At 39.5% G+C, this 144,179-nt stretch overlaps 1 protein-coding gene across 1 annotated transcript; it reads left to right on the forward strand.

The window, feature by feature from the left end:
- The first annotated feature begins 19,359 nt into the window (after positions 1-19,359).
- SLC26A7 (solute carrier family 26 member 7) lies at positions 19,360-90,755 on the forward strand. The gene is made up of 18 exons (XM_074573643.1): positions 19,360-19,708; positions 35,551-35,661; positions 39,949-40,121; positions 48,669-48,833; positions 56,175-56,327; positions 57,719-57,801; positions 60,537-60,684; positions 62,820-62,933; positions 65,977-66,054; positions 67,534-67,629; positions 74,633-74,739; positions 76,961-77,027; positions 81,659-81,796; positions 83,504-83,552; positions 86,193-86,293; positions 88,124-88,178; positions 88,268-88,371; positions 90,566-90,755. The coding sequence occupies exons 1-18, from the start codon at positions 19,516-19,518 to the stop codon at positions 90,599-90,601; spliced, it is 1,971 nt and encodes a 656-aa protein (XP_074429744.1). The 5' UTR covers positions 19,360-19,515; the 3' UTR covers positions 90,602-90,755.
- Positions 90,756-144,179: the final 53,424 nt, after the last annotated feature.

Here is a 144,179-nt window from a genome sequence, read left to right on the forward strand (position 1 = left end):
ATGCTTGTTCTGTGTGGTTGCTTCAAGCTGCAGGTCTTGTGGCTGGGCTGGTAAAAGGGACCACGCTTCTCAGAAATTCTTTATCTGAGGATTTCCTCAGTTTGAGCAGGGTTTTACAGCTTCCTCAGGTTCAGCCTCCTAGGTCGTAGGGAGGGAGATGTTTGTTTGGGCATTTCTGCTCGCTTTGCCTCTGACTGATAGAGCCAGCTGACAGACTAGAACAACTTTAAAGGTATTTCTCGTTATTCAGCCTGTTTACAATGCTGGTCTGTTGTATTCGGTAAGATTAACTCAGCTGATGCTTATTCCTTTAGACAGGTCTTCCATTCTTATACTTAGCTGTATAAGCTATCATGCTTAGGACTTTTAAGTTAAATCATCTTGTTGGAAAATAGTCCAGGATTGTGGTGCCACACTGTAGTCTCTTCCTGCTGGGGCTGGGGACTGTTGAAGTTGTTAATGAGGAACTTCACCCATTTGACCTCAGTCCTTGCTTGAGACTCCTGGAGCTCTCACCTGTGTACCATGGAGGCCGTGAACACATCCCATGCAAAGAGGTCTTCTTACCACATTTGGGCAGATGGTGAGTAACACACCCTTTGTTTTCCACTTGAATTTCAGTTTGTTATTTTTTCATTTGGATTTCCTTCCCATGATCTTTCTGTGATTGCACCTCCCCCCAATTTAGCAGCCGCTGCACATCTCATTAAAGCATTTTCTACTTCTTGCACCTCATTAAAAGAAGGTTTATATAGGACTGGACGGGAGTAATGTACTTTGTCACATGGCATTAGCTGTCTCACCCAGCAGATGCCTCGTCCTTTTGTAATTCACCCTGAGTCTGTCTGTGTCACAGGGCGCCAGTCCCAGCAAATATGGACTGTTTCTGGCAGATTTTGTTCAGTGATATCAAACGCCTTGCTGCCTGTTTGGACCCAGACTGCACCAATTCTTGCACAGAAATCACTCATTTCATAAGCCTTTCACCTCTTTTGAAAAGACTTTCAGAGAGTTAGGGTTGTTCAGCCTGGAGAAGGGAAGGCCCCGGGGAGACCTCATAGCGGCCTTCCAGTACCTGAAGGCGGCCTACAGGAAAGCTGGGGAGGGGCTGTTGGCAAGGGCATGTAGCCATAGGATGAGGGGCAATGGTTTTAAACTAGAGCAGGGTGGGTTTAGATTAGACATTAGGAAGAAGTTCTTTACAATGAGGGCGGTGAGACACTGGAACAGGTTGCCCAGAGAGGTGGTGGAGGCCCCATCCCTGGAGACATTCAAGGCCAGGCTTGATGAGGCTCTGAGCAACCTGATCTAGTTGAAGATGTCCCTGCTTACTGCAGGGGGGTTGGACTAGATGACCTTTAAAGGTTCCTTCCAACCCAACACATTCTATGATTCTATGACTTCTCCATCTTCGAGTAAGTAATGATTTCTCTGCACGTGCAGTTCTTGCTGCCTGTTCTGCTAGTAAGAGTCCCAACCATAGGAGGATTCTTTTTTAAAATTGGGCTTCATCCATGACTACCTGGATTCAGGCCAGGGAGCTAATATCATATAGTTGGTAGTAACAACTCTTGATTATTACTCATAGAGGCCATAACGAAGAGTGACTTGGAAATAGAAGGTCCTAAATTCCATTGCCATCTCCCTCAGCCATCCAGTCCTCAAGACACACTTTATACACATTTACTTTCCGTAGCACTGATAATTCTAGTTTTTCCCTAGATCCTCTTAAAGTTAGTGAGTTTGGGGAGTAAATGATTTGTGTGTTGGACAATGAACTTTCAACCCCATATTAAATGATGTAATGCAGTTTAAAACTGCTCTTGAAAGAGATTGAGGTGGATATACCTCTTTCCAAATGTGTGTGACTTAAAGGATCCCATTATGGAAAAATAAATGCAGCTTCATAGCCATAATTACTTTAGCTGACATGTTTAGCTGAGCAGCAGTAAAACATACATCATCTTATTATGTATTGGTAATCTTGCCAATGATTTATACCATGCAAGCCAAAATTACCTCACCAAGTCAGATAGAATGAAGTCAGTGAAAAGCAGCTAAGCTTGATAATTAAGCTAGACAAAGTAGCAAGTAGGTCTTTTACTGCTTAATATATGTTATTGTAATTTATTTAAGGACTAAAAACCAAGATGAAATTCCTTTCTTTTAGCTATGATTGGTCCTGCTGTGGATGTGGTTCAAACCAAACAGATATTTCAGGTATTTCATAACAGTAAATACTCAGCTTTTTATTTCATTTGGAGAGCTGCATTGGGATGTGCTAAGATTTTAGGTTAAGAAATACCTTCAGCCTTGATTTTTCTGTTAACTCACGGAAGCAAAGCAACAAACATAGAATCACAGAATCATAGAATGTGTTGGGTCGGAAGGGACCTTTAAAGGTCATCTAGTCCAACCCCCCTGCAGTAAGCAGGGACATCTTCAACTAGATCAGGTTGCTCAGAGCCTCATCAAGCCTGGCCTTGAATGTCTCCAGGGATGGGGCCTCCACCACCTCTCTGGGCAACCTGTTCCAGTGTCTCACCACCCTCATTGTAAAGAACTTCATCCTAATGTCTAATCTAAACCCGCCCTGCTCTAGTTTAAAACCATTGCCCCTCATCCTATGGCTACATGCCCTTGCAAACAGCCCCTTTCCGTCTTCAAGAGCAAAAGCACCTTCAGAACAAGAACACTTCACTGTTTGTCAGGGGTTTTTTTAATACATTTCTGTCTGTACTGCCTGGGAGAGGACATTTTTGTTTAGGTATTTTTCTTGCTGTCATTTCTCATCTAAGGGAAGTCAGCGTGGTGGTGGCAGGAACTGGGAACCTTTGTAATAACAGAAAAATCAAATTTTGTATTCATCCACCTTTTCCATTTGAAGATAATTATTATTTAGATAAAATGTCCAGCCTTTATGCTTATCAGGATATTTTCAAGCACTTCAGCGTAAAATGAGATAATTATAATTCATCAGCCAGCAATATCTTTCTTTTCAATTTGGCCTTTGGGACAGTTTTGTAGCATCATTGTGCAAGATGGGCTTGTCAGTTTGTTTGGGTTTTTTTAAGCATTCCAGAATGGAAATGAGATGAGCAATTTCATTTAAAAAAATAGAAACAGAAATTTGATCCTAAAATTTGGAGGAAAAGACAATTCGTAAGTTTTAAAATTTTTTTTTTGTCATTGTTTCTTGGCATTCTGTAACAACTTGGAGCAATATCTTCATCCAGGATTTCAAACGGAACACAGCTGGCTTTTTAGTCATGGCTACGCAGTCACTTATGGGCAGTAGCACTTACTTTCTGTATGGCAATGCATGCAGGAAAAGACAAATCTCTTCAAAACAAAAGCCTGATTTGATAACCTATTTGCAGTTACTAAGAGTTTTTGTTTATGACTGAGTTGTAAAGGATGTGCTCTTACGCAAACCTAATTTTGATGAGGTGTTGCGAATTAATGGTTGCCCTTTCTATGCTATCAGTTGGACACAGGTGCAGGTTTGTGCTCGTTATACAGGCCACCGATTTGCTGTGGTAGATAAGGTCATAGAGGTTAAATGGTTTGTCTGTAATATGATGAATCGTACAACAGGAAAGAGAATTGGATTATACGGGGATGTGGAATGAGAAATTGAGGTGGAATTGTAAATCTCTAGGAAGCATTCCCGAGAAACAAGAAATCCTGAGCATGTACTATTCCGTATAAGTGTACATTTCTTTGGAAGTCAATGGATTTTAAAGTGTCCAAAGTATTTGGATTTTAAAGCTCTGTCTCTGTTGTTTATCTGGTTCTGGATTATACTAGATAAGAGGATTTATAGTACTTTTCATTGGAGGACTTAATATTTGGTTGGTTTCTTATACAGACGCCTAATCAAAGGCCTTATTCTGTTTTATAATTCATAGGTTTATAAAGGGTTTTTAAGAAGTCCAATATGAATGTGTTTTGGGTCCCATTGTAGGTGACGTAAATGAGGGTTGAATATGGTCAACACCTTGGAAAACTAAATCTCTTAAGCGCCATTTCAAGTGGAACTGCTCCCAGCCAACAGTAAAAGCTGGACTTCACAACAGCTTAAACAACTTCCCAGCTGGATGTTGCTTCTGCTCCCATTTGCATAGACACAGGTAACATTAATTATAAAGAGTGAGAAACATGAGGATCTGTTTACGGCATCTGTATAGAGCTTACGTCGTTATTACCGGCAAGTCATCCAGTTCACGAAGCCAGAGAACTGCAGAATCGTCTCATTTGGAAGGGATCTCCTGAGATGATCTGGTGTAAGCCCCGGCTTGGGAAATGGAAACCTCTTAGTTTGTTAGCTGTGGATAGAAATGGAGTTATGTTTTTAAAGATGACAAACTGAATGTTGGATAGAGAGTAATATTAACTGTATCTTGAATTTTGAAGCGAGGAGTTACAAACCTGCTGGATGCATCACACAGCTGGACCTTGACGGGGAAAACAGGGCAGAAGGCTGCTGCAGCCCACTGCCAGCAGTCAGGGCAGCCTTTCTCGGTTGCCACACTGACTGCCTGTCTGTCTGTCCTGTCTCTTTAGCCTTAGGTTGTTTGGGACCGAAACCACCTCCAGTTACATGGGTAGTCAGCCCCTGGCCATGAAGCCAAGGGGCACAGGCTGGCTGGTGTCTGTGTTGCTCTTCGCACACACTGTCCAACGCTGTGTGGCACAGCAGTTGGCTTTGGTTCTCTGCTGGGCCCTGTGTGGTGTGCCTGTTGTTCCAGGAAACAGCCAGTATTCCTTGTGTGCTACTGCCACTGCCCCATCCCTGGAAGTGTTCAAGGCCAGGCTGGATGGGGCTTTGAGCAGCCTGGTCTAGTGGGAGGTGTCCCTGCCCAGGGCAGGGGGGTTGGAACTACACGATCTTTAAGGTCCCTTCCAACCCAAACCATTTTATGATTCTCTGATTTTATAGTTTCTGAAACAAATTGAGGGCAGTTTGTCCAACTCACCAGAGCAATGTTTTTATAGGATGGAAGTGAAGGTACGGATGCATGTTTTAGGGTGCAGCATGAGGATTTTTAGGGTTTTGTGAGGATGGAAAAACTTCTAGGATATAGTATTGATGGACTGGGTGTGCAGAAAAAGACAGAACTGGTGTAACCCTATCCATACTGCCTTTTTGCCGTGTCTTTTTGGAGTGAACCCTCCTCTCAACTTTGCTCAGTTACTTGGAGTAGCCCAAAAGATCCAGGGAGTTAGAGAAAAATGAAGTAGTATGGACACTGAAGTGTCCGACGCATAAGTTCCTTTTCTGACCCTCACTTATTTATTGGTGTGGATGTTTTCCATGAAGTCCTATCCCAGTTAATACTGTACTGCTGTACACATAATAAATTAATTTCTTCTTCCTCAATTGAAAATAATCAAAGTAGCTTTTATGGGATCAGGAAACGTCTGTTTTCTGCAGAAACATTGCTGTTCACTCCTCACTCAGCATGGCATATGACACAGAAGATAACAATGATCCCTGTCCTAAGAATGTCTACATTTAAATATTAGTCTTGAAGACAAAATTTGAGTTTAAATTGTGCCCTTTTTGCCATTTGAAAAAACCTAACGCTTTGCAGGATGTCTGACAGAGTAAGAGTTCAGCAATATTTGTGGTACAGAATCATGGGAAGTAATTTTGAAATACTGGTGTTGCAGCTTTTCCTCACAAAATGCATACAATGTCTCTTATTTTTCAGAAGAAAATGAAAATAAGATGAAATATACACCTGCCACCTATAGGGATGGTGCTGTGCCCCTACCCAGTGTGGTCACGGGCTGCTGCTGTTGCTGTGCCACAGAGCAAGCAAGGAATGCACTCCGTAGATCAATCAGATTGCTCTCTTTGGTATTGTTTACAATAATTGTTAATTAGTTTCCTAGGATAGCACCTCATTTGTGGTCAAAATAAAATGTACACCAGATGGAGAGAAAATTAATTCCGAAGTACTAATCTATTCATATACGTAATTATTCCTTGTAACTCTGTAATGGTGGTGGTTTTGGCTGTTTAAACTCCAGCAACAGATAGATCAAGCAGATGTCATTGCTTAAACATTATTCAGGGTTTTATTGGGTAAACCGTAAACAATTGATATATGATTGCTTTTTGAACTGGCTTCTTCCATGTGTAGTAATGTGATATTGTGATTAACATTTTTTCATTTAGGGACTTTGAGTTCAAATTTTAAAGTTGCAGAGAATGCTTGGATGTGCACAAAGTGTTACTTCTAATATGTTTCAGCATTTTCACTACCAGTGTTACTCCTAAATTTTGAAATTGGCTTTTAAAATTTGGTGTATAGATATCTTGATATAGAAACAGATACATTCTTCACAATGAAGAAAAAATATCAAGTTTTACACAATTGGAGGTTTTTGTATTTTTTTTCTGGAACAACTTTAAACTTAAAGACATTCTTATACCTCATTGAAAACACTGAGAAAGCATGAATTACTTTATCTTTAGAAACTTGTTTTTATTCCTATGGATGATTTCATGTGAAAGCAAGATTATTGTTACTTTCTTTTATGCTAAGAATCTGATTATTCGTGTAATTTCTCTCTCCCCTGAAATTAGTTGTTTGTTATTTCTCACCCTTTTGAAATGATCATGATGTTACAAAGACAAAGCTGATTCAGGAAACATATTCCTAAACGTAAGTACATGATTAGTCAGTAATTTCGGTGGGATTCTCAGAGTGCTTGAATTTAAAGATGTGCTTAGCAAGCTTCTTCCAGTGCTCCAAAGATACTTCTTCTGAAATAATTCTACTAAATCTACTACTCCTATAGTGGATACTTGTAAGGCTTAAGAATAAGTAAATAAAAGTTGTGTAAAGAGGTGCAGATTTTTTTCTACGGGTTTTTTGTTTAGGTGCTGTCACGGAGCAAATGCACAAACTTTGTCTACTTGTAGGAAGACATCCACACATACACGTTTATCGTTTGGAAACCTTGAGAAAATATATATACATAGAGAATTTTGTAGAGCTTTTCAATTTCTCTGTAATTTGTATACAAAAAATAATTCCTGTCTGGCACAGGTTGTATTGTTAAATGTAGATATTCTAATTCGCACTGAAACATTTGTCCCATTTTCTTTTTCAAAATCAGCTTCCTTACAGCATCAAGTTTCACAGCGTTTCCTGTATGATGCTACATTGTCATTGTTTTAAGTTGTTGTCTCTAAAAAACACACTTCACAAACAAACATACAAATGCAATCATCAGAATGGTAGATATTAATTATACATGCAGCTATAGTAAGTGTTTGATGGCAGACAGGGCCCTCATTTATCAGACACCGGGGTCTAAGATGGCTCAAGGCAGCAGGAGGTAAAAGAATATTTGGAAAATGAAGTCGTGGTGTGGTGAAGTGGGTACTGGCCCTAACAGCTGCCCAAACCTTCGGTCTCTGAGCGTAGATTCCCTTTGCTTCTTTTTAGTTCCTTCCAGGCTGTGTAAAGGAAGGTCATCAGACTTCTCGCTGTTTTCCCCTTCTCATAAACTTCTCTGTAACTTTTCCTCCTCCCCTCTATGGGTGGCCAGAGGGCATCGGAAATGTAAGAGAGAAGCATGCACAGGGCTCTTCTGTCCGTGGACACTGAAATGGTAGTTGAATGTGACAAATTGGTGTCAGTACATGTAGGTGAAATTAGTCTTGTTTCTCATTCAAAAAGTATAAGTAAGCACACCAGGTTTCTTTGAAGTTTGAAAAGAGTGCCCAGGTGGCCAAGAAGGCCAACAGCATTCTGGCTTGTATCAGGAATAGCGTGGCCAGCAGGAGTAGGGAAGTGATCGTGCCTCTGTACTCGGCACTGGTGAGGCCTCACCTCGAGTGCTGTGTTCACTTCTGGGCCCCTCTGTACAAGAGGGACATTGAAGTGCTGGAGCGTGTCCAGAGGAGAGCTACCAGGCTGGTGAGGGGTCTGGAGACCAGGTCATATGAGGAGAGGCTGAGGGAGCTGGGCATGTTTAGCTTGGAGAAGAGGAGGCTGAGGGGAGACCTCATTGCCCTCTACAACTACCTGAAAGGAGGTTGGAGAGAGGTGGGTGTTGGCCTCTTCTCCCAGGTGAATAATGACAGGACCAGAGGAAATGGTCTGAAGCTGTGGCAGGGGAGGTTTAGATTAGATATTAGGAAGAATTACTTTACTGAAAGAGTGGTCAGGCCCTGGAACAGCCTGCCCAGGGAGGTGGTGGAGTCACCATCCCTGGAGGTACTTAAGAAACGTCTAGATGTGGCACTTCAGGGCATGGTCTAGTGGCAGAGATTGTAGAGGGTTTTTTTGTGTGTGTATGGTTGGAGTTGATGATCTCAAAGGTCCTTTCCAACCACAAAGATTCTATGATTTTATGATTCTGGTAGCTAGGTTTTCTGTAGAAATTGTCCCAAGATGTGTTTTAAAGCAAGGTATTTTTTTAAAATTATTGTATCTTGGAGAAAGCTTCCTCTCTCTCTCTAGTGAAATCCTGTTAGAATTTCATCTTTGGCAAAATTAACTCAAAGTAATTACAGTTTGGAACAACAAATCTGTGCTATATATGCCTTATTTTATGCACTGTTCTGCCTAATGTCTAATTTACAAATACTGCAAGTTTATGAATGAGAGATTCATTTGAGGGAAATAATTCTAAACTGGTAAAGTGCAAAACTGATCTGTGATAGAAAAAAACGCAGTTAATAATTGCATCACACATTTGAGCACACGGGACTGGTTTTAACAGAGTGGAAGGGAAATGCCTGTATGGACTATGAAAGTCAGAACGTGGAAATCTTGCATAGGAGGAGGAAAATGAATTGTATATCAGTGGAAGAGAAGGCAAAATCAACACTAGAGCTAAAAAGTCTGCATTTCAAAAGTAGCAATAGAAAAGGAACTATGAGGGGAAAAGGCAAAAGAAAATGGCGTGTCATCTGTGAAAATAAGGAACTACACAAAATCACCAGCTAAGCACCTGAATCAGCAAACTATCCAGCCATATGCTCAAGTGCATTTTTATTTCACAAAGCACTCCACAGGCAATTAACCAGTCACTGGCATCCAGAGACATCTTTCCATAGCTGCTATGAGAGTTAGTTTAATCTCTTAGACATTTATTTTCTTTTTAATATTCAATAAGACATAGGCGTTGTGTTCCCATTGTTATGGGATTACAGAAAATGAGGTGGAGGAAGTGAATAAAAAGAGATTTTTAAAGTTTATATGAAAAATTTTAAATACACATACAATGAAAAGCAGTCTTCCAGATTACAACTGAAGTTCTGCAGCAGTTGTCCAGTAGCAGCAGTGTGTTTCTCTTGCCCTGATGAGCACATTTCAAACAAACTTTTCAAACATCTTACAAGCCTGATTTAATTAAAGTTTGCACAATTCAGTCATGGTAGCAAATTTACCATTTCTCTTTAGTGGACCATGGCCTAAGGTCTTCTCCTTGCTCCCCGTTCCCTCAAGCAGGACAGAACGCTGTACACCGCCGCCATGCCAAGGACATCGTGCCATTTTATCAGCTGCTCTCCAATGTCTAGTTGGTGCCATTTTCATATTCCTAGGAAAAATGAGACATACTGTGTTATGCGATATAGCCCATTTCCCTGGAACCCCAGGAAAGGGATCAAGTTTCAAAGCCGTAAGGCATTTACAGAGACTACCTAATTTACTACTGATTCTAAATTGTCTAATCTGAGTAATAGATGATACTTAAGAAAGCAGCAAAATGACAGCCTTTTCTTCATCAATGAGGTCTTTAGCAATCACATAAGAAGAGAACAGGAGTATATCTTAATTAGCATGTGAAGCAGAGGTATAAAGACAGAATGCATTGCTCAAGATCACCTAGAACAGATTTTTCTGCAGTAACTATAGACCAGTAACAACTGGGGCAAAAATGTCCAAATGACAGAGTCCAGGCCATGCATGTCTCATCGTACATGGAATTACCTTTTTACATAATCAGTTGTATAAAATGTACATAGTTGCATTAAATGTGCAAGTAACTGCATTTGGTTGGGTTGTCATCTCAATTATTATGCATTTTTTATGTGGCTTGGGAACGGGGGAATATGCATCTATGCAGTGGGAACTTTGAATAAAATATATGGACATGTCCGGATGGTGTCTTTGACTAAGCAATCTCTTTTTTTATATATATTTTTTCATGGCTTCTTGAGGACCTGGCATGCAGAGTCATTGTGTTCTGAGCTACTGTGCACAGATTGGGCTGTTTTTGTTCCTGACGCTTTGGAAGAAAGCGCTGGAGAAGTAACAACAAGGTTCCTGATTTCAGAGCAGTTGGCAAGTATACCAGGGGATTTAGTCTGACTTTTTTCTAAACTGTTGGACTTTGGAATTATTTAAAAAAAAAAAAAAGTGTATGCACATATGGCGTAGTTTAAAATACTTCTTGTGTGTGTCCAGTCCATTCGTTTCCAAGCAAGGCTGAGACTTTTTATTGAAGTAAGCAAGATAGTTCAGTACAACTGTTGATTTTGTGACTTTTCTGAGGTTACTATCCTTTACAGTACTAAAGTTGTTTAGAAAAATAATGTTCTTATGCCTCTATATGTCTTTCAGGCTTATTTCTGGAACCAGTAAAAGTTGATGTTACAATTCAGATTATTATTAGCACAGAATTTTTTGTCTTCTCTCTAACTTCTTAGCCACCAGGGTAATATTGTGTACAATACACTGGATTTTCACGCGTACTTGCTGATGATAATTAAGTCAGTTTGGCAAGCAACAATTTTGGGGAGGGAAATCATTTAGGTCTTTTTGGGCTCATGTTTGAAAAGTACCCCTTTTTTTATTTAGTATGCACTGGCCATTCTTCACGTGGAACTTTCTGTGAAGTTTGCAGACTACAAGGTAGTAGTCTCATAAAATACTTTTTCAGATATTTTAAATTAAAATGAGGAAAGAAAGCTCTATGTGAATTTGTTAATGCTTTTAGATCAGGTTTTTCAAGAACTGTTTCAGCTGTCCCACAGGCTCCATGGGATTCACTTGGCTGTGGCCATGGGATTCCATTAGTTTGCCGTCTCTGAGAGCAGCAAGATACTAGCTATTTAAATACTAAATTTTAATTATTGCATTTCATAGACCTTTCTTTTTGCATGGCCGTATTTTCTGTCATATGTTGTAAAATCTGTTACGGCTGTGATTTATCCTATGACAGCCTACAGATCTGGATTAATATGCTGCATTATAAATACACTGTTAATTTAGTTTCCTTAGTGAAGTGATTAAGTATCTATTTCAGCTGGCTGAAATTAAGCCAAAGAGTAAAATATAAGGACACTCTAAATTTGCAGGTTATTCTAACACTAGCACTGAATTATATGTCTCTAAAATAGCCAGCAGCAGCACAGTGCATAGTAAGAGTGGGTAGAAACAAGGCATTTAGAGGCTTTCACAGGGGAAAAGGGTTGTGATGAGATTATCATGGGATGCAAAAGAAGGAATTTTATCTGCTGAAGGGTATGGAGGCAAGATGAGGTGTTGCTGATTGTTCTGATAGTGGCATCTTCTCTCTGTAAGTGTAAGGACAAAAACCTACTATTGAAGGAAGGCTACATAAATTGGGATAATCTTCAATTTAGTATCCGCTCCTCTGCCATAAGACAATGTAACACTCAAGAGAGAATGTGAAAAACTTTCTACATTGCCAACAGTGTTTAACGTAGTGTATGCTTTTGGGAAGAAATGGTAACCCAGGAGATGCTACAGGAAAGTGATTCCACATTTCAGCATTCTTTTCTTAGTACTTGAAATTTGTTTTATTGATCTATTATATGACTATTAAACCTATTCTTATTCATGATCCTGATGGTAGCGAAGGTTTTCCCGTTTTCAACATACTCACAGGCAATAGTTACTGTGGCACTGGGGTGCCTTTCTATTTCATCACACATTGCTACTGCTCCACTAAAGTGAAGCTTGTTGCACTTACCTTTAATATACTTTTGTTTCTGAAGGCTTGGAATCAACTTAAGTTGTCTTTTGATAAAAAAGACCGTTACCATTTTGATTAGCTTCGTGTGTGGTCATTTTTCTAGCAAGACTGACTTATTTTTTGAGTCCACTTGAAAGTGAAGTGAACCGAAGCAAAGGACTCTTGTGTCTCGGGAAGAAGTAAAGGCAGGTAACAGAGAAAAAAGAACCAGCCTGTTGTCAGAGCCGTATAGCGCAAGGCCGAGAGGCAACGCTCACAAGCAGCAGCAAGGGAAATTCTGATTGAATACATGGGGTGTGGGGGGAAATGCAGCAAGGGGAGGTAAGCACAAGAACAGTTTGTCCCCAGGGTTAGTGGAATCTCCATCCTTGCAGATTTGCAAAATGCTCCTGCGCCAGGTCCTGAGCAACCTCATCTGGCTTTGAAGTTACTGCTTCTTTGAGGAAGTGTTTGGATGACATGACCTTCAGAGGTCCCTCCCCTCTTAAATTATTCTATGATTCTAATGGTATCTGGAGATAAAATTCTTCAGGAATGCTTGTTTCGTGGTATCTGTTCCCAAATAATTATCTCATTAGACAAACTGTAATCAGTGAGCACCTGAATGTTCTGTGGTTAACAAGAACATTGTGTTAATTCAGGTAAAAAGTAACTAGATGTATAAATCCTTTGGTGGCTTGGGAACAGGAGGTTGCAGTTTCTGAACAGTTACATTTTAGACCTATCTGCTATTTGTCTGACTTGCAAGGCAGTAGTACCTGAATTCCAGGAAAAACGGAGCCCTGTCATGGGAGTTCAGGTGTGGTCCGCCCAGCTGCATCAGCGCCTCAGTGTCCCACAGCCTTTGGTGGGCCAGATCTCAGCACCATCGGTTACAGATTAGGTCTCAGACGCGATGATGGATACTTCTCTAAGGTGTGTTTAAATGCTCGGTACCCACCGATTTGAAGTGGTGGAGATTTGGAGCCTGAACCTTGTTCTCCAGTGGTCGAGGCTGTAAGTGGAGATATATATATATATATATGTATTTTGGGTATGAAGATCCGTTCTCAAATGTATGAGTTCATATATCTCAGTATCCAGCCCATTCTGTGACACTTATCACTAGTTTAAAGCGAAAAAAATTAACCTTTTCTTTTTTTTTCTGATTTAAAGGTGAGATGACCTTCAAACAGCTGCTAAAAACAACCTTAAAAGAGAATGAAAAATGAGATTTTCTTTACAGAGGTTTTCCCTAAGAGACAGAAAACTGCTAGGTTTCTCGTGCTCATTTTAGGTGTGCTAAAATGATTTAATATAATTTCCCAATAATTTTAATTTATTTTTTTTTTATTCTTTAGCAACTCTGTGTCTAATTATTGGCAGTCGGCAGCTGTAAGTATCACAAAAAGAATGGACTGTAAGAGGACGGTTGCATTATCAGATTTATTTTTTTTGGCCGTTCTGCACTTGAATTTCTCGTTCCTTAGGTGAGCCCAGAGCAGACTGTACCTGAGCATTAGGAGCTCCCATGGCTCAGTACCTTGCTAATCTATCAGTCCACCTCCTGTCTTGAATTTCTAACCAGTAAATACATTTGAAATACGGTGAACAAGCATTTTATTGGTGGTACAGGTCATTGATTTTTTAAATACTGTGTTATTAAACTATGTAGTTAACATTATCCGGTTCAAAAAATCCTCATGTCGTAGGGCAGCAGCAGATCCAGACAGTGCTCTTGGACCCTGCAATAACCGAAGGAAAATACCAAGCGAAGCCACTGGATGTCAGTGTCGCTTCACACAGTTTTGCGCAGCGCAGCATCATCAAAAGCGCCAAAACCCCCATTTACAGAGATGTTAAAGTCGAGCCCAAGCCATTTGAGTCAGAGTCTGACTTCTGTGTTGCCTGGATTTTCACCTTTATCTGGTGATAATTCTGATCACTCCATGGCAAAGGAGCCGCAAGTGTCAAGCCATAATGGCTCCTAAACGTCCTGTACGATGACGGGATGGAGATTTTGGCTTTGTGAAGGGCAAAAATCATATCTTGTTCAATTAAGGTCCACACTTAAGTATCTGATGATTGAAGTCAGGAGTACTTTTAAAGTTAGGTATTCCTGAAAATAAATGCATTGCATCCAACTTTGTAAGATGTATTGGGAAGCTTCGGAGTTTGAGAGTTATGTTTGGTTTTGATGCACCAGAATTTCAGATGGTTAAGTTCCTTCAGTTTTGGTAGTAAATAATTTGCACACTTAAACATATGCAGTTTATGTGGTCTAGTTTAATATTTTATGTAATATATGTGAACAACTTATTTTTTTACAAATTCTTGAAATTCAGGAATGCTTTGTTGAAGATGTGGGGTTTTGTCACTGTTTTGGTGTTGTTCCATTTTTTTTGTCATCCTCTTATCATTCTAGTAGCTTATATAATATTCTCATGTGCTGTGTTCTGTGATGAGCGGACTGCACAGATTGGTCCGATTGTAGTAGTACCTAGTTCAGTCTGACTCTCATTCCCATCCAGCTATGTTTTGTCAAACATACTTGGAATTTTTCATATGATTTCTCTTGGAATTTTAGACATCTTTCCTGAGAGACACAACCTTTGTGTAACCAAGGTTTTTGCCTGTTTTTTTCTTTTTTTCTCAAGTCTTTAATCTAGTATCCTCTGAATCCTGTAGCCGATTTTATCTGCATCTGGCCGAAAGACAGCAGTATCAAAACTGAGTTCATAGAAATTGTTGGTCAGGATAAAGGACAAGGAAGAATGAAAATTTGTTACACCACTGAAGAAAAGTTGAGGAGAGCTCAATTGTTATATATTCAGTTGGGCAGCGGCCAGACAGCCAGAAAGATGCATGTACCTAATGATAGCATGTACTTTCCCTTGCCCAGTGAGGGTAGATGAGAGAGCATGGGCAAGTGACTTGGATGAACTGGATGTTTTTGGGGAACAAATGGTGTGAATCAACCGGAATACAGCAGGATGACACCAAGCTGAGTGGTGTGGTTGATACTCTAGAGGGAAGGGATGCCATCCAGAGGGACCTTGACAGGCTAGAGAGTTGGGCCTGTGAGAACCTCAAGAAGTTCAACGAGGACAAGTGCAAGGTCCTAAACTTGGGTCAGAGGAACAACCTGTACCAATACAGACTGCGGCGTGAAGGGATTGAGAGCAGCCCTGCTGAGAAGGACCTGGGGGTCCTGGTGGATGAAAAACTCATGTGAGCTGGCAATGTGTGCTTGCAGCCCAGAAGGCCAACTATATCCTGGTCTGCATCAAAAGAAGTGTGGCTAGCAGGTCAAGGGAGGTGATTCTGCCCCTCTACTCCGCTCTGGTGAGACCCCACCCAGAGTACTGTGTCCAGCTCTGGAGTCCCCAACATAAGAAAGATATGGACCCGTTGGAGCGAGTCCAAAGGAGGGCCACAAAGATGATCAGAGGTCTGGAGCACCTCTCGTATGAAGACAGGCTGAGAGAGCTGAGGTTGTTCAGCCTGGAGAAGAGAAGGCTCCAGGGAGACCTTATAGCGGCCTTCCAGTACCTAAAGGGGGCCTACGGGAGAGATGGGGAGGGACTGTTTATGAGGCAGTGTAGAGACAGGATGAGTGGTAACAGTTTTAAACTGAAAGAGGGGAGATTTAGGTTAGATATTAGGAAGAAATTCTTTACTCTGAGGAGGGTGAGGCACTGGAACAGGTTGCCCAGGGAAGTTGTGGCTGCCCCATCCCTGGAAGTGTTCAAGGCCAGGCTGGATGAGGCTTTGAGCAGCCTGGTCTATTTGGAGGTGTCCCTGCCCATGGCAGCGGGGTTGGAACTACATGATTTTTAGAGGTCTCTTCCAACCCGAACTATTCTGTGATTCTGTGATTCTATGAATAGACATTTAGTTAGTCCAAATTGGTTTAATATTGTATGTTTGCAGATATTAAATAAATGATCTGTCTTCCTGAGAAAAATTACAAAGAGCAAGTCACATTATTTCCATCATGGCATCTATGTCTGCCTAAGGTATGAATAACTTCATTTAACTGTATCCGAACATATGTAAACTTGATTATTGTTCTTGAACTTTCTGGTCAATTTATGCGAAGATTAAAAGGGGTTCTCATGCAAGGGTCCAGTGATTTTCTGCAAAAGCTGCTTCTACCTGAAGTGGGGATTAGGACTTTTACCTCAGAGTTTCAGAGTTTGACAGAAGCTTTTCTTTTTGAGGTCTAGGTTGGAGTAAAGTGTTGGATTTATTTTTTTTTTTTATCCTTTGCGGCCAGAGCCAGAGAATCAAACCTCCTAACTCCATGTATCTACCATGTGTACAAATATCCAATGTAAGTAAATATTAGAGGAGCTGATGAAAATAGACTGTCCCCGCAGAGGTTACCTCATTTTTCACTGAACCTATTATAAAGCTAGTTTGAAAAGCCCACCAGATCTGATCTATGATGCGATCATTCTTTCCTTTCATGTACTATCTGTGTTCTGAATTTTGACTTACGGTAGATATCTTTTTAGCATTTTACATATGTACACTACTAGAGTCATAGTATTGGATATTTTCCACAAAAAAACCAAATAGGCTTCACTTATATAAGCTCGTCAAAAGAGCTAATTGTAAATGATCTAACTTTACAGCTCTGTGTATGTGAATACTCTGACTTAAATGCATAAAAGCAGAGGGTCCTCACACTTATCCTTTGTTTTTCCAGAAAGCTAAGTCTTATACACCTGTTTTGGGAAAGCAGAGGTCTGACAGTCCTGGTAGCTCATGTACATCGTGATACAGTTTGAAGTATGACAAGCCTGCATGGTTTGGGGGCTTTATAGATTGTAGTTTTATAGGTTAATGAAAGCCACCTGATGGGAAACATTTTAAAAGTCATGTGCATGATAGAGTATGTGTTTCAGTTAGGATACTAATCTGTTTTAGGAAAGTGTTTTCTCACGTTTCTTTAAGATTCAAATGTTAGACTACTGTGTAGTGAGATGTATGTTTGCTGTTGTGCATACCTGTACATCTGTTTTCTTTCAAAAATTTTGATTTCTTCATCTGGGGGGTTGTAAGTAATATGTTGCTTTGTGTCACCGTTAACTAAGAGTACTTTATTAATTCCAAAGTTACAACAAGGAACAGTGTTTTTCAAGACTAATGACGTTTATCAACTCCAGATTTAATGATGATGCAGTTTTTTCACCCATCAAAGCAATTGTTGGAGTAAACCAAGATTTCCACACAAATTCCACGTCAGCACGGACATCCCAAAGACTTTGCATGTGCAGCTCTGTCTGTGTCTAACTTGCAGGGCTTATTTTCAAGTATTAGTTGTAAGATACTTGCAGTCATGCATGCACACACCCATAGAGAGAAATCATTCCTTGTTATTGGTGATGGACAAAAGTCTGTTGATGTGGCTAATCCTGGGGGATCAGATACTAATCTGGGACTGATGAAAACTGTCCAAATTTACTGACTCTGCAAATATGAGATGGGAAAATCTCAATTACAGACTTTTTCAAACAGCTTCAGCATTTTGATGCTTGAAGTTTGAAGAACAGAGAGTATGTTCTTGTGTGTTTAGTGACAGTTCTTTTGTTTCGTAATGTCTTTTTTTTGTTTCAGAACAGTCGGAGCTTCTAGTGAACAAAGATATTTTTTTAAAACAAATATGAATTAGTCTCTGTTACACAAGTACCCAGATTTGGGTACATTTATATATACATATCTATGTGTAGAAATGTATTTTGATTTTTTCCCCTCCAGTAATTGCTATTAAAGCTAGAGGTACTGAACACTTTATCGAAACTAAGCAGCCCCTGCAGCTGAGTAACTCTCACTGTAGCTCAAAGGATTCCTGTCCACTTCTGATCATCGAAAGTAGGGAAAGGTCTGTGTCATGAAACACTTGGCAGACATAAAAGCCTTGATTATGAAGTCCTTGAACAGCACTTTCAAGCTATAAACAAAGACACACACACACATACACAAATAAAAAACCCAAACAAAAACAAACTAAAAATCAAAAGAAAAAGAAAAGAAAAAAAGAATCAATTCTTAAAGGTTTATTCCAGTGAACAGAAGTAAGGTAAATATCTCTTGTGTGTTTCTTCCATTCTTTAAAAGGTGTAGATGGATAAAGGATGGGCAGGGCAAAGAATAACTATGCCTGGAATAGTTAAAAGTGAAGGTCTGTCTGAAGCAATCTTTTCCTGCTATTTCTTTTATTATTTTTTTTCCCTTTGCACTTCTAAAGGACACAACAGTGGGCATAACCTGATTGTCACTCACTAGAATGATCAGTGGTCTGTTTGCTCTTGGGCTTTTCTCCCTATTGCATTTACAAACAAAGTCTTACTTTTCTAAAGTTGTTTTGAGTGGACAATGCTTCAGTTTTGTTCATCTTAATCTAAACAATAATATGTAAATTAATTTATATAAATGAAATTGAATTATTAAAAAAATATAATTTTTACTGCTTACTGCAGAATAGCGATTGGGAAGACACTTTGCCCATGTGATGGATCTTACACTTTAACTTAAATTTCTTTGCCATCCAGAGATACACAAATCTTAGAGGAATGCCACTGTGTCCTTGCTGCGTATCAGACAAGGCGTTTAGATGTCTTGACATTTAAACCTCTTCCATGCTCGTATCACTTTGTATCTGAGCACTTTGTATCATGCACAAAGTGCATGAAGTTATTACAAGGTCAAAAGTTACTTGGTGAACTGTCTTCACGGAGGCAGCCTTTGCTGGGTGAGCGACTAAGAAAGGGGTAGCTTTGGAAAAGAATGATCGTCACGAGCGTTTTTGGCATTTCCCACGTGGAGCTGATAGCTTGCAGTCCTTCACTGCACTTTGAGCTTGGTACAATTTAGTCTGAGACTTCTGCCTCTGGAGAAAATCTGTATATGTTTTCAGCAGGATTTATTGCTACCTGATGTTCGGAATTTTCTACATAAATAAGCTTTTAACTGTAATTTAGAAGACAAAACAGTGACGGAGTAAAACAAGTTTGCAAGCACCAGGGTTACTGAGGACTTCGTGCCCTCCTACCGCGGCCAGACAAGCTCCCCCCAGCAGATCGAAGGCTGCTCTCCTGGGCTTGGCAGGGGGATGCCTGCTCCGCTGGGCACTTCCCGCTCCTATTAGCATAGCCCAGCCTATATCCTACACACACCCAGTAATACCTCATTTTGCCACTGGACTGAGGCCAAAAGCACGAGCATTACAGGGAATATAAAGCAGGAGGTTACTGGGAAGGATCACAAACTAACGTGGGACTCGACCAAATTTTTGCAAAGAGCAGAAAATCTGATCTTTGCTATAAGTCGTTCTTGCATTTCACGTAGCTGTTTATATGACTGAAGTGTTTAATAAGAGTTTTTATTGAGTGTAGTTAGAGAGCAGCTGCAGAAATCTTAAGTGCTTCTGTTAATTTTTTTTTCTCTGTAGTTTTGAAACTGCAAAAATCTCAGAAGAAAACTGGAGATTGACACAGATCAGGGTGATTCCTCAACTGTTCACTCTTCTGGAAGAACTGCTTTTGCGGGGTGGGAATGATGACAGGGGCAAAAAGAAAAAGAAGTGTAGTCTGGAGGAAGATCCAGGCTATTCGCTTTGAAGATATCAAACTCTGGTGCATGAGAAGGCTGCCCATCTTGAGATGGATGCCTGCCTACAATTGGAAGGAAAACTTGATTCCTGATACGGTTTCTGGGGTGATGCTAGCCATCCAGCAGGTGACTCAAGGTACAGTTAACACATTTCAGATTCATATTTTGAAATCTGGTCATGCTGAATTGGTCTCGTCTTCTTTTCCTTTTTTTTTTTTTTACTTTAATTTTCTTTCTTTTTAATATTATCTTAAAGCTTCAGTTAAAACAAAAGATGTGCTTATATATCTACTGTTGATTTAATCTGAATAAAAGTATAAGGAAAAACATTATAGTCTTAACTCTTATGTGTGTATAATGGATGTGCAAATGTGGATAGAATTGCCTTGTGTTATTGAAGCTAATTTCTGTGAGCTGAAACTTTACTACATATCCAGTCCCTTTGACAATTTTTTGAAGACTTAGTATAGAAAATCAGAGAGCAATAACTCTGTATTCATACAGTGTATGGTTATATACAATGTTTTATCAGTTAAATGACCAGTTGTCCATATTTCAAAAGGTAAGAAAAGTATGTCTATATGATAATTGCATTGTATGACACAGTGTTCTGGAGTAAACATTGGCATTAAACTGTTACCTGTGAAAGCCTGGGGCACAGCAGGAAAACTTAACAACTTTCTGTGCCTAAAGGGTGCGTCTGTCAGGTATATTCATTACCCACGGAGAGGATCTGCCTGCATCTGCGGCTTGCGTACTTCAGCTCCTGTGTTGATTTAACGCAGTATTACATTACCTACCACGTCTCTTTTCAAGCAGCAATACAAAGTAGGGGTGGAGCTAGGCTCCATTTGGCAGCTTAAAAAAAAGAAAAAAAAAAAAAGGAAAAACTCACCAACCCCAAAGCCTGCACAATGACAAAACCTAAAATCCCAGTAATTTGGGTTTGTAAAGTGATTGCTACTGGGAAATAAATGATTTTGTTGGGTTTTGGTGTGTCTTTGATAACATCACCTTCTTTTGGCAATATTTTGTATTTGTCTCAAGCAAATCACAGCTGCTTACCTGTCTCAGATGGACTTTAACTCCTTCCCTTGTGTGAACTATATATATTATTTCTTAACAATTTCCTACATTAGCTGTACTTAAGTACCATTCATGTTGTTAAATTATAAACATTCATTTAATTCAGTTATGCTGGAGCTGGAACCAACCAGTTTGTGTGAGTATTTGTGCTTTTAAAGTAATTAGGAACATCTGCATTGGCATGATTTAACTTTAGGAACCTTCATACCGTAACACTGTAAAGTATCTAATTTCACTGGTATGTGCATATACAACAATCATAATTAAAATGCTGCTAATAACAGTATGTTGAAATTCATCAAAAATATTAAGTTAAACAGCAGTGCTGCACTGCTGGTAGTTTTAGCCAGGATTTTCTTGTTTGAGTCTTGTACCAAGAAGTAATTTAACGTAACAGATAAATTGAAGAAGATCCAGTGAAGACAGAAAATATTTATTTTGTTTTTCTAGATTATCTTTATGTGATCTAGAAATCATTTTATGCTTTATTTTATGCTATTTAAAAACAAATGCACTGCAACCCTTCTCTCCTGCTGACCTGTTTTTCCTTTCTCTTTCCTCACTACTTCTCAAGATTTCAGAATGATTTTAGGGGATGGAAAAGGAGGAGAGTTAGATACCAAAGCATTTTATCATGTTTGTGGTGCTTTAACTCGAACAAACCATATTTTTTTTAGACCCTGCTTGCATTAGCTCTTTTCCTAGTGTTGTAAGCCTTCCAGTTACCTGGACTATCCTTTAATGCTTTCGCAGAGAGTCATGCAAGAAAATTAAATGTCCCATTTGTTATATAGCATGAAGGGAGGAGACCCCAAATTTTTCTGTCTTTTGTGTTTCCTTCCACCCACAAAATAAACCAAGAAGTTTTGTAATAAAATGAAAGGTAGAAATTCTAACAATGGTAGGAAAAAGTTGGTAACCAGTGATAATTGACAGGCAGAGCACAGTGTAATTTGGTGTTCTAGCAACATGTTTAAGTAAATTCAAGTATATGTAAATAAGCTTGAGTTATGGAAGTTATGGAAAAATCTGCAGTTGTATTCATATGCAACAATTTTCTGAGTGATGAAAGCTGCACACTCCAGGGTACAGAGCAGTCCAATAGCTTAAGAATAATTAAGAAAGACCTTCCGAGCTGCGTTTTTCACAATTTCCTACTGTGACATTTCTTACTCATCTGGCATTGGCCATGTTCAGATATTCAGGTTGGCAGCTGGTCTCATCTGGTGGAATGTGTCTGTTTTCCAATATCTAATCTAAATTTTAGATGGCATAGCTGGATTCCCTTTGTAAAGGAAGGAAGGAAAGAGGGAAGTCACTATCCTTAGTGTGTCGTAGTGAATGCAACAAAGATAATGCTCATAACTGCTCCTTACAGAATTTTCAGAAATTGTTTCTGAAGAATTCCTATCCAATAGCAGATTTTGGTGTCTGCCTTATAAGGGAGAAAAACAAAAGAGAAAATTAATAGGAATCCCAGCGATTGATGTATGCGGATAATATTTGCTCCCAAAAAGTCTTTTATAAAGATATAGGATGGTTCGGAACACCTTTTATTTTGGACAAAGTTTTAAAGAGCTACTACTGTTAATCGTCTGATTTTCAGGGTCAAAATTATTAATTTCTAAATGTGACTTGAGCCTTCAAATTCTTGTAAGGTGCCTTCAAGTCAACTACTTGAAAATTGAAACACTTGAGCTCATATGTAAGTTAAGGTTTAAATATCTTCCATCATGACACACGTAAACTAGAAACTTGTCTTGTGGTGACAGTCTAGGAATGGTGTACAAGAAAGTCGTGCTACCTGAGTATTTAATTGTCTTTACTTCCATGAGCGGTGTGGAAGAAATGGATCTTTAGAAGGTAAGGTGTTGCCTTGCCCAACACTGAGCTAAGCTAAAACCGTATGTCTCTGTGCCTAAAGGCATTATCCTTATTCTCTCACAATGTTGTCCAATAAGGAATATAATAATTATCAAAGAATCCATAAGAAATTATGTAATAATTTCTCCAGAGTGAATCTTCTGGCGCTGCTTTTCAAATGCTTTCGAAACTTATTTAAAACATGCCCAAGTCATATTTGACCATTCAGAGGGAATCTAATGATCGACAGCATTCAGTGCAACTAATAGACTCAGTACTGGAGTTGGGGAGAGGAGACTGAGGGGTGCAGGGAGGTGGGAAGGTAAGGCATGGGATTATCCTGTTGTGCTGCTCGCTATTTGTGATGAAAGAGTCATTGCTGAAACCAAGCAGTCATTCTCCCAGTGTTCCTGTAGTTCTTTCATTGTCTGCTAAATATACCAAGTTAATCCTAATTCGTGAGTCTGAAAATTCACTGCTGAATTCTTCTGTCCTATTTATCTAATGAAACAACACTTGCATGGTCTCTGTGTATGTCCTCTAATTTTAGAGTCTTTTAGCTAATTCCACAGAAGATGGACAAAGAAGTGTCAAAGATAATTATGTTTCTACAAATTGCATGAAAATGGCCAGTGGAAACAGATCCTACAAGCTCTAAAAAGGGATAATAGAAACTCATACCTTCTTAGGCATTAGCTAACCTGTGGAGTGGGGGGAAGTGCCCTTTCAAATGCACCAATTGCTGGAAAGATTCAGTTGTAGCTTGCACTGTCTCAGACTACAAAGTCAGTCCACTGTGAGTCAAAACCAGTAAAAGAAACTAGGCTTCATTAGCTCCAGCACGGAAAACTATCATTTAATAATACTGAGCTCAACACCTTATTTTTCAGACATAGAATCCTTATTTGTACTCTGATATCTAAGGTTGAAAAATAACCTTTGAATCTAAAATGAATTTTGTCATCCAGTCTTGAAGTCTGTTATATACTTTTACAGACAGCTAAAAAAATTGAGTTTTCATGTTTTGGTGTTTGTCTAACACCTGATTTGTCTGTGTTTCTCAAAAATCTGTTTTTTATATAGACTAGAGCAAGATATCTCTAAAGTAACAAACAAATCCTTAACTTGGTTCTTGGACTAGCACTTCATTCCTCTCTTCCCTTTCCCTTTAAAATTAATTAATACCCCATCGACAGTCATCATATCAAGATTTTTATTTCTGTTTCATTTTGTGTTCCTCACCCATACACACAAATTCAATTGCTAGATCCATATAGGTGTCTCATAAGTGCCTAATCTGTTTTTGCTCTACAAATTGAAATAGTGTTAATAACGCAAAGGTTCTGCAGTGTAGGTATCTAGTTGTGGGGAAGTTGCTTTTGCATTCCTTACTAGTGAACGGAGATCTGGTTGATAAGATTTAGTGAAATTTATGGTGTTCAATCTGCTTGTGGGAGGTGGTGAGTGACTGCATTTGTATCACTTTCTTTTTTTCTTTTTCTTTTGTTCACTTATTAAACTGTCTTTATCTTGACCCATGTTTTCTCGCTTTTGCTTTTCTGATCCTCTCCCCCACCCTTTGAGGGGGGAGAGCGCGAGTGGCTGGGTGGGTACTTTGCTGCTGGCCGCAATCAGCCCACCACTGTCATCTGACTAAATCTAATCATCTACTTCGTTAAGTGTGACTGGTAAGATTTCCATTGAGTGTAACAGTGGACTGTCTCAGTGTGCAGACACTGATGATATAGACATCCAAATTAAGGTGAGATGTTTCTCAACCATTATATCTGTGGCATTCTGGGTAACAAACAGTTTGTGTTCAACATGGTTAAAGGCAGGTCTTACTGTTTTCTTTCCTGTAACTTGTCTGTTGACCTGTCACAATAATACCAGAAATCTTTTTGTGGCTTTTTCATGTGACCTGGACACTACCTACTTGCCTGAGAAGCATACATTGATCATAGAATCATTTAGGTTGGATAGAACCTTTAAGATCATCGAGCCAAACTGTTAACCTAGCACTGCCAAGTCCATCATTAAAACACGTCCCTCAGCATCACATCTACATGTCCCCTTCCAGGGATAGCGATTCAACCGCTTCCCTGGGCAGCCTGTTCCAGAGCTTGACAACAGTTTAGGTGAAGAAATTTTTCCTAATATCCAATCTAAACCTCCCCTGACACAACTTGAGGGCATTTCCTCTTGTCCTATCATTTGTTACTTGGGAGAAAAGACTGAACCCCACCTCTCTACAACCTCTTTTCAGGTAGTTGTAGAGAGCGATAAGGTCTCCCTTCAATCTCCTTTTCTCCAGGCTGAACAACCCCAGGTCCCTCAGCTGCTCCTTATAAGACTTGTTCTCCAGATCCTTCACCAGCTCCACGCTGTGTCTCAATTTTTCTCAGTTTCCTTGCATGGTAGTATTAAGACGTGTTATGATGCAGTCTTTCCGTGTAGTTAAGTCTCATAAAGCTGTCATCGTGTTTTTTCTGTAGCCTTCTGAACATGTGCTATAACCCCTTCATATCTCTTCAGAATGCAGATGCTTAGCTCATTTTCACAGTTTGTGGTAACTTTTTATTGCACCAAGCAAATTATTCATCTTTACTTTCAAGGCCTTTCAGAAGTGATCTTTCCTGGCATCATTTATTCATTACCAAGATGTTGATCCACCTCCGATTAATCCATTTTGCTTGCCTTCTTCATCCAATCTTGTCTTTTCAAGCAAATAGCTTTGTGCCTTCTTGCGGGATTCAAGTTATGCAATGTGTGTTGGTTGGTACATCACATCTGAATATTTGCCTTTGGGTTGTTATTTAGAATGTGTTTATTTGTGGTTTGGGTTTTTTGTTTGTGTGTTTTGGTGTTTTTTTATGGGCAGAACTATGCGTACTGTTCACAAAGACTGGCATCTAGAAGCCATGTAGATAAAGATGCAACCCATCTGTAAGCTTCTCTGACTGTCATGGACTGCAAAAAAAGTAAGTCTGAGTTTGTCTGAAAAAGTTTGTACAAATATAGGCTCTGTTGTGCAACTGAATTCATCACGAGAACTTCATCCCCAAAGCTAGTCTGCTTAAAAATATATGTTAGTGTGCATAATTTATTTATGTAGATCATTTCTCTGTATAGTTAAGGAACACAAATGTATCTGAAGTATTTTGGTTAGGACAGTATATAATATAAAAATTTAGTGCTCTGCTTAACACCTGAAGTTGTCTTACTCTTTCTGGATGTAAATTCCTAATGTAGGTACCTAACTTCAGAAAATGTCAACCCTTCCCGCCAAGCTTCTTCCAAGATCTGGCTCGAGGTTTTCATAATTATAATCTTCATTTGCAAGCCATTAATGACCAGAGAAACTCATAATTAGACAAATAGATGACTTAATTTAAATTGTTTTGTCATTCACTGGGTGATCACAATACTTGCAGCCTGCTTTTTTCATTATATCATCTTGGAGCTCTTTACACTGTCCATAAATAAAAAAGTGTATGAGGAGGGAAATTAGAAACACAAAAGTGTTTTTGCTTGAAACATAGAAATGACTCATGCAATACTATATTGATGGTTTATGGTGCAAAGAATAGAGGTTCCAATTGTTTGCTCCAACATCACAACTGAGTTAGACCCTTCCAAAAAAACCCAAAACCACAAATGTTTTTTCAAACTTAGGAGAAAAGAAGACAAATCAAAGCCATGGTACTTTCTGCTTAAGCATTTGGTCTAAACTGAAGCTTCAGCACAAAATTAGTACTTTGTCTCAGTTTTCCTGAAGGATGATGACTTTGCCCATGTGGGAAATGGTCAAGCGCATGGATATTTAACTAGGGGCAAACACAGAAAATGAAACACATTCAGATCAAGGGTTGAGATGGGTAATCATCATCTCATAATTCTGAAAGAATAGATAAGTGACATCACAGGTCCAGCAACCGCTACCTTTGATGATTCTGTCAAATTTGAAATGATATTCCATGATTGGATCACAGTGGGTATAGTGTTGTATCCAAGTTACAAACCTGCATTGCAGATGAGGGTCTGGACCAGATGCAAGCAATAGAGGTGTATTTCCCATTAATGATAATAAAATAGTACCTGCATATATAGCAATAAAGTGTTTGATTCTGCTACCCAAATCTGAAGCAGGGCTCTAGCACAGCTAGTGGGCTTTGCTTCAGATTTATATATGCATTCTAAAGACAGCTCTGCTGATGATCTCAGTTAGGCATAGTTTTAATAATCTAGTGGAAAATAATTAGCCTATTTTTTAGACAAAAAAAGGTTGTTAGGTGGGTTAGGAGCTGCAAAGAAGCTGTAATGCTGACTGTTGGTCCATTATCTGAAGTATAGTGTATAACTTTGCTTGCCTCTATTCATGGAAGGTGATTCCAAACTTCAGTAGGAGAAGAAAAGGCTAGGAGAAGGTTCAGAAAAATGAAAATTATGTTAGGGAGAAGACTGAAATGGCTTGGACAGGTTAACTAAAACGTGAGAAGGTGTTTCGTCATCAGGAAAGGCATTTAAAGTAAAAGACAGTTGCAGCACACGAACAGATGTGTGTAAAGTAGCATGAATATGTTTAGACTTAGAATTAGAAGTAGTTCTAAAAATATTCCATTAAAATATTGGGATAAGAAGACATATCTCCTTATCACATAATGCTATTCATAGGTGTACTAAATTACATGTTTACCTGTCATAAGAGGGAACAGAGCACAGGGCATGAGGGGCTTCCTTCACAGGTTTATGTTTCCTTTCAATATCTGCTGCTGCTCAAAAAACTGGGAATGTTTGAACTGAGGTGTATCTATAAAAGAGTTTAATAGTTTTCAAACTAAAATACTGTCACTGTATTTCTGGATTCAATCTTTATATTGCTAAGTTCCTGGTATTCTTCTGGATTCATAAACATTATGCTATTAGTTTTGAAATAAACATCTGTCCATGTGCTATATGGCATATACTCAAAAGTTGCCCATGTGAAAGCATGTAGGTATAAGACTTGGATTTTCAGTTTTATCAGATTTGGGACTATGGCAGTGTTTGTAATTTTTTTTTTTAATATATATTTTTTGTAGTCAGCTTGCACATGGATATACTTCATATAGAATTTATATGTAGTGTTATATATTTGCTGCCTTTCCTATGACCTATCATGAACAAGAAATACTTTGGCTCAAATGGGTTTTGGTGGGCTGTTTTTGGGGGCGGTGGAGGGCCCTTGAGACATATTTCCTCTAAAAGTGAAATATGTAGATGGCATCTGATGAAATCAGTATTGTTGTTCCTGCCAACTTCTTTTTTCATTCTGCAAGCCCAATAATAACTCACTGAGGATTGGTGTGTTTTGTATGTTTTAATTAAAGCTAATTTAATCTTGGGCTGAATTTATTGCTGAACAACTAATTCCTTAACACTGGCTGGAGACCTTGCCATTAAAAAAATGAACTATACTGCCTTCATGCATTCCAGAACTGGTGCCCAGTGTTTTGGAAGGCACGATGCCAAAAACTTATATATATATTATTTTTTTTTAGCTTTTCATGGAGGAAACCCAGCTGTGTCTTCTCAAGGGTGATGGTTGCCGGGGTTTTTTTCAGGCTCTGACCATAAATGTAGACATAAATATACTCTGAGCAGACTAACTGGAGCTAATAATTTTATTAAAGGGTAGATCTGTCTTGTAAATATACATCTGGCATACAAATATCATGTGTAGATGAAATTGAATAAGCACATTTGGAAACACAGCCAGAAAAACCTCCTAGAGAATGTGCATTGGAGAATCTATGTAGTTCATAAATGATTTGTGGAAGAAAGTGTCCAGCTGAACTCTGTTATAGTTCTCCCATACAAAGAATAATGATGTAAGCTGATCATGAAATGTAACATGTTAGTAAGTAAATGCAGGGCAATGTTTCTTATTTATAAAACTCTCCAGCAGAAGAGAAACGCAGTGATGCTGCTGTGCATGCAATATTTCATTTCTAATATCCATTAAAATTCTTCCAAGTTACACATGCGCTAATACAGACCTATCTGACAGACTACTAGAAATGTGAATTCAGCTTCTGAACGACCTCTGAATCCTTTGGAGCCTAATGTCCGGGTACGCTCGCCTCAGTAGGATGCGGTGAGCTGCGCGGATGTCCCATCCCTGCGCCTGGGGAGGGGCTGAGCACCATGGACAGAGACTGGCAAACCCGGGAAGCGCTGGTTCCCTGAAGGAAGGAGGAGAAGTGACTTCACCAGTGATCTTCCAGGTCGGAGAGATCAGGAAAACTCTTAGTGCTGAGATCCTCGGCCACCGATTTGACAAAATGGATGCCCTTTTCACGGATTCCAAAAAGTCCGGTTCATCTTGATTAAGGCCTGTCATCAGCCACCGTTGGTCTTTGTTTCTCCGCAGCGTTGATACTTTTCAAAAGACTACCTTATAGTTACCTGCCTGCCAGACAGCTCTTATGGGTTTCATTCTCTGTTTATTCTTACAGAGATGCAGAGGAATTTCCTCATACTCCACTTTCAAAATGCCTTGTTTTTGGAGATGGCCAAATTCTTCAGCTATTATGGTTGAGCAGTGTACAATAGGTCATAGAATTCTCTATATAATAGTTTATAAAATCTCTGTGGTGTTCAGATATTGTGTTAAATTCATCTTAAAGAGGTCTAAACATTTAATCTCTGATTGTCTGTCAAGAGTCATAGCTTTTTCCAGGAGCTTCATTAAAATGAAATACTATATAATCTTTTTCTGTCTGTTTTTAGGTGTATCCAAGCTTATTTATGTACAGTAGGGTCAAGATATCTTGAACAGAGACTTCATAAATGGGTCATGCAGTCCACTTGTTTCTTCTACCATAATACTTGCATATCATTTATTTTGAACATCAAGATACAAGCGTTAGTATCTGGAGATCTGCAATGTGGCAGAGTATAACAGTGCTTTCTCAAACATACCTTTGATGTGGTTGTCAGATTGTACACTGGGAGAGCTGAATTTCAGATACTGTGAAATACTGTGAATTCAGGTACTACGACTAATACAGCTGAGTTGCTTAATTCTCACCAGACTGAAGGAGACAGTTGCATGGGAAGGAACTGCATTGAAAAAACCTTCAAAAAAGAGAGGATGGTTGCTATCTCAACATTGTGTGGTCTCTGAAAGATTCATGGTACATTTTTCAGAATCTGTCCTTCCATCTTTCTTTTACATTCTTTATTTGCCTCAGGCTTTGAATGACAGAAGAACTAAAGAATGACTTTAAGCTTTTTGTACTTTGTCTTTAAGTAAGTCGGACAGAAGGTATAATCCGCATGTGTAGCCCCAGCAAATGGTATCATTAGGAAACAGAGATCTTGCAAGCATGAGGTGTATGTGTGCACCATTGAGAGAACGGATAATGAGCTTTCCAGTTTTTGGAGGTAAATGACATTATTTCCAACGGATAATTTTGTATTAATAGTTTTTAACAGGCCAGTGTCAAAGAATCTTCCAGAACTGTAGGTTTGTATAGGAAAATCATTATGAAATATAATATTAAAAATGTTTGCTGTGTTTGCTTGGTTTTTTTTTCTTCATTAAAAGTTAGCTATGCTGGAGTTAGAAATTAAAGCCTGCAGTATGAACCCTTGGGTGTCTGTTTTGTTGATTCTCCAGGAGGGATTGATAGAAGACTCGCTAAATTTAAGTTACTTCTACATTTTAGGGGTTCTATGAGAAATATCTTTCTTAGTACATAATTCAGCTTTGTGAACAAAGGGAGAAATTATTTTTTTCTGAAGCATCAGAGAGTGACCACAACTGCAGATAGGATTTTGAGTGGGATAAGATATGTTAGTGTCATTTTGGGTTCCCTAAATTTGGGTCAGACCATCTTAATATAGTCACATTTAAGAATAAAAGGTTACAATAACAAAAACTTATTTGAATATATACACTACCAGAAAAACTTTTACATTTATAGCTTTTCACAGTAGTTAATGATGCATATTTTGAAACTCCTCAATTTAATTATAGACTTACTACTTTTCCTGCTTCTTCATTTAAATTTCTGCTTTGAGTATCATATTTCCAAAAGACATAGTACAGCTTTCCTCAGAACATATTTATATATCACGAGTGTATTTCCAGATGCAGAAAATTGTTAACTAGTTGACCATACTCTGATGATTCATAGCTCTTTCTATGCAAAATATTTTTAATTGCTGTAGTTTTGGCACTGGTCTAATTAGCAGAAACTATCAACTTAACAGAGACCTTTCTCCTGTGGTAGGACATGGCCTTGTTTCTAGTTGTACCAAGCTTGTATTTTTGTAGTTATCTGCATTTGACATTTACCAGCAGTGGTGAAACATCTCCTGTGTTTCAGCGCAGCATGCCAGAGGATTGTTATGTGTCTCGTGCTAGTCAGAGAGCACGGTTTTCAATGAAGCTGTGTCGCACAATGTTATCTTATGATAAGGAGGCGGTTAAAACAAAGAACCACCATATTAATGTACTGTATCCGAACTTACTGTTCATTCTTTGTTTGCATTTCTTTCCATGGAATTTATATTCTTATTTGAAAACCTTAATGTCACTGCCATGGAGGCTTCTCCATATTACCAGTGAAGATTATGTGGGATCCTTATTTTATGATCTATTTCTTTTGAGTATTATTACTGTTTGGAATGAAAAAATTAAAATAATGTTTCCTGTCTTTTGACTTGACTTGAGCATATGGAATGCATTGTAGTGCAGTTTAATATGAAAATTAATGAAGTGAGCTGAAATATACTACTGATTATATCTTTAAAAGTATTTGAACCTTCAGAACATTATATGCCTAATCAGAAAGCCTGAAGTCTTTACTAATTCTGTTTTATAATGCCTCTCTGTTCTTGCACACGATTGACATGCTTCAGTAATGGGAGCAAAAAGGTAACAAACAGAGCCAGGACTAGAGTCAAAGGCCAGTAATTTTAGCCCTGTTCTGACTGCCATGACCTCACTATGAAAAAACACGAGACGCTACTTCTAAAAACTTGATACAAAAAGACTGAAAAGGCAGAAAGGAGGATCCAGAAAACTATAGGCCTGTCAGTCTGACCTCGGTAGCAGGGAAGGTCATGGAGCAGATCATGTTGAGTGCCATTACAAGTCATAGAATGGACAAGCAGGGGATCAGGCCTAGTCAGCATGGGTTTATGAAAGGCAGGTCCTGCCTGATGAACCTGATCTCCTTCTATGACAAGATGACCCGATAATTGGATGAGGGAAAGGCTGTGGACATTGTCTACCTAGACTTTCGAAAAGCATTTGACACTGTCCCCCATAGAATTCTCATGGAAAAACTGGCAGCTCATGGCCTGGATGAGCATGCAATCTGCTGGATCAAGCACTGGCTGGATGGGCGGTCCCAAAGAGTGGTGGTCAATGGAGTTAAATCCAGCTGGGGCCGGTCACAAGTGGTGTCCCTCAGGGCTCGGTGTTGGGACCATTTATGTTTAACATCTTTATTGATGACCTTGATAAGGCCATAGAGTGTATCATCAGCAAGTTTGCAGATGACACCAAGTTAAGCGGGAGTGTTGATCTACATGAGAATAGGGAGGCTCTACAGAGAGACTTGGATAGATTGGATTGATGGGCCAGTGCTAACGGTATAAGCTTCAACAAGGCCAAGGGCCGGGTCCTGCACTTGGGCCACAACAACCCCATGCATCGCTCCAGGCTTGGGGAAGTGTGGCTGGAGAGCTGCCTGGCAGAAAAGGACCTGGGGGTTCTAATTGACAAGCGGCTGAACATGAGCCAGCAGTGTGCCCAGGTGGCCAAGAGGGCCAATGGCATCCTGGCTTGTATTAGAGTGTGACCAGCAGAAGGAGGGAGGTGATTGTCCCCCTGTACTCAGCACTAGTGAGGCAACACCTTGAGTATTGTGTCCAGTTCTGGGCACCTGAATAAGAGAGAGATATTGAGGTGCTGGAGCGAGTGCAGAGGAGGGCAACGAAGCTGGTGAAGGGCCTGGAGAATAAATCTTATGAGGAGCAACTGAAGGAGCTGGGACTGTTTAGTTTGAGGAAGAGGAGGCTGAGGGGAGACCTCATCACTGTCTACAACTACTTGAAAGGCCATTGTAGAGAGGTTGGTGCTGGTCTCTTCTCACAGGTAATTAGCGATAGAACAAGAGGGAATGGGTTCAAGCTGCAGCAGAGTAGGTTTGGGCTGGACATTAGGAAAAAATTCTTCACAGAAAGAGTGGTCAGACACTGGAATAGGCTGCCCAGGGAGGTGGTGGAGTCACCATCCCTGGATGTGTTTAAGACTCGTTTAGATGTGGTGTTAAGGGATATGGTGTAAGGGAGACCTTTGTAGAGTGGAGATGATGGTTGGACTCGATGATCCCAAGGGTCTTTTCCAACCTAAATGATTCTATGATTCTATGACTATGAAAGGCTACATGTGAAAGGGAAAAACAGGGGCCAGATTTATGTTTAGGTTATCTGCCTGTAAACAAGAGATATTTCTCAGCAGCAAGTCTGTGAGTAAAGTAGCCCCTTTTCCACAGTTTTACAGGCCAGATTTCTGTCAGCCAGTTCTCCTGGCCGTAAGGGTTCATTCAGGTTGTGCCTCTCTGTACCCCTCAGCCCTGTTCAGAGAGCTGAACTGAGATGTTGACACAGTTTCTGTGTGCGTGACCTGGGGCTGGGTTGAGCTCCTTGTGCTCTACCCACAACATGTACAGTTTATGCTGGATCAAACACAGTCCGGCCATAATTGTCAAGTGTTTCAGATTCAGAAAGTCTTAGGAAACACAAAACCAAAGTAAACACATGTAGAGGGGCAAGAATCAGCCAGATGGTGACTGAATATTTTGCGGTAGCTGAACCCTTGTTTTCCATGTAAATGTTGAGAGGAAAGAACAATGTATACTGTTCTTAATCCTGGATTAATTGGAAATATTGAATAGTAAAAGAGCTAGTAGTCCCTCTTCTGGAAATATTTTAGCTTAGCCTGCGGTGTATTACTGTACCCTTCAGTTTTGTTTTGTACAGCTTCTGAGCTGACCTCCTCTTGAACTGAGTGATTAAGTTACTTGGGGTGAAAACCTATTCAAAGTGAACGGTGCAAATTGTATAAGGAAAACTTCAAGATCCAAAATTAACACAATTCAAGCACAAACTTGAGAATAATATGAACACAATCTGTTTTCTGCAAAATGGGCTTGATATTTTAAGAAATACCTTTCAAAATTGTTAACCTTCCCAGCAAAGTGGCAGTTTTTGTACTTCCCTTGTAATAACTGATGGAGTCCAAACATTTGAAAAAAACACGTGAGGAGGAGAGCATGTAAAGGAACTCGCCGAGGTGAGTTTTCTATGCATTGTGTAGCTGTTCTGCAGTGTGTGAATAGGAATTTTTGGAAATAAGAACATTTTCAAATGAAAATATTTGTAATTTTCTGGTTTAGTGTTAGAGAATTCCTTTCATTTCATGAATGAGTCTCTTAAATATAGAGAATTTTGCAGATCTTCTTAACCAGGATTTATAGACCTCTTCCAATAGTGCTTGTAAAGAAAATACCTGACTCAGCATTCAGTACTGAATCTTGTGTATTTCCTTTATGCTTGGCCACACAGAGGTAATTTCATTTCAATTATATTGTTATAATTAATCTGTGGCTGAAGTTATACTGACTTTGCTGGTTCTTTTACTTTCTGGAGAGTAAAATAAATCATCCTTGCAACATGCTTTTTTGCAAGACTGGAATATCTGTGTGAGTAGTAGTCTACTCATGAGTCATGATTTATTTACAAAGTTATTGTTTCTTTTTTGGTTTTGTTCATAAAATGGTTACAATGGAAGAGCTTTCTAGTGTTGAACAAGCCTCAAAAACCTCTATCTCCTTTTCTCTACTTTTTTTCCCCGTGCTTACTTTTGCCTGGATAGGGTCATGCAGTTCTCTCCTGTGCTGTTTTTATTCTCCTCAGGCACATCCTTCTGTGTTGCTCTTGGGTCAGTGTCTTCTTTTATATTTATTGATCATGTGAACATGGATGTTTCAAAGAGCTTCCTGGTTCACGATAATGGTGCGCTAAGAGAACAAAGCAGAAGCAATGATCAGTAGATACGCTAATTAAAAGGCAAAAGAGCAATGAAGTCCATTTCTGCCTAAAAGAAGGCATCAGAATTTTTGAATAGATGTATTTTAAAATTTCCCCTCCCCCCTCCTCTCCTCCCCTCCTTCCTCTTCTCCTCTCCTCCCTTCCTCTGTCTCTGTTAAAAGACGATTTCTTGGCGTATTCCAAGACTTTCTAAGAAAAAGACAGATGCTGTCCTCTACAGCTAATCAATGAAGGTAACTAGTAGGTCTGTGAAGTTAAATCCTAACCGATTTAGTTTATTCTCCATCTCAACACAGAAGTAAAATACTTTCCGTTTCTGGCCCAACAGCTTTATGTAACAACAAAAAAAGTTAATACCTAAGGGATTAAAAAACCCCAGGCACCTAAAGACAATGAACTCCAGAATTATTTTTTTTTTGTTTAAGAAATTAGAAGAAAGCAGACTGAAGGGGCCCCATTCAAACCAAAATTATAGGTTTTGAACTGTTTGTAAGAAATAACCATCTGTGCCTGGAGCCCTGGCAGTCTCAAACCCATCTTTGTCAGGGTGAGGGTGAAACAATCGTGCATCCTCCTGTGAGGACTGGCTATTAAAAAAATGTTTGGAACCACTGACGGTGACAACCTGGAAACATGGTAGCTGATGCCATAGATTGTATCTGTGACCCATTTATTTCTGCTGGTGACCAAGACTCAGAAGAAAGTGTGAGGATTTTCATGAGACAATAGATGAAAACCCTTCCACAGTTCTTCCTGATACTCAATGTACACTAGTTGGCTTGTGCTCTAGGTTTTTGTAAATGAAGGTGGCTTTTTTCTTGCTCTTAATAAAATTGTAGACTTTTCCTCATAAAAAAAATTGAATGCAGAACAGTTTTATCTTCATATAGTGAAGTAATTCCATTTAACTTTCCATAGGGCTGGCCTTTGCGGTCCTGTCTTCAGTCCATCCGGTTTTTGGTTTATATGGCTCTTTCTTTCCTGTCATTATTTATGCCACATTTGGAATGGGACATCATGTTGCAACAGGTAAGTGTCTATTTGCTAAAAACATTTTCAGAAATAAGGAATTGGAAGCCAAAACTTTTCTTTTTTGTTATAAGATCAATGGAAGGAGAATTATCTAAGACTAAACAGAAATAAGATGTTTTTGTGCTTCTTTTTACAACTATTTTTTGTGAGTTTAAGTACTTTAAAGAGCCTCATTAAGAATATACTAGAGTTTCTCCTGCCATTATAATTTAATACTGCATTGACACTTCCTTTGTAATTGTAGTTTACTAAAGGCTTTTTTATTTTAATTCTACTTTAGAAATCTGCTTCAGGCTAAAATTTTAACAAAGGGTTCAGCCAACAAGATACATGCAAACAGGAATGAAAAAGGCTCGACTGCTGCTTAAACTGTAGAAAACATACATTAGTTCCCACCTGTCTAAAACACAAAAACCCCTGCATTTCTCAGAAAAAAAAGGCTTTCTGTGCCTACTACCTGATATAGTATTAAAGCTAGAGATTCGCTCAATGGGTTCAGTACAACTCCCGTCCACTTGCAGAGTAATTAGGTAGGCAGTAAAAGCTGCGTCCTGGGTGCTATGTTAGTAGTTATGAGTTACTTGTCTACCCTCAGCAAAGCCAACAGCAGCTGCAAGAGTTGAATGACTTTGACCTCCTAATGGTTTGACGAATGCTCTGACTCCAAAGAACCCAAGTTATAAACCAAAGTTGGAAATAATACCCATGAGATTGAACCACAAATTATTTGTTGTGCAGAAGCGGGCACTCAGTGGCCTCTCAAGTTTGCAGGAAGGATGAGACAGGCCCGGTAGTAAAGCGTGATAGGACCGGGTGAAGGGAAGCAGCCTTTGTGGTCATCAGAAGATTTAAGCAGGGAGGAGGTGTGTTTTCCTTGTGGAGGAGAAAAACTCCTGAAAGGAAGAAAGGTGGTTCTGGGTAATCGCACAAAAAATTAACTCTGCAAAATCTGATTGCTCAAGTGTATGCACTGACAAATGTTTTAGTAAGAAGTTAGCCACTATTTTGATCACCTTTTTTGTTCAAAAACATTCAAGGAAATTACTAAAAATTGCTGAACAGCTATAACTTTTCTTACAACAAAAGGAAGGCTGAAAGATTGTTTTTCGTAAAGGCACAGAAACTATTGGAGCCTTTTGATGCTTGTGGATGCTGTTACTGACTTGATGCTGTAATGAGTGATGGAATGTACTCAGCTCATGTAAGAAAGAGAATCATTCCAAAAAAAGCGAAAATTTAGAAACTGGAAAATAATTTTGACACTTGAGTAGAGATATATTAGTATACTTTTTTTTGAACTTTTTTTTTCTTAAACATATTAAAACATATTCAATTAAAAATTAATAATGTCTCAGTGCATTGTCAGCAGCTTATTGGTGTAAGATTATTAGGAAGACAAGAATCCATTGCATATGTAGGAAAATAAATAAAGAAATATTTGGCTGACATAAATTCTAGTAATGAAAACAAATGATAAAATGGGTAAGTACAAGCAGCTAAGTCTGATGTTTTGTCCTTGGGAGAGAATATTATTCAGAGAACAATTTGCTGAGAGTCCCATAACTCCACAGCCACAGATTCCTGCACATTCTCTGGTGTGCAAACCTGTTGCTTTCACAGGTGTCTATTAGAGAATTTGATCTTAGGAAAAAAAAGAAACAAAACAGTTCTCTTGCTGTCCTGAAGATTTTTTTAAATAAATGTGTGTGACATATGTTGTTGATCCTCTCAGTAGAAATGCACTGTCTCATGCACTTATTCCACCAGCCTCAGTTAAGGAATTATGGTGCGCAGGCTGAACTGGAGCTATACCACCTGCCTCAGATCCTCAAATGCTCTGAAATTCCTCATGTACATTGGTGACAAATCTCTTCACTTACCAGCATTAGAGAAGAGAAGAGAAGAGAAGAGAAGAGAAGAGAAGAGAAGAGAAGAGAAGAGAAGAGAAGAGAAGAGAAGAGAAGAGAAGAGAAGAGAAGAGAAGAGAAGAGAAGAGAGAAGGGAAAGAATATTTTGGTTGAAAGGGACCTACAACAATCATCTAGTGCCTGACCTAGATGGGATGACCAAAAGTTAAAGCATATTGTTAAGGGCATTGTCTAAATGTCTCTTAAATGCTTGAAAGGCTTGGGGCATCAACCATCTCTCCAGGTAGCCTTTTCCACTGTTAAACCACCCTCTTGGTAAACAAATGCTTCCTAATGTCTAAATTAAACCTCTCCTGGCGCAGCTTTGAATCACTGCCACACATGCTGTCACTGGAACCCAGGGAGGAGAGATCAGCGTCTCCCTCTCCACTTCCTCTCCTCAGGAAGCTGTAGAGAGGTTGCCCCTCAGCCTCCTTTTCTCCAAACTAGACAAACCCAAAGTCCTTAGCTGCTCCTCATAGGACATTCCTTCCAGCCCTTTCACCAGGTCTGTTTCCCCCCTTTGGAAGCATTCAAGGACCTTCACATCCTTCTTAAATTTTGGACCCAGAACTTTAGGCCCAGGTAGAATGTGTATCATCATTCAAAAAAGAAAATGTGATCAAAAAACTCCTTCACGGCTCAATGGGAAAATTAAGGTGACTGTCACAGGGAAGAGTTTGGCACTTGAAAAATAGAAAGCTTGACCAAATGAGGTGAGCAGGAAAGCCATGAAATGTGGTAGGTCAAAAATATACAGGACATTTAGAAGGCTAAAAGGAGGAATGTGAAGGGTGCCATATGATCAAACTGATAGTTAAAAGTTCTTTAAATACATCAAAATAGGACACTGGGAAGGAAACTGGTGGACACCTTTCTGACAAGGGTATAACAAGGCCATAGGACTGTCAATTTACCAGTGCAGTTGCAATGTCAGGAGAGCTCTGTAGGAAATCCTGGGAACTGCAGACCCATCTTTCACCCTTATTATAGTCTATAAGGAAAAATAAGAATACCGGTAAGATATATAAAATCAAAGTCTGTCGGAGAGGAGTTAATGTGACTCCTGTAAAGGAAAATCTTACCTCACTGATCTCCTAGAGTATTGTATGAGTGTTACTAAGCCCATGGAAAAAGGAAATACTTTGAATATCAGATAACATAATGGTCAAACAGCTACTGATAAGGTTCAACACCAAAGGTTACTAAAGAAACTAAGTTGCCCTTGTGACAGAAGAAAAGTCTTTTTGTTAATTGTTAGCCAGTTGAAGGATAACAAGCAAAACTTGTTAGGACTTAGTGATCATTTTTCATGGTGGAGGTGTCCCTGGTGGGTTCCCAAGGTATTCATGCTGGGAAGTTTACTCTGTGAAGGCCAAGGTGAAGGCAGAACAGTATTCACTACATAGATACAAGGAGAGCTCACTGAAACTGGTGAGAGGTCACTTTAAAAGACCTTCCAAGTATAGATTAAAGAAAATACTACGGCAGATGGTGAACTTCTGGAACCTGCTCCCAGAGGACATTGTGGAGGCAGAAAATGCAAGCAGGTTGAAACAGAGATTCAACAAATTCATGAATGCTAGTCCACAAACAAAATCTAAAAGGACTGCATAGGAAATACTCACTAACATCCCTAATACATCAGCTATGGATGCTGGGGAAGCAGCCTGCAGAAAGTGGCCAGGCTTGTGTGCTTTTCCTGGGTAACACTTCTAATTGCCACAGCTGGATGCAGAGTACTGGGCACGATGGACCATTCGTCTGACATAGTGGGGCATTTCTTACGCTCTTAGAGCTCTGTATGATGTTTGTGCTTTTTAATATTGAATTATCATCCTTCTTTATCTATGTGTCACTAAACTTTCTTTACCCCTCTCAGCAAATAAATGTTTCACTCATATTCTACCTCCATTTATTAGAGTGCAGATTTTTTGTTGAGTTTTTGAATGTACACATCTTCTAACTATATTGGGCTAGGTACTATGTATACAGTGTGAATTAATTGCCCTAGAAATTTGAACAGTGAACATTTGGCATCCTCAGACAAAAAGCTGTTTCATCATACCCAGGGTGAGTCAAAAGCATTTGTGATATTTGAAATCATTGTGAATTGTGTTTGAACCTCTTTTGTTAATGTGTCTAAACGAATATGCTCACAAAAAATTTGACATTTAATTCGTATCTACAAATAGTATTTTACATTAAGAAATGTGTGTTACATAAAAAGGTTACCTTAAAAATTGTTCTTAGCATGACAGGCATGCACAAAATGGCACTTTCTCTCATAACGGCCAAGTTTTGAAAAAGAGACTGTGAGTGACGAGTACAGACAGATACAGAATTATTGGTGACTAATGTGTGTCTCTTTTTATAGGAACTTTTGCTTTAACTTCCTTAATATCTGCCAACGCAGTTGAGCGTCTTGTTCCTTCAGTCAGCACTAATTTCACTACAAACAATAATTCAGGACCCTTGGGCCTATCGGAGTTCGAAATGCAGCGGATTGGAGTTGCAGCAGCAGTTTCATTTCTAGGAGGAATCATTCAGGTCGGTGGCGAACGCGTATTCTCTGTGGTAACTGATGCATAGCATTTGTGACAGCTGTGACATTTGTAATACTTTTTTTTTTTTTCACTTATCTGAGAAAACCTGACCATGGGTCTGGTCTGATGCCCATGAATGATGCAATTAATGTGTTTTAAGAATTTGCTGCTCCTTTGTCAAGATGTAGTAATTGTCTGTATACGTGCTCCTAGGGTGTTGCAATACGAAGTAAAACCACATTCAGTCAGCTCTAATATAATATTCAGTTGCTGTTGGTGCTCCCTTTCCTTCTGCAGAAACAAAACATGAATCAGCTCCTGGTAAGCATTTACATATTCCTGAGGTTTGCTATTGCTCTTGGCTTGAAGAGAAATACTGTACAATATCCAATAATTAAAAACAGTAGGGAAAACATCTTTAAATTCTCTTCAGAGTTCACACACCCATCGTTAAAATGAAATAAATTAGTAAAACAGATGTCTTCAAATGATTCTCCAAAGCTTACTCAAATGATCAGAGGTCTTTTAAATTTTTTCTCTTTTGCTATTCTGACCACAAGACCTGAATTCCTTTATCCATTGCCAATTTCTTAGGTCTTCAAAGAAGGCTTCCCTCCTTTCTTGTAAATATGAAAATGGTAGAAATGTTCCAATGCTGGACTGCAACACCTCCTGGGTACCTGGCCTCCTGAAAGAAACTTGGACCCCTGCACTTAGTGCTTTGGATGCTTCTGCCATGCAGGGGATGAGCAAAGGAGCCTAGAATGGGATCTCCAGTGCCCCGCACGCTTAGCAGGAACTGGGGCATAGGCTTATGTTAGTCAGTAGGAAATATGAAGAAGCATGGTCATCTCTGTTGCATTTTTTTCATTCTTTTATTGGTTACAGAATTATGACTTCGGGCAGCAGCATGAGGGAAACCCTACAGACAGCACACGGAGTAGGCCTGATGATGACTGTGCCTGGCTGCTGCACGTGCTCTCCCATTGCACCGGTGTGTGCAACACAACACTGCACCGTGTGCGGGGTGCTTGTACCAGCAGAATCCTTTGAGCATGCACAGAGCTCTTCACGTGGAAGTGCTCTGCTCACAGACGGACAATTTCATACGTCATCCCCAGAAACGCTTGTGTGTTAAAAGCCAAAACCTCTCAAGCGGGAAGTTGGTGCCTGCATTTGACCTAACTTCAAAAGCCGATGCAGAAATTTTTTGCTTTGCTGCTGCAGAATCCCATTAAATGTGTAAATCCTCCAGACCTCTTACTCTGTCTTTCTGAAAAGTTCTACCTTTCCACGTGCCTTCAACCACAGCACCTGACTTATCTCAGCCTATGTCCTGTTTGATCCTGGTTGGGATGAGAAGAACTAGAAAATCCTCTGCCTACACCTTCAAAGCAGGTCTGATTGATAGGGAACCATGCCACGTGCATGGGCTCCTCTCCCAGGTCAGTAATGTCACTTGCATTAGAGTCACACTAATACAGCTGGTGGTTGTACTGTTGCCACTAGTGTTTCATGTGAGTTTTGTGGCTAAAGACCAGAAGAAAATACTCATTTCCCATACCCTAGAGGAATGCCTTGAAGCTACTGATTCACGATAGTCAAGTGAAAGTCTGGATCAAGGCTGTGATTAAACTTTGCCATCATCCAAGGTGCTGTTAAGCATGGGAATCTACATTTCTCATCACGATCCCAGTCTCCTGGCTAACAGTTGCTGCAATTCCCAGATAAGGTGACAGGCCACATCTTGCTGGCCATGGAGAACTAAGCCAGTGACTAGCTTCTACCTATCAGACTAAACTAAAAATGAATAGTCTAAACTAGATGAGGTACTCCGGGACGAGAAGGACGTATGTGATGTATTTTTGGGCAATAATTTTTGGTTGAAGACATTCTGAAATACAAAGTAGAATTGTCAGCGTAGTTGGGATGGTACTTCTCTGGGAAGGGAGCAGACCTGCGTTACGGTGTCTGCCCATAAAACTGTTTCTTTATTCTGAAAAAAAAATCAAAATGCAGTTCTCTAATCTAGTTACACAAAAACGACTGATGTTATGACTATTCCATACCTTGGGCAGCTTCCACAGGAGGGATGAAATGTCCTTCTCCAAACAGCTGGAAAAACAGCTTGGAAAGTAGGTAAAGACCTGAACTTCCTTGGCCAGAAAAACAATTTGATAGTATTTCTTCCAGTAGTCTGGCTAAGTACACTAATTAGAAAATAATGTTAAAGAAAAAAAAAGGAAAAAGCTTATAAAATAGTGAGTCATAGAGGGAAGGCAAAGGGAAGAGGTGTGGTTTTGAGCCGAACTGCTGTTGGCTGCTTTGTGTTTTGTGAAGACGGTAAGTGCGCATTTGTGTGCGAGGCAAGCTCTGAGCAGCCTCTGTAAGTCTCAGTGCCGTCAAGACATGAAATAAAGTGGAACTGGTTTCTGACCATCAGGAGCTTAAAAGATTTGAAATTTGGGGCTTAGCTGCCTAAACCTCTTCAAGTCATTAATTTCAGATTCCTGAGCATTCATAAAAGAAAGAAGATACTCAGTTGGCCTAAGAGGCATCCTGATGAAGATAACATAGTATTAAAACAGAAAATAACTAAACATAAAATAAAAACTGTAATTACCAAAAGCATTTAATATAATGCATTCACAGAGGCTATTTAATTTTTAAAAGCAGAATGGAAAGTATAATGCAGATTATTTTTTTTTATGTTTATGTAACTGCTACTCTATAAAGATAAACAGGGCATGGAAAGCTAATCAAGTTAATGGAATTATGTCCTGATAATAAATACCTCAGAGGTATTGATGGGGAGAAGAAATGACAGAAAATAACAGATGCTTATGGAATGACTTTGTAATTAGAATTGGGTGATGCCTTTACAGCATGCAAAGATCCTCAAAAAATCACTTTGGGGTAAGATATTTTTTTCCTATTAGTACATTATATATGCAAGAATGCTTGCATAAATATAAGTGTTTATAAAAATCCCCAACATACTAAACTGAAATTCAACATTAAATTTGCTGAATAAATAGAGGAAAGCTGCTTGCAGTTCAAAGAGAGAAAAAAATAATTTTTATCCTAGAAAAAGGTTGTATTCTCTTAAGAACCACAGTACTACAAACTTCAGTTGTGCTACTCCTCTAGAAATGAGAAATGGCTGGTTATTACACTCCAGTCTTCTACACTTTTGCTGCTAAGCTTTTCAGCTACTGTATTTTAAAACCTTACATATAATTACTTGCTAATTTACAGCATTGGAAAGAAAAAAATGTTTCTGGTTTTCTGGGGAACAAATTTACAGGGTCTATTATCGGTTTGCTTAATAATAAAAGAGTACATTTGAATATGCAGTGTGTTTGAGTAAGGCTAATATTCTTGTCCAAAGCTTTGTTTCCCTGTGGGGAAAACTATCCTGCACTATTCTATGTTATACGTAGTTATTCATGAAGTACAAACATGAGTCTTCATTATGTGATAATCAGGAAAATAGTTCATTTTTCTTTCACAGCAGAAATAGCTTCTTGCAGGCTCATATTCTATATCTTGAAAAGGACAGCTAGGCCGGATGGGAGTCCTGGTTCCCACAATTATGGTACAGCATGCTATGTGTTAGTCCAGAAACACCACAGAAAGACATCTTTTTCAGGTCTTGGAGTGAGAAAAGCTCACTCCACACAGCATCAGAAGCTACCAAATAATCTCAAGCCACCCGCAATGAACTTAAGAGCTGTAGTTCGAAAGACCAAAGCCTCCTAATTATAATGTCTATTGAAAAGGGCCGAAAAGAGTTTTAAATCAGTGACTCAGTCAAGATGGACTGTGCGTGTCTGACTGTTGGTCTCCAGACGGTCCATAGGCTTCACTTTTGCAACCTCTGATTTTGAGATACCCAATACAGGGTACAAAATGAGAGGCTCACAGACTGTATTGTTTCCTTCCAAGAGATATTCCCCATTGCTGACCTTATCTTCTTAGCCCATGCAGCAAATGATCAGAAAGAATACCACCACTTTTTTTTTTTTTTGATTTAATGGTGAAAAAAAGCTGCATCTTACAGAACATGGAGATTTGAGGGTTTAAAGTTCATTCTCCAAAACTGAATTCATGCAGCAGGTAACATGATATCAGCCTTTCAATTACTGTGGACAGAAAGTTTGTGATTAGTGATTTCCAAAGTTCCCATTATGTGATAAAATTTTTTACTGGCCTCACAGTTAGATTGACTACACAGTGAGAGTGGAATTTTAACAATAACAAACTGAGCACGTTGTCATGGGAAGAAAGTATTGAAAGTGGACAAGAACCAAAAGGTCTTGAAGTAATGAACACAAGGGCTTTGCTTTTTCCAATTACTCATTTCTCTTCTCCTGGATAAATCTTGGAATTCTCTTCTTCTATTTGTCAGGGTAAAATTATGGAGCAGTAAAGACAGCTGAAATAAAAGGTTGGCTTTGTATTATCTTTCTTCTGTTCAAAACTTTAGTTTTAATTTAATTTTTTTCCTGTATTTTTTTTTAGAAATACCGCCTTCCACCACTTCTGTCTAATCACTTGCTTTTATAATTTGTTTCCATGATCTTTTCTCCTTTACTGTGCATTAACCCAAGGCTGATTCACCTCATTCACCTCTCATTCCTCCTGTGTTTTTTTTTCCCCTTTCTATGACGGATTCTGATTTCATTCACATGAATTTGATCAACACTGTATACCTGGTAAAAGCAAAATTCATCTGAAGAATATTACTTCTTGATGAGCCTTTTAACATAGTGTGATGTACTGAAAAAGTTGCATAAAGAAACTGTAGCCATGCACCTTTAAAACCATTTTTGTTACTGTGATTGTTCTCTCCCTGAAATATTGCTTCAAACCCTAGGAAATGAATTTTCAAAAATGAAAAATTCTGGAGGCAATCCTAAAATATGTGAATTTTTTTTTCCTTCTACAGTTTAAGACAAGCCCAGTATTGGTACAAATAACAAAACGAGAAACCTATTTGCATTTGGCGTTTTTTTGTACTTTATGTTTTTACCGTTCTGACACTTCACTGTCAATTTGCCCTGTAGTTTTTCTGCATCAAGAAGGAAGAAAAATCATACAATATGTCAGCAAATAAAGTGGGAAGTCTGCATCATGACCACAGCAAGGATAAAGTAGATTATTAGAAATTTCATTAAGAATATTGAACTTTCTACGTTTTGGTTATTGCTTAGTGGGTGAAAGTTTTTATGGCATAACACAAAGTGATGCGATCACGTGCTGTCAGCTCAGCTTAGTTTCAAGCGGTGTTGATGCAGAAAGCAGTGGCAGCCAAGTGAGCTGCATGTCTGTTCCCCAGCATGGGGGGTTATCTGGAGAGTTGATCTGGGCCAGTATAAATGCGAAAAATATTAAGTATATCTGTCAAGAAAACTCACATGCAATGAGATTTGGAAGGCTTGTTTCAAAGCAACTTTTTGCCCCCTCTTCATCTAAGCAGTTTCTGTATATCACTCATGTTGCGAGGGCAGCAGGAGTTTCCCGTATCAGCTTATGCTGAAAATTACACTCTCCTCCGCAGATGTTTTCTCTTCTGGTTGCTTCATTGTTAGATCTTCACCATGTAAGATATGTGGATGCACCTTCTATTTATTTAACTATAATGTCAATGGAGAGTAGGACGTACATGCTGGTGAAGCATTGACGTTGTTTCTGGAAGTCCTGAACTACCTTCTGCAGTAAGAGACGGGGAACCAGTGTAGGCTGCTGCTTGTTTAACTGAGTGGCTACAGAAATTGTCTACCTGAAACCATACTCATGGTTTGGATGTATTTTACATAACCCACAGTTATAAACAAACAATAAAAATTATGTTTGAAGTATGCCCCTTTGGTTACTACCTGTGAAGCAGCGTCACATCCCCGTAAAATGCTGCTGATTTAAAATTAAAAAAAAATAAAGTAAAAAAAAAAAAGCAAATATGAGAGTGATGCTGAAGTTGCTAAGTTCTGCAATCATGACACCATTTGCCATAATTCGCCATAATTGCTTGGAAATGCTAATATTAACTAATATTTCTCTGTGATATTGTGTACTTCACGGAACTGCCTTCGTGGTTTTGAATCCTCAGGTAAATAAACATCCACCTCATTCTCTGGAAACTCAGCTATTATACAGTTCAAAATTTCACATCCATACAATGCAAATTGATCTTAGAAAACAAATAAAAATTTGCTAGGGAAGGGAGAATTTGTTTCTTATTGAACTTTGCTACCGTGAACATTGTTTTAAATATATGAATAAGCGCACAGTTAGAACAAACATCTAAACAAAATATCTGAAGTTAGTAATTATTGGTTTTAGGCCTGACTAACTAAATTACTACTCACTGAGGCTATAACAGTAATTATCATCATTGAGTCCAATCTTGAATGGCAATCATTGTTCTGATTGTTCATAGTACAGAGCCATTCACATGCTATTAGTGGGTAACAGAAAAAAAATATCTCAGATTTAATCTCTCAGATGGAAGAGGAAATTGCTCACTAGAGGTTTTTGTGATAAATTAAAAGCCACTCACTTTGGTATTTTTGTTTCCTTTGTGCTATTATACTAGTAGCTCACTGCATACAGGTGAGATTTATCGTTAAAAAATAAATGGTGTTCAAGCATAAAGAATGATAACCTTTGGAAATGATTCTTTTAGATTGAGAACAAAACAAAGTAAAGCAAAGGAGACTGTGATGTATCCCAAAAGGGGGATATTTAGCATAGTGAACACAAAATAATCCTCTTCGAAAGTATTGTAACAAACACCTCAGTGCCAAGAGCATGTAACTTTTCAGGCAGAAAAATAGCAAATGGAAAAGATTATGAAGTAAGAAACTTCTTTTTTTTAACTAATGAATCTGCAGAACTAATTGTAAGGGGAGATAATTTTGATGTAACTTAATATCTTAATATGGATCAGAAAAGGATGAAGCGTTATGCTAACCACAGTAGCATCTGTAGGTATGTAACAATCCTGTTCAAAGAATTAAGAGCTGTCAAATCTCATTCTTCAGAGGAAAAGAGTGATTGCAGGATGAGATAAGGCGAGAAAGCACAGTAGTACACAATAATACTTTGGGTATTTGTCCTATATTCCTAGGAAGTAGCTACAACAGTTGTAGATTCAGCTGTACTCCAGATTCCTGGATTAGAGAGAAATATTATTCTTTCATTATATGCCGGTACTCTGAAATAATCTTCAAGGTTAAATATAGCAGAGCCAAAGCCTACTTTTTTTTCTAGCAGAGAAATCCAGTTTGTAAATGGGATTGTGTTTATGAAATTGGATGTTGAATTTTTCTTCAAGATTTAAATGTTCTGATTGTAGACAGATATTCTACTTTAAGTTAGTTCAAGTATTTTTCAAACACACAGGAAGTAGATTTTAAAGGTCTTTAAAATAGTTTACTTCTACTAAAAGTTTATAAAGTTTGTTCATACAGAACATGTAACTATATAAACATCCTTGTTTCTCTGTAAAGAAGATAATTATTTTTATATCCTCCATCATCTGAAGCAACTTCTGTCCTCCTTTACCTGAATACCTGCAAAATCAAGAACCTCAATGTATGGTTGCCCAGAGAAGCTGTGGATGCCCCATCCCTGGAAGTGTTCAAGACCAGGCTGGATGGGGCTTTGAGCAGCCTGGTCTAGTGGGAGGTGTCCCTGCCCATGGTAGGGAGGTTGGAACTACATGATCTTTAAGGTCCCTTCCAATGCAAACCATTCTATGAATCCATGAAGCTGATGTAACTAGAGGTAGTGAACTGGGGATACATATTTGATATTATGATATTGTACCATGAGAGCACCAAGTGTCATGGTATATTGAACCCCATGCGCAGGGTCAGTGGGGTATCAGGAGGCTACGGGTCCACTGAGGAGCGAAGAATTTGTGTGACTGTGTGGGAAGGGAAATCTGATGGCACAGCAGCCTGGGGCAGGGCAGGACTCCGTGGGGTGACGGAGCTCTCACCACTAGACTCATCTCTGTAGTTTTAGCACCTAATAAGTTCGGTAGCTGTTGAAATTACTAACGCTGGGACTCCTGATATCATTAAGTTGGCAGTCAGTAAGCTGGACCAAGATTCGGCCCTTTGCCTACTCAGGCTGAATATCAGTGGGGCAAGAATGAGTCAGCACCACCATCACCTTTTGAGTTGCTTTACTTCATGTGGCTGTGTTGAGTTGGTGCTTTTATAGGGTTTATTGTGCTCATGTATTTGAGAGGGAGACAATAATAAGCATTGCATGAAGACAGTTTCTCTGAGCCTACTTTTGTTACTAAACTAATGTTAGAGTCTGGTAAACCAGTGATGCAAATAAGACAATGCAGGTAAACCCACAGAGCTTCTTCAGTGGGTTCCATTTTCAGCTAGATGCATCCCTCATAGGACTTCTACTTTTTATCTTTATCTGATTGATCTTACAGTTTATTAAAAGGACGCCGGCTCATTGTCCTATCACCAGGAAGCTGCATTTTATTATAATTGCTGATATACACTTCTTTGCCATTTAGGTAGCGATGTTTATGCTGCAATTGGGCAGTGCCACTTTCTTGTTAACGGAACCGGTGATAAGCGCGATGACAACAGGAGCAGCTACGCATGTTGTGACTTCACAAGTGAAGTATCTGCTGGGAATGAAAATGCCATATATATCAGGACCACTGGGATTTTTTCATGTGAGTTCGGTTACAGAGATGGTTTATTCCACTAGCTAACATTTTCTTAAATAACTACACTATTTGGCTATATATAAGTGTAAGAAATTTGTTATGTATGTGTGTGAATGCACGGAAGATGTAATACCAAAGCATTCATCTTGCTCAGTCTGTAAGAATAAGGTTAGGAAAACCTGATGAAGAATTAGCAGGAATGGGTCGTATTTTGAAAGGATACAGTAATCAATTTAAAATATGTGTATTACACCATCAGTAATTCCATTCATTAGCCTGAGCAATTACACACTTGTACAGGGAGGGTTAACTCTTTCCGGAGCAGCATGTGGGGAGGATATATCATCATATATTTAACATGTCATTCTAAACATATTTTCTTCATATTTTGCTGAATAAAACCTAACCATCATTGTGGTAAAAGAAACACGACCCATGATTTCTGTATCTCCTATGCAAAAATTACTAGATATATTACTTATTGCTTTATGACATTATGTTACTTTGCCATAAACACAGCAAGTATATAGCTTTAAGGTAATTTTTATAAAATGCATACAGCTTTTCATACAATATCATGGTTACTCCCTTTGGAAAGCAGATATTGTTGGCTGAAACCTTGAAGTTGTATAATCTTATGGCATAAAAAAATATGAGAACATATTCTTTCAGGTAACTTATTCCAGCAAACCCTGCATTTAGGTGCTGCAAGAATAAACTCTTGGCAGAAGCATTAGTATTACAACAGTATCTGCCAAAATTATATTTTCCTCATAATAAAACTTTATTTACTTGCTGAGATGTTATTTACATTGCACTGATAGCAATTAATGAGTTGATTACCAGATGAAGTGAGGTTTCATCTAATTAACCACTAAATTCAGACACCTTATTTAAAAGCACTGACTACACTTTCTTGCACTGTTTTACTCTGTATTTTTTCATATTATTTTGGGAAATTTGTTAATGTGAACTTTGTGATAAGATGATGTTGTTTTTTAGAATTTTATTTCATAGTTTTTTATAAATTTGATAATGTTTTGTATGGCTAATCCATTGGTAAATTTTTTACAGGACCAATTTATTAATGAAAATCAGGGGCATGTAATAAACACAAGGAATTTATCTTTTAAGTACATAACAAAAAGTGTCATAGCCATTTTTATGAGTAGTCAGTTGGCCTGTGAGACTACTACAAATGATTCACCATATATTAAAATATTTTTTAATTCTTTAAAAACCTTTTCATAAATGCTACTTAGTATAAAATGTGACTAGCCCCTTTTTCATGGTGTTTCCATGGAGACTATACTTACATATAGGAATATTGTCATCTTGTAGAGATGACTGGTGTTAAGTACCACAGCCAAGACATAATCAAAACATACATTATGAGCAATAATAAGGAGCAGCAGTGATACGAAGAAATATTTCCACGTTGGTGTGCTGATGATATCACAAATGAGGTCATTTAAATGCTTTGAAAGAAATCTATTCCCTTATCCCTTGTATTTTTTAATGTATCTGAAACAAGTTCTTTGCCTTTCACTTCACTTTTGAAATCAAACCCCTTTGAATATTTTCCAAAGAATAATTTTCTTAATTTTGTTAAGGTTCTGAATTGCTCTTCGGAATCGTGTGAAAACAAATGAACAAACAAAAAAAGCTCTGTACAATTTGAAAGAATAACAAAAAAAGTCTCCATATTTAGAAGGGACAATTTTACCGTACAAATATTTTAAAAGGTTTCTGATATCTGTTCAGATTATGGATTACTTCAAGAAGGTCCAGTATCTTCGTCAGAATCACCAGATTTAAATTTTAGCAAACTTTTTTTTCTGTGGTGGTAGATTTATGTCAAAATTATACTAATTAGATATATGTTAGTGTGCATATGTAAGTAGAGAGTGAAAAGCAAATTTGGCACGTGTCTCTGGACATGTTCTTTCCTCCAAATTCTTGAGACCCAAAGACTGGTATTTTTGCTTACTTTTTTTTTTCTTTCTCCACTCCAAAACACCTCCCACTCACAAAGCTGATTGCTTTGCCTCAGGCAGCCTTTGGGTTGGCAAAGCAAGAATAAGAATGTTTAATAAAGTGTGATAGGAGAGTTGAAAGTAAAGCAAGCCAGTGAAATGGATTCTTTATAGCAAGTGAGATCATGATTAAATATGTAAAAGTGAACTCTGGATGTGGAGAACAAATCTACTACACTGGCTTTGAGCCTACAGGACTCTTGTGTTTACACATAGTTCACGTAATTTATTAAATTTCATTTTCCCTGTACCGGGTTTGTAGCACTGCAGTTGGGCTGAACATTGCAGCATCGATTGATATGTTACAAATGGGAAAGGCAAGGTGAAGGTGAAAAAGAAAATCGGTGAGGGAAAACTACGTGAGACATAAGTTTTACAAGGGACAAGAAAAGTATCATCAAGTTTTACATAATATCTGAAAACAGAAGAACATACCTATATTTGCCCTTTATCTGTGTGCAGATATATTTATCCTTCCACAAGTTTCTGAGAAAATGCAGCACTGCAAAAGGTACCTCTGCAACGTACAAACCTACTTTGAAAAATGGGGTCTTTTGTGGTTGTATTGGAAGTTTCTTGCAAAATCCTTGTGGTTGTGCTGCGATTAGCTGAAAAAACCTTCTTGTTCCCACTATTGGTCCTTTTTTTCCCCTGTCTCTTCCAGTTTGTTCCCTATACAGTTCACAATAGCTGCCTGTACATTTTTCCCACAGCCTGTTGTATTTGTCCAGCAAACATCAGAATGAAACATTTTTGAAAATGCAATGAGGTCAGCTACTGTTAAGCTGTATTAAGTGTTTCAACTAATATGTTCCTTTAACTCTATTGCTTGCTTCAACCTCTAAACTAATTTTAAAAATAATCTTTTGGGTTTTCATTAAGAAAAAAGAACGCAGAAGATTTCCTTATTACATTGGAAGACACATCCTTTCTAGAATATAAACCTTTACAGTGTTCCTTATTATCCTACAAAAATACGTGAAACTGTAGTGGAACTCAAAGCCATTAATTTCGCATGAGGATAGGGACATTCAGTGTCTGTACATGTATGTGTGCAAAGTTAGGATATTGCTTTTTTCACTTAAGTGAAAATTTATATTGATTGCCAAAATGTTCACTGGTTCCTCAAAATATTGCCAGACCATTTCAATTAAAAATCTTTACACAAAACTAGCAATAAAAATAAAAAAGCAAGAGGCAAACAGTCCAATTAATATATTATTGCTGTATTTTTAAATTTCTTAAATTATATAATGACACAAAAAATTGCTTTGTACACTGCAATATCAAACTAAATTCTGCTACAGAATTTGTAGATTATTTCAAAACACATAAAATACTGAATTTATAACTATGCTTGTGATGAAAACGTTTATGAATATTTCTTTTGAATCAGATGTCAGCGCTACTGCAGGCTTGAGCTTTAGGTCCTTATATTTAGGATTCACACTTTCACCTTGGTTAAGTACAATAACTGACTGGACAGTATAATGTGTGAACTGTATAGTATAGAGAGATAGCTATAGTATATGTTAACCACATTCACGTTAAGAGCCACACGCTCTTTTTTTCCTGAAAAGCCCATGAGTGGTTTGTGAAATGGTCTCCTGGCTTTGCCAGTCACACCATGAAATGGGTGGTTTCAGGTTTTCGGAGAATGATTACTCAGGAACAGACTAGTCAGTGAAAGCTCTTTAGTCTGACCTAGTGATTGATTTAATATTTATGTATTACTGCCGGAATTGTTTCAGTGTACTACAGACACTTTGGGGGTAGGGCTGTTGGTGCTGCTGAACTCGCACGGGCTATGGAGCATTGGTAGTCCCCTTCTTTTTCATTTATTGGCTGATGTAGCCTACACGCTGAAGGGTACAATTTGAAGAGAAACATCAAAAAATACGCTGAGCAGTTCATATAAATTGTTTGTTGCAAAGTCTGAAACAGCTATGACAAAGGTCTACAAGATTTGGCTATATATTTTCAAAATCAAATGGAACTTCTTTTTTAGTCAATTTGTAAAGGAAGACAGACATTCTAAAAGCTTACACATATTTCTTTATAATCCTTCATTAAAATTATATTTATTCCCACAACCTGATGTCTCACCTTGTCTGGGAAAATTAAATTCAACACCATAAACACAGATAGCTAGTGCTGACGCTTCTACAGACACCATTCATTTAAAAATAAGCCCACATCTCTTCGACTTTGACTGTTAGGAATTAATTCATTTCTTCCCTTTTCCTACCACTTCACCTTAGATCCAGCTCAGCCTTTGGTGAGTTTGTGGGCACAGTTTGCAGTACGGTTTTCCAGATTGCCTCCTTTTGTCCTAATTAATCACAGCTTCTGCTTGGGCACTGCGCCAAGTCCTGTGCTCTCTTGAAAATGCATTCTCGGAAAATTATGGGTACAGAGACTTGTCCCAAGCCACTCAAGACACAGCCCACGTTGTCCGATTACAGTGGGGCAATATGTGGTTAAAAACTGTGGTTTCATTACCATTCTTCAGATTTATGACATATATAGATTATATTATTTAACAAGTTGATTTAAAAATGTTTTCCTGGGTTCTGAGAAATGTTTGTGCTGGGTTATACTGTATATCCTTAACCAAAAGTCCAAGGGATAAATTTCAAAGGACTGGACTAAATTTTCCTCTTTATGAGGAATTTATGTGAAATTTTGTCTTTTTTTTCTGCAACCATTTTTAGAACTTTTTTTTTTTTCCCCATACAGATTATGAAAATATTCTTAGAAAGAGTGAGAGAGGAAAAAACTGGAAATTATCAGTAATTTATTAATTCTTCAAAATAAGCATCATCTCTTCAAGGAGTGACAGAATCAGAATACTGGAAAAAATTATATCAACATATTGACCACCTTTCTGCTAGAACGGGATTCTTTCTAAAATAATTTTTCTAGTATTTTTTCCTATCCAATATAAATATATGTACTTAAGCTCCAAACTGTCAAACCTTATTAGCATTATACGTGTATTTGAGAATAGGTTCTCTGGGGCAGAAAATTATTAATCTTTATTTTGATAAAACTACAAGTGTCACTTTTCATTTATTTTAGTGGTCGTCTTAGTTGCTGTCAGAGAAAACACCTTTTTTTTTTTAATATTATTTTATTATCCTTAGCGTTGTGGTTTAAAAAGAAGTTACTTGTGATGCAGTCTAAATCTACATCCTAGATTTTAACTTCTGTTCTCTATATGGTTTATATTTCAGGCTACACAGTAATTCCCAGAATAGAAGTGCAGAATTCAAGTGACTTGTTTTTTCCCCTACAGCTTTAGTAAGCATGTGTATTACATCCATTTTCAAGCCTCTTTGTTCCTCCAGGCAATAGACTGTTGCTTTTATTCGTGAGGCCTGAAAACAACTTGTGATAGGGATCGATTATTTCTTTGTTTATTGGGACAGATGTTCCCTCTGACTTTCTTCAGCCCTTCTAACCATGCCAGTAGACTTGTGAATTTTTTCACTACTTTCTGTTAATCTGTTCTGATACTGATTTTTGCCTCATTTTCCGGACACTCAAATTCAGAGTAGAACTGAAATTACAGTTCACTGATAACTGTGTCATCTGTGCTGGTGTAAAGACAACTGCGTTATTCTGAATCTGTTACTTGCAGCATTGTATTCTTCATCACAGACCCCCGTTACCCATCACCGTTGGTCATTCTATTCCTATTCCATATTTCTATTCCACATGTTCCTTATATTCAGCACTATATATCCTTCCACGATGCTTTATTCATTGTGGATCCAACTATATCGTTCTAACCATGTTTTACAGCATTTTGCATGACATCTTAATCTTTGAAAAGATGAGGGCCTCCCATTTGCAGCTCCATAGCTCTGCTCCAGCCTCATCTTTCTCTCCTAGCGCTGCAGTCTGCCTCTCACTTGCAGCGAAGTAGCTGTTCCCCAACATCCCAGAGCCTGCTGTGGCAGGACTTTGAGCCTTGTGGTCCTGTGTGCCCCATGCACCTGCAATTCCTGCACCTTGCCAAGGAGAGTTTCCCTTGGAAAGCACTTGCCACTGGTGTGTGAATCACCCCTTCTTCCCCTATTCTCTTTTTACTTCTTGCTTTGCAGCTTTTAACTTATAATTTTATAGAATCATAGAATTGCCTAGGTTGGAAGGGATCTTTCAGATCATTGAGTCCAACCATCAACCTAAGACTGACAAAAACCATCACTAAACCATATCTCTAAGCACTATGTCTACCTGTCTTTTAAATACCTCCAGGAATCGTGCCCCAGCAGCTCCCCTGGGCAGCCTGTTACGATGCTTAATAATCCTTTCAGCGTAAAAAGTTTTCCTAATATCCAATCTAAACCTCCCCTGGCTCAACTTGAGGCCATTTCCTCTTGTTCTATCGCTTGTTACTTGGGAGAAGAGACCAGACCTCACCTCTCTACAACCTCCTTTCAGGTAGTTGTAGAGAATGAGGGAATGCTAGGGAAAGAAACAGGGCTGAGTAGATAATATTAGTTATTTAACTAGCCAATAGCATACGTACATAAAGCTTGACAGCTAATCAGTGTGTGCAGCATCTGGACCTGACCCAAGTGTACTCCATGGAGCACTGTTTGTGTAATGGGCAAGAGCAACCAACAGGGACATTGAGTGCGCCCTGCTGAAGCTATAGTTACTCTGGAAAAGCATTTGAGTGGATCCCCTTGTGCACTGGAGAGGATGTCCTGAAGAAGACGATCTTCTTGGAAGATTCCTGTTGCTCTCTTTCCATCCTCCCACTACTGCATTTTTCTTTCCCTTTTCATTCTTCCTCTCTCTCCTTCTCTTTCCCTCTCCTTTCTGTCTTTTAAAATTTTTCCTCAGAAGTAACTTTTACTATTGGGGTTGTTGGATGCTATGAGCTATGGAAGCTGAAAATTAATCTTTGTGCGTGTAGGCTTCTCTCAACTTTTTTGTGCAACACTCATTTATCTTACTGAATTTAATGAGACTGAATAAGAAAAAGCTACACTTCACATTTACTGTAATTTTCTTGCTTGTTTCTACCAATAGGAAGTTGTAAATTCATATATACAAATATTCACTTCGTTTTTGAGTTTTCAAAATTCCATAGTATTTTAGCAATAATAAATTGGTGATTTTCTTCCTATCAAAATCTTAAGTGTAGGCCAGTTTGTCAGATGACTCAGTTCCTGCAGTATTGATTCAGCTCTCAGATTATTTGAGATGTCTGAAAGTTGTGTAGAATATGCCGTATCATGTGACACAAAATGATACATTTTTTTGATCTGTGATTATTATTTGCCATTCATTGTAGATTTATGCCTACATATTTGAGAATATCAGATCAGTTCAGTTGGAGGCTTTACTTCTCTCCTTGCTGAGCATTGTGGTGCTGGTTCTTGTTAAAGAACTGAATGAGAAATTTAAGAGAAACATTAAAGTTGTTCTTCCCATCGACCTAGTTTTGGTAAGTACAAAATCAAACATCAGACTTTTTGCTTTACAAAGCTTTGTTAAACTAATCTGCTGAAGTTCACCGTGTTGTCTGTAGTTACCCACAGCCACACCTGCCACTTATTAAATGGATAGCTAATTTTCATGGCTGTGTGTTAAATATAAGAACAGGAAATAGTTTGGCTAAATAATTAAGAAAGAAGTTACATACGTTCCCAATTTGTGTAATATTTTTCATGTGTTTACTACTTTTTACATAATCACAAGAACATGAAACCTAGAATGCTAAAGTGTAAGAATTTTGAAATAAAAAATGAAAAGTATCGGGCACGCTGTAACTCCAGGCAAGTCTTGTGCTGGGTAGTTGTGGCTGAGATGTTGCTTGTTATCTGCAATGAAGTTAAATACCTAGGCTATTGCTTTCTGTAATTTTACTTGCAGTTTTCCTCTCACATGGCTTACGCAAAATTGAAATTAGCTATTGCATTGTAAATCCCTACTTTAAAGATTCAGCTATAGTGAAATAATCATCGCCAGGACAGAAGATTTCTATTTTTCTCTAGACTGCTAAAAGAAAATTTAAAAAAATTAAGGGCAGGTGCTTGCCAGAGTGGATCATCACAATTACTCTTGTTTTGCTGGAAAAAGTTGTTTACAAAAGAATAATTTTTCTTGGGCAAAATGCTGGAAAAGAAGGTAATGTGAAGATCTGTTTCTGTGTTGCCTTTTAAACAATACTGGATAAAATCTACCAGCAAACTGAGGATCACAGACTGGAACCTGGCCTGTTCTATTGGGATTTGTGTTTTCATCTCATAAAAAGTGCAGGAAGTGAGTGTGAAACTCCTCAGGGACGGATTTTCCACTCCCTCAGCAATACTTATACCTGCAGGAAAGCAAATATAAGAGGCAGCCACACCTTCTGCTGTATTATGTGCTGAAGTCGACATTGCCAATCTGGATTAGATGTACCCAGAGAACATCAGCTGAATCAGACCACTCAGGAGCACCTAAATTATGAATTATTTTAAGCAGCTCACGTGAATGGCAGTGGTCTGGAGCATGCGTTGCATAAAGGCAGTTTGGACACTGATTGGCAAGATTCCTGAGGCTTTACAGAGACTTGTACTGATCCCTTTCATTAATATAGTCCTTCTTCAGCCATCTTTTCTAAATTCATTATTGTGTCCAGATCTTAGTTTCTTTTGACTCTCTTCCACATTTGCAAAAATTTTCATAATAATTTTTATTCTGTCCTTGTCTTACTTAATCCCTGTCTTACTGGATTGATCTAAGGATAAATGCATGAACACTGTCATGTTCTTGGGTATGGCAATAATGGGGACCATGTGAGAAGCTGAAAGCAATATAAACATAACATCTCTTTCTGTGTTGGATCAATAGATAATTGCTACATCCGTTGCCTGCTACTATGCTGATATGGAATACATCTATGGGCTAGAAGTTGTGGGACATATTCCTGAAGGGTAATGTGTTTTTCGTTAGCTTCTGACTTTTACATATGTTTACTTCTGAAAACAGTCTCTGAAGAGGTCAAAGTAGTTTTCTGAAATAACAAATGGCAAAAAATCTATTATGTTCATTTCCAGCCTCCTCAAATACTCTTTCACAATTCAACTCCGTGTTAACAAGGTATATCTGTATAGATATCATCGTAAAAATGCAGACTTTCTTGTACATTTTCATAGCTTTTTCATTACTTTATGGAATAAAAAGTAGGCACTAAGTACCTAATGATGACTGATGGGTGTATGACAGGAAGATAGAGCACTCTCTACAAGACTATTGCAACCTGCTTTTTGAGGGTTGCCTTGGGTTATTGTAGCAGAAAGGACTTGCAATGAGATAAAGCTTGTAGACTATTACACTTCATTCTTCTCCGCTCACTTAGATAGTAATTTTAGGAAATGGGGTTCTGAGGAAAAGATATGCTTAATCTAGAAAAGAGCATTCTGACTGCAGATAGTGATGCGTTTTTCTCCATGACCTTGAAGAGAAGGAAAAAATATATTCAGTATAATTATCTGGAAAGAGAAATTAGATCAGATGTCAGAGAGAACGTTCAAACTCCAAGGGCTGGTAAGGAATAGCACAGCTGTTGTGTTTCCCTTCCAGAAATTGCAGGGTTTCCTTAAATTTCACAAAGTACAAGTCCAGGACAGCATGAGTGCAGCATGTGTGGCAGCTTGAACTGATAGAAATAAAATAAGAGAAGTGACCGAGAAAGAAAATTGGTTTTAAGTATTTAGGGCATGCTATTACATGTTAAGTATCTGAGATTAAACAGCGGCAAGTTTGCCCTCCCAATATGTGTTATGAACAGCTAAACTGTATTGGTGCAGCTTTAATCAGCAGCTCATTTTCTGTCCAGCCTCATGGGAGAAGATTCTGCAGTGTTGAAAAACACAAGCAGAAGCCTGGATCTTTCCTGTGTATTTTTAGGCACTTACCTGAAATATCTAACCAACTGACTCGTCAGTGGAGAGCATTAGAAACCTTCAGAGTGCAGTTTGGCTCTCAGGTGGTGAGATGTGTGCTCTGGAGAGACTGAAGCCTTTTTGTGGAGTACAGAAACAATCTGGGGTGATTTGGTTCTTAACTGAGGTGTTTTATAGCAGTCCTCATTAGAAGGTCTCCATCAGATGGAATAAATGTCCATACTGTCCAAAACCTACAAGAATACAAAATTACACAGAATCACAGAACCACAGAATGGTTCGGGTTGGAAGGGACCTCAAAGATCTTCTAGTTCCAACCCCCCTGCCATGGGCAGGGACACCTCCTGCTAGACCAGGCTGCTCAAAGCCTCATCCAGCCTGGCCTTGGACATCTCCACCTCCAGGGATGGGGCATTGACAGCTTCCCTGGGCAACCTGTTCCAGTGCCTCACCACCCTTACAGTAAAGAATTTTTTCCTGATATCCAATCTAAATCTCGCCTCTTTCAATTTGAGGCCATTACCCTGTGTCCTATCACTACACTCCCTGATAAAGAGTCCCTCCCCATCCTTCCTGTAGGCCCCCTTTAGGTACTGGAAGGCCGCTATAAGGTCTCCTCGGAGCCTTCTCTTCTCCAGGCTGAACAACCCCAACTCTCTCATAGTAGAGGTGCTCCAGCCCTCTGATTATCTTTGTGTCCCTCCTCTGGACCTGTTCCAACAGGTCCATGTCTTTCTTATGTTGGGGACTCCAGAGCTGGACGCAGTACTCTGTGTGGGGTCTCACCAGCGCGGAGTAGAGGGGCAGAATCACCTCCCTTGACCTGCTGGCCACGCTTCTTTTGATGCAGCCCAGGATGCGGTTGGCTTTCTGGGCTGCAAGTACTCATTGCCTCCTCATGTTGAGCTTCTTGTCCACCAGTACCCCCAAGTCCTTCTACTCAGGGCTGCTCTCAAGCCATCCTCCATCCAACCTGTATTTGTGCCTGGGATTGCCATGACCCAAGTTTAGGACCTTGCACTTGGCCTGGTTGAACTTCATGAGGTTTGTACAGGCCCACCTCTCAAGCCTGTCAAGGTCCCTCTGGATGGCATCCCTTCCCTCCAGCATGTTGACCGTGACACACAGCTTGGTGTCATCAACAAACTTGCTGAGGGTGCACTCTACGCCACTGTCCATGTCACTGACAAAGATGTTAAACAGCACTGGTCCCAGTAATGACCCCTGAGGAACGCCACTCGTCACCGGCTTCCATGTGGACATTGAGCCTTTGACTGCAACCCTTTGAGTGCAGCCATCTAGCCAGTTCCTTATCCACCGACTGGTCCATCCATCAAATCCAAGCTTTTCCAATTTAGAGACCAAATTGTTCAAAAGGTTTAAACTTCACAGGAAAGCCAACTATATAAAAGAAAAAAATATACAGTAGAGTTTATTTTATTGTGCATTACAAAATTAGGGAATGGTTGTTGATTTTGTCTGTTGGTGGGGGAGCTAATTCATAAGGATCCCTTCATAATTTCGCAAATTTAAGTTTACAAATGGAATACTCCATCTGAAACTGTTTCCTCTTCCTGTATAAATTCTCTCCTGCAGTTCCCCACAGATCTCATTAATCTAAAATATTGAAAAATGTCACCTTACAAGTATTAAAAAAATTAGGTGTGCATGCAAAGATTGTTTCTCTTGTATTTTCATGAATTGCAGGTGCATTGAGGTTATATTCCAGGCTTTGCAAAAAGGACTGTCTTTATTTTTTATAGGTTACCATCACCAAAACCACCACCCATGAACGTCCTGCCTGAAGTAGTCACTGAAGCTTTTGGAGTTGCACTGGTTGGTTATGTAGCATCACTAGCTCTTGCCAAAGCCTCTGCTCAAAAGTTTAAATACACTGTGGATGATAATCAGGTAAAGCTCTTTCTGCTTATTGTCAGTAAGCCTTGAAATTGCTTCACTATTCTGGAAACGTATTAGAGATGAGTGGCCAGTAGGAAAGGGTGAGCTCCATATGACATCCTGAGGCCCTCCAGTAGTCACAGTAAATCACAAATCTAGTCCAAATCAGCTCTGCAGAACACCCTAGCTGGTTGAGCTGCTCCTTTTGGGGAAATGCATTCTCCAGGATAATCTCATAATACCGCATTTGGTGCAGCCAGCAGCCCATTTCGGCGTTAACGTTTTTTTTCAGTTATTTTAACACAAGACAACTTCTCCTCTGCCAGCTGAGCTCTTAAAGACCAGATAAGATGTTAAATCAGCCACTGATTAAAGAAACAAAGCAGTTTTAAAAATAAACCAGGTACTTATAGCCCCAGGATATACCTGGTATTATGAAATGAAGCTTATTCAAAGTAGAAGTCTCATCTGAAATAAAGGTTTATTTGTATAAAAGAAGAGTGGTTTCAGACAGTGCTGCCAAACTTGCAGCCATGGGATCTTTCTGTGCAGAGTTCCACTTTACAGTGGGCAAGCTTAAATATGAGCAGGATGTTTTCTGTCTCAGCTACCCTGTTGCTGGTCATGGCGGGGGGGTAACTCCAAGCCAACTGGAAATATGCGGAGACTTGAATATTGGAAATATTCAAGCACTGTGGGAAGAAACACTCCATTGTAGATAACTGGCAATAGTGTGATGAAAATGCTGCCTCAACCTTTCTTCTAAGTGGTCTGGGATAAATGACTTAAGGTTGAATGAGGAACGGTTGGTTTTGCAGCTGGAGGTCTGTTTGAAAACCCTTTCTAGACGGGTCAGTCTTGCTACATCAGTGCATGTCTTTTGCCTCTCTGTTTCATTGGAAAATATGGTGGGAATGTTTGTGTCTACTCAGGTCTCTCAAAATTTTTTCGGAATGAATATATTGTGCCATGAATTTCTGTTGATGCTTGAGAGCCCTGTCTTGCAGGGGGCAGCGGAAAAATGCTTTGAGCTTAATAAAAGTCGGGCTTCAGGGCAATATACTGTTCTGTCTCAAGAGCACTAAACAGAGCGCAGCAACCTGCACGTCTTTCTGCACCTCTGGAAAACTTGTAGCTTCCACAGCTTAATTACTGAGTTGTTGGAAACTATGTGCATATGTGCATCAAATCATGGAGAAAAAGAGCAAAACCTCCATGAGAACAAAAGCTACAACGGCAGCAGGGTGGTGTAGTTTTATTGAATTCAGGGTCCAGGCATAGGGCTCTGCATGGTGGCATGTGGGTGTGCAAGGCTGTCTGGGGAGCTTTGAGATGGTTCTGTCCTGTGCTGTGAAGACAAACTTATGGTCAGGTGTTGTCCTGGCTGGATGCAATACCATTCGTATCCTGAGCACTTCTAGCAGTATTGAGGTCTTTTCTTACACATTGCCCTCAGGAGATGAATGGGCTCCTTATAGTCTGGGGAAGAAGACCGATGCTGGGTAGCCAAGTTGGGCTTGGCTTGGGGTGCTTTCTTAGAACTGTGCAGCTCAGGCTGCAGATACAAGGTGGCTTCCCCGCTTCTTCTTCTATAAATCTTTTTTTCAGACATGTCTGCATTTTGACTGTGACTAAACACCAGATATATTTGTAATGAAAGACAGCATGCAGATAGTATTGCTACCATACTTCACTTTCACTAAGGCGTGCTCTAAAAGAATAAAAATCAGTGGCTGCCTTTTTCCAATAGAATCATAAGCCAGAAACAACCTGGACACTGTCCAGATTCCACTACTTGAGAATCTGGCCTGTTAAAAAGCAGATGTGGATCAAGACGTAAATATTTTGGATGAATTTCGTCCTCAGAACTTAGCAATACCATTTATTCTGTGAACAAAAAGCGCCTCCTGCTTTTGATGAACCTGGTTCAGCAGCTCTGTCATTCAAATTAACTCTGAATTGTGAGAAGATATATTATGTTGGGAGATGTTTTATCATGTGCATATGTGATTTTTTCCCCTCAGAAATATGGCCCTCCTTTGTCATTGCTAATATTTACATGCATAATATTTACTCCTTTGTTGGCAAGAAGCATTGAAATGACAAAACAATGGGAAAAAAACATATTCTATTTAATGACTTTGCAGGAATTTTTGGCTCATGGTCTCAGCAACGTGATTCCTTCATTTTTCTTTTGCATACCAAGTGCTGCAGCGATGGGACGGACGGCACTTTTATACAGTACGGGCGCCAAAACACAGGTGATGGGTTGGAGTGAAATATGTAGGAGAATTAAGGCTCTGATACTGCTCGCTGGAACTTGTACTGATTTATCCATTGTATTTCCCTATTCTCCCTTTTCCTCTGTCCTGGAAAATGACTCTGCCCTGTCATTTTTAACAATCTTCATGGAATTGCAGCTGATCAGCAACTGTCTTACTAGAAAAGATAATGGTTCCACTTATTCATTTTTACCTGATTAATTCAGTATAGACTCCGAAGTCTATGGCGGTAAGGAGGTTAGGAGTTGTGTTTTCAGGCTGCAGGAAACCACACACAAGTCATTTCAGTTTTATGTGAATTTGCCAGCACTGTAACAAAAGTGCCCTCTGATGGTGTTTAATGGATTTAGGTTAAGCTAAAGTTTTAGGAAAAAAAACAGATTTAATTTAGTGCTTCTACCTTATTTGCAAAATAAAGTGAAAGTAACCTTAAGAGCAGGTTTGTTAAAAAAAAAACCACGTAATCTCTAGCTTCTGCCTTGTGACGTGATGTACTTGTCCAGTTCCTCAGTATACATTGAGCCCATAGAGATGACAGTCTGGTTTTTGAGGACTTCTTGGGCTATTTCCTACTGTTGGAAATTAAACGCACAAGCTCTTATTGCAGTAGCTCAGAAAAGAGGGAACTGCAATTGATGAAAATGGTAGTTGTGACCCTGTAAGGCTGTCACCTGTCCTAACCATGCCCATGAACAAGAGAAGTGGCAAACTGCTCATCTCTGACCTTTGGGTGCGGTGGCACCACATGGGCCACTGCAGCCAGGACACCCCTGGGGCAGCCCCCTAAGTGCTGTCTCTCCCTCCTTCCTCTGAAATGCAAGGGTCCCTTGGTGGCATCCTGCCATATAAATGCTATGTCCTTCGGAGTTTGTTGCTGTTGTCTTTTTATAGCTGTTCTTGCCCGTGTAAAGGTCATTAATTACAAAGGGAAGGGTAACGAGGTACAACTGATGAGGCTAACCAACAGTCTGTAGGTGCTGTTTCTTCTTCACCATGTCCTGCAATTATTTCTCATGCAGATACCACAATACTTAGAAACGATACAGGGCTTTATTTCAAAACTCTGGGTATTAATTACTTGCTAATTAGCCTAGACGGTACTCTGAACTCGATTAATCATATGAATAATTTATCCAATAATAATCTTTGAAAGAATTTATATGCAAATAGTTTAGCTACCTCTTTGCTATTAGCTATTTCACATCTTTGGGTTGGATTCAATGTCATACCATGTGCCCACATCCTCACAGACATCCTCTGCTGTTACCTGTTCACATATTGTCTGTAAAATTTGCAGTTGTACTCCATCGTGCCTTTTCCAAGGAAGTTTTAGTTTAACCTGAAAGCATATAGGGTATTTGAGCACTGTGGCTCTGGTACATGTAGGCAAAGGCCCCGATAGAAGTTTATTTGATATAAGAAATGGAAACAGAAACCAACTTAGTTTGATGTCAAGGTAGGAAGTACATGGTAAAAATAACAAGTGTCTGCTTGGTTTTATCCACCAGTTTCACAGTATAGCAGAACCTGCATCCAAAAGTTAGAGTGTGGCCATGCATTGGCACTATGAAAATACTTTAGTAAGCATAAAAATCTCTCTCCTGCCTTCTTTTCGAAAAGCAGCATGTCTGCCCAAGCCTCTATTTTTGGGGCTGTATAGGCAGAATGAAGAGATGAGAAGAACATCACTGATAAGTGTTGGTCAGGTCATAGGCAAAAAGAAGAGTGAGGGGTTGCTTTGACTACGTGGAGAGAAGTCAGTTTAATGTGATGTACGTCATGAAAGAAATGTGAAGAGCCTTTCAGGGACTCAGAGCAGCCCTTTTTTTCTCCAACGTCTCTACCTGGGATTCTGGGATGTCTTTTATTCTTCAGTGATACCTTTTCCTGGGAGAAAACAGAAGCGAGGGACTGTATCGTGGGCTAGAAGTGTCCTTCAAATAGAATCAACCTTTTTTTTTTTTTGCTTTTTAGGAAGGCGGGAAGAGGGAAAAGTTCCTTGTGACTTTACCAGCAGATTTTGTGTCCCTTTTTCTGTAAACACTCTGTCTATCCTTCTTGACGGTATTTTTAAGTACACCATGGCTTTAATTTTCTAGTGTTTTAACAACTTGTCTGGTTTTGTTTTTAACAACTTGTCTCTTAAAATGAAACCTAATTATTTCAGTAAAGAAACATATTATCAATACAAAAATAAAGTGAGCATCTGTCTACTTATCGTCAAAAACCTTCTGTGAATCTGGGCTGTATCTTAATGAGACCAGAAGTACTCTACTTTGTGAGCAGTCAGAGTGGAGTAGGACACTGCAATTTTACTGTAGTTTTCCATCAGATTAATACCATATAATACTGTGAAGAAACATATAATTCTTGGACTGTATATTTGTGTGGATCCATGTCAACTGTATTCATTATAATTTTTAACATATATTTTAAAATTGTTCCTACAGTTTCTAAAGTAAATTCCACTGATATTAACATGAAATCATTGGTGGTTTCTGACACAATAGTGATTTAGCAATGATCCCAGTAAAAGAAGTTAAAAATCTTCTCTTGTGCAAAAAACCCAGAATTTTCCATATGTAAGTTTTGCTCAGGGCTATGGCAGTTCTGTGATTTGGTGCAACATAGGGTGCAGGGCCCTAAATATATTACAGAATGACAGTGGGTGCTGTGAAACTTCTGGGGTGAGATACTGCACACGCACGCTGCGCTTAATAACCGAGCGTGTAAGTGCTGCTGTGGTCTCTGTCTGTGTGCTGACAACAGGGTCAAGAGCAGATACAGAGATGTCTTACTATGTTTTCACTGTAGTTGGCTGAAGGAAACAAGCCAACAAATTTCAGAGATTAAAACGGAAATTATATGCATCTGCAATCCACAGATACATTAATAGGGAGGATCTTCAACAGCCCATTCTTGACTTTGTCTACAATATTTAATAATTAGTCCTTTTCACACTTTTTGTTGTTGTTGTTGTTGTTAGACTGAATGATCTGCTTTTCTTCTTTATTTGTTTTAGGTGGCTTGCCTTGTCTCTTGTGTGTTAATTCTTGTGGTGATCTATGCAATTGGACCTATGCTGTACTGGCTGCCTATGGTACAGTACTTACCTTCTTTTTTAAAGATTATGTCAAATGTTTTCTAACAACTTAATTTCTTTCAGGGAAAGACAGCACTACCTCTAAAACAGCTCTATTTAATTTCAGTGGGAGAAAGAATAGTGAGGGCAGAGCAAGTCTCAAAATCATAAAATACAGAGGTGGTAACATAACTCATGTAGACTTTACACATATATAGTTGCGCATATAGACTATCATGTAAGTATATAATAAAGCATTTCTCTTTTACTTACTTTTGGCATGTAGTTTATGAAAAACATACATCCAGATTGCTGTGGACTTGTAAATTGGCAAAGAGTGGCAGAAATTAATGAAGATCCACGATTTTTCTCCATTTATGTGTATGACGTATGACTTTGCTTTTCAAATAAATTTGACACAAATGATTATGGATATTGATCTAAGCTTAATTACAGAAAGATTATGAGACATTCTTATATCTCTGTCATGGAATACATCTTCTACACTAAGACTCTGTAAAGCAACCTGGTGTGTTTTCACATAAGCTATTTCTATCTTTTGGTATTACAAATTAATAGTTAATTTTTGCCAGAGGCATGCCAAAGATGCAAAGTACAGCTCCCAAATTAACCATAATTCTGCCATCTTTGTATATGAAATTTTAGCTCAACTGTATTTTAAATTTACTTCATGCTATTGTTTACAGTGTCACATGAAGGTTCTCACTTTTCAAACACAGATCCTTTTATAACTTATTTTAACCATGCAGAGTAAGGACTCTTGAAGGGGGATGCACAATATGTCTTTTTTCTTACTATACTGCTGTCCTCCCTGCATTTTTTTGTATAGGTTATATGTAAATTTTGACTGTTTTCCTCTAGGCTTTTTTCTGCTAGATTTTTAAAAACAGCCCTTTTCATATGTTGCTTTCTTGATATGTTATTTCTTTTCTACTATGCTTTTTCAGCCCTCCCCACCCACGTACTGCAAGTCCATTGCTTTGTACTCCCTCCTTTATGGCTCCAGATGATTTCTCCATCCCTCCATCCCCCTTTCCGATTTGGAGAAAAATAAATTATTTTGTTTGCCTCAAAGTTAGTAATTTTTTTGCTCTGGAAGCCTTCTCTAGGTAATAAAGAAGGGGAATTAAAATTCTTCACTCACTATGTAGAGGTTGAGTGCTGATTTGCTTCTCAGTCCCCCAGACTATGGAAGAACGTCATTGGCCTGGTGATGTATGGAGAGTCTTGGGACATCCTGAAGTTTCTGTCATTTTCTCACAAGCAAGTGGCCTATAAACTGCCTTCAGAAAAGAAAAATTGGGTTTGACACTGTTACATTTGTGCCACAAGGACACCGGTGCTTATTCCATTTTTTGAAACACTAACTTCAGGTTTTTGATAATTTAATTATCATACTGACTGCTAAATTGAAGAAAGAGCATTTGTTTTAACTATCAGTTCTGTAAATGATTTTTGCTTTTTATTTCTTCACAGTGTGTGCTAGCAAGCATTATCATTGTAGGCTTGAAGGGGATGCTAATGCAGTTCTGTGACTTAAAAAAATATTGGAATATGGATAAAATAGACTGGGTAAGTGAAACAGAATCTAAGGAGGTTTTCCTGAGACCCTTTAACAAATACCTGCTAAATAAACTCAAATAGTTCTGTGGCCCTGGAAAATAAAAGTGCAAGCCATTATTATTAGGGTTTTTGTGTACTATCAGTTTATTTTTGGTCCCTGAATAACAGCATTTGTAATGTCAATTGTATTAAAAAAAAAGGAATTTTAGCAAATGATAAAGAATTAAACCTAACTTAATTCTAAATATGTGTATACAGACAGATCAGGTTAATCTGAGCAGCTGCATGGCTGATTCTGTATGCCTTCCCTAGCTGGTCAGCATACTTTTGCTACTGTAGTATTATTGAAGAGATCCTGGTACCTTTGTCCTCTGGGGATGTGGAATGACCATACAGGACAAACAGAACTGGAAACACTAGAGATGCAGAAACATACATGTCCGAGGGTGCTGCAGGTAAACTGCTACAGCACTTTCAGATTTTGCAAACAGAATATATATTGTTTGATCATAATGAAAGATTCTGCAGTACGAGCGGATGAATACATCAGAAAAAGCAGATAGATGGAAGGAGACATAGTACGAAAATCTAGTTTAATACGAAGTCTGAATAGTCTGACATACATTTGCACAGAATTCCCAGCAAATATTAAAGATGATCCATGTTTAGGAAGACTCCTAGATTTCTCTTCTAAGGGAGTTTTTAAATGTATTGGCCACTTAGTGGAACCAAAACCTCTAACCACTTACATAAATACATACTGACATCCCATAAAGCTTTTGCAACTTCTGTTTATGCAGTTTCAGTTAACAAATATTCAGAAAGGTATTTTGGCCGTATCCTCCTCCTCGTGATGGAAGATATTGATTACTGGAGGTAATACTGGACTTTCTTGAACTCACCAGTGACTTAGTATTCTACAGCAGTAATGGTCTAAACTGAATAAATATATATATTTTTTAATAGAATATTCGTATGGAAAGCAGAGCTGAGTAAACAACATCAAGTTTGGCTATGTGAGATTTTTCACATTTCATCACAGAATACTAGAGTAGTGTTTGGGGTTTGGGTTTGGTTTTTTTTGTATCATCCAGAAGAAAACCTCAATCTTTCATGAAATCTTATGTTCCTCAAGCAGAAAAAATATGAAAATATTTTCTACCACTTGTGCTGTATTTGTTCTTCAGCTTAACCCATATTGCCAGAGACCCAAATGGTGAATGATGTGGATCCAGAATTATTTTGGGGACAGTGGACTTAAGAAAATTGGTAGCTATGAGAGAGAGATATAGCTTCTCTATCAGTGCATTGAGATAATAAGTAGTTAAGTTTTCCAATTGGACATTCTGGAATCTCACTAAACTTGATGTGTCTTCATAGATAGACTAGGCTGATTGATTTTTCCTTTTGTGGTTCTGGCAGAAAAGGATGGGTGAGTAGTTAGCTATTACATCTCTGACATCTGTCATTATTTCTAAGAGAGGTTATAGAGGGGGAGAGTTTGCTGGATTTATCTTTTTGACTGAACATACTTAAACAGTGATTTATCTTCAAATAGTTGCACTATAAGTCCTTAGCCTGACAGGGTAAATCATCTTGCTTTAAATAGCATAATCTAAAGCAAGGCTATAAACATTGATCTTGCATTGCCGCCTGGTCTGAGGAGCCCCACCAAGCCCAGTGATTTGAGTAACTACACTGGTGTTGATTTTGGCTGGAAAAGATTCACCCCAGCAATTGACAGCACATTGGAAATGAATCAGTTCCATTAACCAGGTTATCCAAAGTTTCTTGAAGATAGAAACTCTAACAAAACATTTGGAAATAATTAGCAGCTGTCCTTTCTGGAACTCATTCTTTGAAGGGCGTGTGTCATGTAACACAGAAGTCAGGTTTGTTATGCTCATAGGTCTGGCAAATGAGAGTGCGTGGAAACAGAATATCATGGCTTTTGTTACCTTGTTCTTTTGCACTTCTTTAAGCTTCTTATTGAACACAAAAAGGATAAGTAATATTTATTTGTTGATTGGTTCTTTATAAAATATAATCCCGTTAAATGTAAAAGGTACAGATTGAAAGGTACGGCTCAGGAGTTGAACTTTGCCTAGTTTATGGGTCCCGTCCAACTCGGTATTCTGTGAGTCTATGAAATCTCTCCTTTCAGCCATGGATTGCTTTTTCTTGCAGATTTAATGTTTAGGAGCAGCTGAGTTCACAGGAGCAGATAGGCTGACAGACCTAAGTAGCTAATGCTAAATATTATCAGCTGAATATTATTACATTTTTTTTGCTTCAGTTTCCTTTCAACTTGTTTTTTATCAACCCTGAGGGATGTCCTGTTTTTACATCCCACCTCTCAAATCACGTTCAATTCCTTTCCAGCTAGAACCCCATTGCCCTTACCTGCCATTCACAGCTCTCACGAACTTCTGACTGACTTCTGTCAGTCCCTACGCCTTCTTGGATGACTTCAATAATTTCAGCTCAATAATTGCCCTATTCCACTGTATATGTTAAATACATAACTCTATGCATAGCAGTATTTGTCCTTCCTCTGCTGTCCTCATCTTTTGGCTGTTTACAAGATAATGATTCCTGTGTTTTGTGTGTTTTGTACGTTAACCCAAGAATGATTCATCTTGAATTTTTGCCTATTTCGAGGGAAATGCCAGGAAGTTGGTCTGGAATTCTTCTGTAAGTGTATCTCACTTTTCAGGTCCTTAGATCAACAGGATTTCCTATCCCTCCTGCGAGGCTAATTTCTTATCCAGGCCTACTTCTTGACTAACTTCCCTTTTTTATTCTCCAGCTTGACAGCACACTTTCCTAGTATCAACAAAAAGGCCAGTAAAGTTCTTGTTAACTCTTGTTTTTAAGGCTGAGCATTACAGATGAGCTGCAACCATCTGTACTAGGCAAAGACTACTGCCTGGTAATGGACTGCTGAAAAAACATGTTCTTTTTGCTGTTAACAGTTGTACTTGAAAGTGACAATAGATGGGGAAAAAGATTTCAAAAGGTGACCCTCTAAATGAAAAATGACAATAGAATAAGGATTATTTGCATGAGTTAATTATATAACAGGGGTTTGGGGTATTTAACAGAGAAATACTATGGCATTTAAAGAGAAAAAAATGTTAAAATTGTACAAATGACTTTGCCAGGAAACCACTATAGCTGAGGCAGAGTTGCACTGTATGCCTGACGAGTAGAGCAGAAAGAATGGCAACAATTTATGGTAAAAATTAGGCATTCCCTGCATGATGTCATGATGGGAGAGGTAGTTATGGATGTTTGACTTGTATGTGTATGCACGTATACTAATATATAAGGATGAAGGAATGCTACCAATTCAGCAATTAAAGTAGATCCAACAAGGAGGGTCTCACTTTTGGCAAATGTCCTCCAAGATCTTGCTGGTTGGAGGTTCTAAGACAGGGGCCCACCATCCTGTCAATCTATTTTGTCAAAATAGACTGGAGTAAGGAACCCAGGGAGGGTCTTCCATGGAATTTTGGACCTCACTGGTGCAATTTCACATGTTTTTAGGACTTTTTGACATATCCTCAAGAGGGAGATGAACTTTTAGATTTGGTCAGATATTTGTCACATAGGGGCCCTGATTCAAAGCTGAGGGCTTTGTTATATAAACAGTTTTCCAAAGACTAGGAAGCCGTCTCTTCTATGATAACAATTTTACATGAATGCTTCCAGTTTGTGACATCCTAGGGAGATTTTCTCTCCTTCTCGTATTAGTGAATATGCTACCCTAAGTAAAATTAGTTTTGCTGTAGTTAGTCTCAGTGGGGTGGGAAGGAATTTGCAAATGCTTAATCCATTGAAAACATGATTGCTATATAAATTCTTTTTTAAGAATAATATTTATATCAGTCCATCTGTCTCCGGGGCAGTCTGTGTGAACAAATACCTTTTCAATCATTGTGTATGGAATGCTTGTGAAAAATTATGTTAAAGAACTACCATACCACTTTACTATTAAGCGGTTCTTGTTTTATGGCTGTGGTGGTCTTCACTTCAGCACATGAATTGTAAGTTCTGATGAAGGGTGCCCTGAGGACATGTGCATGCATCAGTCATTTGTCTGCAGAAGGACGTGGGAGCATGGGCATGGGGAGCAGCCTCCATGGAGCAAGAGCCTCCTCCTGGCCTCCAGCATCTTCTCTTCCAAGGCACCCCCTGAATGATCAGGAGTTTAGTAGGATTCTTCTGGCTGTGTGCTGACAACTGCAGCAAAGACCTCTGTATCTCAACAAGTCGTCACAGCCTCGTGTTATAGGCAGCACAGAGCTGGTCAGTCAAGTCATGTTAGGGTACGATTCTTGTCTTCCTGTAGTAGGCAGCAGCATAATCAAATAGGAGTCAAGTGAAATGCATCCTAAATTCCCCTAAATCCCATAACCAGGTCTCTGTTGATCATGGTGGGAATCTAGACAGCTCATCCAGCTGTAGACACCTGTGCAGTGGACAGCTGATGTCAAGTGAAATGAACCCTGCCCATACAGGCTATAGCTGATCATCTCCTCAGTTTGCAACAAAAAGGGAAGCTTATACTCTGGTTTCAAAGCGGTACAGAAACATTTAGTATCACAGAATCTCTAGCATTGCATTGTTTAGCCATTGGTGCAAAGAGTATTCTCCCACTTCACCTATTTATACGCACTTTTTTTTCCCCCATCAAGTTCCCATTTCTCACTCCCCTCAGTGGTAGATGGGTAGGCCTTATGAAATGAAAAGTTCTACGTGGAAACACACTGTCCACAAAGTTTCAGAGGCAGCATATATATATACAGTGATAGCACCTCTCAATGCTTCTAATACTTTCTGATATATGCGGAATTCAACATAAATCCGTATCTCCTACTTGTTTCTTTTCTCCCTCTTTAGATTTTTTTAAATTAATACAATACAAGCATATTTAGAAGTTGGATTTTGTTTTAATTTTTGAGAATAATATGTGCCTATAATACATAATTGCTAAGATTTGAAGAATGGTTAAATTCTATCTGTCCTGGAATCACAGAATCGTAGAACACACAATAACCATCTTGAAGTAAGTTGCCAAAGAAAACTTTGATATTTCTATGACTTCTTTGTTGAACCTTGTGACAACCCATGAATTAAAAAAATGTCTATCAGATCAACATTACTTCTTTCTACAAGTTCGATGCTACTCTACCTAAAAAAATATTGACTCCAGGCCAACACAAAGCACTGAAAGGGTGATTGACAGATGAGAATATGGTTGTTTTGGCTCATCCTCTACAACAATGGCAGTCTCTGGTTACGGTTAAGATGTGAGATACTAAGCTGCTTAGTACTCATCAGTACTTAAACATTTTTGGCTTTGATTCTTCCTATGTAGACTTCGTATTGGGTTTTCGTGCTTTCTGTTTTCTTCCAAGACAGAAAAATTTTGCAGGTCTTGCAGCAGGGATTTAGTTAGATGAGGCTGAGGTCTGCAGCTGAAGTGGATTCCTGATCTCAGGCTTTGTCAAGGGTTCAGCTTTATCAGGATGGGCTAATTCTTGATCCCACCTGAATTTCAGGTTTGTATTACTTCTGTTAACACTTTCATGTCCAGCGAACGTCTTCATAAATATATATTGTATTTGTTAATCTTAGAATTACTTTCTCCCTGATTAATCAGAACTCAATGTTTGTTGCTCTTAAAGGTACTCTTTGCAAGTATGTATTGCACAATTTTTATAGGATGTCATAAAATATAACTGGAGGTTGAGTACTGTGTCAAAGAATGAAGTACCTCTTTACTCAACAGCCAAGCTGTTGAAGAGACTGCAGAACCTTTTGCAGTAGTTTAAATTAATTTTGAAGATGAGGGAGGAAAAGGTTTCTCAGTAGAGTCCTGTATCCATCCTCTGTGAAGCACAAATTAGTATGGTATGACTTACATTTTATAATTCATAAAATAACAGTTCTGAAATCTGCTTGAGCAAAATTCCTGTGGTTAGGCTGAAAGTATTCTATTGTCTCTGGCTTTCCTGAGCTAAGTGAAAGCATTAGAAAGGACAATTTTAACACTGATTGTGCCATTGTAATGCGATCTGTTCCTCTGCAAACATTAACAAGAAGCACTATAATTGTTGAAACAGGCACCTGTGGAGATCAATATATCCAGAGGAGTGAAAATACTTTCCATTCTTCTTTAACACTCTTTATGTAAAGATTAAGCGACATCTTTGCTTAAGGCTCTCTTGAGGAAAGAAATATGTGCTGACATTAGGTTGATATAAGAAATCTCAGTCATTTGTACTTTTCTCCTTTTAATTGTAAAATCTGGATATCTCTCAGCCAAACACATCATTGCAGTATGGAAATATATGTGAACATTTCTGTTTAGAAAATTTTATTTAAATTTTAGAAAAATTTTATTAATCAAATATTGAAAGATGTGGAAGTAATCTGAAGTCTCACCATTTCCCTGTGAAGAAATTCATTTCCCAATAATTTTTATTTGTTAGAGAGTTGGTTTAGTCAGCTGTACTCTGATAAATGCCACTTTTAATTAACCTCCTTGCATATTTTAATTCCCACTTATACAATTAGTGGGAGAAGAGCTCTCTGTCTGTGACCTTTAGGGTACTTCATTGTGTAAAAGGAAAGGAAGATTTTAAATGTGTGCAATGAAGAAGGTGACAAAAACTTGCAATGTGAAACATAAAATATAGGTTTTAGAAAACCACTGAGTTCATTCCGAATTGTGCTGTTAGCACAACTACATATGCTATTTTAAGAAACTCTGAAAAGAACCTCTGTGAGCATTGGGATGAGTAGTGCTGTGTCATATCTGTTCTCCCATGGGCAGACATTATTTTAATCATTAAATCAGTCTTCGATATTTGCCAGTTCAAAGATTTGAAAGTTCACCTCTGAGAAACTGCCTTAATTTTTAAAATCTCTGTTTCTGATTTGTAGAATGTACATTGTTACAAAAATTAAAACTAATCACCTCTTTCTGTTTCCCTCCTTAAAGAGCATATGGATTAGTACCTACGTGTTTACAATATGCTTTGCTGCTAACGTGGGACTGTTGTATGGCGTTGTCTGCACTATAGTAATTGTGATTTTCCGCTTTCCCAGGTGAGAAATAATTTATGGAAATGGTCTAGTACGTTGTTATGTCTTCTTTCCGGCACATTGCTTCACTGTCAGAGCAGACATATGGTACGCTATATTTCACAATGAAACTTCAGGTTTTAAGTTGCAGAAGATTACAAGATAAGACAAATCAAAAGGAAAAGTCAAACCTTTGCTTTTATTGGTGGCTAAGGATCTCCAAAACATTTCATACTATTAATTTATTTTGTGATTTCTCTTAGTATTACACATCTCCATGACTCATTAGACGAAGTTAGCACAAGATCAACAGAAAGATCAAATTTTTTATTATTTTTTTTTTCCGTTAGATACTTATTTGCTCCTTAAGGAGAAAGTCCATCTGGCAACCTTTAGTTACTAAGTGCTTTATAAACTCCTAGATACCCTGTTGCACCGGAGCTGATGGTTGCCGTTTGCACTTCTAATATGTATTAATGAAACATAACTGCACAACTATTACAATATCTAGTGAAAAGTGCATTATAAATTTGATGTATGAATTAAAAAAGCCAGGACAAAGAAACTAGAGCTAATATATTCTTTTTTTCGTACGTTACAGTTGCTACTTTGGATCGTAGGTAAAGGAAAATAGCAGTTGAGGTTCTAGATCTTTTTGTGCTACAAAGTTAATCCGTAGTTCCCGGCTCCTGCCAATGACTTGCTGCTTACAAGCAAGTTCTGTTTGCACGAACATCGAATCCCACTGAAATTAAGCACGTTATAGGCAGCTTGATTTAATGCTTGTTAAAGCTAATGGTGTTGCCCATTTGGGCATAGCTCTGTTCTCATAGAATAAGTTGCAGAACTGGCATAAAAGCAGCTCAAAATTGCAAGGCAATTACAAATTATGGAAGATGGTTTCTGCTTGAATCCGTCAGTACCTTTCTGGTAACCTTCTGCTCCTCAGCAACCTAAACTTCTGGTAAATTCTGCTAGTAAAGGAAAAGATAAATTTTCGTGTTCTTTATACCCTGTGCCTGGATGTCTGAGGTTCTGCCACATCAGAAAGGGAGAGCTATCTGACACAAAATAGTAACATCTTCTGTTGTCTGATCTAAAAGAGGCATCAGTCTGAACCTGCACTAATGAGAGTAAGAAAGACTCTTCCCAGTGATTTCTGTGCTCTCAGTCAGGTTGCACATGGTTGTCCATGCAATCTAAAGGCACTGAACAAGGTAATGGCCTTAACAACTGTACTGTGCAGGTGAGGTTAGCGAGAGAACACGCAGTAAGACATCCAGTCAGAGGCAGAAGCGCCAGCAAAAATGAAGCAAGAAAAGCAGTGCAGATTATTTATTGTGAAGTTTTGGTTCAGATGCCAGAGTATCGGACATGGTGCACATTATGCATCAGAACACATTACAACCAGCAGCAGCTACAGCTCAATTTATGCAAACAGGGGAGAACAGCTGACTTTTGCAAGCCTCATTTAGCCGGGGCCAGTACTTGCAAATAATCCCTGCACATTGATGCATCTATTAAATGTTTGTATTCTGTGATTATTTCCATTGCCTAGCTTTATGCACAGAGCTCAGGTGATAGCTAGTTTCCCAGTCTTCATGTTCTGCAGTTAACTGCGTTCCTGCAGGTGATGTGTTGAAGCAGAAGGTTGTACCCTGAGCTGCCTTTTCAAGGAAACCTTCTCTTTCCACTGACCCTGTAGAGATACTGGCTTTTCCAGTTAAATTCCCCACTTTGATAGTTAGAGTGGAACATTCTACTTCATCATACAGAGATACATCAAATTTAATGACAAATAAAACATCCTTCGTTTTCATTGACCCATAGCTATTCAATTTTTTTTTTCCTGCAAGGTAAAAAATATTAATTAAACCTCTGTACTTTTGAAGTTGACGATTGTATATTACCTACCTTGTCTTGAGAATAGCTGTCTGGCCCTCTATAAAAAAGTAATGACATTTTAAATTAAGATTTTATTTGCCAGAAATTTCCATTATTCATATTTGAATAAAAAATAATTATATCAAATTTTCAAAGTGATATACGATAATTTTAAAATGTGCTTTTTACTCTTTTAACTGGATCATTATCACAAGAAAAAAAAAGCTTCATATGCACAAAAATACTTATTGATTGCACCATTGTAACTTCTATGCTGTAGCTTTGGGGTGTGTCTCTTCCTGTTTCTGTTCAAGATTGCTGATGATTTGCCTTACAGATTTTCTCTGTGTATTGATTACAGAGCAAAGACGCTGAGTTTGAAAAATGTGAAAGAAGTGGAATATAAATACAAAACAGAAGATAATTGCGTAAGTTAAATTATCTTTTTTTGTGTGTGTGTTCCGCTAGTTCAGATTTGTTTATTTTCTCTAGTTGGTTACCAGATTGCAATCAGTGAGTCAAGGGAACATTGTTATGAAATGACCACTTGAAACCTAAAGCCAGCATGATGTAGTAAATTCAAAACTAGTCTGGCCATCAGAAATTGGAATATTTTCCTGGTTGTGCTGCTGGTCTGCAAAGTTAGGCAAGTCCTCTTAGATCTATCTATCTTTCTTTATTTGTTACTTTTAAATTAGGAGTTGCTGTTTGTAAAAGTTTCCTATTACCTAAGTCCAAGGAAATCTCCTGGCAACAAGGGCAAGGGCCATCTGAGCAGACAATAGCTGTCTCTATATTCTTACCATATTTCCTCATTTCCTGAAAGCCCTTTGATACTCTCATCATCCCCAGACCCCTTTCTGACTCCATTTCTGCCACCAGCCCCTTCTGATCGGACTGTGGCAGAGGACAGACACCATGTGTGGCTGGGGAAGGAGGGAGAGCAGTATGAAGTTGTCACAGGCTGCTTACCCTGTACTCAAACAATGGTACCCTCACGTGAAAAACGGATGGAAGAATCTCTCCGAAAGACTGTGCTTTTGAAATCTGGCTTCTTCCAAACCTAAACCTACCAGTCAGAGACTTTAAATGCTTTCGGTTATGTTCATTGCAATTATCATGAAAGTTGCTTGTGGTCAGGCCTATGGTAAGAAGAGAAGGGTAATGACCCAGAGAGGTGAACTCCCTCCTCTAAGATGAAATGGTAGGTCAGCAGCCAAGAGATAAGTAGAACCATGTGTCCTTTCAGCACAGAGTCCCGTCACTAGGACATCCTGCCTTCTCCACCGTGGCAGTTTCTACTATGTCCTCTTTCCTTTCCTAATGCTTATGAAGGGTCTTATGTATCAGTATGCAACATGCTCAGCAAGTACTACCTCACTACTATGAAGCTCTCCTCAAAAGAATTTATATTTTCTAGCAAATGTTTTCCATCAGAGCTATCTCGGTCTCAAAATCTGAACTTGGCTCAGGGTGGTTTACTGTTTGGGCATGCCAAACAATGCTGGAATGCAAAAGGTACATGAGAATGGGGAGGGCTCTGAAATGTGAGTTAAAAACACTGTTGTTGATGCTGGTCCAGCTGTCAATTATTATATCACTTCTCATTCTTAAGAAAAACGTGGGAATTACTTTGTCAAAGATGGGTAACCAAAATTTGTTTTGTCTGCTTTTTGCATACCAGTTCATAAACTATTTTGTGTTAATCCCTATGCATCTTTTTTTTAAGATAACTGCTCCCCTGCTTTTTTTTTTTCCTTAATCATTAACACTAATGCAAGTAACCAAGTAATAACAAACTAGTTTCTGCAGACACTGAGGAAAACAACATTTTGTTAAGAAAGCAAATTACTCAAGAGCTTATTACACAAAACAAAGAAGGAAAATATTTTTAAGATTCAGAAAAATGCCTTTAATTGAATTTCGAGTCACTGGGTTGCAGCAGACATTTAGGGCAATTTTTAATGTATGAATGTTAGACTGATCCAAGCTCCCCTGGTAAATAACAGCTTAGACAAAAACAACAGGACTTTTAAACATGAAAATATGCAAGCTTAATGATCTACCCTGCCATTAAGGTCTGTGGATTTATAGAGGTTATTTCATCAATAAGAGAAAAGACACTTTAATGTGGAAAAAATCAGGAGGGTATTTAGAAGCTTATGTGAAACACATTGTATCACGGGCCTTCCCTGGGCTGAATTCTTACCCGAGCGTACAGTACTGTGCAGAGTGCATGGGGCAATTGCTGGTATCCTTCAAAGTGACAGGGGGATAGGCCACCTGGGGTGATTTTCTTTCTTTCTGGGCAAGGACACGACAAAGAGGAAGTCCATTTTTCCCAGTACAGTTCTTAGGAAATAGAACCAAACCAGAACCAGGAATAACTGTACGAAATTTGGCACAGTTGTCCTTGCCCATCCTGGACAAAAGATTGTACCTAAGTCTGCCGTCTCCTTCATTTGGCCTTAACGATTTGAGCCGTTCAAATTTTCCACCTTGTATTTTTGGAAGCTTATTAGCTTGTTGAACATCACAGGCTTTGACCTTTGCACATCAGTCTTCCTTTTTCTTAGTTTTCGTCTTCCACTTTGCTCCTCCTGGTATGGCACCAAAGTGCTCACTTGTCTCCACACCAAGCTGTGTATAGCATCATTTTTAAAGGAATTTGTGGGATATTGGGGTATTTCTCCATTCAAGAGTATATTGCCCTCTGTTTTACCCTTATTTTAGAGTTTTCTTTCATATAATCGTAGCCATTTTAATTGCTAGTTAGGCTTTGCCACTTGACTGACCGAGGTATGTTCATGATGTGACATTTACCACAATCACATTCGTAGGTAAATTGCGCAAAGTCCCTATACATAGTCTGGGGTTCATTGCCTCAGTTTTGGACGTTTGAAATGTTTCCTTAGCCTGTATGATGGTCGCTGCGGTGGTGTCTGAGAGGTCATCTGGTTCCCAGAAGTCTGAATAGCAGTCTACAAAAAGGAGGTAGTTTGTGTGGTTTTGTGGTGAAGATTTCCATTCCTGTTCTGCTTGAAGGTCTATTGGGAAAACTGTGTATCTTCAATGCAATCCCATGCTTTTTTGAGCTACCTAAAAAATTGTCTCTGTGTTTGAGTGTGACCTTGTTACATGTCTCTGACTTCTGTTAGGAAGAACAGAGACTTTCTGAACCTATATTCTCTTGTGGATTCTTGGTTTCCACTTCCTGTCACCCATTGTCACAAGTAATTAATTTTTGAGAGACGATATTCACATAAATCAGTTATTTTATTTCAGTGGTAAATGGATATTTTCTGTATCCGGACCCCTTTTTGCATTTAGTGATAGGATCCTTTATTACATATAGCACTTTTGTGGACTGAAATCCTTTTGGAGATCTTCTCGGAATCAGATCTGTTGATCTGCCCTCATGGTCTGCTGCTGACTGGCTGAGGTGGTGTCAGCTGCAGTGGTTGCCCAGTAAAATCAGCAGAATGGTGTCTCTCATCCTATTTTCATTCTTCCAAAGTGGGAAAAATTTTTTTATGAGGCTGTTGAAACTGACACTTGGCAATACCATGTTTTGCATGTAAAAATACCTAGTGGGAATCTTTGCTGTGCGACGTTCAGGTGGTGCATTCAAAGATCCTCTTTTCCTCTCACCTGGAAGGAGAATGCTCTGAACTTCCACATGTAACCTAGAGATCCCCAGCTTCCATAAAAGACATGCCTGATAGGCAAACTAATCCTACCAGTTTTGGCAACTGGTGCTCATGAGCAGTGTTACTGTGGCTGTTTAAGACTCTCTAGTTGCATGTGTCTTTGTCAGGTAGAAAAAGTAGAAAATGCTACTGAAAATATTGGCAACTTTTACAGGCCACACATGATCCTGCTTATTCCTGTTTACAGCACTAGATGAATAAAAGCTCAATACAGTTATTTGTTGGAATGTACATAAAGAACTTTATAAGTAGATGTAATATCTTTTACTAGGTCAAATAGTACAACTGGAAAAAGTAGAAGATCCTAATGGCCAACAGACTTGTTCCCAAGTCTGAAACAGAAGCAGCAGAAATCAAAGCAGCTGTGGTCCACATTGAATTTGGTCTGTCCCAGACCTAATTTTCCTAAGAAAAAGAGAGACATAGTTCGCAACCTAAGGAAAATGGAGATATCAGTAGCATTATCTTAATTCTACCTACCTATAAAAAACAATATTTCAACTGAACTTTTGATTGCTGATATACAATATATTTATATATAAATATGAATGTTATTGGTGGCTTTTGAATGAGAGAAATAGTGCCTGTTTTGTGGGATACATTCCCCACTGGTACCTGGGGGTTTCTGACCTTTATCTGATGTCCCTCAGAAATCGTTCTGCTATGTAACATCTGTGTTGGGGGCTACACAGTTCCATTGAAGGTACCTGTTGGACTGGTTGAAACTTATTCAAATAAGCGCAGACACAGAATCGGGGACAGTTTATAGTTCTAGCATGGATTATTCGTTGTGTTGGTTGTAGAAACATGCTGGCAAAATTTTAAATGTGTCACTCAAGCTTGGTCTGAATCCACTAAGTATTTCCATGGAGACATATCCCTGTTGTCCTAACGTCATCTTCAGTTGACCAAGATGAATGTTTTCAGTGTTCCCCAAACCACCTGCAGTGTGTGCCCCTAAAGCTCGTGTACTTTTTCCAGTACGTGTGTTTGTCCAATAAAAGATACTCCCTGTCTGCAAACCTTGTCTTGCCTATGTTTGGGGATCATACCAACTGAAACAGTCACATTATTATTTTTCAGATAATAGTTCTTAGTATTATGCATTGTAATGAATAATGACTAACTCAAAGCATTAAGGATAATTTTACTTACAGGTTATATCGTTTTTTATTTCAGTTCTGTGTGAAGACTGATCAAGACAGTTATATGTTGAATCACTCTCACAGTCCAAAGCTCCCTCTATGTTGATTCACGGGAATTTTGGGGATTTTTAGAGAAATTAGTTTGGCTTTTAGTCTCCAAACCCAAGATAATCTTTTCAGCATTATGTTTATTTCATTCCACAGGAATCACTAAAACAGGTAAAGATAGTTTCAGTCAACAACCCATTAGTCTTTCTGAACGCCAAGAAATTTCACACTGACCTGATAAAGATAATCCAGAAGGATAGCACAAGCAGCCAGGCGTGTGAAGATGTAAACAAGGTAGGACGTGCTATATGCTTCAGTAATCATGGTGACAGTGTCAAAGATCATGATTGCTTTCCTTGCATTTCTTAGAGAATACAATCAGATACGGAAACAGATATAAATTGGTAATATTGCAAATGATTAATTTAGAATAGAATAATGTTAATCCTTATCTTAATCAGATTCTATATGGGTTATTTTCTTATTATTACTCAAAAAGAATATCTCTACTATTTCTTTAAATGATCCTATAAGAGACATTAAAGCACTGATCCAAAACTCTTCAAAATTTCTGGAAGAACTCATATAACCACAGCTAATAAAAAGCTGTGATTTTAAAAAGACAATGAGTAGCTACAAATCTACTTGAATTAGTTGTGATTTATTTTTTTTTCTGGAGATGAGTCCATCATAGATAGACACCTTCTTTCTGTTTCTAACTATAAATAATTCCAGGATAATTAGGAAGAAGATACAAAATGACTAAAGTTTTTCTCAGTAGCATTTATTTTTAATTTTCTGCGCTGATTGTACTGGAAAAATAGACAGTATACAAATTATGTGTAAGTCTGTTTTGGAGAAAATCTCCAGAAGTATAGTATTTTTAAAGTTTATCTGCACATAACTAATGCAACTTCCTAAAATGGTCCCTAAAAGGGAAAAAAAAAATCTTGTTATTTTTCTGTCGTTACAATGAAGACATTCCAATACCATATAATGCTTGCTGTAGGCAATTTCATCCAGTTTGGCAAACTAGGTGGAGAAAATCACAGCCATTTCTTAGATGGATTGTTAAGATAGTGTTCAACAATGTGTGTCTATCACCTCTGCTGTCTCTTGCCAAAGAGCTGTGCTACTCATACCTGCTCTGATGGTTGGCTTCTCCTTGTTCTTCAGAAATTCAGCTTAGAAATTGTGCTGCTTTTTTTTCCTTGGTTCTGCTAGGCTAACCGATTTGGATTGGTATGATAACAAACCCCCAAACAGCGAGAAATTCCTTAGGATTTGCATGGGTTTAATTATGAGTTAATTTAATTAGTGTAATAAGTTAATAAGTTAATTTATAAGTTATTTATGGAGGCAGATTTTATCCTTTGTCTCTTCTGTAAGGTACTTGGCAGTACAACAGCCTGAAATACTGTGCATAATTTTTTTTGGTGGAATAAAGGTCTTTCTGTCGCACATAATGGGAGTGAAAAAAATTGCACTTTGGATTTTGTTTCTGTAATTTTCTCAAGATAAATGTAATTCTTTAATAAATTTATATGTCAAAAATGTTCTCACTAAAATATTAGTGTAGCAGGTGAGATTACAGCAAGTAGAAAATGAATTAGAACTTAATCTTATAAAATCAATGACTAGAGTTTATCTTTTCAAGATTATCTTTCCCATCTTTTGACCACTTCTTAACCAACCCCTGCTTTTCCAAAAGTGTAGTGTTCATAATCTGCTTTTCTAGAGAATCCAAACACAGCAGAGGCTGAGTCATCTGAAAAGAAAAGCGAGACATCGGTTTGGTATAACTTTAGAAGAATACTGAGAGACATACTCAGCAAATATTAGAGGTCCAACAGGCTGTTGCATGTAACATGATTTTGCAAAGAAGGAGTTAACTTTGATACCAAGAAGCTGAATTCTTATGCATTGCATTGATTTTCTCTGGTTACTATGCGTTGGACTAGTTTTCCTTGGTATGTTAATAGTTTGATACTTTTATTTCAGTGTGAGCAGAACACGTTGCTCTGTTCGCTTCCCAATGGAAGTTGTCATGGTGAGTTTATTATCTATAAATGATATTAAAACCAAGATGGATACAAGTATGCAAAATGGCTCCACGCTTTTCTATTTACTACTAGGTGAACTCAAATTGTCTGGAAACTAATGTTTTCAGTTAGACCACGCATTCGTCGAAGCATGAGTGCTAAACAGGGTTAAACTCTGTTAACCTTGGCCTAACAGGTCTTATTTATTTTGCTCTTGACTGACTTTTTAAGAATGAAAACACCTTGTCTGTAGGAGTCCCTGCTTATTTCTCATGAACCACTGAGTGCATAGTGGGGACAAGTACGCAGCCAGGGGAACCCCTTCCCACATTCCTGCCTGGATTGGTCTTCAGACAAAGGCCTAAGAGGCTGTTTTGCTAAACTCTGGTCTTGGTTTTTGTATTCACAGCAGGACTTGAATATTTGTAAGCAAAAGTAAAAATAGAACAAGATCAGAGACATGTTAAATCTTTGTGCTTTTTAAAGCCACTTAGGAGAAAATCTCACAAAACATCAACTGAATTATCAGGGACACAATGGCCACCAATATTGAACGGTATATCAATACATGGTAGAATAAAGAAAAAAAACCTAAGAGTTTGCTTTCAATTAAGGATTAAGCTGGATAATTCCACTCTTCCCACATATTATAACACTTAAATCAAACCAGAGCACATACATTCCCATGGGAGAGCTGCAGCAATCTTTTGCAGAAGATACTTTATACAGATGACTTCATAGTGGATGGAATTAAAATATTGTGTTTATTTAAAACGCTTATAAGCATTAAAGCCACAATGGAGAATCTGATTTGGGGGCTGTTGTCTGAATGTTTACATTTATTAACTAGACTCATGACATTTTTATGATACTACAGTGTGTAGTTTACTTGGGGGTGACAGAGTGCTCTGCTGTGACACATGGCAAAGCGATGATAATGGCTACTGAAGGTGATATACTGCTATACTGTAAAATACTGAAAGAGTGTAAAGCACTTTATATGTGAGGAGTTTTTTTGGAAGGTCTTGGCAGTACATATTTCAGTCTTCTTTTGGATGAACTGGTTTCTCATGTTACAGAAGTGACAGACAGCACAAAACCTCTTTTCCAATTGCTGAAGTCCTGCCTTGAGGACTTAAATGCTCTGTCGTTCCTTGTACCAACCAGTCTATGGTTAGCCTTCATGTGAGCTTTAAAATAAAAACCAGGGAGTAAAAAGAAAAAAAGCCTATAAAAAGGAAACCAAAATGTGGGGCTTAAATTTTTAGGAAGGAGGGGAGCAGGAAGACATAATCCTAAACCCTTACAGGATTAAGCAGCAATGTACATCTTTGTCAAAATCTTTCCTTTCTCCTTCTGGGGAGAGACCGATTTGCCATTGGTCTGTATCAGCACCAAATTAAACAGCTGCTGTTGCCCTTGCCCACTGGTTGAGAGGGGGGCAGGTCTGTACCTATCCCCCCATTGAGAAGCCAGGCAGCATCTCCTGCAGTGCAGGATGCCAGCTGGGTGGGAAGGTAGCACGAGTAAGTCATAGGGAGAAAAACGAAGTTTCTTTGTTTCAGAGGCAGAGGAGGTATATAGAAAAGATTCCGGTGAGCAGCCTAGCAGGTCTCATAAATCCTTTCTTGGTTTCCATCACAGTAATGTCAGGCAGGAGGTTTCCTTTGAAATTCTGTATTTTTGTTTGGTACATATCTATTAATTTGCATTGGACAGTACAAAGACGGTAAATCTCTCGAGGTGCAAGTCCAAAAGGCTCTGGCTCTCAGACTACTGTCAGAAAGGAATTAGCACCATTATAAATCTACACCATGGGGAAATTCAAAGTCCCCTCAAGAGGTTAAAATCTTTTCCTCTGCTCTGTCAAAACCATTTAGCTTAACCCATCTTTACATTCAGAATTCTGAATACATTCAGAATTTTATTTTTTTTTTGAGTTTTGTGCATTATGGTAACTAACATTTGTTCACAGAGCAATGTAAATAAGATGTGCATTATGTTCTCATATTCCCTTTATGAAAGCCAGGAATCATATATCTGTGTGCTAGTTCAGGAAGCATTTAGTACAGAGTCTGCTTAGTTTAGCATGAGATGGCCTGAGGTTGAAGAATGAGTATAAGACCTTTTTTTCTCCAGCATCAATACATGCTAGTATATAAAAAATTAACCAAACAAAAACCAGTACAGTAAAAGCTTTTACATATTTTTCTTCCTTATAGGAGGATATTAGTTAAGCCATAGGCAGGCATTTAGGTACTACAGAAAAGAATGTCCTATCAGAACTTAAGAGAGAGATATTCTCTGTGTATCCCATGTAAACTCTTCCAAATAAGCCAAGATATTATCCTGACTCATTTAGAAATTCAAATCAGAAGAAGCAATTGTTTAATTCTTGAGAGACTATTCCTGTTTAAGACATCTCACTAATAATATGTTCTGCCAGTCAACACTTCCTCCCATTGCTCTGAAGGTCCTTCATTTGTGCTTCAAGAATGTGCCATTTGCTTGACTGATACCGCAGTACATAACAGTAAAATTTTTATTGTGATAATTTGGGCTTATTTTGTTGAACTACCATTATTTTTATATGCATTTCTTGACTATTCTCCCTTATAATTAAAGTTTTTAATTTATCAAATATGTAGGTGAGTCATTGCAGACATGTCACAGTGAGCGACGTGTTTTGATAGTAGACTGCAGTGGACTGGATTTCTTTGACTACACTGGAGTCTCAGTGCTGCTTCAGGTATTCGTGACATCGGACAAATTCTGTACATAGAAATATAATTACATATACAAGTTATTGGAGCCAGCTACTAGTCACCTCACCTATATCAGTGGATAAACATGTCACTTGTAGAAAAGATGAGCACAGTTTTGGTATTAAACTGCACTGTGTTTATATCTAAAATTATATAAAACATAATTCTAAAGATTTCAGGTGACATTCAGTGCAAATGTAAGTATTGGTATGTAATAAAGATGAGTTTTGAACTCCTTTTTTTTTAAATTAAAAGATGTTTTAGGTCATATTTGACCCTGTCATATCAGCTATGACAGTTGCAGCCGTGTGTGGATTTACCCCTTTAAAATTTCAGCTTTTAATTCTGTGATTTTATCTGTATGTCCTGCTTTCTGCTAAGCCAGAGGTCTTAATGATCTCCATGTTTTCCCCTGTGGGTTACATACCTAGCAGGCTGGGATCCTCAGGCATTGCAGGAGCTACAAGAAGCTCCCAGAAGACTAAAACCAGTAACCGCATAATGAGCAGTTTGATATAGTGGATGAAAAATTATGTTCAAATGCTATTTCTTATGTTTCCATTGGGTCTGGCGTTTAATAGTTGTGTAGTGGGTACAGATTTAAGTGGGTATGCAAGTCTTGGTTCATATGATTTTTCTGAGTAAGAAGACTAGATTTGAGCTTGGGTCTCAGCCCAGGCCTTTTCTTATCCTAACCATTTTCTCAATTTACTGCAGCGGTTAAGCAGTGAAATAAGTGCTGCCTTAAAAATGTCAAATTAAAACTACATACGTAGGTGGGGACATAGTCAAAAAGAAAACTGGAAAAATAAGGTTAGTGGGAGTTATTACGTCTCCCCTCAAAATACAGGTCATTCAATAAAGCATTAATTGAAAAAAAACTAAATTGTGAAACCGGTTTCCAAAAGGTCTTAGAGACCTCAGAACTACAAATTATATCGAAGAAGTGTTTGACAAATTTGTGAGAGGTAGGTCCGTTGTGGGCTGTGAAGTGCACAGGTTGGGAGTGCAGCTGGTCCAAACCTGAGTTACCCAGAAGAGGAACACACCCAACACCGTTACACTCCTTCCCAAAATATCATCAGTGCTGAGAGAGTTGGAGTGGTTTTTAGACTGAGTCAACCTTTTTGTTCATCTTTAAAAATAGGGTATTCTGATGTGGTTCTTATTGAATGTCTTCTCTCAGAATTGTTCCACTTTGCACGGATTATTTAAACATTTTTTGGAGCAGGGACCGCTTTGAATGGTCCTCACCTTCCAGGAAAAAAAAAAAAAAAAGCCTACTCTGGTTCTAGAGTTATTTTCACATTTTTTTACTTTCTAGCTTACTGACTATTTAGTCTCTGTGAAGTTGAACATTTTCAAAGAAAGAATAAAGAACAACTTAATGCAGAATGTAGCATGACTGTTACGCTGCTTTTCTGATAGACTGCTGGAAGTTTCAATGTTTCCTAGGTCCGATTCATGCCTTTGTGGGCTGGTAGGTAAGTACGTGGTGAGGAGATGGAGAAACTTGCTGAAAAAGGAGAACCGGGGGAAAAAAAAAAAAAACAGCCTAAAAATATAGTAAAAAATGCAAAATTGTTAATCAAGCTGAGATTTAATTCTCGGGTACGTTTAGGAGGGGGGAGGAAATTGGTCTGGGTTTGCGGTGTTTGCATTATAGAAGGGCTCGCTCTGGTGGCTGCTGGCAGTATAGCTGCAACAGCAGCGATTCACCCTCTGCCTGCTTTGAAGATGTTCTTTTTACGTATTTTATTCTCTGTTGGTATTTTAAACAGTTTTTTTTTAATTTCATGTTTTGGCACGTATAGATTTACATGGACTGTAAAAACAGGCACATCGATGTGTTGCTAGCACACTGCAAAGGCAAGTATCAGCTTACAGCACAATTTTTAACATGAAGGTTTATATATCCTCACTACCTTATCAGTGCTCATATGTTTGTTTTATTGCAGCTTCCCTGATAAAAGCAATGCAGTACGGTGGAAATCTTGAATCTGAAAATCCTGTCTTCTTTGAATCTATTACTTCAGCAATCGATGCCGTTCAGATTCACAGGGTGAGACTTACACCAGGAGCAGGTGGAATCTGGAGGGCTTCTTGGATGCTGACAACTTGTTTAAGTCCGGGGAAATCTTAGTTATCCAGTGAATCTTTTGTGCAGAAAGCTTTTAGCTGTCTGTGCTCTACAACCAGTCCTCAGCCTCTGGACTGCAGTTATCAAGTTTTTCTTTCTAGCTCTCTCTTCTCATCACCTTCTCTCCTTTAGCAACAACTTCCTGGTCTTCTACGCTAGACCCAGAGGCAATGTGTTGTGGTGCATTAATCTGGGTGCATTCTCCACTGGAAAGCATCTAGAAACACCTAATGTAGCTTCTCAGTGAGGGGCCTTGAGCAACCTGCTCTAGTGGGAGGTCTAGTGCCCATGGCAGAGAGGTTGATCTTAAAGATGATCTTTAAGGTCCCTTCCAACCAAAACCTTTCTATGATTCTATGAAATTAACTCGCACCCAATTCCGCATTACTGAAATTACGCTCCGTTCCTCAGCCTGGGCTGCTTAAAGCTACTTCACACAGCACTGTGCTGCTCTGACCGAAATGCTTCTGCATCCTTAGCACATTTTTTTCTAGCTAATAAGCTTGTCTCTACCCTGCACTGGAGTGTGCTGTGTTGGCTCACCAGTGGAAAGAGGGGAGAGGAATTGCACGAGGTGGAGGAGAGACAGAGGGAGAAGGAAGACTTGGCTCAGAAACTGAGGCTTGAACATGCATTTGCTTGAACATGCATTTGCTTGAACATGTATTTACTCGCTCAATAATAATCCTTGCATTCCCTGTTAAAAGGCTGTAAACCTAGGTCTTCCTCATAAACCATGGGAGTCTTTTCCATTGCAATCCCAGCATAACTGAGCATGCATTACAAGTAGTATGCTTTCCCATGGTTTTAGTTAGGATTCCAAACATGCCTAGAGCTTGGCTCAGAGCCTTCTCCGAGAGACATTAAACTCATCATGGTCTGTGGTTTTGGTTGTTTTTTTTTTCTCCACTTTATATTTTACTAATTAGATTACAGTTATCTATGGACAAAGTCACTTTCCATTGATTTATCCAGATAAGGTGAGTTGGCACAGTTGGTCTAGTGGGTTGACCAGAAAAACATGTTCTCTTCAGAGCTTTTCAACATTTTTCATTGTGTTGCCCTGAAAAAAAAAAAAAAAAAAAAAATTACTAAATGTGGATGACTATTGTATATTTTGCCTGGGTCTGATTAGATGAATTAGGATGATTGTTGTGCTATAAAATGGCTGCATTCTTTATAGACATTAATTAACCTTCCTAACATTCTTATAAGATAGTTAGGTACTAGCATTCCCATTTTATGGAAATGGGACATGGGAAAACCAGGACAAATATTCAAAGTGAGAAGGCGGACTTAAAGGTCAGATGCCCACTTTTCTGGGAACTGATCCCATGTTTCTACCAGAGCTGCTAAGCAAACCAAACCTCTGAAGAGTGGCTTAGCAGATTAGTCCAGAAGGCTTGCACACAGCCTCAAATTTTAAACGTAATTATGAACAGTGTATATATGCTGCTGATGCCTCTTCAGAGTATTCAAAGTATGTGATTTGGGTTTTTTTATGTGTTCCTTGTGTTTAACACCTGAAGATAAGAGAAGATGGATGGGAGCATGATAGCAATAACAGCACCACACTGTAACAAACACTGTCTGTCTGTGTGTTCTTCCTTATGCCTTTTTAAAATGCCGAGCTCAGCAGGAATTTTGTGTTTACAGGAAGTAAAAATGGCAGGAGAGGATAGGTCTGAATAGGGTGGGATGGGATGGAACAGGATAGAAAAGAACAGAAGGAAGGAGTTGGAGATTTATGGAAAGTAATTAATTCCAATTTACATTTCAGCTTCCCCCCACAGCAGGAAACAGTCTTTGACTGGCAGAAAGGTAGAGGCATGAGGGCTTCGTGGTTCCTTTTAATTTCTGCTGTTGTTTGAAAATGTAAAGGTGCTCTTATCCACATTCTCCAAGGATGATGTCATGTAATTCTAATTTTTATGCTAATAAGTTGATAAGAGACTCATCTGTTGCTTTCTGCAGTTCATCCTCATCATAAATAACTTGCTGATTTATAGTCTCTATAATGGTGTCGTTTTCAAACTAGCACTGCTTCCTCTGCTAATTTTACGTGACATTCTAGGAAAACTTTATAATGCATTTTTTTCTGTTTCTCCCAATTTAGAGTTACAGCAAGTTCAGTGAACAGAGTGAAGTGTGATGTCAACCCATTGAATAGGACGAGTTTGATCTGCTCATATTCAGAATGAACTACACCACGGATTCTCCTTAGTTTTTTTCTCCGGGGGATCTCTTTTGTATGCCATATATATTTACTACATTCAGTAATGACAGATCTGCCATTCAGAAAAAAAATGTTTCAGCTGCCACCACTCAGAGAATGTTCATACAATTGTTCTATAGTGGTTTCATATAATATTTTTATATACATTTAGGTACAAATTATTAGGAAGCAGACATGAGGTACTGACTGTGTTTACCACTGAGGTATATTCTTTTAGATATCTGCTATTGTAACATTAGTTGTAATACGCATCTGTAGTTTTGTGCATGGAATAATGAGACATTATGGATTCTTAAAAACAGTGTATTATAATTGATACAATATATTCAGGAAGCCATATACCGGTGCATACTGTTTCTAATGGCTTTACTTATCCTTTTTTTCTGTTCAAGACAGCCATTTGCAATAACAGCATCATATCAGAGCCATCATATTCTTCCATTTTTCGTACTTTGTTTTGTATGCCTTTTAATGCCTGCCAAGGTCAGTGGGAGCACTGTATATTCTGAGGAGGCAGATGTATGTTGGCTAAATGCACTGGATTGTCTCCCTCTCTAGTAGTTGTCTTGAGTTATTATTATGGTTTGCTCATTTTCAAAGCCACAGGTATCCTTTAGCTCAGATCAAAGAGGAAAAAATGGTAATATTTTTCCAAAACTTGTTCTTGTTTCCAGCATAGAGCAGTCTGCATTTCTAGTTTGGGCTGTGATTTCTTTGGTGTTGAAATCTTCCTCTGTGACAGCTGGGTGATGACAGTGGAGAGACGCACAAGGCGTGTGCCACATTTCAGCCCCAATTCTGGTGTGCAGTACTGTGTGCGAGCACACAAATGGGGTGGAGGAATTAATGGGTTGAGTATTTGGCTTGTAACTATATATTGACATCAGTCAGATTAGATTATGCTATGATATCAGTATCATGTTATGTGGCAAGGCGTATGACTTTTTTCCTCTTATCTTTGTTGCCGTACATGAACGCTATCAGTAACATGTAAGACTTGAGCAAAAAACAATCAAAAATGAGAAAGGATGAGGAGTAGGATTTTTCCTTATTGACTTAACAAAACTACAGAAGCTAAAAGGTAAACGAATATGGCACAGCCATAACGGCCATCTTAGCACTACAGCGAAGCGAGAACTATAAGGGTGCTTTGTGCAGCTGGAGCGTATAGGCAAAATCTGGCTAAGCATCCTGTTTTCAGCAGCACTTACGTACATATGTTTGTCTGGACTCTCCTTGCTCTCTCTGCTCAAAGCAGATGCCTGCAGTAGATGAGGTGGCTCGTGGAGTGATTTTTATGTCTCTGCATACTTGTGCTAAGACGTCAATAGGATTTTCTTCTGGTCTTGGTCATTCCACACTACTAGAAGATAATGGGAGAGAGACACAGGGGTTTTTACCCTTTCAGTTATGGGTGACACCTGGAGTTATTCCCTACTTTGTCCCACAGATGATTGGAAGTGCTCTGTACATGTTCTGCTGAGACCGATTTCATAAATACTATGTAAAGGGTTGATTAGTAACTGAGAAGCTTGTTATACATAGGGGAAATAAGTTCTGTACATCGTCCCAAGCGCGTTCATTTCAGATGGTGTAGTTGATTGCCAATTGCTCATTACATCCTCGGACTCGGTAACAGGCTGTAACGTTTGATTAATAAATTCTTCAGACAGTTTTAGTAATTTATTAACACTTTAGAAACTATTTACATTGTACTTTAATTGTAGAGGCATCAATTGTATGTCACAGCTGAATGGAGATCTCTACTTAACTGCAAACTGAATAAATGAAAAAATGGTATCTTTTCTACCAAGTTCACTATTTATTCTTTGGTGGCTAAATGTTTTTTCCGAACATTTGCAGATAAGTTGGTTAATGAAATTGTTAAAAATAGGGTCTTCAGCAAAGATAGCATCTACCAGGAGACTTTCGGTTTTGTTCCGAATGATCTTGTAAATGGAATAACACAGACGCTTTTTAAATTCTTTGTAGTGTTAGCCCTTGATGAAATCCTCTGCATCTCTGCATCAAATTAACAGTTTTGTAGTGCTAATCAAAATGGCTTCCACTTTCCACTGCTTTCAAAAGGAATCACTTTTCCACAACTAAATGGCTAGTGTGAGATGGACATTTATGTCCCATTATCTGAAAGACCTTCAGCGTCATTTAAAAAAGTGTTTCGTGAACGTAAGACTTCAAATTCAAAATGTCTTAATGCTGTGATTACTGCTCGATTGTCTCTCGGGGGAGAATCAGGGATGAAATACATTTCTTCCCTTAAAACATTCTATCATAACTCTAAATTTCCTAACCTTGCAACATTGGGCTTTGGGATACAGCTAATATTCCTGTAATGTGTTTTACCTTATATAATTAGCCTATATTTCTTTCTATTTCTGAGAATATACACTGTTAATTAGATTCCTTTTCTGGCAAGTGGCACCGCTTAAGATAGTTGTTTCTCAGCAGAACAGAGCATTCAAAAGACCTGTGAACATCTCTGCCCTTTCAATTATTTCTAAAACACCTGTACTGAGCTTAAGCGGTCTGTCAGAGCAGAACTGCTTTACTGAACCACGGTTAGTGGGTGGGGGAGGGTCATTTCTCTTTTACCATTGGCCTAGGAGGGCAAATTACTTCACTACTGATGCAGTTTCTGCTTCTCCACCACCACTCCTCTGAGCTATTGGCATTTACTAAAGCTGGTGATCGCACGTTGTCTCTCTTCAAGTGACCAGGATGACACGTCATCAGATCTCATGCACCGGTGACCGACTGCCAGGAGATCACCAGTCACCCTGCTGGTGTGTTTGCTTCACTTGCAGTGTCAACTGACAACCAACTGCTCAATTCTTTGATGAAGACTTAAGGAAACACCCTAAACCTTCTAGGTTAAGTTTTGGGGGTTGCTATCAATTTCAACTCTTTCCTCAATGCTTCTTTGTATAGGCTGTCCACTGGCTTCCCTATGGCTCTGAGGAAGAATTACTATGTAAATATATAGGAGCTTAACTCAAAACATCCCAGTTAACTTCACTAGAATAGAATGGAATGGAATGGAATGGAATGGAATGGAATAGAATAGAATAGAATAGAATAGAATAGAATAGAATAGAATAGAATAGCATAGTTCAGTTGAAAGGGACATGCAATGATCATCTAGTCCAACTACCATTATTATAAAATATTATAATATAGAATAGAATAAACCATATTTATTCTTCCGATTTAGAAGGGCAAAGTGAGCCAAACTCACTCTGTAGCAAAAAGACTGCACAAAGCCTGTGTCTCCTCACAGCGGTGTGTGTCCTGGTCTCATGATCCACATGGAGGTGAATTGCAGCCACTAAGAGAGAGACTGCACCCTCCAGCAGAGGCTCAAGGAAGCATCTCATTTACTAACGGCTTTCGACTACTGAAGCCAACAAGTTTACTACTCTTAGTAAGCAATTTTGAAAACCAAGCCATTCACTTTGAGTGCTATACGTACACTTAGATGCTCAGATTTTACATTCCTAAATTTAAAATGTATGAATCATCTAGCTTATGAAAAACAATGCTTCAACTTTGCGCGCTTTGGTGTTCTCTGCATTTCATGGGAAAATATCAATATAAGATTGTTTTCAAGAGATGGCCCTATATTTCAGAGATGTTGTATTTGCTTTGATGTGTTTAGGAATTTTTAGCTATTTTTAGGAATTAATTCAAAATGTTAGACAGTACATTATGTGAATGAAGAATTTTCCACAAAATTTAAGATGTGCTAATCAGAGTATGGGGATCTGATCATATGCTTCTTACAGAATTTGTGTTTCACACGTTCCAAAACAAAGTGAGCAATAAGGAAAAAAAAACAGAGTGCAAACTGATGTTACGAAATGAATATAGTGACAGTTATAAATTAGGCATAAAATATGTAATAAGGAAAAGACTGTTAACATTACATTTATGCAAATTAAATGTTCCTAATTCTCATCATATATCTTTCATTTTAAAGGTTATCTGCCCTGATTCTATGATTCAAGTGTCACAAGGTCTGACTTTAGCTGTTTTGACATAATTTATTTGACAGCTGTGTGTGTCATAAATATATAATGTAACAAGGAAAGGTATCTTCACTGTTGAATGAAAACATTAATGCATCAATACTGTGTATGAATACTGTTTGACATTTACTAGTTACAAAAATAAAATATACAGTATGCCTTGAAAATATGGCACTCCTATTTTTGGAAGATACTTTCTTTGTCTACGGAAAGTAGAGTCTCATAAATAAATGAACGAGTGCAGTTCTAGAGCGGATGCTAAATGGTGCTTTCATCATTAAGATGGATTTTTAGTAAAGATCACATAATCTGTATGTTTCCATATGTTTTACAATGCATTTAATTATTTTTTTCTTGTTTCAATCCTGTGTATTAGCATATGCAACAATAAATTTATACAGAAATAAATTGGAATATGAGGCAAATTACATGTGGAAGGAGGAAAACGCCCTCATTATTTCAATGCTTAGCAGATTTCTTTTTTTTACATTCTGTACTAACCAGTCTGTAATGAGATATGTTGCCTTCTCCAACCTCAAAATGTATTAAATCTTAATCATGGAAGAGAAGAAATTGCGTTACATTCAGAAGTTTGGCTTCCTCATAGTTCTTAGGGGAGTATGGTATTGAACAGACGTTTTTACCTCTGTAAGAGATACGGAAATCTTGGGCCAATTTTTACAGTATTGCCTCTATGTATGCACAGTCGTTTGAATACGTCTTTTATAAGTGTCATTTGCATCTACAGGTGGTGCACCTCATATCCAATTTGTGTGTACTGGTGGTATTGCTTACGTATAGTCAGTGGTTTACCCCAGTAGAGGGGAAATCATGGGTAAACCCTCCCACACACCCACCACCAATAACTGTGAAGACATTAATGGAAAATAGATTGGCATCCCTTTAAAATTTGGTCTTGAATTTTTTGAAGCCTGGTAATTTATGAAAGCATTTGCCTCTACCAAAATTAATGCAACCTCTACATTTTTGTTTTTACAGTGATTTGCAAAGGTATAAACAATTTGTAGTGCCATAAATACCTAGTTGCTATACAGCTGAATATTCTTAATAATATTCTTAATGATAAAGGTTATTTTCTGGAGCTATGCTTCTCAATTACACTCTCACAATGGCAAGGAAACCGCTTTGGAGTGAGATGGCTGAGCAACCTCATTCTTTTTGTTACCAGATCTGGAACATAGAAGTCCAAGATCAGCTCTCACCAGGGACTTGAAAAGTGGCTTGGAGATCAGCTCCTTCCCTAAGGGCAATCTTCTGGCTCCACGGCATTTCAGGAGAACATGACATGAAAAAGCAGAGAAATGGCTGTTTGGTTATTTTTTTTTTCTAATGTGTTTTCCAGTAATGAAGAGACCTTTTGGTCTGGATACATTCAGGTGATTAAGGATTGAGGAAAACCAAGGGAATGGCTCATAGTGATGCACAGGTTGTCATGAAAGTCCATGCTATCGCTTTGACTGACATGGTAATGGTAAATACTTTTTATCCCCATTGTGCTTTGACTGTGATGCTGTCACAGTTTAAAAATGCAGCCAAATTTACAGAATTCTTAAAAACTCCACAATGCTGAATTAAGCTGCACCCTGTACATTCATTTAAATCCCACAATGTCCCACTAATTGTCTTATATTCCATCTGAGAGACAAAATTATTTGATCCCTTAATTGTTACTTACAATTAATAGCTATAAGATTTTGGTGAAGGTACTTTTTGCACCTTTTTTGCTTTGTTGAGCAAATCACAGACTTTATATAAACAAAGCCATCAGCAAATATGAAACTTAGGCTGTCATTAGAGTATTTTGCCACAGCGTCTATAGCTGATTTTCTGTTCTGCCTCTGTGGACCTGTTGTGTTTACATCTCTATTAGTAAAGCCCTTCTAAAACATGTTTTAAAATAATATCATGATATTTCCTGTCCAAAAGAGTTTAGTAGTCACAGTATTGGAATTGTTAGTTGATATTCCAGTGCAGTTAGTTTATACCCCAGTATAAACTAATAATTTCAAACATTCAATTTCAAAGACATTCTCCTTCCTTTTTCTCTTTGCACTCTCTGCAACTGTTTTTAAATCCCTGGAACTTACTCCTTTCTGTTTTAGCTTTGTTCCTATAGCCAAATTCTTAATTCAGAGTACCTCCATAAAGGAAGGCATGTTTTGAAAGAATGAGAGCAATCCTAGCTGATAAGAAAAAAAAGTGCACTTTTTTTGGTCCTGGAGTATTTCCAGATTTGAAACAGGTTTTGGAATATTACATTTGCAATCTGCAATTTGTGATCATTGCCATTTTATTTTCAGGAGGAAAATTGTGTTTAAATCTGCCAATCATAACTCAGGTTCGGTGCTGGCCTGGCTGCACTGTTGCCCTCATTTCACACCTCTCCTGTATTCCTCTACTCTTCAGTTCTCAATCCCATGAAAGAGAGATGGTGACCTGTAGGAGACCAGTGATGCTCTGCAGACCAGGGGATTGCTTCTTGGCGCCTTTCTCTTTCTTATCTCTCCTATCAGGACACACTCTGCTCTAAGACTGGGTAGCACAAGTGTTGGTTGGTGCAGTACTGACCGAACTACACATGAAGGTGCGTATGTGGAGTTGGAGACCAGGGCTAAGATGCTTGTGGGCTGTGAGGCTGTGGTGCAGCAGGAGGAAGGCACTGGGGTGGACAGCAGGGTGTGGGAAGAGGGGATACAGGGGAAGAAATCTCAGGGGAAAGAGACTGTGTGATTATTGTGCATGGATGAAAAAGCTGAAGAGCACGTGGTGCAGCTGGGATGTCAGGCTGCATTGGGGATGCTGGAGAAAGGAGAGGCAGGCCATGAAAATTTGAACCAATTGCTATTGAATCATAGCATCATAGAATAAAACATTCTATTCCAACATTCTGGGTTGGAAGGGACCTTTAAAGGTCATCTAGTCCAACCCCCCTGCAGTAAGCAGGGACATCTTCAACTAGATCAGGTTGCTCAGAGCCTCATCAAGCCTGGCCTTGAATGTCTCCAGGGATGGGGCCTCCACCACCTCTCTGGGCAACCTGTTCCAGTGACTCACCGCCCTCATTGTAAAGAAGTTCATCCCAATGTCTAACCTAAACCCACCCTGCTCTAGTTTAAAACCATTGCCCCACGTCCTATGGCTACATGCCCTTGCAAACAGCCCCTCCCCAGCTTTCCTGTAGGCCCCCTTCAGGTACTGGAAGGCCGCTATGAGGTCTCCCCGGAGCCTTCTCTTCTCCAGGCTGAACAACCCCAGGTCTCTCAGCCTGTCCTCATAGCAGAGGTGCTCCAGCCCTATGATTATCTTTGTGGCCCTCCTCTGGACCTGCTCCAACAGGTCCATGTCCTTCCTGTGCTGAGGACTCCAGAGCTGGACGCAGTACTCCAGGTGGGGTCTCACCAGAGCAGAATAGAGGGGCAGAATCACCTCTCTGGATCTGCTGGTCACGCTTCTGTTGATGCAGCCCAGGATGCAATTGGCCTTCTGGGCTGCAAGTGCACGTTGCTGGCTCATGTCCAGCTTTTCACCCACCAGTACCCCCAAGTCCTTTTCCACAGGGCTGCTCTCTATCACATCATCCCCCAGCCTGTATTGATAATGAGGATTGTCCCGAACCAAGTGTAGGACCTTGCCCTTGGCCTTGTTGAACTTTATAAGGTTTGCTCGGGCCTACCTCTCTAGCTCGTCCAGGTCCCTCTGGATGACATTCTGTCCCTCTGGCACATCGATCACACCACTCTGCTTGGTGTCGTCGGCAAACTTGCTGAGGGTGCACTTGATCCCACTGTCTATGTCATTGATGAAGATGTTGAACAGCACTGGTCCCAGAACAGACCCTGAGGGACACTGCTCGTCACCCCTCTCTGTCTGGACATCGAGCCATTGGCAGGCCCTCGATCAGCATGTGAGGTCATTTTCTTCAGAAGTGCTGTTTGCCTCACACAAGGGTAGTTCCCCTGCACTGCCATTGATCCTGCTAATGGGGTTTTAACAGCATTTCAATTACTTCATATCAATAAAATAAGAAAGTTATTTGTTTTTTTTAGAGTAAGATTTATTTTTCAGACAAAATGCAGTATTTATAGGTATTCCATACATACAAGTAGGAAGTCCATGTATAAGCAAGCTCACATCTGCCTCTTTTCAGCCTCAGAGACTACACCTTTTCAGAGAGACAGGTGGTCCATAAGGAGGAACAGGTGTATACTGAGCATTACCACCTTCATATTATGGACAGTCACTGCAAACACTGCACTCAAAGCACTTCAATCATTTCTCCATCAATGTAGCCACTCAGATACTTCATCAGGAAACCAGCAGGGATGGTGGCAGCTCCATTCATGGCATGCATCCAAGAAAATTTAGGATAGGATCAGAAGTGTGTTAACCAAAAGAGAGAATGGTAAAGGGGGAAATACTTTCCGTCAAAAGATTAATTCGAAGCTAGGACCTTAGTTTTAGAATAACCAGTCAGTTAGGACTAGTCAACAGTTAGCTATGAATGATGTTGATAGAGTTTCATGGGGACATGACACACTGTGCCTTGGTGTGTGCCCCCACTCTGCCCGTGCATGGGAGTGCCAAACCATGCGATGCAGTAGAGAGGCATCTTCAGTAGCCTCTGTACACCCTCACGGCCATACTGGGGTACCCCTGGAGATGTGCGGGCACTACACAGAGGACTAACTGTGACCCATTTAGCACAAGGCAATCAGGCATTAGTGTAGCCATGGGCATTATTGCACCGTTTATCAAGAGAGAGACATCCGTGTGGGTTTGGACAGCAGCTAAATCTGTCTTCTACATGGTCCGTAGTTTAAAAAGGCAGCATTCTGCCTGCCTGGGCTGTGTGCACCAAGGTGTGGTCTGAGAGATTAAACTGGGTGTTGTGAGATCACCAAAATCTACTGTGCCTAGTTCTGGGCTTCCCAGTAGAAGATATGGCCGCATTGAAGTGTGTCCAGCAAAAGCCATGAAACCTGACATAGGAGGAGAGGCTGATGGAGCTGGGGCTGTTCAGGCTGGAGAACACAAGGGTCAGGGAGATCTTATCCATATGTATGAATACTTGATGGGGGAGTAAAGAAGACAGAGTCACGCTCTTCTCAATGGTGCCCAGGAACAGGACAAAAGTCAATAAGAACAAACTGAAGTAGAGGAAATTCCATTCAAACATACTTTTACTGTGAGGGTGGTGAAACACTGGAGCAGGTTACTCAGAGAGGCTGTGGAGTGTCCATCCTTGGAGATATTCAAAGTCCAACTGAACATGGCCCTGAGCAACCTGAGCTGTAGCTGAACCTGCTCTGAGCACAGAGGTTGGACAAGAGACATCCAGAGGAACTTTCCAACCTCAGCAACTCTCTGAGTCGTGTGCCTGGGGGACCACAACAACTTTGGTGAATTAAAGTGTGCCTTTCTGCTACACGTGCTGGCTGCCACCCTGGCTCTCACCAGCTCTTGTACAGGGAGCTGTGTGGCAACACTCTTCCCTCACCAGACAGGCAGCAAAGGCTGAAGCAGATGATACCATGGTCTTAAACACTGGCTATCAGCTAGCATGGAAACAAGCACGCAGGCAAGTGTGTGAGGTTATGTGAATATTGCTTAAATATAAAACACATCCTGGGTTGTGGAAGCCATGGTGCAATAACCCCCATTTCCCAGCCCCGACTTCACGCAGGTAGGTACTGAGGACTTTTCTGCTAACAGAGTAAAAAGGGCTCACTCTTTTCTTTTCAAAACACAGCTGGAGAAGGGCTTGGGCTATCTGTGCCCTTTTGCATGTTGTTGCAGTTCAAACAACCTCCCGAGAGCTGAGATGTCCAGATTTAATCAGTTTCTGGCTGGATATTTTTACCTGCGCATTTTCTGTTCCTCCCTCGGGAGGGTGCCTTAACTCTTCTATGATTTCTCCTTCCTATGGACGTCACCCTCCTGCATAGAAAAGAAGGCAACAAGATTCACTGGGGCCAAGCGTAAAGGCAACAGAGGGCATGAACTGGCATTCTAAGGTGAAGTTCCTGGGATCTGGTCTTCGTAATGGTGGTTTAACATTAAATATACAAATTGTCCTGGGAAGACTGATAGTTGCCCAACAGCTCCCCATTCGTATGACTTCCCCAGGAACTAAAACAGAGTCTCTCCTTTTCCCAAACTGCCCGACTTAGGCCTAAACTCTTGATATAGCTTTGGTGGAAGGTATCCTCACACCAGTGGGAAGGTAAAATGGTAGATTTGAATCTTACCAGCCTGAGAAGGAGGTTGTTCCTGGATTTCTCATTTTATATGGCAAAAACTGGGCTATTGTTTTGAACGAGCTGCCCTAATTTATGCCTGAAATGAGGGCCACCACTACGTTTTCTTAGCTCTCTGCTGTCAAAACAGTGCAAACACTGAAAGATTTATGGGGAGCATATTTATATTTCTGCAAGGAGTAAGAGAAATGCCTTGCTTCTCGGCCTGGTCATTGGTGGGACTACTCTGGTGCCACCACAGCCACGAGTCTGGGCACCAGGTAAAAGCAAATAAAGTGTTCTAGTACTGCAACACAACTCAAAGTCAGGAACAACTGCCAAAACCTTTACCAGGCATTGGAAGTGCTGCCTCTGTCTATGCAGTTGTCAAAAAGAATCTTTCCACAGAAATACTATTTCCTTTAGCAAGTACCAGCATTAGAAAAGAAGTGATGTTTAATTGTGTGGTATGTAAACTTAGTCTGCATCGGTAGTTTTTTCCCCATGGAAAACAGCAGGTAAGCTTTGGTGACAGGCAAGCTTAGGCTTTTTTTCCCCCCGCTCTAATTTCCTAGCATTCGTAAATTTAAGATAGGTCCTTAATGTTATATTAACATAGATTTTTATGTGTCAATTAACAGATAAATTCATTATGAAAACTCATTTAGGAAAGGGCTGACACCAGACAAAGCCTTGAGGCAGCTGTGGAGTGCTGGGATGCAACATCTGCTCCATCAAATTGCACTCAGATGCTCCCATTCCTCGGCTGTTTGCTGCTGCTCCGCGGCGTCTCAAGCAGCTACTTACCTCCCCGGGACATACAAGTTTGGACACAGACTCACAAAGGCCAAATGTCTCTGTTGATTCTCCCAGGCATAACCAACTAAAGAGAGTTGTCAAGATACACGTCACAAAAGAAAAAAATCTGAGCAAACTACGTGCCATGTTGATTTACCATGTGAGATTTGCTTTTGTTGATTTATTTACTAAGTATTGAATTTGACATCCATCTGAAATATTGAATTTACCTTTGGAGCCCACCTATTTTCTGTGTTAAGAACCTCATTTGATAATTTAGCTAATGCAAAAATGCCTTCCATTACTAGTGGTGGTGCTTCTCATGACATAACAGAAACTGACTCAGAAAGTAGCATATGCTGTTATCACCCATAATAGATCAGCCACATCTCAAAGATTGGAAGCCAAAATTACCATTTGGCATGTCTGTAAATTCAAATATACCGTCTGTCCCAAGTTGAAAATTAATGGAATTTTATCTATTTTATATATATATATCAAAGGCTTTGCTTTCACTACTGCCATAAAAGATTTTTCATTTAGTATTTGTATTATGGTAACTCTCCACGGGTGTTTAATGTTGTTGCAGAGCTCATCAGGCTGCAATTTGTAAAACACATCCCCTTCTGCCTCTCTGCAGATTGCTTCCTCCACATTGAGGTTCGGCGCTTCCAGAAACACAGGGAAGGACTCGGAGAGGCTGTTGCACAGTCTCCCTGTCCCAACACAGGACCCACTAAACCATTCCCAACAGGTATTTGTTAACAAAATGAAAGGCAATACTAAAATACTATACATATATACACACACACATCTCTACATATATATGTAGTGTATGTCAAAAGTTGCTCCCTATGGCCTGGCATTATATTATTTACTTTTAGTTTTAAAGGGCCTATAATTCAGAAAAGGGCAATTACTGAGGAGGAACCTTATCTGCACCCTTTCTAAAAAGAAAACTCCCCGACAGCAGGCAGATTTCCATGCATACGCATGGCAGGATCAGACCTTTCCCAGGTAGCTCATTTCTATACCTGTAGTTGTGGTGCATTTTCAGCCAGCACACAAACTCCTTTTTGAGGGTATGTGGTGGGTTTTTTTGCCCAATTGAATTCACAGACTTTTGTTCAGGCAGCCTCTGCCACTCAAGTGTTTTTGATGAAGGCTTCTTTTCGACAGCTACAGTTTCTAAAAGGGACAAATTATGCGTCCAGTCCTGCAAGCCTTCCTGCAATGAACGCCTTTAGAAATCAGTGGAGCTTTCACATGGCAGATGGCTCCCTAGGATTGAGCTCTACATAATTTTGCGATATTTTAGCTGGGGATATTTTAGTGGCTTTTTCCCTATGCATGACAGCATGATTTGCTGGCTGCTAGAAAATGTCATCAGACCCTTTCTCATTCTGCAGCGAAAGCTTTGGATTTTTTTTTTGAACGAGCAAAAATGTTTTCTTTCCCTGTTATACAGGACACTCCTATCTGACGAAAAATATTTACAGATAAAACCAGTGACAGCAGAAGGGCAGGAGGGCAAAATAGCCATGTTATGTTTCAAAATAGACCTAAAGCCAAGGTAAGGTGGGAGGGGTTTTTCTAAAAGCCTTTAAACAAATGTCCTACTATTGAAAATATTTCTGTCCCTTAAAACCCTTGTGGAGGACTCACTCATGATTTCATTTGTGGTGTCACCTGATTTCTCCTACAATGCGATAAATGCAAAAAATGTGAGAAATTCACCAGGTTGGGCTTTTTTGCATTCTTTCAAAAAGGGTAATTGCTTAAGTTTAAATTCAGTGGTTACTGCAGATCGGTCCACAGACAGATTGCCTCCTACAAAAGCACAGCAAAAGAAAAAAAAATCAGTGCAAACCTCTCTTTACTTTGCCAGCATTTGTCTCAGTCCCAGAGAGAATTAATTCATTATCCCTGGCCAGGCCTATATCTGTATGCAGAGATTGCAGCGAATTACTTTGCACTCGTTTTGTCGATAGACTTTGCGGCATAGATACTTCCCCTAGAAGCTGGTCACACAACCAGTTAGTGGTAACAAGACATATCCTGACCAGTTTAAAACGGACTTGCACATCCAATAGATGTTTAATGTCAAGGTACCAGTTAGTGGGTGAAGCAAAGGTTGTCCGACTCCCCGGGCAGTCTATAGAATGACATAGGAGCCATATTCAGACAGTTTACATTTCCCAGCATGTCATTGCCATTGAATGTATATGTAGCTATGACTTATTGGCTCTGGCTAGTAAGATTGATGCTGCCATCATTTTTTTTGAAAGTAGGTGTAGTTCTAAGCAGCTATGTCTGCATTATTGACCAAAAGAGGTAGTCTGAATGCATCTCACTCCTCCCTAGACTCAGTATTCTGTAACATCATTTACAGCACACAAAAATACCAACCTCTTTTGCAGTTTTTTTCATTCTGATCTTTGTGAATAATTATTCCCTTCCAATGTTTCCACTTGTTTTCATTATGCATTCATTTTTCTTTGACCCTTCACTATGATGAGTATTCAACAAAATTAAAATTAATGCGTCTTCCTCGTTTCCTTCTTTATACAACAGCATAATCAATGCCATCAACTGATCTCTGGAGACAGGAACTGCTAGTTAACCTCCCTGGCCACTCTTGGCTGAACAGTTGCCTGGCTTTGCAGGGTGTAAGACACTGTAAGTTACAGAAAAATAGTGTCTATCCTTAAAAATTTGGCAATACAACAGTCATATTAACAGCAGGATGTTTAGATTCATTCTTCACATTCATTGTTCACATAATAAACATTTCAGGACTTGAGTCTGGGCTATTTAAGAGGGGTTTTTTGTTCAAAATAATTCTTAACCATTGGACCAACAATACTCTGAGCCAGACACCAGATCAGCAAGGTATGGAGGCTTGGGGGGAGTATTCAGAATCCCACCTGAGTTCTCCATGTGAATTTCATGTGCTGCCTTACCTGACCCTGGAAATACAAATGGGTGAAAACTTCATCAAAAATACAGTACTAGGCATGATATGGGATCAGTCTTTCCTTTGGAGGATGATACTATATCGAATGGATAAGAGAAAGTTATAAGAAAGGAGAAGGGATAACAGATTTGCCTTGGCAGTTGAGAATCATGATTTTTTTTTTTGCATCCGGGAATGAGCACAGCCAGGGAGGAAGACGGCTTGTTACTGCACCAGTGAGAACGAGTCAGTACGTGAAGAGTTAATAGCCCCATGTTTAGAAAATTAGGGAAATGGGACCTTGAGGAAGCACTCTAAGGCATAACATGCAAAGCCATTTTTGCTAATCAAAGAAGCATTGCAAACTTGGCTGACATTTACTTTAATGAAAGACTTTCATTGTTGTCCAGCTCCTCCACAGAGTTCAAAAACTGTGTAGCTGAACTCCAAATTGTCTAATATTTTGTGTTGAAGGACTGAACTTCTTTTGCCAACAGAGGAATCAATGGATTATGAATTCCCATTTTCCAAACTCTGTCCAGCCAGCTTGGGTGACCTCTTTGCTTATGTCCCTGGACTTGTAGATCTAACCTAGCTCATAAGGATAAAAAGAGAATTCATTTTGTTATAGGACGAACACATCAGAATTGTCATTCTTTGCACAAACTTACTAAACCAGACGAGTAAAATCCTTTGTACATGTCACCTCAAATTGCTCATCATTTCCTAAATACGCAAACACTTATCTCCATATTTTGGAGGAGTCTATGGTTTATGAGAGCTTAACATAACACCTTCTTAGTAGTAACTTTCACGTACATGTGTGCTAAGCAATACTCGAGAAAAGTGGCAGTTGCTTAGTCTCCTTTTATATTCCAAAACCTAAATTACATACTGGATTATAACCTTGAAACTGATATATCCATTAATGACTCTCTCCACCAGGAGCTCTTGAAAAGTTTTGTTAGTGTAAGTTACATCAAAATTCAGTCACGAAGAAAAGAAATTAGAGAATATTGATTATCCAGGGTAACATTTTTTGGAATTGTAAAAATTTTTCAAAGTGGTTTTGTGGAGTTAGATCTGGAATAAATGCAATGGTGTTGCCTTCACCAATCTGCGATTTGAAGGGACCTAGTCCTTGCAGTGGCAGAAAAGGCAAAGCATCCCTGAGACATCAGGGTCTCGGGGTCATGAAAAAATATCATCGAAGAAGTGCTGGATTCATGGATTGACCCTGAAGAAGAGTTGATGTGCCTGAGATACTGACCTGCCTAGAAGGTGAATTCTGACACTACCCAGCAGCATCATAAAATATAGATGGTTAAAGAGAGGATAAGTATGTCAGAACAAATTAGTTCTTACATTTTATTCTGAAAAAAAAAAAAAATCTTTATTTTCATTCTTTTAGGATGGATTGGGGAAGGGAAAGAAGTTGTTTTGATGAAAAAAAAAAATCCTGTTCCACCAGTTACATTGATTTGGTGCCTAAAATGTGAAAGTAAAGTGCTTTTTCTCTGCCAATGACAGAAAGTATATTTAGATTTTCCTTTTGAATTTTTGTACCATTAATTAAAACGATCGACATTCTTGAATTCTTTTAGTAAAACTTTCATGTTAATTGCAAAATCATTTTTCACCGGGGGAAAACATTTTGATAGAAAATTGTCAATTTAGCCTGATGTAAATGAGAATTAAATCCTTCCATGTTGGTGGAAAATAACAATGATGCAAATGAAATTATAATCTACTGGGGAAAAGCAAGTTTAATTTATGGGAGGCAAGAGCCTCAGTGGCTGTTCGGCTGAAAATACTTAACATCCTTCCAACGGCTCAATCTGAGCTGCATCTGATGTTTTAGCTGCTTACAAGATCCAGATTTTAATTCAGAAGATGGAGCTGTCTTGACCAAAACTTCTGTGGTGCTACGTTTCCAAGTTGTTACCCATTCCAACAGATGCTAACATAGGCAGATTGTGAAGGGCTGACACCTTCCAGTACTTTGATGCTGTTCCACGAACATTAACTGAGCTGAGATGATTTTATTTTTTCATCTTACAACCATGATAAACCCAGCTAATTAATCCATGTGTTTTATGGACGGTCCATATTGAAAAAATATGAGTTTTTGTCAATATTTTGCATCTAATTCTTACTAAAATTTAAACAACAGACCTGTACAGATGCTCTACTTCATTGTCAGTGAGTTCAAAGTATGCACAGCTATCTATGCCTGGGCACTATTTCCAAGAATTAAATCAAAAATAAAAATACTCTTAATCCAAGAAAATTGCTGAAATAGATTGTTTCAATGAACATGTACTAAAATTTTCTGGAATTTTTATTCCATGAGAAATTTTGGAAATTCAGCTCACCATTTCAGGTAATTCAGAGCAGAAAAAAAGGAAAATATTACTCAAAAATGGATGGCATTAACATTAAACAGAACTAAAAACTATGAAAGAATAAGATATAAAATCTCGGTCTGGGAGGTTGCACTTTCATGTATAAGGACTGACATTACTTATTATTTTTATCTGCATATCTGCATATGTTAAATGAAATCAAGGGGGTTTGACATGACAGTTAAAATATACAGAGGTTTATCCTTTGTCTTGCCTTACCTTGTAGTATGTATTTATCACTTTTATGAGGACACATAATTTATAGCTACTCTTCACTTGACCCGAGCCACTAAAGCAAACGGATTACCATCAGTTCAAGTCAGTTTATACAAAGACCCTTTTCACTGACAATGCGCTGCTCCAGCACAATAACCTAACAAAGGCCCCACATAAAAGACTTTGTAGTGTATTTTTAGGATACTTCGTATAATGTTGATCTACTTCAGTATACTTTGCATTACCTTCTCTGAGTTGATATTATTTGAGTTCTAACTACAATGGACTTTGTATAAACCTACAGAGAAACCAAACAGGGAATTGAAGGGGAAAAAAAAAAAAAAAAAAGAAGAATCCCTTCTATGCTTTCATTTGTGGTCAGTCACCACTGTACTCCTTTTCATTTCTTTTGAGATTTGTAGCCAAGAGCAGATCTATGGCCATCTGTTTTTAATCTGCTATTCAGGATGATAGTCTGTGGATCAATGAACTCTAGCCATAGTCTATAGAGAAACTGCAAATCTTTTTGGGATAATTTCCAGAGGATAATAATATTCACAAGAGACTTCTTTTGCCTTCCTTATCTCAAACTACAGTTTTTCATAAAAGAATGGTATCATAGCTGCCTGTTCCAACAATTACTTCTGTCATGATGCATTATTGCCAGCGAGCTAAACAATTGAAGTCATAAATCTTTGAGCCTTTAACTATGCTACCACTGCCCAAAGGAGATTTTGTGAGACAGCAGTGAGCTAAAGAGAGTCAAGCGACTAAATGTAAGAGGGTAAAATGGGACGTACGAGCTTTCCTTCTAAAATATAGTTTGGATTTTCTTGCAAGAAGAATACAGCATGAAATAAAGTTCTTTGGCAAGTCTGAAATGAAACAGGGTGCACTTGCTTCAGTTAATGCCCAATAGACACTAACCATACTGACACAAATGACTAATTCTACTGACTGTACATTATGCTGAGAAAAACATTTCAGCAGGAAATAAAAACAACTGCTTGCTGTCCTGGTGCCCATTGACTTGGCAGCTGCTGAGAATAAAATGCACAAATGCATACGCTAAAAAGTGCTAATCTCCCTGGCTTTCGTACAGCTCACCCGATTAGCACTCCCCTACACACACGCTTCTGTGCATGACCTGCAGCCATCCTGCCAAAGCTGAAAAAATACCTGGCTTAGCAAACCCATGAGAGGGGTCTGCAAGGCTGCTGATTCTTTTCCCTTCCCAGTCCTGGAAAAATTAGTGGAGAGACTATTTTGAACTGAAGGACTTGCAGGTTCTTCATTCCCTAACTGAATTCAATACAATACTGCTGGACAACACAGTACTCTCCCCAGAGCTGGCTCAAATCCCTCAACCCTTAAGGATGCTCATTACCACACATGCATTGCCATTCCTTGCAGAGGGGCATGAAGGCAGGACAAGTCAGCCTACCAAGCCACTCCAAATAAATATAAAAATGGAGGAATCCTTAACTATTAACTCTCCCAACGTGCTTTGTTATTTCTTTCAGAAATCTGTCCAAAATAAAACCAGCGTAAACTCAAGAACACTTTCTGATCTGAAATGCAGGCCTCCTATCCGAAGCGCACGGCCGCGCTGAAAAATCCTTGTTGATGTGAACACCCGTCTTTTAAAATTATTGTTATATACCCCATGTAAGCTGCAGCATCCTCATGTCTCTTGAGAAAAACCTAAGCTGACCGTTCTTCCAGATTCTCGCAACATTATTTAAGTATGTTGAGATTCTGCTTTTTAAATATGAACAGCTGAATTCTCCCCTTAGATACATAAATGCAATTCCCACTGAAATCAATTAAAGCTGTCTTGAAATCTCCCAGAGTACCCTAAGCTTTATATCCATTTATATCTTGGAAGTAATTGGAGATATATCATGTGAATTGTCTAATGGAATGATGAATCGCCCCCATTTCACTATCTGGAAGGAGAGTTCGGATACTTGATCCACAGCTTTTCGCTTGCTGTAAATTTTCAGAACTGCAGCTTCTCTGTACACCTCCATTTGTATAAATTATTTCAATTTCATGGTGCTAATGCTTTTTTTTTTTTGTGAGCCTTATATGGATTTCCTGCCAAGAAAGAAAGAAGAATGGGGAAAAAATTGTATTTTAAGTTTTAACTGAGACTGCTTGTATATGAAATATTTCTACTCTATAATATCATTGAGAACATTTTACAGCAAAACAGATTTCATAAGAAAACAGAAAGGCTATGGTATTAACCTGGGAACTATTTGCCAGGGAAATGACTACAGTGATGGAAATTCAAATTATTAGACAGTAGTGCTTGCCCCACCCAGTTAATAGGGGTTTTGCCACTGATTTTTGTGCTGGGCAGGATTTCACTCTACTCAAGGGGTGGGACTTCTGTCTTGCCAGCAGAATCTTTAGAGAATTTGAGAAAAAAATGGAAAGGAAATTTCTTCCAAAATATTATTTCAAGAATGCCTAGAAACACTGATAAGCATGTTGCTGATTCTAAAATGACTTTTTACTTCCAAGTTGTCTCTTTTTTCCATTAAAAATAGTAAGGGTTCTAATCTCTTACAAAATATTCCTAATTAATTACAAAATATTTTATCTGGAGTAATTTCTGAGATATTATTTTCATTGTTTTAATAAAAATATTTTCTTGGTTTTTTACAGTTTTAATTTAGATTGAAGAAAAGTTAGGTTGGGGTGGAAAATCCCTTTTTAAAGACGTATCTGGCTGGGAGATATAAGTACAGGTACGAATCTATAGATATACATATATCAGATATAGATATAGATATACAGCCCGAATCTAGAAGGGCTAGTGTGAAGCCAGTGTGAGACATGGTTGTTGAGAACAGGAGCGTGAGGCGTGGTATAACCAGGAGGTAGCACCTAGAGCCAAGGACAGGGGAAAGCATCTTTTTTGTCTTCCTTTGATTTCTACCACAGAGCTAGTTAGCTTCAGCTTTACATAAGAAATTGCCTTCCTGACGATACCTTTAATAGAACAGCCATAAACCTTTAATTAAGAGACAATCTGAGTGAAACAGAATATTTTCGCAGAGTAATAGTCTCCTGCTGTCAGGAAGGCAAAGCGTTTACTGAAATGAGATTTATCTTCAAAGCAGAAGATATTGATCGTGTGCTATTACGATAATATTATTTCTTTTACCAGGTGATTGATGGTGACACAATGATTTTGATTGATGGTTGTCAGTACACAGGAGAGACAGTGGTTTAATGCAAAGTTACTCAATAGAAAATTTCTGAATGTTTCAAATCATAATTGCACCTTCTATGGGTCAGAAAACTAGGAAATTTTTAGAAAACAGCGGATATTTCTTCTACAGAACTGATTTTCTATTTAAAATACCATATGATTAGAATACTTTTTAATCAATGGGCTCATAAGTATTTAATTACAATAATTTTAAACTCTTTCAATAAATGTTTCCTAGCAATAAAACAATTTTACTAATAAAGTATAATAAAGAATATTGTTTTACATTCATCCTCAGAGTTTCATCCAAGATTCATTAACACAGAATGTACCTGTTGCAGTCACCCAGTTGTGTATTTTTGGGTGTGACTTTATTTGCCCACAGATTTCCTACTGGGGTTTCTGGTACCCCTCTGCCAAGGGTGCGAGAATCTGAATTTTCCCGTAAGACCGGTGAGGAATTGCATGTGTGTGTGTGTGTGTTTGTGTGTGAGGTGGGGGAGACATTATCCTTCCTGGTCATCGCTCAGGGCACAGCCCTGCCTAATCTTACCAATGTGATCCATTTTCCCCTTAAAAACCTCTACAGTTAATTCATCCTTTCTCAACATATACAGAAAGTACATGAAAATCTATTCCTTTATAGACAGGTGGGAAAAAACAGTTTTCTTTTCTACTGGCCATTTTGTGCTGAAAGCTGTAGGCAGGACATCCTTTCCAAGAAAAATGGTAAGAACTCTATCTATGGTTTCCCCTTCTTTTTTCAATTTATTTTATGTATTGTTCACGAGGACTTGGTGTGTCTCACAAGCCACTAAATCTGACCTAAATATTGTGGTTTATTAGTTTTCCAAAGTTTTGGGCCTTGCTGACCAGAACAAAACAGTACAATGATACTGGGTAAAATTGCTTAAGCATTTTTATCTTTATTTCTGCCTCATCAATTCATTTACTGGGGTTTGAGCAGCTGTGGAAAAATGTTTGTTTCCTGTAGCCTGTTAGATATTATGGTGGGTTGGGAGCCTTACAGAAAAAATGAGAAATGGTGCTCATCTCTATTTTCATAAGTTTGTTTGGTTGACTCCAAGTCCTCTGTGCTTTCAAAGAAAAATGGATATAAATAGGAATAAAGCATTTTTAAAAGACTGAAAACAGTATTTTGCAAAAGACGGAGCTTAATAGGTCTGGCACTGCCTGCCAAATGTAGATCTGTGCTGTGGGTTCCTAATGAAAGAGTCCTGCTAAACTCAGTGCTTGTATTGCCTAAACTGCTGACCGAGAGAGGTAAGGGACTGAAGATCTCCAGAGGCGGATTTTTCTGGCGAGTTGGGGCAGCAAATGAGCAACAGCCTCCCCCTATGGGGGCCTTAAAAGGGATCTAGTGTTTCCTATTGATTATATGAGATATTGCCTTAGCCAGACAGACTGTGACAAAGTTCAGGTGCCCATCTTTGGTGACCCTTTTGACCAAATATTGCATCCCTCCTGCTCCCGCTGCATGGAGGGAAGGACAGAGACAGGGTGCGTGAACTGGTGTTTTGTCTTTCACCATGCGTTTTCGTGGCACACATCATGCTCTCTGTGGCTACTCTGGTATCAGCCCCAGCAAGGGTGGGCTTGTGTTGTCACATAATAACTGTGCTGTAGTGAGATATAGGGATGTACTGAAGTTTGGGCATGAAACGAAGAGCTAGGATACAAGCAAGGATAAATGCAGGACTTCCCTTGTATTTTTAAACCTATCTTTGGTCTCTTGATAGGTAGGTCTGAGCAACCTTGGTGCTTCAGAGCCTCAGAGAGATGCATGTTTTACCTCCCCCCTTTCTCGGCTCACGGGGCTCTCCCCCGCAACATCGCTAAGGACACTGCTCACCTGCCATGGGGCTTGGGCAGCCGCCTCTCTCCTGAAATCCCACAGGCATCAGCCCTGTCCTGCTCCTTCCATTCATGGCAGAAAGGCAAAGCTGACAGCTCCATGTCCTCGGGAAGGTGGGGTGAAGGTGAGCCCCCTCCCTGCTCCTTGGCTCCTGCCTGGCCAGGGGTCCTGGCTGCTCCGGCTGCCCCCCGTGCTTCCCTGGCAGCTACCCCGGCTCTGGGAGGCCGTCGGGCTCTGCATGGGGACACAAATCCTTCCCAGCGCCCTGGTGTTCCCATCTCCATCAGTGCTGCTGCTGCCAGGGAGGCTGCCTCTCCCCCCCCAGCCCCTCCGCTCGCACTGCAGGCGCAGCTTGTCCTTCATTTGAATAAAACCATCATCAAAACCATTCGGTTGAGTCAGCTATTAAACCACTTAATTCCAAAATCCATACCATGGGTGATTTAGAAAGGACAATTAAAAAGCCAGAGAATGGTCTCTATGGTTTTTTTTATTGTGAACTTCATCAGCCCGGAGTGCCGCCTGCCATCCGCTTTGCTAATAAAAGTCTTGATACACAAATTGAAATAATGTTTTATAGGTGCCTGCTCTGCTTCCCCTCCTCTACCCTAGTCTGTCAGAAAATGCTTTCTTGGATGTAAATCACTCTTCTATTTTATTTTATTTTGTTCTGACTGCAGATTTAGGGCTAGATTAAGAATGGCCATGACATAACCAACAGAGAGAGAAAAGCAATGAAACAATCACCCAGTGGGAGCTGTGTGGCTCTTCACAGCTGGGTGCAAGACCAGCCCTGGCTGTGTTGCGAGCTTAACACCCTTCTGGCCAAAGCAAAGGAGCAGCAGGGCTTGGGAATGAGCCAGCTCCATCACAGCTCTGCTACTGCCACAGCAACTCCTGAGCACAACCCCTCCGCAGGACCGGCACCACGGGTTCGATCACACCCTTGCCAGCCAAAGACAAAGAAGATAGGACTTATATCTGCAATTAAATGGGGCAAAATTCTGCTTTAGTATCTATTAATTCCAGAGTAACAAAGCTGAGAGCACGGTGATTAAAACAAGAGTCACAGCAGGATTAATCTGAAGTTAATTTTTTGTTCTGATGTCCTCCTGGGTGCTCAAAAACAAAGCTAATATCATGCTAATGTTCCTTTTCATAGACACTGCATGAACCTTGCCTATTCTCATCCTGCAGTGTCTGAAGGAGAACCTGGCCCAGATTGTACGTTCTGCATCTCCATCTGTGCTGGTGGGTCAAACTGCTCTGTGAAAAGAGCTCTCCCATAGCTCCTCGTATTCAGTTAAACCGTCGAGAATCTGAAGTGCCAGGAACCTGGGTTGAACTCAGCTTTCCGTTTGATTAAAAAACACACGATTGAAAACCTTCGCCTCTTTCCCCAGGTGAGAAGGAGGGTGGGTTGGAGCAGTGGGAAGAGCTTTGCCCTCGCTGCCGGAGGGGAGCGGGGGGACGGTGCCAGAGCAGCGGGAGACGCCTCTCATGCCTGGAGTGAAACTTGGCAGACAGAAGTCCACAAAAAGAGTTAATCTAGTCCAAGACAGAGATCCCTGACTGTGCTGTGTCCCGTGTGTGGGCCTTTGTGAAGACACTTTCTCTCATGTTCTTCTCTTTGACAATTTGCCATCCCAGACAATTGACAAGGCAGCGCTCCTCTCCGGGTAGCATTAATGAAGGTGCGCTTCCTTCCAGTTTCTACAACTGTCTGGTTTTCTACTTCTCTCCCCCTTTCCGTTTCCTGTTGGCAACTGCATCCTAAACTTCTAACCTCTTACACACATGCACTTTTTTTTTTTTCCTTTTTCACTTGCTGGGGGAGGTGCTGCACAATGAGATCCGTGTAGTGAGAGTTCAGTTGCTGTATGTCGGAGCACCGCATATGCTAGCCAGTTTTCTCACCCACACCCCTCTCCGTGGGATTTCTCAGCACACTTGCTTCCCAGCTCCTGCGCTCAACATGTGGTGCAAAGTGTAGTGGAATATCCGGGTCTGAGGCCCTGCAGTGTACAGGAGGGCTCTTCCTGACTTGTATTAATTTTGCTGCCAGTGAAATCTGTGGCATTTTGATTGCTTTGGAGCTCCAGTGCCGAAACGCTTTTCTCTCTGCTAACCCATATGACTTTCCTTTCAGCTTTTTGTCTTCACATGAAAGAGAGGGCAAAAAAATTCTTTTGATGTTTTTGAGAATATTGCAAGATATTCTCAAGAAAACACCATTTCATTTGCTCAGTCTCTTGTTCATACAGGCTTTCATGACTTCCAGGATTGACTATTTTAATTTGTTCCTGGTGGTGTTCCAGATTGTTTGCTAAACTGGCTGCAGATGGTTTTGAATGTTGCTGCTGCCAGAATTGTTACTAGGACTTGATCTACAGATCATATTTCTCCAGTCTCACGTTCCCTCTACCCTGGTGCCTGTTAAGCAGCATATGGCTTTAAAGTTCTTTTACTGACTTATAAAGCTTGCACTGGCCCTGATTCTCTTTACCTTCCTGACCTTTCAACTCTTTAGACTTTGGCTTAGGCTCATGGCTTATCTGATGTAATGTCCACTGACAGTTCAGAGCCAGCATCCAGAAACCAGGGTTGAGTATGGCTTTGGATTTTGCTCCTTGTCGTGCTTTTCTGTGCTTCAGTGAAGTGAAGGAAGTGGGCTGGGTTTTTTTGCTTCTATTGCCTGATATCCAAATGATTATCCCAAGCTTTACACCAAGCTTTTCCTAACAGATTTACACACAGACAGAGGCACACACAAAGTCAGCATATAAACAATATGTTGCTCCTTTAAAATTAAAAAGTGCAAGGAAAAGCAGTTTGATTCCCAGCTGACGTACAAGAGAACTGGTCTAATAAATACTGGAGAGCCACTTGTGACTACCCTTCATGAAGAGGGAGAGCTCCTTGTATGTGCATGGCGTGAAAAAATTGGGAATGCCACCTTCTTTTATTTGCATGCCTTTCAAGTACTCTGATTACTGGAATCTCAGGAGTGTCACTCAGCTTTCTGTCAACTTTGTGTCGCCTCAGCTGAAAAGCAGATATGCAAAACCACTACCTGCCCTGGGTATATTTCGTCACACGGTATTTGGTTCCCCCCTAATTAGCTAGACCCTGCTGCTGGTTTTCATCCCTGTCAGATGCAGAACCAAGGACAAGAGAAGGAAACGGGGTTCTTTTCACCTTCCACTGGATGTGCTTGTAGAGCTTTTATTAACAGTGGTACAGCACAAATGCACAGTGGGTGAAGTTTTGGATTTCTGAAATCTGTGGGAATTTTGTTGGTGGCTTTGTTACAGCCAAGGCTTTAAGGAGTGAGGTTTAGAAGCAGCTTGAATTTCTAAAGTTGGCAAGTTCATGGAAAGAGTTCTTGCTTCAGTAACCTAAGTCAGGGTTGCCCTGGGGGCCACAGAGATGTAATCAGGGGGCGTCATAGTTTTTGAGCCCCCCCCGCAACGAGACGACCCACTCTGCAAGTCTAACCACTGGTATTTATTCTTCAAGGGTTAGTTCAGAGTGGATCCCTGTCCTCTTGCTAGCCTTTGGCCCCTCTGGAGCACTGAGATGTTTGTCTCCATCTGGAAGGAATTCAAAGTGCTCCCTTCTGCTCCCATCCCAATCTGCAAGACCAGACCAGGGCCCCAGTGCATTCCACTCCTCTGCCTTCACTATTACTTCTGAGAAGATACATAATAGTTTCTTTCATTTGAGCAGCTCTGACTTTACAGATCTCTTTTTCTTGTTAGTCTCTCCAATCTGATTCTCTTGGTGAGCTCCTATATCTTTTGTACTTATTCCTTTTTATTCTGTCTTTCTACAGAGTATAAAGTAGAACAGAAGTTCTACTTTCCCTATGGAAAACCATCCCAGCCTTTTTTTTTTTCTTTTGCTTCTTCCAGAGTTGATTGTAGTTGCATATTATATTATTCTGTAGAAATGGGAAAAAAAAAGAAGAAAAAAAAGAGGAAAAATTGGACTAGGAAACAAAAAGGGAAAAAATAAAAAAAGGAAAAAATTGAAGAATTCAAGAAGTTATCTCCACTGCCCATTAATCTGACCATATTCTGGCTGTTTTGCTTTTGTATTGTTCTGTTAAAAAAAAAAATGGGGAGGAGACAGAAGAAAAAATGGACACATCAGCACTTCTTCATAAAAATCCTTCTCTCAAGAGAATTGTATATTTTATGGAAAAAGAAGTCAAAGTTCAGATTACTTTTTGGAGCATAGAATATATTAAGTTTATTCCTGTATGGTAAATTCGTCAAGGGAGAATTGTAGTACTCTATAAAAAGTCAGACTGCCCTAGTAGAGTTTATGGAGTATATGAAAAGGAACTGTAGCTATAAGGCGGGGAACATAAGACATAGGACATGGAAACTCATTAAAGTTCATGACAATTTACTGCCGTGATGTTGAGGCCAGACGACTTATGAAGTCCCCAGTTATACAAGCAGGTCAGCGATAAGTAGGAATTAGGAGTCACTTTTCTCCTGTGTGTGCACTCTAAGACTAATATGAGAACATGGCAAGTGGGTCTACAGTCAGCTTTTTAAACATGTTGAGCAATTGCAAAAAAAAAGAGTAAAGGAAAATGAGGAAAAAGAGTAAATAAAATTATCTGAGAGCTAGAGAAGTTACTTTGCCTTCACAAACTTGAAGCTCAGTGTGTTTATTAGAGTGAAAAGATTGATGTTGAAGTAATTTTTAATTAAACAGATACGTCCACAACAAGAGTTATGGCTGGAAGCTCTGTCCAGATGAAGTCAGAAGAAAACATGAAACATATTCTGAGCAGCAAGGGCAAGTAACTGCTGCAACACAATACCAAAAAACCAGTGACATTGCCTAAACAAGTCTGAATGCTCTTCTGGAAGACTTGTGTTTACTCAACACAAGTTTTGCTTTAGTCACACATATTACTGAGCTCACTCAGTATGTGAAGACCGGATAAAACATTGTACCCTGGGGTGTGCAGGAGAACAAACTAAAAGAGGTGTTGCTCCATCCTGACCTTAAACTTTAGCAACCTGGGAGATGACTTTCTGAGTCAGGCTAGGTTTCTATCACCCCTTGCTTCACACATAAAGGTGGAACAACAACCCCAAGAGATTATTTGTCTTTGCTTTTAAAAGGAGGAAAACAATTAATATCAATCTTTTTTACAGAACTAGTTAAAATGCATTTCATCGGATCCTTTAAATTCATTTGACTGAAGTTAAATGCCTTAACATTTCCAAATAAAAGTGTCTAATTTTGGTTTGTTGACTTGAACATTTTAGTTCAGGAGTGAGAAGGTCTCCAATTCCTCATGGGGACTGTAGTTCAAATGAAGCATTCCCATTTTTCCACTGTGGTTTGGGGTCCCCAGCTCAACTGGATCTTGTCTGATATTTCAGCTTCAGGAATGTCCATGGTGTAGCTCAGGCAAGGAAACTTTTGCAAAAAGAACTGGGCCATGTATTATCTGAACTAAATTCCTGTGAGGCATTGCTATGACTTTTGTGACCATGAGGTAAAGTCTAACTGATCTGGTCTGAAGTGTTTTAACTAACCAAAATCTTCCCCTTGGAGTCAGTGTTACCTGGTGAAGATTCAGAAACTTCAAGGAATATTATTAATATTTTCTCGCAGAAAAGTTCAGTTTTGCAGAAAATGCATTTTCTATGAGAAAGCGTTCATGGAAATTTCCTGACTAGTTTTATTTAAGAACTAGAGAACCAGCTCTTAATTGAAAGCGGGAGAGTGCCAAATATTAACACCCCCAGGGACAGCAAAACTGATTAAATACGTGTCTAATGTTCTGTTTTTAATCCAAGGGAAACTGCATCGACGGCATACAAGTTGTTTTAAGTTTTTTTCATTTTCCTGAAAAAGTGTCTAAGTAAAACAGCATGTTCTTTATGCTGGGGTCCCATTCCCTCGGGTTACTCTCGTCGTGCTCATGGTGCATAAGCACTGCTCTTTTCTCTGAGTGAGCAGACGTGCCAGCAACATGAGGGCTAGAAGCAACAATGAAGAAAACACTGAAGTGGTCCTTGTGTGTGCCTGACTAACTGCTAGGTTGTGAGCTGCAGTGATCTAGAGACCTGAGCTTTCTTACAAAGCACAGTTATAGTTTCCATTGACTTCCCACGCTGTGCTCACTGTTACCCTCTTAAAGTGCTGGCTGTGGCAGTGAAACAACAATGCCATGGTGAGGCCACAAAAAGACAATCGTCCTCCGTCAACGTGTCCCTTCCAGAAGCTACAGCTGTTATGAACAGCCCCACTTGATGACTAAAATCAATCAAGTGGGATATTAAAAAGGTCAGGGTTTTGCTGCTGAAAAACACAACTCTCTTCAGAATCACAGGTTGGCTGAGGTTGTCAGGGAGGTCATCTAGAGGTCATCTGGTCCACTTTCCCCCTGCTTAAGCAGGGCCTCCTAGAGCCAGTTGCCCATGACCACGTCTAGTCAGCTTTTGAATATCTCCAAAGATGGAGACTCCACAGCCTCTCTGGGCAATCTGTGCCAGTGCTTGGTCACCATCACAGTAAAAAAGTGTTTCCTGATGTTCAGAGGGAACCTCCCGGGTTTCACTTTGTGCCTATTGACTCTGGTCTGGTCATTAGACACCACTGAAAAAAGCCTCTCTCCATGCTTTTTGCACTCAACTTGCAGGTATTTGTACACATTGATGAGGTCCCCCCTGAGCCTTCTCTTCTCCAGGCTAAACAGTCATGGTTCTCTCAGCCTTTCCTCATGGGAGAGATGCTCCAGTCCCTTCATCATCTTCATGGCCCTTTGTTGACCTCTATCCAGTGTGTCCATTTCTCTTGCACTGGGGAGCCCAGAAATGGACACAGGACTCCAGGTATGGCCCCATCAGTGCTGAGTAGAGGAGAAGGATCACATCCCTTGACCTGCCGGTAGTCGTTTGCCTAATACAGCCCAGGACACTATTAGCCTTCTTTGTTACAAGGGCACACTGTTGGATCATGTTCAACTTGGTGTCCACCAGGACTCCATGTCCCTTTCTGAAACACTGTTTTCTAGCTGGGTGGCTCCTGGTATATACCTATGTATGGAGTTCTTCTTCCCCAGGTGCAGGACTTTGCACTTGCCTTTGCTGAACTTCCTGAGGACTTCCTTATAAAATTAGGTGTTAGCAGATAATAATATCTGCTGGACAGACACAAATTACATTAAAATATAGTAGATAATTTGAAGAAAATCATTCTGATCTTCTATCAACACTTACTGCTTATGTATCCACCAATAGCACTATCAGAGTCATTAAAATACCTTACCTTCTGCTATGCCAGATCTGCCTCTTCCAGAAAATGTGCATGTCGTTGATCAATATACTCTACCAATGATGAAAATCTAAAGATGTGGAGCTACTGAGACTGCCCGTAACACTGAAATAACATTACCAAAACTTTCATATCTCTGCTGCCAAGAAAGCAAACACCTTGGGTTTTATCCCTTGACTTACCACCATGCTGCACGTGCTGAGAGGCCCAATGTGCCACCTCTGAAAGCAAATCCACGTCTCTGTAGCACAGACCTTTAACTAACTGACAGTGATCAGATGGTCTATTGCAATACAGCCAGGTGACTTAAGAAGACATGGATCAGAGTCAAGATTGCCTTGGTAGCTCTAGCTTCTCAATGGTTTTAAATTTGTGGGATGAGTTATAGCAATGTTATTGTAATAGCTGTAATATGAGCTGTCTTATATCTCATTAAGCTACATCAAACTGCATGATTTTTCATGAAATATGTTGCATATTTATATGTGTGTGTGTATACAGTTTTTTAAAATTAAATTCATAAAATGGCCAGCTGACATAAATCTAGGTACAGTGCCACACTCTTCACTGGTACTTATTTCCTGGAAAGGCTGATGGATAATTTTAACTGTGGCACAGATATTTGCTTAGGTGAATCTAAGGCTGAAAGCCATCTTTGTAATCTGAAGTGTTAAATAACTTTTAAGAAAAAAATGTCTCATCCAAAATCACATGTAAGTGTAGGCAAAGGTTAAATCAAATCTGAACCTTTTTTACAGTACAGAAATGCAGAGCTGAGGTCACATGAAAACCACAATCCGGTTCTGTAGCCAACATGCTGAGAAAAAGCAGAAATTCTGAGAAAAGTTCACCCATCCATAACAAGCAGGTTCTTCTCATCAGTGAGCACAAAACCAGAGAAGCAGAAAAGACCGGCAAAGCATTAGTTTACTTTTACCTCTAATTTGCGGATGACTAATTGGAGAGCACTGTGTGACATCAAGCAACAAATGCTCAGTGTTTATATCAAGTAATGCAGTGAAATGGTCCGAGACAAGCCAAATCATTTGCAGGAGGCTTTCAGTGTGGCAAAGGGTTTCAGAGTGGCTTTGCCAATGCACAGCCAAGCTCTGTTGGAGACATTGCGTGTAACTGATTCTTAGTGACTGATCCTGGCCTCTGCATGCAGGAATAGTGACCATGTCTGTCTGCATAAAAGCATTAGGCTTCTGGCTGCTGCTATCTATCTCTCAAACCGTTAGGAACACGGAGTTGGAACCCCCTCCGGGAACGCCACATACAGTCTCTAGCATCAAGTATTTCCTTTCATAAATACACCATTAGAATAAGATACAGAGCTAATAAATCTTGAAGTCACTATAAATTAAAAATGGGAAAGGGAGGGAAACCTCTTGAACAGCAACATTAGAAGAAAGGTAAACATAACAGTTCAGTGTGATGTGAACAGGTAGTAGATCTCTGATCTGCAGTGCCAAAGACATGCCTAAGGGAGGAAGCGGAAGAGCTGCAGTGATTGGCACTTGTTTCCAGATCTGCTCCTGGATTAGATTAGGGCTGCTGTATTTGTGACAGGGGTTTCCTGGCCAGAAATATGTGTGCATGCACCAGGCAGATGGCCTACACATGGACTGGAAGTTCATCCCAACCTCAGCATGTCTGATATACTGTGCATGTGCTATGCAGCTGTGCGCACATAGTCGGTCAGATGGGTCCCGTACACATCGCATTTACACTGTCATCTGTACAGTCTATAAACTACCGGAGGAATCAAGCATATGGCACATGTACACAATGTAGGATTTCTGGTTGCTTTTGGACTTCCCACATCCTAAGATTCATCATGGGGGTAAAAAGAGGACATGCCTGGGACAACCCAGACAAACGGGGAACATTTCTCCTTACCTATGATTTACCCAAAAGGTGATTTTGTAGAAGTTGCAAGATACCTGTTGTGCATTCACGGCCTGGGACACAGGCAGTATGAGCAAAACCAACGCTTTGTTCATCCAGTGAAAGAACGTAAGCGTTTAATACATGACTCCTGGACCAAGCTGACAATGAAATCATATCAAAGCAAAAATGCGCCGTTCAAGCAATGCAACATAGCTCCCAGATGCATAAACCTTTGGAGTAAAATAAAACCACATGATCCCCATTCATAAAAGCAGCCTTTGGTGGCATTTGCTCTGCCTTTGACTTGCAAACATTCAACTGTGAAAGCTTTTGTTCATGAGGATATCTGCAGGGCTGTGAATACTCCTACATGTACACTGCTGGTATTATAAAGCATATATGTATACAAACCTCTGAGTAAATAGGTATCTCCTATAGTGATTATCTTGAATGCTTCTCTTCATTTTGGGGGTCAGGAAGCAAACAGTATATGAGTTGGATGAGCAAATGCAGAGTTGGAAGAACAGAACAGATAAGCAGGTCATATAAATTATACAGAACTATTTGAAGAAATGTGTGAAGATCGATTCTGTACTTTGGTAAAGCACTGCCTAGGAAAGAGAACACAATGGAGATGATACATTGCTCATAGTGATAGGTGTGCACGGTTTTCAGCTGCGTGTAAGTTAAAATTTTATTGTGCACAGGGAGAGAGGCTTGAAAGATTTACAGAAAGGAAATTCACAATAAAAATGCAGTAAGCATTTTTGCCAATAACAGAACCTCTTGCAGAACACTTCTTTCCCTTGTCATTTCAATTCAAGACCTAAATGTTATTCACTGACACGCAAACTAACAATGACATTTTAAAGCTTGCACAGTGCACATGCGTCCAGCTCCCCCAGGAAAAGTCAGGCAAACACCTGATGCCTGCTGGGAATTTTGCTGTGGGTGCCAGACAGCTGCTGCCCATCAGTGTTTCCAGGTGTGCTTATTCGGTTGGGAGGTCGCTCCAGCTGCAGACACAATCATAGCAGGGACCCAGGCAGGCTGGAGAGACAGAGGACATGCTCAGATTTTGCTGCTTGGGCTGCCTTGGTTTTGCCCTGATTTAGAGCACCTGGCTTGTTGCAGGATGCAGATGTTTGCTCTGTTGCCCAAGAACCAGCACTTCATTCCCTTTATAATGAGCACTGTGACCTGGGGGAGTTATTAAATCTCTGGTTCAAAAGAGTCTAGTTTTCCTCTCTTTTTGTTTCTCAGCTGACAGTCTAAAGTTCACAAACAGATTAGCGGAAGGAGTATATAGAAATTAAAAACTTAATTTTCAAACTCCTCTGAGTCAAATCTAATTGACAATTTGAATTATAGCCTGCGCTGTTCTTTGTTTCATTTTTCTTTGGGGAAATCCCTGGTTATAGTTTTGCTTTGTCCTTTACTATAATTTTACAAGCCCATATTTAAAAATTATTCTGAAGCAACTTCTAGAGTCTGAGGCAATTTTAGGACTACTGCAGTGCTGGTGTGAGACCAGGCAATATTCAAAATTGAAGAGATTATACCTTACTCGGGAGACTAGGTACCTTTTTTAAGACCATCAATTTAATTAAAAAACACAGGCACTATATTAGCAGCAAGCTTATGGATCACCATATGCCAGTCAAACATAATGAAATACATGCAAATGTTAGATGGCATATTCTTTTGTCTCTGAAATTAGCAATCTTGGTGAACACTCTCCATGCTGTGTGTGGGGATTTACTGATTTATTTGGCTTTATATTAAAAAAAAAAAGTGCCTATCCAAGTGTGTACCTTTTGAAGGATAAGAAAGGTTATAAATAATCCACTGGCAACAATGCTTTCTTTAGAGCTTATGGTTTGGCATTCTCACCTTCCATCAAGGGATGTCTGCATCCTGCATGGCATTGACATCCAGTCGAGGTGCCCCCTTTTCTATAAACACGCTTTTGCCTTTGGAGTATATTTGCATTGGAGGGGAAAAAAGTCATGAAATTGAAGCCCTGGAGAAAATCACTTATGCTCAAGAAACACATTTCAGCCTTTCTGTCTGAACAGGTTTGTTTTCTTTTCCAACTTCATTCTTCATCATTGTCACCCATCCACTTGGCCATTTGTATTTGGGAAGTCAGGGGACAGGAGAACGTTTGCTCTTTGTATTGCTGCCTTTGTCAAGAGCTGTAGCAGAAACAGTAGAGCCACGATGTAACAGTTCCAGTGACTATGAGTCTCTGAGAATCTTAATAAAAACAAACTAAATTTAGGTAAGGGACAACCTCACAATTGATAAATTCGCAACTAGTACAACATATATCGGGAAAAAAATATGGAGTGTGAATCCGATATGAGGAAAACCGCAGAAATAATATTTCTGATTTATACATCTGAAAAGAAAATAGAGTCTTAAGACAAGTTCTTAAGGATATCACCAGTATATGACATTAAGTGTATGCCAAGGGGAAGGAATTCTGCAGTTCTTTTCTCCTAGAGAAATGTGATTTTGATACTATTGCAAGGTCTGTGTGGAGTTCTGTTCATATCATTTTTGGTACATTATTTTAAATTGTTACAGCTCTGTCTAAAGATACTATTTCTATCAGTACAGGATCATCAGAAGTTCCATAATGACCAAAGTAATATAGTTTAAAAGGGTCTTATGAGGAAATTACCTTTTAAATCAATATACCACAATTATTTCATTTTAATTTTTTTTTCTTCATGAATATGACCATACTTCACTAAATTATTACATTTGGTAGTGCTCTCAGCTTACCCTGGAGATATGCCATCATATTCTGATTAAGGTCTATTCCTTCAAATACATTCTGGTAACAGTGGTAATCAAAGTATTTCCAAAGATGGTAAATCCTAAAGGTGTTTATGAAATAAAGGGCTAGATCCTAGGCCTGATATGACTTTTTTTTTTTCAAAAGCCACTTGTCACATCTATTTTAAAATTATTGTGATCTAAATTACTTTCTATTATTATTATCTATTTTAAAGTAGCCCTAATCTATTTTGGTTAGCATGAAACCAAAAATAAAATGTCACATGTATTAAATGTCTTCACTTTCCTGACACCTGTAATCCTACATATACAGAAAGATAATTGCACTTATAAAGTGCTATTTGGGACTAGCTAGTCAATAATTTTTTTCATAGCCAAAATTTGGATTGTTCTTGTTAAGTTATACAGAAAAAGAGAAATTGCATTTGAGAAAAGGGTAATGACGAAATATGTACTTTTCCTACAGTTGAACCACAGGATGTCACTGTTTCTCTTCCACAAGAAACAAGCTTCAGATGTGAAAGTAGACCAGATTCTTCTTAAAATGACAGAAATGCACAGAAATGACATAAAAAGCACAGAAATTAAGTCAGACGTTTCCTTTTGTATGTGTGAGTCAACCTAGGCAATGTGTTGCCTATGTAGAATAACAATTTAATATTCAATTCAGTCTCATAATGTACCAAGATTGATATATTTTTGGTACATCCCTCCAGACAGAACTGACACATATCAATATGTCCCATATTGCATACAGAGTCAGGCAGAGCTGAATAGAGTTCAAGAGAAAGTTAATGTAAGACATTAAAACTTCTTGTAGCCTTCCCGATTTAGCACTGAATTTCTAAAATTTAGCACCCTTCGCTACCACAAAGCTGGATCTTGACAAACACATGCTGCTTCTTGAGATTTATTATGATCCCTCTACAAGATCCTTGGTTGCCTTCGTGCCTAGGATTGCCCCACCTTAGATGCCCCAGTGGGATGCTGGAAACTAACTTAGAGAGGCTTAAAAGGTTGGAGTGCTTCAGGCAGTATTTTTCAGGAGTCTCCGTGGGTTTTGCAGAATAAAGTTCTTTTCACACGGTCATCTTGATGCTTCCTTTCACACATGGAAGTCTTTCCTCATTGCAGTGCATGAGGGAACTCCCCCACTCTGTCCAAATCTCCTTCCAAAGTACCTTGTCCAGAACTTCAATAATATCGATCTACCAGTTCACACAAGCAAAAATGATGTTTATTTTCTTGCTGTTGGCTGGTGATTCCACTTTTAGCTTTCTTAGGTTATCCTGAGGAGCGGTCTTGTTCTTTCTGAATTTTTTCTCTATCCTGAGCACACTGCTTGCACACGATAAATAATGAAGACATTGTATTAGTGTCATAGATTTTTCTCATACACTAGAGGTCTAGTGACATAGGTTTTAAGAAATATTTTGTGGGGGAGACAACTGCTCCCTGGTTTTTCTGGAATGGCTTGTATAAAATGGAGGCCTTCTGGCACACTTTACTCACCTCTCTGATTTCTACCCTCTTCTCACAGCTTCGGTAAAAGGGACTCTTCTATTTTCATTTCTTTTGTGGGATGACATGTGAAATATATGGAAAACGTGTAGGACGATTTTTCACAATCGCCAATTTCATCCCTGCAGCCCACTGAGATCTCGAACTGAATCACACCCTCTTCCACATGTCTGAAATAATTCCCATGCTATTCTTTAAAATGGCAGCCAGGAGTCAGTGAGAGGCGGGTGCAGTGACATGAAACAGAAGAGAGTGCTGTACCTGCAGAAATCTTTTTTCTGAAGTCAAGGACTAGATCATCTGGCATCTCTCGCCGAAGACTAAAATTTCCTATCACTGAGGAGCTCCTAAAAATAATTATGCTTTTAATCTTCGTTATAAACAATGAAGGTACTTTGCATGAATCAGTCTCGCTAGTTCTCCTTCCAAAAAAGAGAGGAGCTAGCAGTTTGGGGTGAGGGATTGTGTGGTGGTTAGCGAGACATATGGCATGCAGCAGAAGGACCATACTGGATGCAATTGAAGGCAGTAGCAAAATTCCCACCCACATCAGCAGATCTGAACCTGGCCCACAAATACTTTGACAAACCATAGTGTAGATGACTGTCTATTTTATAAATGGACTTTAAAGAGGAATTATAAATGCCATTGAGCTCTCCCATGCCAATGGCATCCTCGTTGCCATAGGAACTAAAGTACTTGAAAGGTGGGGCAAACGTATGGAGATTACGAAAGGTTTGTACGACAGGTAGCTAAACCAAATATGTGGTGACAAGCATTTCCTAGAAAAAATTCAACTGTTTTGGAGATTATTTAGCTGAATTAGGCAGAGGTGTCGATAGGCTGGAGGATAGGCCTGTGGTATTTTATCTGTTGGTACGAGTTGGCTGGATGACACATTTGTTCCTTGAGTTTCCTGTTTCCACAAGCTGCAATGAAAACTGCCTCCAACCACTAAATCTGTGCTCCTCTTGCAGAGTAACTGGTGGTCTGACAGCAGCGTGGTCAGACACATCGTCAACAGCCTCAGCAAGGCTAAAACATGAAGGAGAAGAAAGGAAGATGCAGCAGCATGGATAACTGCATAGGCTACCAGCTGAACACTCTTCCCAAAATGTAACCCATGGTCTTCACTGCAGTATTACAGGGGCTGGTCAAAACACAGCATCTTTGCTGTGGTCATACCTTCAGGTACACTGGTAAGTTGGTCTGTGACAGCACTTTCATTGGCGCTTCTCTCCATATACACTGTTGGCAGAATATGCAAGCAAACACACCAACAGCCCTAATTCACACGAGGCAGTGGAGTTATGGCAATAATATTTTCTGCCTTTTCCAGACCATGTGTCAAATTTTACTTTGCTCTGAATGAAAGGAGAATTTTGTCCAGAAGAAAAGACAGGGGAGATCCTATTAGACAGAAGATGGAACACCACAGGGAGAGTTGAGTGGGTTACAAAGCTCTCCAGTGTCTTTTTTTTAGCTGTATTGATTTTTTTTCCTAATTTCTATTTCATTTTAAATGAATAAAAATAATTTGTAGGCCTTAGGACCCTCAGGGATACTGCAGCCTGCAGCAAATTTAAGCATACTTACCACTTCAAAGTGAACTGGGCTTTCTCTTACAGCAAACTAGTTAGCGTTTCAGGGGGAAAAAATCCAGGGTATTTCTCACCGGAGATGAGTGTGAAGGAAATGTATTTGGCTTCCAGCAGAAATAAGGTGGTTTTGAAATGTTACCTTTTTTATACAGGGCTGTTCCCTTTAATATCTTCTCAATCCTCTGTTGTGCAGACAGTCACAGCTTCGGTCAATACTGAGCTGCAACATTCGAAATCTGTAGAAACTTGGGGAGATGGACACTCTGAGGACTTTCAGATCTGATGAATTCTGGTTTGGGTAATCTTAGGGATCTATGGAAAGCTGTTCTGATTTGAAGGGACAATTATTATAGGGTTTTTTGATGTGTTATGGCTGCACTAGCAGATCACAGCAGAGATCTGTGCCCAGCTGTGCCATGTATCTCTCTGCAGGGTCAGATGATAGTAGATGTGAGGTCTTCATCACTAAGGGACTACCTGAAGCCCTGTACTTAGCGCTTTCTGTATCGTTTACATATTGTTCTGATGGTGGAGCAAATTAAGAGCTTGGATGGAAAATCCTAAATTTAACTCCTAGTCTAGCTGAGAGTGATGACTGGAAAAAAGATTTCATGGGGGTTTAAGTGGCAGAAATTGGAGGGCCAAACCCCCTTTTGTGCAGCTGGAGCAGTGGTAGCGACCCATGGAGGCCACAGGTGCTCGATTGCTGCCTCCTTGAGGAGTTCTGACAGAAATTCAGAGACAGAAAATTGGTTTGGCATTGACGGCATGTCATCAATTCCCAGTGTCAGACACTTGGTAGCCTCAGTACCTCCAGCATCTCCAGGATGAAGCAGCAAATGAGGGGAGTAAGTCTAAAGGAGTAGAAATAGGTGTCAAGTCCCTTCATGACTCCATCTATAACTGAAAACTTCACAAGTAAATTTTCCCAGCTCCCCTCTCTCCAATATCAAGACTACATTGGATGAGTAAGTGATGTCCTAAAAAAACCTGATTCCCATTTAAAGCTGTCTGAACAGCTGAAAAATGCCATTTCTATTGTACTGAATGAGATCAGTTCTAAACTAGAGACAATTAGGAACGAGAACACAGTGAACACCTTGGTTCAGTTCAAAACCCATGGTGAAGCCACAACAACAGTTTCTCCTATTTCTCTCCACAGGCTGCATTTTTGAAGATCAGAACTTCACAGGCTTCCTGAAATAAGCAGAGTGCAGAAGTGAAGGGGGGAAAACGGGTGGCTGGAGACTAATGTCCTTCCTGCTTAAACTAGCAGGTCTCATTATGATTTTGCATAACTTTCAGCTAACTCTGAACAAAGTCCAACACTCAGTGATATTGTGCTCATTTATTTTATGGGCTAGATCTCTATGGGCTCATAAAACAAGGACTGGATAATGCTTATTCTTAGATTTATTATATTTCATTTTCTAGTACAAACGTACAAGAAAATACATCTAGTAGTCCAGGCTTCTTTGTCATAAATCTAAAATAAAATCAACCTAAAACCCAACTAATTTCAACTATTAGCAAAAAATATCTTTCATTCATTCTTTCAAGGCCTTCCTTGCAACAACCACCAAGTCTTTAAAGGCAAGCACTGCACTGGGAAGTTCATTAAATTCTTTTTTTTTTTTTCTTTGACTAAGTGGAAGAAGCAGGTTCAAAGGAGAAGGCTTCCCATGGAGAAGGAATTATTCTGTGAACATCTGAACTACCAGAGACAAAGTTTCTACTAAGCTGTGTCTTGAGATTGACTTTGGTGTCTGAGAAGGTGCTATTTCGATTGACATTTGGAGGAAAATGATTTCTGGTTTGTTGGGTTTTTTTCCCCTTTTTTCCCCTGTAGCAAGAGAATCATGAAGTCTTTCTCCAGAGTAGATTCTTTGGTTGCTTTTGCGTGAGTGTCTTGTAGGGTGTCCTTAACTGCTTATATTCTTTGAAGACATTAACTATCTTTGAAACCTCTGCATCTCTGTCAAATTTGATTGAATTGGTCCACAAGGGTCAAAAACCTTTGTGTCTGTCTGGCAAGCTGCACTTGCCAAACATCTGCAGACTCTAATGTGGGAACCCTGATTCTTTAATAATCCCCTTTTCTAAGTGATAAAGGCTGACCAATCTCTGCCAATCGTGGCTATGGCAGTATCCCACAGGTGTGGGTTGCCCCTGTACAAGTGTGGTATGACTGTGTCACAGCTTGTTGAGCTATCCACGTACAGAATGAGTGGTAACTTGCAAGCAGGATCATTTTACAGAGGAAGCCAAGCTGACTTCAAAGGTAGCTCTGTCAGAGATCCCATCACCAGTGCTTCCCTGGACTAACTGGTTTCCTTTCCCACGGGACAGTTTGCTGAGTGACTGGGCAGACTGTGCAAGATCCTTTCGTGTCACCTACAGATGTTGCCTTCCCTCCACGCTTGTCTCAACACCACCTTTTCGAAAAAAAAAAACCTTACTGACTTCCCAAACAGCCAAGCAGAAGTCTTCTTTCCAACCTCCTCTTGCAAAAGGTCCCTTCCAACTCAACAGATTCTATGATTCTATGAAATCTAGAAGCAAGGTTGGCACAGAGAAAGGTACCACTACCACCTGGCTTCCCTCATGGTGTAGCACCAGCTTATGACTGGTGACTAGAATTTGGCAACACCTTGTGAGATCCAGCCATTTATTTTTGTGTGGAAAACAGAAAAAAATGGAAAAGTGTCAAATGGGCAAATAGAAGGAGAAGGTGAACTCCAGGGACCACCTCAGGGCTGAGCATAGCAATTCCCTGCCCTTAAAACCGCATCCAGCCCAGAGTGACTTGTTTTGAAGCACTTAAAGATGCAACTGAGTGGAAATTGCTGAACAAAACATGTTATAATGAGCGTGGGTGTTTCACTGAAGTGCGAGACACGTTGCACTTTGTTTTGTCTCCTGACTAATGCCACAGTCTAAGGGACAGGCATCACATCAAACAGATGAGAACAGGAAAACTCAGTGGCAACCCCCACTCACCCCAGCTGTGCTCTCTTGGCTCTATACTGAACATGGTGATCATAGGCTGGCAGAGCTGTTGTAGAAAATGAGATCTGGAACATTTAAAAACATTTTTGAGTGAATTCTGTTTATTAAACACCACTGAGACCTTTTATATTAATTTTCACTCCTTTCAATAACTTGTTTTCCAACAGCACTAAATCACCCACCTCTTCTTCAGATCTTAATTAGGCCGCCAATTAGGTAAATCACATCTGCTTGTCCTTTTCACCACGGTTCCCCATGTACAGTAGCTCTGGATATTTTAGTGTATACATCCACGTTGGCAAGGCAAGATTGGCATTGCTCCCACTGCTGTTGCCACCCACCCTCTGTTTTCGCAAGGGTGCACACAGATGCAGCAAGGATGAGGATCACTTCTGCTGCAAATGAGTTGGATTTGAACAAGGGAGTTACTCTTGGATGAAAACCCCTTAGTACACGCAAGTATAAACAAAATCAGCAATAAACGTGAGCAGTTTGCATGACTGTGTATTTAGACTAACGATGAAATAGTTGCCTGGGCTTAAACGGCTGCCAACTGCTGTCACTCTGCATATTCCATGTTGTGTACAACTTTTCCACAGCATGGAGAAGCGGGCGCTGTTTCAAAGAGGGTGCAGGTGTGGACTCACACCTGGCATTTACCTCCTTCGCCCTGCAGGCCCTCCATGATGCCGGCAGATGGAGTGTCATGAAAAACTCCCTCTGGCTTCTCAGTCACACGTACCATGCCCAGGGTGCTGGGGACATCCCTTCAGAGCAGGCACATTGTCCTGCCTGCAGCCCCGCTGCAACTCCCCCCCCCAACCATTTACCTCCCTTGCTTGCAATGGGGCTGAGCCCACCCAGGGACCTCCATCAGTTTATTAGTCTGGACCAGCCTTACGCTGTGCGTCTTAAACTCTTGTTGGTGTAGACGGTATCAAGGGAGCCTGAATCCTCCTGTGCTGAATCTCTCTCACTCATCAGATGGCTTTCACTTCAGTACCTCACAAATTCAGGTTTCTTATGTTATTGGACACAACCGAGGAAAGAACATTTCAGTGCGTGGAGGCTGCAAAATCTGGCTTTGAGATTGTAGGTCCTGACTGTTCTCTTCTGAGCTCCTTACAGAGTCATTGCCACTGAGAAAATACATGTACGGAGTGGATGTAAAACACTAGTACTCAAAACTCCCCCCTCAGAAAGAAATGTACTTATTACACTTCCCACACTTGGAAATTACTCACCTAGCATGAAAGGCAGTATATAATTGGTCCTTCATAGTTAATTTGCTTGTGGAACGTAATAATAGTGTGCATATTACTGAAGAAGGCAGATTTTACAAGTATTCCTTTAACAACTTAAAACAGTTGGATGAGACATTTGAAATTATACTACACTTTTCAAAATCCAAAAAATAGGTTTCAAATTTTAGCCTTCAGCAGTTAAAAAATTACTATATTAAGATTGCATCTAAGAGTATTTTGCTGCTATGTGTGTGCACTTTGAAGCAGACTAATCTTATGAACTCACAACTTCTCCGCTAGATCCATCTCATTTGATGAACAGGATCAGATGCTCTGGTGTAGAGTTATGATGCTGTCAAGAAGGACGGCTACCTGGAGGATCCTTCTTAAAGAATTTGGGAATCTGATTCAGTGAATTGCAGGCAAAGAAATTATTTCATCATTAGTCTAATGAAATGCAAGTTTAGAGACCTGGATCCTAAATCTATGGCACAGGATTCCACTGTGATGCTAGGCAAGTCACGTAAAACCTTATTTTCCTCTGAGACTCACTAACCTGTCTGTTCCTTGTTTTCTGGACTCTCAGCGCAAGTTCTAAAGGCCAGGTTAAATAATGCCAGGAATCACGAAAGTAGGACTGGTAGATTGGCACCATGAGAGATCATGCTATGGGTTAAAAATTGCTGAGTCATCTGAAATATAAGGACCTCATCAGCTCCAACGTTCATCCAAAGGAAGGAGCTTGGACTTGTCTGTGATTCAGTTTCCTGGGGGTTAAATACTTGGTGTGTCAGGAATGCCATATAGCTGAGATTGGTAACGTCTGTGGAAAAAACAGAAAGGAGAGGTCTGTGAGAATGAAAATGGTATACAATACCTAATTTGAATGACATCTGGTAAAATAGTCCTGAGAGTGCCTGGCTGTGTGTTGAATGGGGAATGCTGAAGGTACTGAACTGGATCCTCCAGAGCGAAAACCATGTGGCTGCTTCGTTAGAGTGTTAACACCTGTGCAGTGGGTGTGCAGAGGGGAACGTCACACCTTCACCCGCAAGATCCACACTCCGAGCTCATCTGGCCCTAAGTAAATTAGGGATTATCTAAGGCATTACCCAATTTCTCTTTCTCAGGTAAAAGAATGTCACACATACGACATATGCCAATCACATCACTCCCATCATCTTTTGGAAAGCAGCAGGAGATACTGTGATAACAGAATGAGCTCCACTAGGAACTGCAGTACACGAATGGTCCCAGGGCTCATGGAAGCACAACTGTGGCAATTAATTAATCTCTCATTTTCTTCCATGTTTTCTGTCTTATTGATATACCACCCTTCAATCTTCCCACTCTTCTTTTGAGAGGGAATGGATCACAGGAACAAAAATCACATACAACGGGAAGTTACTAGGAGGTGATATGGCAGCAAAATTGCTTTTCCTTCCTCTCCTTTTAGCAAAAGAAGCACATTCCCAGCAATTGTTACCTGTCTCATGAGGGGGCTGTGAGGAACTCTAGGAGCATCCCTGTTGGGGAGATCTGGCTGCCAGCTCAGGGCTGGCTCAGAGACAGGGCAGCTTCATGTGGTCCATTCCTTTGGTGACATGGGGAGATGTTTCCAGACCTCCTGCCCCAGCCTTGACCCATCCCTGTACCCAGGGAGGTGTCCAATGCCCAAGGCTGGGGATGCCCTGGCTGCCCCATGTCCTTCCCTGCTCCTGCTGGGGTGGTGGGACAGGGTGGGATGTGAGGGACCCCCCAGCCTGTGCAGTGTCCTGACAGGAGGAGAGAAACATTTCATCAAAAATATCTTGCTCATCTTTTCTTTGTATTTTTTAAAAATTAGATTTCCATTTTAAAATCCCAGCAAGAAAATGTTCTGAGAGGGTTCTACTGATATATGTAACACACAGTTTGGAGTTAAATGTGAGAGAGAACATAATTTGCAATAGCATTGCCTCAGCCTCGTTTTCTGCACCCATATATAAAACCAGTGCACAAACATTGACCTTTTCTGAAAAAATTAAGTCTTTTTTACACTCTGAATGAATTCATCATGCTCTCCTGACCGCATCTGTGTCTGGCTGAGCTCCTGTTTGCAAGGCTGGACACCATGAGACCATTTATTCTTCTGGTGAGGACAGCGTTCCCCAAATCTTTGGATTGCCACATATGTTCCTGGTTGTGTAACAAGGATCAGTCAAGCCACAGCCTTTCCAAGTTAAGCCTAGACCTCTGCACTTTTCTTGGAGGGGGCTGCAGAATTCTCCTCGTCCCCAGTGCCATTTAACACAGCATTTTTAGGGAACCACAACTAGTTTTAAAGGTTTCCACCTTCTTCCCACCAGCCTCTCATCCACATCTGTTTGCTCCCTTGCCCTTACTCTACTGGTGCAATGGGCTATAGGAGAGTGATGTCAAACAAATCAGATGAAGGATTCAGGACAAAACACACACACACACACACACACACACAACTTCCCTAAAAGATTTTTTACTTTTTTTAAACTCAAATTCCTCCTGTGGGCCCCAAGCTGGGAGCACTGGCTTCAGCATAATCAGTGTCACAACCATGGAGATGTTGCCTTTTGTATTGCCACAAACCAGGCTCTGCTGTCCTCAACCGTTAATTGCCTTCTTCTGGTCACGTATGTTACAAGATCCTCCAAGAATTATCACTTCTGTCTAGTATTAAAAAACTCTATAGTAATAATGGCAAAAATCAGGGCTATACATAATATTCACAGAAGGGCCACAGTCTGTTGTAACACCTTTCCTTTGCTAACTAGTTATATGCCTAAATCTTTTTTATCCCTCGTCTCAGTATTTACTGTACTTTCCAAATGTTAGAAGTTATGAGTTGAACAAAACCAAAACGTTTCTCCAGCCCAGCTGCTTGAATCCTCCAGAGGTTTTTTCCTGGCCTTTCTCAGCTGCGGAAGGGAAGACTGCCTCTTCTTTAAATTCCCAGATGAGTCATGATAAAAATAGTGTGGCACTTGTATTCGTACTAATGCACCTGCAGTATCATCTGTGTCCCAGCTCTCAGGCTGCAAATTTCTGCACTTATCTGTGCATAAGTTAAAATGCTTAAAACTCTCTGCCGGCATAAAACATGCCTGCAACTCTGCAAGCTCTGCAGAAACCTTGCAGAGAGACAGGGGAAAGTGTCTGTCCTGAACAGTCCTGAGTGATGGGAAATACATATAACATTATACAAGTTATTTAGATTCATATGATTAGATTTAAATTTAAAATCACATGATTTAAAGCTTTTTAGGCCAACCTCCAAAATACTTTTATGCTCATACAGTGTTAGTTCCGCGGTAATTAATTACTTTCAGTTATTCTTTTTTTGTTTGCAACTACTTTGTTCTGGATCTCATTTGTCAGTGCTAGTTCTAGCTTGATCTCCAACAAAAATATTTGTCATTTTTATAACTTTTTAAATATTTTTTCGCAGTAAAGCCACAGTAAAGCACCAGCCTCGAATATGTTTATTTAAATTCAATAAATACAAAATTGCTGAATTTTGTATTTTGTTTGATTCTGTCTGGGTGATACCACTCAACGTCGTTCTTCTTCTCTGCCCATCCCCGCAGGGCTCAGCCTGCTGCTTGTGGTTCTGTTCCAGTTCTGACAGCTTTGGGCAACCCTCTCCCTGGGCCCATTAGCAAACCGCATAGCTTTCATTTCCCCTACGCAGCTTTTGCTTCTAGCGCTACTTCTACCTAACTTAAATGACATGCTGGTTCTGGGACATATTCTGAGGACATTTTCAAAATGACCATAAGTTACTTTGGAGCTTAAACCTAATGCAAAATGAAAATAAGTTGGACAATTCTGAAAATTCATTTCCTCCTTTATCTTCTAGGTAATCTTACTGCTTGCTGCGAAGTTCAGTCATTGAATCTTGATGCATGCAGCATAAGCGGATGTGGAGACACTCAACTGGTGGATTCGGTAGGTGGAGACCCTTTTTACATAAACAAAGACTCAAGGGGAAAAAAACCAACCAAAAGCAGCTTTGGAGGCACTTTAAATGTATGTCACGATCTCACAATGTCCTCCAAGTTAACAAATCGCATTTTAGAACTGTGTTTGGTAATTATTGCATTTATACCTCAGAAGTAAGACCCAGGCATTATGGTTGGTTGGAATTCATCTGAATAAATAGCAGTTTGCCACATTCTTAACAAAAACATTATTCATTAGAACTATTACGTATTAACAGCACTGAATAACATTTGGCAATTGCTTTGGGTATACATTACTAAAAGGTCCATAGACGCATACAAATTGCTCAGTGCGCTAATATAAAACAGGAGCAGTAATGAAACAGTAGAGTGAGTATTAAGCTCCAGGACTGCAGTTTTATTCTGCAAAACGTTCCTCTCGCAATTTGTAAACATCTTAGAAACTTGAATGTGTTTAAGCTATTTAATGATTGTTAGTCATAAGACTTGATTTGTATTTGCTGCAGGACCTGCCTGCCACTTTCCTTCTGCAAAGGGCATTAGTCACAGGCTGACTTGGTCAAATGATTTTCAGGCTTGACAGCAATAACATCCTAAGGTTTTAGAGTTTTTTTGAACACAGATCCCTGCAGGCAGTTATCATAAAAGGATGCTTTGAAGAAAGCAGCCAAACGGGTGCTAGGGCTAGGTAGTGCTGACTGGTAGGGCAGTAGGAAGTGCATAGATGCGATAGGAGACTTTCTTGGCAGCTCCTTAAAAAGAAATGGCATCTCTTCAAATCATGTGTGACCTGCCTCTGCCCCTGTGCATGGCTCTGGATTGCATGAAAAGGAGAAGACACTTCTAATGAGCCAGTAAATGACTACTCTTACAGGAAGCTTTTGTTTTATCCCACTCAGAAGAGGTGTAGCCAGGAAGAAAGTGGTTTTTCTGTACATCCAAAATTTCCTTTATCATACACAAACATGACTTCAAAAAAAAAAAAGAAAAAAGAAAGGTGGCTCTAAGAAAAGAATTTCTGGGCTGTCATTATAGTATCTGGACCTCTAATGAATCTAATTATGAAGAGTGCTGTGAGTTGGTTCTACGGTCCTAAAGAACCGAAAAAGCTAGACACGCCTCCTCAAAAGTGCTGGAAATGTTTAACTTCCATATCAGTCTAAATTACTTGCTCCAGATCTTGCAGAAAGTCTCTGAACAAGCAAGAAGCTGAATTTGTTACCTCAAGTTCTAGTTTTATGGCTTATGACTCCAGTCCAACCACTGAAATCTGCACATAATCTATTAACCAAATCAAGGCTCCTTCCTTTATTGAAACCCAAATAGTTTCCAAAGCATCTGCTTCCAGTTCTGTTGGCAATCTGGAGGATACATTGCAGCTACTATAAGGTAGAAATAAGGTTCAAGAGTCATAGATTTGTATACATGTTACCCATCACTGTGACAATGTATAGGAAATGAACCTGTAACAGAGCCAACTTTAAAACTTGGAAGGAACAATATATTTTCTATAAGGGGAGAGGACTAGAGTGTTTCTTCTTGTGGTATCCATTTAAAAATGTTTTATAGAAAGTTAAGACAATAGCAAGCCTTAACCTGATATCTGTCTCATTGATATGAGATGATGCTTTGAATGAAAGGAAGGACTAAAGGAAGGGAACGTGGAAGAAAAGCACAACCGCAGTCAATTGTTTCTTGTGTTCTGGATGATAATGGTCATGGACTTGTGGAATTGCATTTGGGAGAACAAAAATGCCAAGAAAGAAATCTGATCAGAGAGTGCTTTTCCTCTGGTGTTTGTAAAAGTCTTTCAAATATCTGTTAGGAAGTTTTCAGGACAGCCAAGATTTTCCCATTCTTAAAGGCAACGTGCCATCAGGTCTTTGGTGTCTCCAGACCAGTCCAGAAGCAGTCAGGCATCAGAAAGCTGACATTTATCACAAAGACTTCCTCCTTTATATTGGAAGTTATGATTTTCTTACCACCAGTAGAATACATGGCAAATGAAATGTGTCTGTGTGCGTTGCCATAATTCTTTGATGCAACTGTCTTGTTTGCTTGACATCAGCATTTTATGAGAATGCCTAGTGTAATCCAAAAATTCACATTTCATAACCAACACTTGACTTCTGTTAGGCTTAAGAAAGATTTTTATAAGGTTGTTGTAACAGAAGACACTTACTTAAGCTGAGAGAAAACACATTAGTTCCATAGCAGAATAGTAATCATAAAAGGCATGGTGATGTGATTGTTGCAATTTATTGCCTTTGAGCATCTACTGTGAACTGAAATTAGCACATTCTTATTATGGTTTCCAGTGATGAAGTATTTAATTACTAGGAATAGCATCACCTAACTATATTTTTAAAATGGACGTAAACTTGCCTTCTGTGTTTAAATTATTTGAAAGGCTTTTTGCTTTCTAGCAGCCAATTTAAACAGGAAGAAGAATCTACAGTTAAAGGCTGGCCTGCTCAGTCCTTCACAGAAAGCCGGTGGCTTCACCTGAACTTTTGCACCAGCATAACTCATCTCTAAGTCACACGTACAATATCATTCACTCTTTTATAGTTAGGCCATGGAATCAACAAAACCAATCGTAAACGCAACCATGAACAGAGTAACATCACTGCTTCTTGAAAAGGAGAGAGAAAGAGGGAAGCTGTTTGATCAGATGAGACTGCCCTTCGCTTTGGGGTGCTCTTTGGAAAATGGGTACGCAAAGCAAATACATGTCACGCAGAGCTCCACTCATTCCCTGTAGTCTTGGGTAAGCAGGCTGGGAGAAGCACAGCTCAGAGCTGCTTCCAACAACAGCTGGCAAAGTCACTGCTTATCTTTTCTTAGCGGGGGCGGGCAGGCTGCTCTGAGAAGTAGTTTGTCCCCCTGAGCCCTTCTCTTCTCATACGGCAGCACAACACATGGGAAAATGGGAGCCCGCCCTCCCTCTCCTAAGTAAGGTGTAAAAGCATGGCTAGAAAGGGGACACCTTGGGTTACATGGACAGTAAAAATGGCAAAAGGAGCACGTAGCTTTTCTGTCAGTAATTATTGCTCAGGGATCCCTTTTTATTTAAGGAATAAAAAAATACCAAGGAGAAATGATATTTATGATACAGATATTCCTTCTTTATTATACAACATTGTTAAAATGTTGGCATTGGAATTCATTTAGCTGAAGTGTGGCCATTTAGAAAACGCCGAGAAACCTGAGGTTTTGCTTAAATAGTGCTAGTTACATGCACCCATACACAGTTAAGTTGCTGGTAGGCAAATTCATAGCATATATAGCACATCTCCACTGAAAGACTGGCAACCGTGTAGAGAGTATGAACAAGCCTGTCTGTATTTTCTCTCACTGTACTGTGAAGCTAAACAAAGAGCATTGTGCTGCATTGACTAATGCCTGAAAAGACTCCGGGTTATATAATAAAAACTGTATTTACTGAGTTGCAGGTTAACGTGGGGCACCTGAAGAAAAGGATGATCACAGGCTTGCCTGTCTTTTATCTGTAGGTAAGAAGGCAGTAAAGAGAAGGAACTATTGCTGCTTTTAGCTTGAGTATCATTGAATTTAATGAGAGATGAGTGGCTAAAACCTCACGCAACACTTTGAAGATACAGGGGTCACTCTGTCTTCCACTCTGTTGGAATGACTGATAAACCAGTCAGGAACTATATATAGATTTTGAAACGAGTAAATAAGCCAACATTACAGTAACATGGGTATGCTTGGCCAAATAAATCAAATTATTAGGGGAAATTAATTATGCAAAATAGGGCAAGTTATAACTGACTACATGACAGCTGAATTGAGCTGCTATGGAACACTTTTGAAGACATCTCCATCAATTTACAAGATGACAATAAATAAAATGGCATAATTTAGCAAGACAGCAGAGCTGGCCTGTAATTAATTTTATAAACTGTGTTTGTTTAGATGTAAATACGATGTCAGAAAGCACCTATCTGAAGTGTCCTTTGATATTCAACTCACAGCACAGCAAACAAAGCTACAGCAGGGAAGAACTCAGACCTTGGCAACAACAAAACGGTGCTGACCAACAAATAATTACAGAACAAAATGTTCTGCTCACAGATTAGAGCTAACCAGTTACCAGAGCCTGCCCTTACCTTCTCATCTCCCATCTCCGACACTCTTCAGATGGTTATTTAACCAGCTTGGCTTTGCCTGGAAGCATTCCCAGAGGCCAAGAGACGCAAGAAACTAAGTACTTGCCTTTGTCAATAATGATAGTGTCAGCTGCTGTATTTAGGCTGGTTTTGCCTGGAGTAGGAACTCGAGGCAGGAAGGGTGAGCGAACAGACTGTAAATACATATTTCCTAGGAAATGATCTTCATAACACACCTGAAAAGTGAATGAGGAATTGGGAAGGTTGTTGGCCGTGACACTTGTTGTGTTGGACCCAATATCTGGTGGAAAATTTTTGCTTTGTCATTTTCTCCTAGGAACGTTGCTGTACATATTATTGTCATCTAGAACAGCCACTCAGTCTTGAACTCCTGCTTGGTTGGCACAATTCAGTATCCTTCACCCCAAATCAAGGCTTTTTATGGCCATCACTCAGTGAGGCTTTATTAGAACTCGCCTCCCCAGATTGAGCAAAGGAATGGAAGTGTTGCTGCAGCCATGACAGTCCAAGGGAAGATAAGATTTCTAAGCAGACATTTTTCTTTAGACAAACTGGTAGAGTTGGAAAGATAAGACACTTTTGGTGCACCAAACTTTTCTGCTCTGAAGAAAACACATTTGGCCATTTGTGTGTATTGAGCTTGGCAGTTTTTGCACAGTACTTCTTTGAGTCTTTTCGTTAACTACTGTCCTGGTTATGCAGAAGTAACCATCAGCATCTTAGTCCTGCATTAGCGTTCATATGAGCATGTTCTTGACTATAAAATGGGTGGTGAGGGATTCACATTTATTGTGCCTGAGTAGCTTGAATGACATTTTCTCAGTTTAGAAGTGTCTCCACTTGCAGACTCAGCTTGGGAGCTGAAAGTCAAGCTGTGCATTTTCTGGCTCATACAGCTTTGCCATTAAAACTTCATTACATCAAATTCTGCTCACAATTAAACCTTTGCAAATAAATTGTCCTCTGAGTTTGCAAAGGAATAGTTGAGGAGGCAGTTGGCCCTAGAATTGGAAAGCATTTAACAAATCTTTTGGTGATACATGAGCCAGAACAGAAAACAACTTTTTCTCTCATACCTTTGTCAACACTAAGAAATGAAAGAAAAAGAATGTTACAAAAATTTATTTAAGTACTAAATACATTGGATAAAAAGACAGACAGGGAATAAATCAATTGAGTAAAAGGATGGAATTTTTTTACAGTTGCTTTTCAGAATAAAGACACATTTTAAGAAAGACACAGGTGTGCGTTAGAATAAAGAATTTTCTTTTATATATGAAGGTGAGTCAGACTGTCTTGGGACTTCATTTGCTTAACTGACAGGCAGAAAATAGGATTCTGACTAGTACTGCAGCTCCTCTAGCTTCATATGGGACTTGAAATTGAAAGTAATAACTGTAATGTTAATCACTCCTTTATTAGAGCAGGGACCAAGAATCAAGGGGCCTAAGTTCTTTCTTTGACTCTTTCATTGAATCCTTAGCCGATCTGAAAAATATTAACTTAAATATGAGTTTGGTGTTCACGGATTGGTACTACTTGGTCCTGACACATAGTCTCAGGGTCAGGCCGTTTCAGGTCCCAGGCTGGCAGCCCAACATAGCCAGCAAAACCAGCACGTATGCCCGCACACCAACAGGGCACCTCTTCGTATTATTTCTCACATAAGCACAGTGCCAAGACATATAGAAAGTGCAAAACACCATTTAAAAGCCCCTCCTAGTGTCTGAGAAAAACAACAGGCTCAGCCAGTCCAGACGTTTTTTCTTACGGCAGCTTCTCTGTTTCCTCAAGGAATGTTTTCCGGAGCAAATGTGATCACCAGGGCAAACTGCTGTATCATGCAGGACACCTCTACCACATTGCAAAGGAGGTCTAACTTTGTTAGAAATGAAAGGGCTTTGTTCTCCTGGGATGCTAGGGGCTGCGAGGCGACCCGCATCATTGGGACAGTGGTGAGCACCAACAGACTGAGAAAAAGTTTCTTCCCATCTCCCCTGTTTCCTGAGGCTGCAGCAGCAGACGCCGCACATCGTTGACTGCTTTCAGAACAAATCTTTCATCCGTGCACGAGTCCTAGCGTTATTCATCCCTCTCAAAACTCTTTCCTAGCACCAACAGCTAAGTCGGATATCCTGTGCCTGTGCCTCTGAACAAGAAGCAGTCGGTCTATCTGGCACGGCTGTGTTGCGGCTCCTAGAAAGCTGAGTGTGGTAGGATTACCCACTGCAAAATATGATGGCTCATGCATTTTTTCAAATTCGTGCAATGGTTAGGCTGACCCACATGATAATAAGATTTATAATGAAAGGAAAGGAAACAAAAACATTTCAGAGAAGCAACATAATTCTTTGTGCACTCAGCACTTATAAGGAATCTTTTCACTTATTCAGGCCTGCAAATTGGACCCTAAAATGCTCTCCAGGCATGATCTGAACTAAGACTTCAGAGGATGCTCATGTTTTGATCCTGTTTCAACTCACTTGCAATCACATGTCAGCCACCTGCCTTCCTTGAGTCTCTATTAACCCAGCTGGTCTCCCTTTTTTTTTTTTTTGGTAAAATTGAGGATTTCAATGAAAAACAGATGTTCCATCTGATCCAAACTTTCCTGGGTAAATAAACGCTCACTCTGTTCCGTCCACTTAGTTATAATATACCAAACCATCTCTAATGGAAATGCTTTCACAGGCCATTTAGTAAAAATAAGGTCCCAGTTCTCCTAGAGAGACATTGATCCTGTGTGCTAATGCAGGAAATAGTGGCAAGAGTCACTCTGCCCCAGCTGGTGCCCGTCCTTCCTGCGTGCTGCGGTGAGGTCTTCTTAGATGAGAAAAGAGCTTAGCAGAGATCATGAAAGCCAGGGAAAAGCCTCGGGTGGACTCTGCAGCCCACGGTTTAGTGTAAATATGAGGAACACAGGAGGAGATCGTTCATGGAAGTGTTTGGAAGGGAACATGAGGCAGTGTGGATCAGCCATGCAAAAGAATGGGGCCACGGCAGCAAGCAGTAACAATATTTGGAGACAAAACATGCTGAAGAACAGCGTTTTCCTACCTTGTTGGCAGTCCACTCTTTCCTACAGTTAGGCAGGGAAGCCAGATGTCCCCAAAAAATGATTCATTAAATTGGTGTAACAAAAGACCATTAATTCTCAGTGGCCACATTTGGTGCTGTCATTGGTTGTGTTCACATCACAGACACCCTGCCCCATGGCAGATGGTGGATTGCTGCAATGTCCTCAGCAACTGGTCAGGTGAAGCCGTAAGTGCAGGTTCCCCAGTACATAGTTCACAAAACGATATGTTCATCTGAATCCACCCTCGTCTTTTGTTCCTCCAGTTCGTATAGTCACCTCAAGCAAGGGGTGGTGATGTGCTGCGGGAATCAGGTATACAACAAAACAGTATTGGGGTAATTGGGAACTGTCTCTCCAGTCTTTGACTAGCAGACAATGTTTGGGATGTCTTCATCAGCACCTACACAAAATTATTTGGATATGAATAAACAAATGTTCATTATTTTAGGAAGAACATGAGAGTCCTCTGTGGTAAAAAAGAATTATTCCAGTTTCTCTCTGCTAAGGAAAGATTGTGGCTTTCATGGACATTCCTGACATCGATGCTCTTTAGCTTGAGATAGAGCTGACTGTGGCATTTTTTCAGTAGACCTGTGAAAATATTTTTTATTCCCTTAGACTTCCAACATAAACAGATTCTGTTTAACCATGTTTATCTCGCTTCATACTAGGCAGAACTGAGAATCTTAGAAGAGGACAGTAGGCTTTTCTAGGCATCAAATTAAAATCATTTTACCTAAGAAAAGAAAGGAGGAGGACATATACCTTTCACTGTATTTCAAGTGTGGATGACTATAGGCCACTTGCTCTTGCTGGCCGCTTTTTTACTTTCAATATTTAAAAAGGCTTATTAAGAGGTTTTGCAGACAAAGGCAGACCATGTCCAGAAGAGCTCCAGTGAGAAGCAAGGCACTGGATGAGCTCTGCGACTGGTGGGTGGCAAGTCTGCCCGCAAAGGTAGGGCATTGCTGTCCCTGTGTGCCCAGTACCTTGCTCCTGGAGAGGCAGAGGTTCCTTGGGCAGTTTTGCTGTGCTCTGAGCTGACAGGAGCTGATGAGGGAGTTGCCTCTGGTGAGGTGGCAGCTCTTACCCCACAGCTCCCATTAATTTATGGCAA

The sequence above is a fragment of the Larus michahellis genome, chromosome 2 (genome assembly GCF_964199755.1).
Source record: "Larus michahellis chromosome 2, bLarMic1.1, whole genome shotgun sequence".
Classification (NCBI taxonomy): Eukaryota; Metazoa; Chordata; class Aves; order Charadriiformes; family Laridae; genus Larus; species Larus michahellis.

Bases quoted from the DNA above. Each gene is read 5' to 3' on its own strand.
- SLC26A7 (XM_074573643.1), top strand. From the start codon at position 19,516: ATGATGACAGGGGCAAAAAGAAAAAGAAGTGTAGTCTGGAGGAAGATC. The intron at 40,122-48,668 runs GTCGGTGGCGAA...TTTGCCATTTAG, and splicing joins TTCTAGGAGGAATCATTCAG to GTAGCGATGTTTATGCTGCA. The intron at 74,740-76,960 runs GTGAGAAATAAT...TATTGATTACAG, and splicing joins GTGATTTTCCGCTTTCCCAG to AGCAAAGACGCTGAGTTTGA.